The 134394-nt window shown below is 41.9% G+C and overlaps 2 protein-coding genes across 2 annotated transcripts; one reads left to right on the top strand and one right to left on the bottom strand.

Annotated features, from left to right (window-relative positions):
* Nucleotides 1-11870: 11870 nt before the first annotated feature.
* LOC116984384 lies at nt 11871-29361 on the bottom strand. Its single transcript, XM_033038541.1, has 6 exons — nt 29323-29361; nt 24389-24505; nt 13314-13463; nt 13074-13235; nt 12810-12989; nt 11871-12160 (listed from the first exon to the last, which is right to left on the bottom strand). Exons 1-6 carry the CDS (start codon nt 29359-29361, stop codon nt 12017-12019), a joined length of 792 nt encoding a protein of 263 aa, XP_032894432.1. The 3' UTR covers nt 11871-12016.
* A 13105-nt stretch (nt 29362-42466) lies between these two features.
* Nucleotides 42467-127342, top strand: qser1 (glutamine and serine rich 1). The gene is made up of 14 exons (XM_033038763.1): nt 42467-42919; nt 86913-87013; nt 95335-95496; nt 96168-99896; nt 101347-101681; nt 102702-102818; nt 104376-104509; nt 105900-106108; nt 111182-111247; nt 113673-113810; nt 117217-117314; nt 119204-119350; nt 120487-120582; nt 126096-127342. Exons 1-14 carry the CDS (start codon nt 42798-42800, stop codon nt 126234-126236), a joined length of 5595 nt encoding a protein of 1864 aa, XP_032894654.1. The 5' UTR covers nt 42467-42797; the 3' UTR covers nt 126237-127342.
* Nucleotides 127343-134394: the final 7052 nt, after the last annotated feature.

Genomic DNA, 134394 nt, shown 5'->3' with positions numbered 1-134394 from the left:
TCTAGGTAAACGACTGTGCATTTACCCTATCAATTCCCCTCATGATTTTATATACCTCAATAAGATCACCCTTCGGGCTCCTATGCTCCAAGGAATAAAGTCCTAGCCTTTTTGAGAAGCTATTATTTGAATTCACCTATTCATATAATTGAAATTCCAGACTCAGGCCCATTCCCAGTATGTGCTAAATCATATGTCAGACTAGAGTTTGTGTCACTATACATTAGAGAATGTATAATGTACTGCTTCCTCCGTAACTCCCTGGTCAATTTGTCCCTTCCCACCCAAAACCATCCTCTCTCCTGGCACTTTCCCTTGCAACCGTAGGAAATGCTACACTTGTCGCTTTACTTCCCCCCTTGACTCCATTCAAGGACCCAAGCAGTCTTTCCAGGTGCAGCAGAGGTTCACCTGCACCTCATATTTCGCTTGGGCAGTTTACACCCCTGCTTTCTCCTCCCCTTCTCAGCTCTCCCTCAGCCCACTGTCTCCGCCTCTTCCTTTCTTCTTCCAGCCCCCCCCCCCCCCCTTCAGATCAGTCTGAAGAAGGGTCTCAACCCAAAACATTGCCTATTTCCTTCGCTCCATAGATGCTGCCTCACCCGCCGAGTTTCTCCAGCATTTTTGTCTACCTTAGAGAAATAAATGTTGGTTTAAAGTTCCATTTCCAAATCACTTTGCAGAAACTAGTACTGAAAGTTCCATGTATATTGATGATATGTTTAAGAAAGAACTGCAGATGAGAACATCTTCAAAGTAGACATACATACCTTGAGGAGATTTCGCAGTGGAGTAGACACAATGTTTAAGAAAGAACTGCAGATGAGAACTTGTATTTGCAAATGTACAAGCTGTCATCACTGTTCAGAAAGTCTCATCTGTGAATAATACCATTTGAATACATTTGTAATAATGAAGGGAGCTTGTGAAATTGTGCCTTGAGAGATAATATGGGGTGGGAAAATTGAAGTATACAATACCTGTCGTGTCACTTTTAGTTTTCTGAGCATTAATTGTTGTTGCCGGTTCAGACTAATTAAACTCAGATAAGTTGTCTCAGGAAATCTTCTCGCCACAAAAGACCTGTAGGGAAAGGAAATGACTTTCTAAGTCACCTCGACATTTGGATGCCTCCATTTTGTAAGGTTTGTATAAAAACGTGCAGGTCAGCACATCTGACTGGCAGAGAGAAGTCATTTTAGTTCAAGGTCTCACAGAGGCCTAACTAAACTTGCAAACATTTATTTTTAACATAGGAAACATGCATGAAGTTTGGAGGGGGGGGGGGGGGGGCACATTTATGTTCCTCTAGTCCATGTCATCTCTGATATCCTTTCATATTGGTATTCAGAAAATTGGCCTCCAGAATTTCACCTTCAAATAATCAATTTTCTAGCCTGGACTGTTCAAGTAATTTCTTCCCCTAGTTTCTCTTTAATTCTGTGGATTATATTTTTGTGTTAATAGATTGTTAACTATTTGTAAAATGTTTTAATTCCAAATAAAACCTGTTTTCATTAAAAAAAAAATCTTCAGGAGCACTTGTAATTTTTTTCAAACTCAGCTATTCTGCATAACTTCTTCCCATAAAGATGTCTATACTTTGAATGAACACAAAGCCAAATTTTTCATATCCAATATCCTTCTTCAAAGTTGGTATTACATTATCTATCACTTTGAAGGGAATGCATTCCAGATTGTAACAGCTTGCTGCATCAAGTAATGGCAGTACCTAATTGTAGAGTGTATGACAAAGGATGCCACAACCTTCCGATACACCTGCTACCCATGTCTAAGACGAAAGTGGTCACTGTTCCAAGAAATGCAGGGCAAGAAGCTGGGGTGAACTTTGGCAGTATATCCAGTTGACAGAATGTACAGCAGTCCACAGTATGCTAATGGTGTGAGTAGAGGTATCTTTTTCATATTGTTAGCAACATGGTCTGGATGTGTGCCAATGAACACCCACTGGATATTACTTTTATCCAAAGGATCTTGATTTAAATTTGTGCTGGAAGTAGTTGAAGCTTGAATATATTATCTCAATGCACTGATGAGTGATATGTTACATTATTCTGAATTTAAATGTTCCTCATAATAGGGTAGCATGTCCTTAAATTGCCTTTGTAATGTTACGTGCTGGTCTAGAACTGCAATTTTTTTTTTCTTACGACAAAGAAAGGGCTCTTTTGGGCCCATTGAGTTCATACTAGCTCACAGTTATCCTCTTGCCCCACCTATTTTCACTGCAACATTCCCATCAACTCATCCAAATTCTCTTGTTCACTTATGTCCTTGGGGTAATTTACAGTGGCCAATTAAGCTACCAATGTGTATGTCTATGGGATATGGGAGGAAACCGGAGCATCCAGAGCAAATTCATACAATTATAGAACAAATGTGGTTGGACACAACTGGGGGTCATATTTGGTTCTGGAGCTGTGGGGTATCTACTAGCTGCACCTCTGTGCCACTATCAATTTTACAATCTGTTCTTACTGAAAATTGATATCTTGCCCTCAAACTTCCTGTTTTTTAATACTGTGATATATCTGATTTCTTGGGAATAGTTGAGAGGAAGTAATTTGTTCACTGATGTTACATGTCCTACATGAGCCCATGTCCAGCTGTAATGCATTACATAAGCCTACTGAATATTTTGGTGGAGTAACAAACTCTGCATTAAAAAGGGATAAAGCCTTATTCGTCACTTGGGGAGAAGCAAATAAAAGTAAACTCAGAACTTTCTGATCTATAATTTTTAATTCCCCCAGTAAATTACAATTGCTTATGCATTTTAAGTTTATAGCTATACTTTTACCAGTATAATAAATTCTATTTTCAGTAAATTCCCCAGCGCTAAGCCCTGTGCTAGGGTTTGTTTTTCCGAATTAATAATCCCGATTTTTTTATTTAGTTTGGAAACAGGGTAGTTTAAAGGTCGAAATGACAAACATCGCAGGTTTGATTTCCCTGTTTGGATAGATTAATCTGATCCTAGCTGGCACAATAATAAATTGCTAGGTGCTTTAAGCATTGGATAGTTAGCTGGCTGGAAGACCTAGCTCAGTGAAAGGGTCTGATCTGCAAGAGGTGGGAAGCGGAGTTCCTAGTTAGTACCATTTCCCACTCAGCCACCATCCTATGCTCAGCAATCTGCATCCAATTCTGTTCAAGCAACTCTTTGATTTTCATATATTCCCATCAATTCTTTCAAAACCTCCATGGCCATGTTCCTTCCCCCACTACCTGCTGAAATATCTGCACTCCACCGATTTTGGGTTCTCACATATTCCCGAAATTCATTGCTCATTAATATGCCACCTTCTGCTGATACCACACACTCAGGCATTCCTTCCTTAAAAGCCACACCTCTCTCCCTTTTAAGTTGCAACATGAAATAAAGCATTGGATCATCGTGTCTGTCGTACCCACATAACAAGCAGTGCTTATTCATATGTTAGCTGGTATAGAGGATGCAAAGAGGAAAAGAGAATCGTGAAAACCATCCCTAAACCTCTCGGGTGCAGAAGAAACTTTCAATACCAGATTAGTCTAATCAGCCATCTCCATCCACATCGCAATATTAAGTCAGATGTTATGGATAGACAAAGTCTCACTCAAAAATGAGTGGCGATCAACAACAATCATGAAAGTAAGCTTTAGTTGTTTTCCACTAACATCTCTTTAAGTGGTTCAATATGAAATTCTGTCCATAACATTCCTCTGAAGCAGCTTGGAATGCTATAAAATAGATTTGTTGATGTTGCTTAATCTTTCTTTGTAACAGCTTGGGGAAAAGTGGATTGAAGTTAATAAAGAGAAACAAAATGTGCAAGGCACATTGGGCTTTTTCACTAAATCCCCTGCTAACTGTAAATAACCAGCATGAAATGTGTTTAGGCTGTCTGAGGCTAGTGTGTAATAAGCAAAGGAGTATTGCACAAGGTTCAACATTCATATAATACATTTCAAAACCTTTGATTGTGCCAGCACCACTTGACTCCATAGCCCATGAAGTTAGATGTAATCATTGCTGTACTGTAGAAAATGTGGCAGCCAACTTGCATGTCGCATGAATCCCCATAACAGCAATGAAATAATGTGCTGATTGTGCTGTTGGCATCCTGGTAATTACATAGAGATTTACTGGATAGATGCTGTATGTGTGGCTGTGAATACTGATCATCCAGCAGCACTGAAATTAGAAATACATCAGAAATTGGTTGCAGAACATGATACCCAAAGTGAACTGAACAAACGGATGCATTAGGCATGAAACCATAAGACGGCGATCGAGGCAGAGGAGTGACACAGGGACAGAGGAACACCGATTAAGATGTATGGTGATCATGATGTCAGGAGTGACTGATAATAAGCCTCTCTGAGTTGGATAGGACAAGAGGTGATCAATGAAATTTTATGCAATTAATAAAGATGCTATACTTTCTCGCAAAAAAAATACAAAGTACTGGAGAAATTCAGCGTGGCAGCATCTGTGGAGCGAATGTCCAGACAATGTTTCAGGTCGAGATCCTTTATTAAAAACAGAATCAAGTAGGAACATAATATAGTTGAATGGCAGGAAAGCAGCAGGAATCACTGAAGTGGATTAGTGAGAAATGGTCTCACAGAATTCCTGCAGAGAGAGGAGAACTTCCTCAAAGTTTGACTTCTTCAAAGTAAGTAGGCTTTAAAGAGATTTTGCAGTAGAGCTGTAAAATGGAGACACAAGAAACTATAAATGCTGGAATCTTTAGCAAAAACAAAGTGTTAGAGGAACTCAGTGGGTCAGGTACATCAGCGGATGAAATAGACAAGCAACGTTGGGTCATGACAGTTCTTCATACATTCTCTCTAAACGCTTTATAATTCAGCAGAATGCAGGAACCAAAACAGTGAGATGAATACTCCTCTCCCTCCTAGATGTGAAAGATCAACTAAACGCAAATATTTCTGCGTCACCTGGTGAGTGTATGGCTTCTTGCTTCACAGCATTCCACAATGACCAAACTTGATCAGTTTTGAGTCCACTATTTTATATTATTATTATTATTATTATTATTATTATTATTATTATTATTATTATTATTATTATTATTATTATTATTACTTTATTTTCAGAATCAAGGTCCAGATAAAAGAAAACATTACATAGAATACATTGCATATAAAAACACCATAAAATACATATAAAAGCTTAGTAAATTACTTATGAGCATCAAAAATTATATACAAAAACACAATACATGGTTTAATAACCAGAATAAAGAGAGAGATCAGTGTCCTACAAAGAGACAACTATGCCAATGTCTTCACAGCTGGGATTGGTAGCGTGTAGTGCTAAACCTTATGTTTGATAAGATCAAGATAATGTCATTTTCGGAATCATTAATCCTGCAAATAAATTTATACATCTGATTACTTAGGATAGCTTGTAAACTACTGACTCCTGCAGCCACAAACATTTCACTTGCACTACACCATCTAGGTTTCTTTAGTAATTCTCATGGCATCATTGTAAGCTACTTTAAGTCTCTGTAAACTTGTTTTTCTGTAGTTTGACCACGGGTGTGCAGTATAGAGTGGTGTACAATATGCTCTAAACAGAGACATCTTCACTATCCAAACTTGCGTAAGAGAATATTCGCTTGTACATACAGCATATGACGTTGCCTATAAATATCCTCATCATCTGTCATTTGTTCTGTAATAAAATGTCCAAGATATTTTACCTTATTACAGACACTAAGATTATTGTCAGACAATTTAAAATCAGGAAATTTTAGACATTTATCCTCTTTGGTTCTACAGATCATAACAGTATTCTTACCAGCATTCTATTTGATATGTTCCACACCATGCACAAAACATATAGTAAAGAGCTGCTGGAGACCAGCGCTAGATGGACTAAAGACCACAAGATCATCTGCATACATAATATGATTCACTAAAGTATTACCAATCATGCATCCAGTGTTACAGGCTTTCAATTGCCTGGACAGATCATCCATATAAAAATTAAAAAGGACTGGGGACAAAATTCCCCGTTGTCTAACACAATTGCTAACCCCAAATGGGGCTGAGACCCGATTGCCAAATTTTACTAGTGGGCATACCAGTAAGCCAGAATTCTCACAGTGTATTTAGGCACCCCTCTTTGACTCAATTTAACAAACAGCTTTCTATGATTAACATGATCAAAGGCTTTGGAAGCATCAATAAAGCACATAAGAATTGATGAGTTTTTACCTAATTTTATCTCAAGCTTTATTTAAATATTACCATAGCCCGCACGCAACTATGGTGCTGTGAGGATTTTTACAACAAGATTGAAGTGCAGATTCATTCTATAGATAGACAATAGACAATAGGTGCAGGAGTAAGTCATTCGGCCCTTCGAGGCAGCACCGCCATTCAATGTGATCATGGCTGATCATCCACAATCAGTACCCAGTTCCTGCCTTCTCCCCATATCCCTTGACTCCGCTATCTTTAAGAGCTCTATCTAACTCTCTTGAAAGCATCCAGAGAATTGGCCTGCACTGCCTTCGGAGGCAGAGAATTCCACAGATTCACAGCTCTCTGGGTGAAAAAGCTTTTCCTCGTCTCTGTTCTAAATGGCCTATCCCTTATTCTTAAACCGTGGCCCCTGGTTCTGGACTCCCCCAACATCGGGAACATATTTCCTGCCTCTAGCATGTCGAATCCCTTAATAATAGCTGCGGTCCCAACACTGAGCATTGTGGTACCCCACTAGTCAATACCTGCCATTCTGAAAGGGACCCGTTAATCCCTACTCTTTGTTTCCTCTCTGCCAACCAATTTTCTATCCATGTCATGACCCTACCCCCAATAACATGTGTTCTAATTTTTGCCCACTAATCTCCTATGTGGGACCTTATCAAATGCTTTCTGAAAGTCCCGGCACACTACATCCACTGGCTCTCCCATGTCCATTTTCCTAGTTACATCTTAAAAAAATTCCAGAAGATTAGTCAAGCATGATTTCCCCTTCATAAATCCATGCTGACTCGGACCGATCCTGTTACTGCTATCCAAATGTGCCGCTATTTCATCTTTTATAATTGACTCCAGCATCTTCCCCACCATCGATGTCAGGCTAACTGGTGTATAATTCCCCGTTTTCTCTCCCACCTTTCTTATAAAGTGGGATAACATTCTGTGTTTAACAGTTGATATTGGATGAAAAAAGTGGTACGGTTCTACATTCTTCAGCCAATAAACCCCATTAAATAAAGTGATTATTCCTTTGAAAGCAAAATATCCAATAAAGATAAGTTCCAACAATGGTTTGGTTATATAATAAACTAGACTAAGTGGGACCCATTGGGTCCCTGTCACACGGGAGGCCTGGTCCCCCAATGCAACCCGTTCCCCCAACGCAATATTCCACCACTCACCCATAGCCCCCAACTGCGAAAACGCAGCTCATTTCCATTCACCCCCAGCACTCTCTCCCCCTCCTCTTCACCATCCCTCTTCTTTCCTCTCTCCTCCTCCCCTCCCCCAATCCCTCATTCATCTCTCCCTCCCTCCTTTCCCCTACCCTCAGTCACACCCTCCATAACTCCTCTCACCTCCCTAAACCCCTCCTATCCCTCTTTCCCCCACTCCTTTCCCCTTATTCCCTCCACACCTCCCCCACTGCCCTCCTCTCCCTCTATTTCCCACTCCCTACCTCCCCCACTCCCCCCTCCTCTCCATTCCCCCTTCTCCCCCACCTCACCTCCTCCCTCTTCTTTCCCCTCTCCTCCTCCCCTCCCCCAATCCCTCCCTCACCTCACCTATCCCCTACCCTCAGTCCCTCCCTCCTTAACTCCTCTCTCCTCCCTACACCCTTCCTATCCCCCACCCGACCACGGACAAGCACGATCTCGCTCACTCACCAAAGCATAATAAAGCTATAAAAATGACAAAATCTTAACTTTTAACAAAGGAACAATAAATACAACTATTTCATAGTTTGAAAGTAATATTTTCTTACCTAGAAGAATCAAAGTTGGAAAAAACAGAAGAAATGAAGGTCCACTGCTTGAAGGTACACAAAATTGCTGGGGAAACTCAGCGGGTGCAGCAGCATCTATGGAGCGAAGGAAATAGGCGACGTTTCGGGCCGAAACCCTTCTTCAGACTGATGGGGGGTGGGGGAAAGAAAGAAGGAAAAGGGGAGGAGGAGGAGGAGCCCGAGGGCGGGCAGATGGGAGGGTGGGAGGAGACAGCTAAAAACTCAGAAGGGTTTTGGCCCGAAACGTTGCCTATTTCCTTCGCTCCATAGATGCTGCTGCACCCGCTGAGTTTCCCCAGCAATTTTGTGTACCTTCGATATTCCAGCATCTGCAGTTCCCTTTTGAACACAAGGTCCACTGCTTCACTGCTTTCCAGGGCTGTTTATGCATAGTTACCTTTGACCTGGGCATGTGCAGTCAGAAGCAGTCAAAATACGGAACTTGCTTGTTCAAGTGTAGACACAAAATGCTGGAGTAACTCAGCAGCATCTCTGGAGAGAAGGAATGGGTGACGTTCCAGGTCAAGACCCGAAACATCAGCTATTCCTTCTCTCCAGAGATGCTGCCTGTCCTGCTGAGTTACTCCAGCATTTTGTGTCTTCCTTCGATTTAAACCAGCATCTGCAGTTTTTTCCTACACATTCTAATTCAAGCTCTGTCCGAAGAACAAATGACCAGATTCAAGGGTGTGCTCAAAGCCTCCCTGAAAAAAAAAACATCATCTCAACGTATTCATTGGAATCCCTGGCCACTCAACATGGAGAAATGGCTTTTGGGATGTTATTGGGAAGCCCAAGTGCATGCATCAGGTACACACTAGGCTCAGTGAAATGCCAGAAGTGCACCATTTCACAAACTACCTTCCTACCAAATCAGGCACCTCCTGTCCCCTGTGTGGAGGAGTCAGAAGTTCCCATATTGGCCTCACCAGTCACCTTGGTACCTACAGAACTGGAGTGGAAGCAAGTTAACCTTGATTCAGAGGGACTGAGCATGAAGATTCCATCGTTGTAGATTTTGCTTATTTTGTCACCAAGGCTCCATCCTTTAGAGTTCCTTATCTAAACATTTCTATCTTTATCTTTCCTTTATAACCCTTTTTGATCAAGATGCAATAATCTCCTGTTTTGGTTTTTTGGATGGTACACACTGTGGCTCGTGTTAGAACTTCATCCCTTTTCCCGTTTCAACAGATTGTCCCTCTAGAGGAAACCGTGAGTGTTTACCTCTCAAACCTTGCCAGAATCTTAAGTATTTCAGTGTGATCCTCTCGAATTCTTCAATACTGCGGAGAATACTGGCACATTCTGCTCAATCTGTCCTCATTGTACATATTCTTGGAATCAATCCTGTGATATTTCCTGCATTGCCTCCAAAGCAAGTAAATATTGTTTAAATAAGGCGACCAAAACTGTGCACGGGTCTTACCAAAGCTCTGTACAGTTGCAGCAAGAATTATTTTACTCTTATAATCCATTCCCCCTGAACTGGAGGCTTGCATTCCTTTTATCTTTCTAACAACTTGCAGTCTAATGGCCGGTTCTCACGGTGCGACCTGACGCAAGATGTCACCAGAGTGAAGTGGTCGTGGTTCAGCACGAGTTCCGCACGATATAGCGTAGATAAAGAGTTCCCACGGTACTCGGCAATTCTGTCATTTGTGCGAGTGACTTGTCCGTCTCCCGATCTTTCCCGTTAATCGTGAATGAACATCGTGGACTGTAGTGTAGTTAATCACGTGGCACAAATGATGTCACTTTTTTTCACACACTATATAAATATCCTCCGTTTGTAGAATTGGCTCATTTGCAGACATGCCTATACAAAGTTGGTTCGAGTACAGGCTGGTTGTTATTTTCATTGACGCGCTGTATGCATTAGCGCAACATGTGCATCGAAAACGCTTGCGTGAAGGCAGAAGGGTGAGATTAATTAAAAAGAGAATTAAGAGGAAGTCTCACTGGGTGAAGCCCATCTTTCAACGGAGACCTCAATTTGGACGATATGATCAACTGCTTAATGTGCTGTGCGAAGAGGATAAAAGTGCATTCACAAACTTTGTCAGAATTTCACCCGAGCTCTTTAATGAGCTGAAGAATAATTTGGGACCTCTGCTGAAGAAGACTGACACTGTAATGAGAAAGGCACTGGAACCAGGGTTGCGCATAGCAATCACCCTCCGCTACTTGGACTCAGGCGATTCTTATACAAGTCTATCTTACAACTTTTTTGTCGCCACCAACACCATCTGTGGTATTGTCCGAGAAACCTGTGAGGCGATCATCAAATTGTATTCAGCTGAAGTGATGGAATGCCCCAGTACACCAGATGCGTGGAAGAGAGTGGCGCTGGGGTTTGAAAACAGGTGGAACTTTGTTCACACATGTGGGGCTTTGGATGGCAAGCATGTGGCAATTCGTTGTCCACCCAGAGGTGGCTCAAATTATTTAAATTACAAGAAATTCCACTCAATTGTACTCTTGGCGGTGGTTGATCATAACTACAACTTCCTGTATGTGGATGTGGGCACACCTGGAAGTGTTGGTGATGGCCAGATTTGGAAAGAAACCTGGCTTGGAAAGAAAATGGAAGGTGGAACAGCAGGCATGCCTGATCCAGAACCTCTGCCAGGAGAAGACAGCCCGGACATCCCATATGCGATGGTTGCTGACGAAGCCTTTGCACTACGGCCCTGGATTATGAAGCCATATCCACAGAGGAATCTAACTAGGGAACAGAGGATCTTCAATTACAGGCTGTCAAGGGCCAGGAGGGTTGTAGAAAATTCTTTTGGCATCTTGGCAAACAGATTTAGATGCTTGCTCAAGACAATGGAGCAGAAGCCCAAGAATGTGGAGAGTATAGTATATGCAGCATGTGTTCTGCACAACCTGATCCGAATGAGAGGTGCAGCTGCAGGATCAGCAACATCCATCCAGGACGGTGACCTAGTGGACAGTGACACAGAGGGAATAACACTAGGTACATGGAGAAGTGGTGCGACCAAGTCGGAAATGGTCCCACTGCAGCGTTTCAAAGGTAACTCGGGCACATACAGTGTGAAAGAGCAAAGAGGCCATCTCTGCGCTTACTACAATTCACAATTGGGGAGTGTGCCGTGGCAGGACAGCTATATTGATGGGTAGCCGACCACAGGAACACTACTGCATGTTAGCAGAAATGCATAGCAAATAAGCTGACTTTCTAGTGTTGTCCTCTGAAAAGTGCTTCCTATAAGATGTTCGTCCGCAAAACCTGCCATTTAGCACATTGCATTGTCCCTTTTAATGCCTGAGTTTAGGCTTGTTGCGGAGGTTAATGAATATAATGTGTTTAAAATAATCTAGCGTGCCTCATTTGTTGATTTTCGTGTTTGCGAGGCCCTTTTATAGACAAATGTTTGGTGTGATGCACCTTCTCTCAATATGTGCAAGAAGTCGTCTTTTTATATTGTCAAATAGGAATAAAGACTTTGTCTCACATTTACCGTGCTGATTGGCTTATTTTATTTTCTACCGAGAGGTGAAACTTTCAAACGTTTAAATAGCTCAACAATTGATGGACCTGAACACTCAAAAATGAAAATTAATGAAAATGTGATTATATCACCTCCCTTCAACTATTTTGTGTTTCAGCATGAGAGGGATTATAACATTAGAGACATTCATCTTGTAGTGATGTGTTAATGAAGAATTGCAGACATCAAGCTGATAGTAAAAAATATATTTATTTAACAATGAGGTAAACAAGCACTGACAATCAAACTGCTGAGGTAAAAGCTTTATCACACTTCAGGCTATCATAAAATGTGGAGCCATCAACAGAAACAAAGTAATGCCCAAGAGGAAAAGACACACATATTAACATACAGACATTTATAAAGGACTCTAGATGTCACACCAAATGTTGAGTGGCCAACAACTAAAATAAACTAAAACTCAAACGGTTAATTAAACACCACATAAATAATTCTCAACGTCCGAGGGTTAACTGGAGTCATTGACGTCAGCGAAACCATCTGCCCCTTCTTGAAATGGTGTTTGTGCACGGCCCTCTCCGTAAACAAAAAGCAAAGGTGGATTTCTAGCAGGCTGCTGCTCTGTAAACATCAGTGGTGATGGTGAGTGTCTCTAGAAGGAAATTAAGAAGTACATGTGAAAATTTTCTCACAGGACCATAAAATTGCGGGACCTTTCATTAAAGTCCCTTTTAAAGATTAGAGTTCTTTTCTTGAATCTCATTAACATAACTCATGAATAAGTTGTTGTCCATATGCGGATGCAAATCTTTATTTTTTAAATTCAATCCCACAAAACACAATTGTTTACCTGTTCAGCACGGAATGGTGGATGTGCTCCCATTGCACGCGGCAATCCATATGTCCTATCTGTATACTTTCGAATCACAGAGTGATGTTTTAGTCAATGCATAAAAAGAAGACAGATTATGAATTAAGTTTGGGAAGCGCACATATATTTGTTAATACCTGGTCATAGAAGTGAGGCGGGCGAGGCTGAGGAACCAGTGGACGCTGCGCCTCAGGTGCACGTGCTTCCATTAACTGCACAGACAACACCAGACATTAAAACTATGTTGCTTTATGATGTGAGAAATAAAGAGTTTTAACAGAAACGCTGAATGAAGGGAAGAAGATTAAGAATAGATCTAAGGTACACAAAATTGCTGGGGAAACTCAGCGGGTGCAGCAGCATCTATGGAGCGAAGGAAATAGGCGACGTTTCGGGCCGAAACCCTTCTTCAGACTGGATAGATCTATACCTTTTTATTTCGCATAGTGATTGCCCCATTGATCATATTCCATACAAAATACCATTGTCCTTCATTTATTTCTTCTTCCATAATAGCTTGACAGAAGTCTACTGCCCTCTGCGTAAAGCTGTTCGGTCTCAGGCATCCTTCCTCCAACAATTTAATACCGTCTCGAACAGTATTATTGAGCTGAAAATTCACAGCGCAAATATAAAAAACAGCAAAATGCTGGGTGGGTGCATTGTCCAATAAGCATCAAGTTTATATACTCACACTTTTAATGCTGTTTCCATCTGTCCCTTCTTCAGCACCTCCGGGTGTGGTGAGGTCGATGCTGGAAATGTGCCTACTGCGGTGCTGTTGGCTGGTGGATGGGCTCGGCGTGGAAGTCCCTTCCAGAGGATCATCGAACGCATGGTCAATGATGTGTTGTTCCTGTAGGAATCACATAAAACCATTTAGACATAGTGTCCAGAGCCTCATGACCTCAAAAATTTGCTGTAATAAAAGTACCTTGGGTGCGCTAGTCCTGGTCACTACACGCACAATATGCCCTGATAGGAACCGCCACTTCTCCTCGATCCACCTATTCCTCTCTGTCAGTGTGCTGCCAGCTGACCCTGTTTTGGTCCCAAGTGCGGTGACCTTTCCATAGATAGTCCTCTGATTAGTGAACCATTGCATGAGTTGGTCATCTGCATTACAGTAGAGTGGTGGAATTAAATAGAACTTCAAGCATTGGATGTATTCCGTTATATTAAAAGTTCTGGACAGTAAATAGAGGCCTGTTTAAGAGCCTGCCCTCTGCATTTAATGTGCTATTTCTTGTGCTTCTTGGATACCTGAGCACAAGTTTGTAAATACAGATGGCCTTTTTTAAGACAAGCATTACAAGTGAGAATTGCCTGACCTCATGCATAATTTTTTTTATGGCTCTTAGAGACATGATTCCAACTTCAAACACAGAGCGTGTAAAAGCTGTCCGCGACTTTTTTACTTTGCAGCTGCAGGGCACAGACAGACTTATAAGAGAAGTTTAAGTTAACTGCAAAAACAGCACTTTTACATCTATAGCATTGTATGTTTTTAAATCTTGGATAACATTAAATGGTTCTCCTGTTGATGAACTAATATATCGTTATATATACTCACATGAGCACCCGGGATACTCCACAGCCTTCGTCTCCAGCAGGTTCCATTTTCTCTCCCTGTTTCTATAATCCTTTCTGGATTTATCGTAGAGAATCTCGTTAAATTGGTACCATTCTACAAGTTCCCCCTCTTGTTCCCTGGTGAAGTTATATGGCCTTACCTTCTGCCATCTTCCCTTTATATAAGTGTCTGTAGAGGCTATTCTTACAATGGCTACTGGGGAGGCAATCTGAAATCCACCTTGCTCACCCTCTCCCTGCTCCAAGGAGCCCACAGGCAGTGTTATCTGTGGCATCTCCTGTTGCCTCTCCACCTGTCTCTCTTGCTGCGTCTCCTCCTCATTCTCCTGCATGGCAAAAACCTTTCTGACATGCTTTACCCCCTTTCTTTGAGCTTTTCTGGGAGCCATCTCTGCAAGTGTTCCTGTTAAAAAGATTCTCCAACAATGACAATTAGGTGGGACGTCCTCGATGGACACATGTTCCATTGGCGATATTGAGAACACCTTTTTTACTCACCTTCTGTCCCCTCTGTCCAGCTTCCGTTTACCGTTCGCAGGAGTTCCCACGGTAACCGCAAGAGTTATTACGGATATCGCACGGATATCGCACTGGCCACTACGTTCATATAATGTTGCAATGCTCAACCACAAGTGTACAAGTCATTCTTGGAGAAATTCAAGCTTGCTTGAATTTTCTCCCGAGTCACCAAGTTACACGATTACCTGCCGTTAGCGCCACGGTGGTCCACGAACGCCGTACTGTTATCGCACGAGGTTCCCACGATGTTAAACTCTGGTTAACTCTTGCGTCAAGTCGCCCCGTGAGAAAGCGCTATTAGGAAGATAATCAGATTTCTCTATTAAACACTCTGGTTTAAAACTCTTTACCAATGAAATTATAGTCTCCTTTTTAAATTCTTTTTATCAAATTGAATATCCTCACAGTCCCCCCCCCCCCTCCCACATTATATTCCACGTCATCTTAGTTCCTCACATTTTGTGGATCACTGTTCCACCCAAAGTTTATTTTCACTCTAAAATAAGCATGGAAAATGCAGAAAAGACTCAGTTCAGGCAGCATCTTTGGAAATAGAAACAAGTTAATATTTCAGGTCGAAGACCCTGCTACCTTTGTAACATTAGTAAATTTGGAAACATTCCATTCAATCCCTTCACTTGCCATTAACATAGATTTTAAAACATCTGAGGCCCCAGTATTGAGTTACTCCACGAGCCACAGCTTGCCAGCTTGAAAATGACGATTTATCTCTTTGGCCTTTGGTCTGTTAACAGATCTTCTAACCAAAAGCTAAGTTTGTGGAATAACCTTTTATCTGCCAAATCATTGAATATCTTTCACAAATCCAATTACAGTATTCCACGGATTCTTCTTAGTCTCTCCTCCTATATTCTGAAATAAATGTATTTTAATCTTTAAATAACTTTAGTGAATTGTTTAAACACAAGTTTCGTTTCATGAAGCCAAGCTGACTGTATTATTATATTATGGGTTTTTTAAAGTAATCTGTTAACACATATTAAATACAGGTCCACTACTGATTCCTTGGTTCCAGAGCCTTAAAGCGCTTTTTCACGGGGCGACTTGACGCAAGATGTAACCAGAGTGAAGTGGTCGTGGTCTAGCACGATATCACACGATATAACGGGGTGTAGATAAAGAGTTCCCACGGTACTCGGCATTTCCGTTATTTGTGCGAGTGACTTGTCCGTCTCCCGAGCTTTCCCGTTAAATCTTGAATGAACATTGTGAACTACACGTGGCACAAATGATGTCACTTTTTTTTTCACACACTATAAATATCCTCCCTTGGTTGAATTGGCTCATTTGGAGACATGCCTATACTATACTAAGTAGTTTCGAGTACAGGATGGTGTTTTTTTTCATTGACGCGCTGTATGCAGCAGCCCACTATGTGCATCGAGGACGCTTGCGTGAAGGCAGAAGGGAGAGATTAATTAAAAAGAGAATTAAGAGGAAGTCTCACTGGGTGTGAAAGAGCAAAGAGGCCATCTCTGCGCTTACTACAATTCACAATTGGGGAGTGTGCCGTGGCAGGACAGCTATATTGATGGTTAGCCGACCACAGGAACACTACTGCATGTTAGCAGAAATGCATAGCAAATAAGCTGACTTTCTAGTGTTGTCCTCTGAAAAGTGCTTCCTATAAGATGTTCGTCCGCAAAACCTGCCATTTAGCACATTGCATTGTCCCTTTAATGCCTGAGTTTAGGCTTGTTGCGGAGGTTAATGAATATAATGTGTTTAAAATAATCTAGCGTGCCTCATTTGTTGATTTTCGTGTTTGCGAGGCCCTTTTATAGACAAATGTTTGGTGTGATGCACCTTCTCTCAATATGTGCAAGAAGTCGTCTTTTTATATTGTCAAATAGGAATAAAGACTTTGTCTCACATTTACCGTGCTGATTGGCTTATTTTATTTTCTACCGAGAGGTGAAACTTTCAAACGTTTAAATAGCTCAACAATTGATGGACCTGAACACTCAAAAATGAAAATTAATGAAAATGTGATTATATCACCTCCCTTCAACTATTTTGTGTTTCAGCATGAGAGGGATTATAACATTAGAGACATTCATCTTGTAGTGATGTGTTAATGAAGAATTGCAGACATCAAGCTGATAGTAAAAAATATATTTATTTAACAATGAGGTAAACAAGCACTGACAATCAAACTGCTGAGGTAAAAGCTTTATCACACTTCAGGCTATCATAAAAGGTGGAGCCACTAACAGAAACAAAGTAATGCCCAAGAGGAAAAGACACACATATTAACATACAGACATTTACAGCAAACCCAATCTGTCGAAGATTGACACAAAAAGCTGGAGTACCTCAGCGGGACAGGCAGCATCTCTGGAGAGAGTCTGAAGAAGGGTCCATTTTGTGTCTATCAGTCATATCAATTTACACGCAAAACTTTGATCTTAAACTCATGGTCCAGTTTTGCTGCACAGCGTATTATACAAGTTCACACCAGTGTAATATCCGTGCATAACATAACACAATCAATGACTATCACTGCTGCTGTCCTAATTCTCCATTTACTCCCCCAATTCCCCATTTACTGGTGCGCTCCCCTAATTCCCCATTTACTGGTGCGCTCCTCTAATTCCCCATTTACTGGTGCGCTCCTCTAATTCCCCATTTACTGGTGCGCTCCTCTAATTCCCCATTTACTGGTGCCCTCCCCTAATTGACCATTTACTGGTCCCCTCCTGTATTGTTCTATTTTCTGTAAAATCACCCTTCCCATTCCCAGGTTTAAAGCTGGGCTGGGATATTAAAACACACGCAGACAGGGAATTTTGGAACGGCACTGCGGCACAATAGTGGAGTTGCTGCCTAACCCAGAGATTAGTGCGGGTGTCACAGGTTATGGGGAGAAGGCAGGAGAATGGGGTATGAGGGAGAGATAGATCAGCCATGATTGAATGGCGTAGACTTGATAGGCCGAATGGCCTCATTCTACTCCTATCAGTAGCAATGTTACAAAATTTTGAGATTTTAAAAATCAAGTCTGTAATTTATCCCATCAGATAAAGCATAAAAATAAGTTTAATTTGACACCTAATTCACTTTCATATCTCAAGTATTTAAAAAGTTATGGCCATTTTCATACTGGGAAATGAGCATCTTGTTCCCTATTGATTTTCTATGGACATAACAAAAAAGCTGTGATCGTGAACAGTCAAAAGCCCATAACTTTCTTAAAAATTAAGAGAACTGAATGAAATTTTCAGTTATCATAGATTGAAGCATTCTGAAACAAATATAAAATAATCTTACTTGGATGACCTGAAATTAAAGCATATAATTAGTTAGTTACCTAATTGTAGCTAATTTCAGACTTCAATTACTAGATCTAAACATCTATCCATTTCTTAATAAATGATTAACATTTTTAAATAGCCTAAATGTCCAAATAATATTCACAAATAATTCACAATAAAACATGATTTTTAAATCTCATTTACATTCATTTATAGGCCAAATGGAAGGAATTTAGTGTTTAATTGCTGTAAATAAATGCCCATTTAAATCAGCTTTCCAGTGGGTCCCTGTGGAACGCGCTGGTTTAGAACGTTCACATTGCGGTAGATTTGTGCCCCAAATGCCGAGAAAAATACTGCGGGATATAATGGGCCCAAATTGAGCTACTCGCAATATTAAACTTAGTATAAAGGGATCTTTAGAAGCCCTTTTTAATGTAAAAATATACAACCTAACTTCTGCTATTTGCTTTATGAGACCCTGCGGTTGCTGGCGGTCGCGGGTTTAGAGATTGATTTTTAAACTACTATAACTATTATTCAAGGCCTTTAAACCTAATAATAGCTTTTGCGACGGGGTCTTCCAGCGATTTTTCGTTAATAATTAACTAGGCTGAACATTTTCGATTGGAACAGCTTAGAGAAAATCGCGTTTTAAACCCGCCCCCTCTAAACGGCGCCAAAATCGCGCACACCCTCAGCAGCAGATCTTCAACGACGCTTCAGGTAGGCTTTGCAACATACCTACTATCAGGGAGAGTTAGATTTCGCTCTCAGGGCTAACGGAATCAGGGGAGATGGGGAGAAGGCAGGACGGGGTACTGGTTTTGGGTGATCAGCCATGATCATAGTGAATGGCGCTGCTGGCTCGGAGGGCCAAATGGTCTACTCCTGCACCTGTTTTCTATGTTTCTAAAGCCACACCATCATCTCTCATGGATGGACGGATGCTAGCCACAAGGTAACCTCTAACAACCTCTCTCTCCTCCCATTTCTTACCCTTCCCTCGCCCGCACCCCACCCCACCCCACTGTGGCCCATCTAGACTCGCCCCTCTTTCAGCCCTCCCCTCACCCCTCTCACCCCCCCCCCCCCCTCCTCCCCCCCCCAAACATTCCTTCCCCATGCTTCACAATCCTATCTTACAGACTATGCTTTAATCTAGGGTCTTTGTTCAAACCATCTGCCCCCTCGCCCGTGTCCATCTATTACCTGAGATAGACACAGAATGCTGGTGTAACTCAGAGGAACAGGCAGCATCTCTGGAGAGAAAGAATGGGTTTAAGGAATGGGTGAGTTTGGGAAACCCATTCCTTCCATCCAGAGATTAAAATGCTGGAGTAACTCGCTGAATTACTCCAGCATTTTGTGTATCTTCGATTTAAAGCAGCATCTGCAGTTCCTTCCGACACCTGCCACGCTTGATCCTGCCTCCTCTTTCCCAGCTGGAACCGAAACGTCACCTATCCATGTTCTCCAGAGATGCTTCCTGCCTGAGTTATTCAAGCATTTTGTGTCGAAAAGTGGAACTTGCTATGAAAAGTGGAATCAGATACAATCAGCAGGTTTGAGAGACATTTGATTTGAAATTTGAAATTTCCAAACACTTTTTAATCAACTCGCACCGAACGACTAGTTCCAAAGTTTTCGCCAGTTAAAGGATATTGAGAACACCTTTTTTACTCACCTTCTGTCCCCTCTGTCCAGCTTCCGGGTTTACCGTTCGCAGGAGTTCCCACGGTAACCGCAAGAGTTATTACGGATATCGCACGGATATCGCACTGGCCACTACGTTCATATAAAGTTGCAATGCTCAACCACAAGTGTACAAGTCACTCTTGGAGAAATTCAAGCTTGCTTGAATTTTCTCCCGAGTCACCAAGTTACACGATTACCTGCCGTTAGCGCCACGGTGGTCCACGGTGGTCCACGAATGCCGTACTGTTATCGCACGAGGTTCCTACGATGTTAAACTCTGGTTAACTCTTGCATCAAGTCGCCCCGTGAAAAAGGCCTATTACCAAATTATCCCTTTTACCAGACCAACAGAGCTCACGGCCCCCATGAGGAGTTGAACAGTACTACAACAGCCCGCCTAGGTTGCCGAAGGAAGTTGGCAATGGGAACAAATCCTCTGGCTCCGGCCAGGTCAAAGTTCCAGAGCCCTGGCCAAAGGAGACAAATTTGACCTGCTGATCGGAAATCGGCTGCAGAAGTACTGATGAGGTTGAGATCGGCCGCCTCACCCAGTCTAGGTGGCACATTTTTGGGGGGACGCCCGGGAGGGGGGGGATTTCGAGTACGCTCTCGTAATTTTGACCAGATTAAAGGAGGTGCCGGATCATCAGTTGCCGGAAAATTAGTGATGGACCTGTAATAGATTCTAGCAGTTTCTTGATGACTGATGTTAGGCTAATTGCTTTATAATTCCCAGTTTCCTTTCTCTTTCCTTTCTTGTATAACACATTTGTTGTTTTCTAATTCACAGTCACGTCTTCAGAATCAAACACATTTTGGAAGTTCACTAATATACCTAATATCTCTGCAATCACCGATTTTAGAATCTGAAAATGCTTAGCATCAGGATGAAGGAAAATATCAGTTCTTATTCCCGTTAGTATTTACATGGTAATTTTTACATTGATATTATTTTACGTATGTCTCTTGGTTCTGGCACGTAGTCAGTACTATTTACTGTGAAGATGCAAAATATTTGTAAAATATATCTGCCATTTCCTTATTTATAATATTAATTTCCATATTTCACCTAAGATGCACTAAAGCTTTGCACTAAATGTTGTACCCTTTGTCTTTTCACTGTGAACAGCTTGAATGTATTCATGTAGTCATTCTATCCTGGATAGTATGCAAACAATAGTTTTTCACTGTATCTTGGCACACGTTACAATAATAATCTAAAACAGGCCAATGTTTACTTTTTCTACTTTCTTCCTTGCTACATTCTTTCAGAAGTCCTTACAATTTTTTTAACTTTCATACCAGTTTACTCCCATGTTTTATTTGCTCACTCTTTGTGAATATTTTTGCCATCGTTTTCTGGTTTCTAAAATTCTCCTAATCCTAATTCTCAGGCAGCCTATCATTCTTCAGAACTTTCCAAGCCTTTTCCTTATAAGTTCAATTTTATGATACCTTGTAAGCGCACAGGACTATTTTTTTTTAAGGATCTGGCTGTCATGGCAAGACCAGCATTAATTGCCTAACATTAATCCTGCTTCAACATTAGTTCAAGATACACGATTTTTTCGGCGACTTGCCGGCACCCGTCCGTCGCAGCAGGTCGCTGAAAATTTTCAACATGTTAAAAATCCAACGCCGACCAGAACAAGGTATGACTCTTTGGGCGACTACTGACGACCATACAGGCTTCATCCCGCGACATGTCGCCAGGGTGTCGCCTGTATGGTCGTGAGTAGTCTCTTCAAAGTTGCCCTAAGAGTCGTAGCGTCTTTCTGGTCGCCGCTGAATTTTCAACAAGAAAAAGTCGCATAAGTGGGACAGGCCCATAACTACCCTTGTATAGCTGGTGGTGTGCTACTTTCTTAGACCTCTGTAGTCATTCTGGTGGAGATACTTCTGCTGCATTTTTGGACAGGGGAATTCCAGGATTTAGGTCCCACTGTGATAAAGGATATATTTCCAGGTCAAAGGTACACAAAATTGCTGGAGGAACTCAGCGGGTGCAGCAGCATCTATGGAGCGAAGGAAATAGGCGACGTTTCGGGCCGAAACCCTTCTTCAGGTCAAGATGGTGGGCATCGTGGAAAGAACTTGCAGGCAGTGTGTGCCGATGTGTTTACTGCCTTTGTCTTTCTTGGTGGTGCAGGTGCAATTGAAGTAGTCTGGGCAAGTAACTACAATGCATTTTATAGATTACATACTCTGCAGCCACTGTTCATGAATGAATGTTTAAGGTAGTGGATGGAGTATCAATCAAGAGGACTGCTTTGCAGTATCATCAAAGACCCACACCATCCTGGCCACACACTCATCTCCCTGCTACCTTCAGGTAGAAGATACAGGATCCTGAAGACTGCAACAACCCGGTTCAGGAATAGCTACTTCCCCACAGCCATCAAGAACCTGGCTCGGACAAAACTCTGAACATTAATAACCCATTATCTGTTATTTGCACTTTTATCAGTTTATTTATTCATGTGTTTTGTAGTCAATGCCTATTATGTTCTGTTGTGCTGAAGCAAAGCAAGAATTTCATTGTCCTATCAGGGACACATGACAATAACCTCAAAGGTTCAAAGGTTCAAAGGTTGATTTATTGTCACATACACCTAGATGTAGTGAAATTCCTTTTGCCAATGCAGCACATAAGAAAGAATACAAACATAACAATAATAAATAGCTTTAACATAAAAACATCCCCCCACAATGGTTCCCATTATGGGGGAAGGCACAAAGTCCAGTCCCATCCCCAATGTCCACCCACAGTCGGGCCTATTGAGGCCTCCACAGTTGCCTCTACGGAGGCCCGATGTTCCAGGCCGTCCTCGCCGGGTGATGATGTTCCGGCGTCGGGAGAGTCCTCTCAGCGGCCTGGGAACTCTGGAACGGCCGCCTCCCTACTCGAGACCGTGGCTTCCGGAGCCGACAAGGCCGTGCCGAATGGAGCTCAACTGGCGATCTCGTCGCGAGATCCCAGGCTCCCGATGGAAAGTTTCAGCGCCGTCGCCCGCAGCTCCGCGATGTTTTTAACGCCGGTCCCAGCTCACCGGAGTTCCTGCGCGGCGACCCGGGCAAGGCACCGCCCGCCCCGCAATGGCGCTCCAGCGCTGCACCGCCGTCCTCACACCCGCAGCTCCGCCGCCGCCGATGCCGCCGCCGATGCCGAGGCTCCGGGCGGTCCCCTCGCTCCTCGGACCCGCAGCTCCGCAGCCGCCGCCGCTGCCGATGCCGAGGCTCCGGGCGGTCCCCTCAGGAAATGCCACTCCAGGCCCGCTGGTAGGCCGCGAGGACGGGTCGAAAGTGGAGCCCGGAGAAAAGCTGCATCTCCGACCAGGTAGGGACCCTGAAAATTAGTTTCCCCCTTCCCCCCCCCCCCTCCCCCACACATAAAAAAGCTAGAACTCCTTAAAAACAAAACACTAAACTAACTAAAAATAAGAAAAAATAAATGAAAAACAGACAGCTGCAGGCTAGGCAGCCATACCCCCTACAGGTCGGCGCCAACCTCTCTTGAACTCTTGAAGATTCTTGAGAATTGCTGGGGCTACACTAATTTAGACAAGTGAAAGTATTCCATCATGTTCCTGACTTGTGCCTTGTAGATTGCATAAAAGCTTTGGCCTGTCAGGAGATGAGTCATTCACGTCAGGATACCCAACCCGTGACCTGTTCTTGTAGCTACAGTAGACAAAAATGCTGGAGAAACTCAGCGGGTGAGGCAGCATCTATGGAGCGAAGGAAATAGGCAATGTTTCGGGTCGAGAACGTAGCTACAGTATATTCCTGGCTAGTCCATTTGAGTTTCTGGTCAATGGTAACTTCCCAATATGCTGGCAGTAGGGTCTTGGCAATGCTAGTACATAATATCAAGAATAGATGACTAGACTTTCACTCCTGTGCATCTGGAGTAAGGAAGATTGGGTAAGGAAGGCAGATTTCCTTCACTGAAACACATTTGTGAACCAGGTGGGTTTTTACACTAATCAAGTAGTTTCTAGATTTTAATTAAAATATTATTAAATACATTTAAATATCCCTGCTACAGTATTGTCATATCTGTGATGAACGTGATGCCAAATTAAAGTAATCCAGTCTACCTCCACATGGTCCATATCCCTCCATTCCCTGCATGTTCATGTGCCCATATAAAAGCCTCTTAAATGCCACTATCATGTCTGCATCTCCACCACTCCTGCAGCAGATTCCAGGACCTATCATTCTCTGTGTTAAACAAAACTTGCCCTGCACATCTCCTTTAAACTTTGGTATGCACAAAATGCTGGAGTAACTCAACAGGACAGGCAGCATCTCTGGAGAGAAGGAATGGGTGACGTTTCGGGTCGAGACCCTTCTTCAGACTGATGTCAGGGGAGTGGGTGGGACAGAGATAGAATGTAGTCAGAGACAGTAAGACTGGTGGGAGAACTGGGAAGGGGGAGGGGATGGAGAGAGAGGGAAAACAAGGGCTATTTGAAGTTAGAGAAGTCAATGTTCATACCGCTGGGGTGTAAGCTACCCAAGCGAAATATGAGGTGCTGTTCCTCCAATTTGTGCTGGGCCTCACTCTGACAATGGAGGAGGCCCAGAACAGAAATGTCAGATTGGGAATGGGAGGGGGAGTTAAAGTGCTGAGCAACTGGGAGATCAGGTAGGTTAATGCGGACTGAGCGGAGGTGTTCAGCGAAACGATCGCCGAGCCTGCGCTTGGTCTCGCCGATGTACAGAAGTTGACACCTAGAACAGCAGATACAGTAGATGAGATTGGAGGAGGTGCAAGTGGACCTCTGCCTCACCTGAAAAGACTGTCGGGGAGCTCCTCCTCTCACCTTAAACCAATTCCCTCCAGTATTTGAGACTTCCATCCGAGGAAAAAATCCTATCTAGGTTTCCAAACATTTTACAACCTTTTATCAGAACGCACCTCAGCAACCAATAATAAGCCAAATTTGTCCAACCTTTCCTTATAGTTAATATCTTCTAATCCATGCAGCACCCTGGTGAACATCTTCTGCACTTTCTCCAAAGCTTCCAATTCTTTCTGTTTGGAACAACCACAAATGCAAACTCCAAATGTGACCTAACCAACGTTTTATTAAACTGCCACATGACTTTGTGACTGTTACATTCAATGGCTCAACTAACCAAGGCATATCATATACTTTCTCTATCTACTTGTGCTGCTCCTTTCATTTAGTTATGGATGGGGACCCCACGATCCCTTTTGCATCTGTGCTGTTAAGGATCCTCCATTAACTTATTACTTTCCTCTTACATTTGACCTCCCAAAATGTAACACCTCACACTCATGGGTATCAGAGATTATGGGAAGAAGGCATGAGAATGGGGTTAGGAGGAAGAGATAGATCAGCCTAATTCTGTTCCTACCACTTATGACCTTGTCCAAATTAAACTCCATCTGTCATTTCTCCACCCAAATCTAAAAATGTTCACCATCTTGTTATATCCTTTGACAGCCTTCAATGTCTGCAACTCTATTAATTTCTGTGTTGTCAACAAGTTACCAACCAACCATCTACATTTTTGTCCGTCATTTATATATATATATATCACAAACAAAATTGTCCCAGCATTGATTCCTGCAGAACTCCACTTTTAACAGACCAACAGCCAGAATGACACCTCTCCATTACCCTCTATCTTCTATGGGTAGACTGGTTCTGAATCGAAACTACCAAATCATCATGGATCCCATGCATCTTAATCTTCTATTCAACCTAATTTTCTTCAGATCATTAGTCCAGGTCACTAGGGTTTAATCCTGTAGTGTCATAACCATGGCATTGAATTAATTAATTGCTAAACATAATGCAGCAATGAAATCGAAAACAGAAAACATATTTTATAACAAATCACACATTTATATATATATATATAGGCAAACAGTATTAGGATGATTTTAGTAATGTTTAAAAAAATTGTCTCAGTGGTATATCCTGTTACTAGCTGAGGGGATAGGCCCTCATCCAACTCTGCCCTTGTTGCAGCTGGTGAGAAGCTATTTTGTGATTAAAGGCAGCTTGTTGTGATTGCCCTTGTAAGGTTCACTGCTTCCCTTTGGGGTAATGTTGCCCTACACACTCGTTCAGATGGTGATGAAATGTGGCATGTGCGGTCAAATAATAGTAAAAACAAAAGTGGCACCAGCTGCAGCCTGACATCAAGTCAGGTGTACATCCTTGGGTGTCACAAACAGTAGAGTAAACTTTGGATGAAAGTCAAACCAATAAATCTCCAGAGATGGATTTTATATACATGTTGAGGTATTGAAACTGGGTGTGAAACTATTATGTTGTGACAGGTAAATACAGGATAGATTTCTGTGGAATGAAAACAAGTCGATAAAGCACCCGTTCTTAAGTAAAGGTGATTTTTTTTTTAAACTGAGAATCATTAACACTACATTGGAAATTGGCAAAATAACAGATTTGAACATCAGCTGGAAATTTTCCTTTTGAAATTATTCCAGTAAAGAGCAGCCAGAGTTCAGAAGGGGTAGATTCTGTGGTTGAACTTCAGAAAGCAACAAACCAAGTCATTTTATGCCTGGTATATTATGGTTGAAATTCCAAAACAAAATATTCAATGTTAAAGGCAAGCTCAAAATAATGGTAGAAAAGTAAAGTTTGTATTTGGATAAGAAAATGTAGAAAGTAAACAACTACCAGTCAGAATACTGGTGACAGATTGGAGGTATGAGCAAACTTGAATGCCCCAGGGATCAATGTTCAAGCTCCCACTTTTTCTGACCCAAATAAATGACCTGCATTCAGAAACGTAATGGAAGTTGACCAGGCTCACATACAAAACAATTTCAAACCAGGCTAGGCAGCAGAGTGCAATCAAAGATTTAAAAAAAAATAAATGAGTGTACTTTCAGGTGGGCATATCTATGAAAGACAAAAGTAAATACAAATAACTGCAAGGTAATATATATTGACAAAATAATGGGAAACGTGTTTCATGAATGGTGCTCAATTAAGCAAAATAGGGAGATTTAAAGTAATCTACTGGGACTAGTAGCCTAGCACCAATTATGTTGAGTCATTGTGAAGCATTTAAGTAGGTATCATCTGCAGCTTGGTTGCATAAAGCCTCTGTCCCACTTTCACGACCTTTGCCGAGTTTGCCGTTGACTCTTACTCACAGCATGGTCGCCACGAGGTCGTAGTAGGTCGTGATGCTAGTCGTAGGTACTCGAGGCATCAAGTAGGTCGTGGCGTTTTTTCTAGCCTGATAAAAAAATGTCCACGAGTAAAAAAAAAGGTTGGCATGGAAAAAAATCGATACTTTTTACTCGTACGTAGGTCCATGGTAGGTCGTGATGCTAGTCGTAGGTAGTCGTAATTGATCGGAGGTAGTCGAAGGTAATAGCTCCGTGGTGAAAAAAAGGTTAGTAGAAAAAAAAGGTATTTAAACAGCAGAACGTCACCTCTGTCACTCCAAGGCATGTTCATTCATAGCTGGAGAGTTTTTCAGAGAGGAGACTTGCGTTTTAGAGATGGCACCAAAAAGGCAGCAGCGCAGGGGGAGGGCACAACCCTAAAGAAAAATGGCCATGCTGGTGTTGCCCACCCAAGAGGAGCAGTGGCAGGGGGTGATGCCACAGTAGGTGATAGTGCAGGAGGAGGTAGCCCTGCATTAGAGATCCCTGGAGGAGGAGAACAGGGTGGTAGTATATGTCCTCACCACCACCCCATCCTTCACTGCCTCATTTGAAGGCAGCAAAGTAGCCCTTTCTCCTGTGTCTGACACAGCATCAGAGGCAGATGGTGAGGAAGGACTGGAGGAAGGTTATGCCCTACACCTTCACCAGGCAGCAGGAGCGGGACCTTGAGGAATGGTTCCAGCAGAATGCCATCCTGTACGAAAAGGAAAATGAGGTGTACCGGGACAGGGACAAGAAAGGCATGCTTGCCATCCACTGCCCCACATGCGTGCTTAAAGTTCAATCTTTTGTCAAAACTCAGCGCCACTCTCTTCCAGACATCTGGTGTACTGGGACAGTCCATCACATCATCTCCATTCACCCATTGAAACCTCTTCTTGTGCTTCCTCTTCACCCTTGCTCTTCCGCTTCTGCCTTTCTTAAAAGTAAACAGCAGTAAAACGTACATGGTCGAGATAGTCTTCAACATAGTCGAAGGAGGTCGAAAGAGGTCTTCATAGTCGTGGGAGGTCGTAGGAGGCAGTGGGAGGCAGTAGACATAGTCATGGAAGGTCGTAGGAGGTCGTAGGTTACCGCGGCTGTGATTTTTTTTATGGTCGTTTAAGATCGACAGAGGCCGAGAATTAGGTCGTGAAAGTGGGACAGGGGCTTATCTCTCATCAGAGCAAGAATACCTGAAAAAACCATTCCCCTTCCTAAGATTTAAGCACAAATTCTATGCTGAACATCCTCAGAATGCTGAGGGACTTAATACTGTCAGAGATGCTGTAATATTAAATGTATATCATGTCTGTCTTTTTTTTGTACTTTGAGGCTTTTAAAAGTGAGATAGCAAGAGTTCAAGGTCTTCATGTCCTTGTTAGAGTGAAGGGCAAGAAATCAGTAGAGCAAAAAGAAAGCATGCGATAACTTTGGCATTGAAGATTAAGTAGAATCCAAAAACAAGTAACTAGGGAGAGAATAGGGGCACTCAAAGACCAAAGAGGACATCTATATGAGGAGCCAATGGAGATGGGTGAGGTCCTCAATGAATATTTTGTGTCTTTTTACCATGGAGAAAAACAAGACGAGGGTACTTGTGAATGTTAATGGAGATGTCTTGGGGATAGTCAGCACTGCATTAGAAGAGGTGCTAAATGTCTTAAAATGTATGAAGAAAGATAAATCTCCAGGGTCTGCTCACGTATATCCAAGAACACTGTGGTAAGCTAGAGAAGAAATTGTAGCTCTGAATGAGATATATGCATCACTGTGAGCTCTGGGTAAGGTGCAAGATGACTGGAGAATGGGTAATAGATAATATTCTGCCTTTACTGATGAGGGGCTGCAAAGAAATGCTATAGACCAGTGCTTCCCAAACTATCTGATGTGGCGTACCGGTAATTTTTTTCCCCAATGGGCCAGGTACCGGTAATATGCGTAGTAATATTAATTTATACAGGAAACAATATATATAATGAATATAAGAAAAGTTGATAATTAGTTTTTATCTTATATTAAAGTTTGTAAGCAAATAATGCAATATTACAATATAAAAAAAAAAATTTAAACCAGCAGTCTTCTAACAAAGATATTTTACCACATAATATATAAGTAATAAAAAATATATAATGAATAAAGTACAGTAGGTTAATTTTAAAGAATATACAAAATTTGTAGTTATTTTAAACCGCAATGAATAAAGATGTTAACACAAAGATTGAAAGGAATAGGTAACGTTCAATTGTAGACAGAACAATTGAAAATATATCGTAATACTAAAAAATGAAACTAATTATTTTATTACCACAATAATAGCCATGTTAAAACAATACTCTTTACTAATGGGAAAGGTGAGCCTGCTTCTTCTCTGTCAGCTTATCCAGTCGAGGTTCAATTGAGGACAGTGCCACGCGCAATGGAGAATGAATATCCATAGTATTCCTGTACTTTGTTTTAATGACACTCATGGTTGAGAAGCCAGTCTCGCAGAGGTAAGTTGAAGGAAATGGGAGAAGGGTTTTCAGAGCAATTTCACTAAGCTCAGGAAGAGAGAGAGAAAGAGAGAGAACTTTGATTATAATTATGACAGATAAATTTCCTACGTTTTGACTCTTTTCTTAATTAAACAAAAGTATGATCTCTGAAGGTGCTATCCTTTCTTTCTTTTCTGGAAACTCGCCGCGTACCGGCAACTGATGGTCCGCGTACCGGTACCGGTCCACCATTTTGGGTAGCACTGCTATAGACTATAGTTTTTTAAAGACGTAGCCAAGAAGGTCGATGAGAGAAGGACAGTAGACATACTGGTTGTTCTTGAAGGTTAGCTCACATTGGATCCAGGGAGCGGTAGGAAATTGGATATTGAATTGTTTGGATCAGTAACGAAATTCACCAGCACTGTCTTTGATCAAATGAGGAACTAATGCAAAACTAGTGGCAGCGGTCATTCCTGTCCTCTTAGATGCTTCTAAGACCTTGAATACCTATAGCAAGCATCTGAAGGCACTGGATAGATAGCAACTCTACGCCATAAAATATTCCACATTCACTTGAAAGGCAAGTGAATCAACAAGTGTTCTCCCCTATGCCAACATCCCCAGCACTGAAGGCATTGCTGCACTTGGTCATCTGTTGGGCAAGCAATGTTGCTTGCTTGCTTGACACTAGACTTCTGAAATTATTTATATCAAGCACTGTTAAAGAGATTACTATGTTGGCAGCAAAAGAGATTCAAGGATGAATACATACCTGCCCAACAGGAACATTAGTTGAAAATCATAGCTGATATTTCCCTTTGCACCATACACTGGTGGAATGGTGCTTTTTGCACACGGACTGCACTGCTGATCCCAGCAATGTTTTCAATTTTAGCATCATTTATTTCTTGCTAGTCACAATTATCGGTAGATCAATTAGATTCCCATGGCAGTGTGCAGGTTGAGGAGTGTGGTGATGGGGAGAGTAATAGAAAGGCATTGGGAAAAGGCTGGCTGCAAGCCACAGGTGTTTGCAATAACTTCAATGGTGAGTTTAAATCATCAAAACTTCAATCCAGCTCCTTTTAACAAACAACAGAATTTATTGTTTTTTTCCCCGCTGATTTTCCACTAAATAATATTGTTACAATGCCCAAAAGCATCTTATGGATTTCTTGTCATTAAATAATTATACCTGCAGATAGGATTAACAATAGCACAAACTCAGCAGAAAGAGGGATACAAATCCGTTCTGGTAAATAGACATATAAAATATGCTGGTGAACTAAACTACTTCTTACCTTATATCCTCCTATCCATTAAAGGGGTTAAAGACTCACAGACTAAGATTTAATAGTAGTGTCCATATACAAAATGATTAAAACAAGAAAAAGGTAGAATTATAAATCTACCTTGGAATCTGACATCACCTTTGCTAGGCTTCTGCCAAAGTTTATTTTGAAGTTCAAATAATCACTCAGTCTGGTAAATTATGTGATTACAGATCCTACCTTTCCAACAGATCCCACTTCATCTCTCTCCACAACCACACCTCTGCTACAGCCACAGTCACTCAAGGCGTTCCCCAAGGATCCGTACTCGGCCCCCTCCTCTTCATCATCTACATCCTCCCCCTTGGTCAGATACTCCGCCACTTCAACCTGGACTTCCACTGTTACGCTGATGACACCCAGATCTACCTCGGCACCAAATCCCCCCACAACCCCCCCCCTCTCCCATATCAAATCCTGTTTGTCAGCTATAAAAACCTTGATGCAACATAATTTCCTCAAACTCAACAGCGATAAGTCAGAATTCCTCCTCATAGTCTCCAAAGCCACACTCAGCAAAATCAATAACCACACTCTCACCATCTACGGCACCACTGTCTCCCCATCTCCCCAGGCCCGCAACCTTGGCGTGATCTTTGATTCCACCCTCTCCCTTGAGCCTCACATCCGCCATGTCATTAAAACCTCCTTCTTTCATCTCCGCAACATCGCCAAACTCAGACCCTCTCTCACACCTCCCGTTGCTGAAAGACTCATCCATGCCTTCATCTCCTCCCGACTGGACTACTGCAACTCACTTCTCCTTGGCATCAGCTCCACCTACATCAACCGACTCCAACTGGTCCAGAACGCAGCCGCCCGACTCATTACCCACACCAAATCCTGGCATCACATCACTCCAGTCCTCAAACAACTTCACTGGCTTCCCATCTCCCACCGGATCAACTACAAAATCCTGATCCTCACCTACAAAGCCCTCCACCATCTGGCCCCCCCATATCTCACTGACCTCCTCTCCCCCTACCAACCCTCACGGTCCCTCAGATCCACATCAGCCGGTCTCCTCTCCATCTACAAGTCCAACCTCCGCAGTTTTGGGGACAGAGCCTTCTCCAGGGCAGCTCCCAGGCTCTGGAACTCCCTCCCCCAACTGATCCGCAATTCTGTGTCCCTCACCATCTTCCAGTCCCGCCTCAAGACCCATCTCTTCACCTCTGCCTATCCTTAGCCCCACGTCCCCCTCCCTGTGCATTAATTGCCTCATATTGTGTTTTGTATTGAATTCTGTCTTTACTTTGTGTACTAGTCATGTCTCTACTATTTATTTCATTCCCCTTACATTTTTTTCCTCTACCTGCTAAATTTTTGTAAGGTGTCCTTGAGACTCTTGAAAGGCGCCCATAAATAAAATTTATTATTATTATTATTATTATTATTAAAACTATGGAAATGCATGTTCATAAGGTTCAATTATTGTCACATACACCAATGGTGTAGTGAAATTCACTGGCCAGGTCAGTCATACAATTTTTTAAAAAGCAACAGACTCAAAAACACATTTTAACATAAACATCCATCACAGTGACTCCTACACATTCCTCACTGTGATGGAAGGTGAAAATAAAGTTCAAGTCCTTCCCTTGTTGTTCTTCCTTGGTTGGGGGCCTTGAGCCCCCCGTTGACGGGATGATCTTGACTCCCATAGCCGGAGGCGTTCGGGCCCTCCGCGTTGAGGCGTTCAGCTCCTGCATCAGGGGGATGTAAGCTCCCCTGCTCCGGGCGATCAAACCTCGTGTCGGGGCTGGACGAACCTTCTGTGGCATTGGAGCTCCAGACTAGCTTCTCCCGAGACTGTGAGCCCTTGATGGTAAGTCCGCAGACCGCGGTGGGAGCGATCCCAGGCAAGGGATCCGCTCCAATGGTAAGTCCGCGCCCAGCGGTGGGGCTCACGACAGTCGGAGGCGGCTTCCCGCTCCAGCGATGGTAGGCCGCAGAGCCCGGAGAATGTGATCCGAAACTTGATCACATCTCCGGGAAGGTAAGAACCTGAAAAAAAAGTTTCCCCCTCCCCCACATAAAACAAGCAGAAGAACATTAAAACAAACTTTAAACAAATGCTAAAAATAACAAAAAGGATGAAAAAAACGAACAGACTGCCGACAGAGCCGCCATCTCCCTCCTCCGGCGCCCCCTAGCATGTCACTGCTAAAATAAATGAACAGCAATGGATCAAGAAATTCAGAGGCTTGTTTTTCTTTTCTTTCTAGATCGCACCTCACAAACCAAACCAAACCAATATAAATTCAACAACATCTGGAAATCATTTTAGGTCTATTTTTCATTACAAATTGTAACCTGATTAATCCTGAGCTTTTTGTTTTAAGGACGTTTCTTTTAAGTCCCTCATTGGATTTTTTTCAAGACTGTGTTATATTCATAATCTTTAGTTTTGGGTTATCTCACAACCAGAACGCATTTGTATCCAGAATATCCTGTCAATTCCCTTCATAGTTTTACAAATCTCAATAGCAGGAATTAACATACCACACAATCATGAACGAAGACACCAGTAAGCTCCATGGAGCATTAGAAGGCAAGTACACAAAAACACTGATCTTATATGTGAGCCGCTGCAGATTGGATTCTGTCAATATTGATGGAGCAGTTCGGATGTTGAGAAAACAAAATATAATCCATGCAATTTAACCTAGTATACTTCTGCATAATCTGTGATGAATTCCCGCCAAGGCCAGTAATATCCTGTCCAGCATGTGGTGTCCAAAATGACATGAGGTACTCCAGACATAGACTAATCAGGTAAACCAAAGTCCAAGACAATTGAGAATGGCCAATTTATATTGATGTTGCTAGTGACAACATAATCTCTAAATGAAATAAAAAATCGTGAAATACAAATCTTAGGTTATTAAGTGTGTAGGGAGGAACTGCAGATGCTGGTTTAAAACCAAGGACAGACACAAATGGCTGTAATAACTCAGCAGGTCAGACAGCATCTCACCTATTTCTTTTCTGCAGAGATGTTGCCTGACCTGCCGAGTTACTCCAGCCTTTTGTGTCTGTCTTAAGGTTTGAATATTGTATATGTTGCCAATCTGATATTGATTTATTACTTCCTCCAGTTTTTCCTTTCAAACACAAAATATCGAATGGTATTTTTTCCAACAAAATGATGGGAAAGCATTCCAGTTTTACACTCTTGAAACTGTCAGATCATTAGGAGAACCAGTCAATGTTAAAGAGTTTGGGAATTTCTTATGCAACCAATTGGGTGAACTCCACTGATAGAGGAATTTTTGTTTATTTGCCAACCATCATTGTGGCAGTTGAAGTACTAGACCATAAAGATAATCTTAATGTTCAAAAGCATAAGCAAGGGAACCAGAGCTGCTAAGGCATGAGTGATGGTAAACAATTGCCAAAAACACTTTAATTACCTGAACAGAACTTTGAGTGCTTTTGATACAAAGTTCTGCTGCATGATATGGTGCCAATGCTTTATGCATCAAATATAATCACGCATCCAATACATTAATTAGTACATAATTTAGCATAGCTGTGAGTTGAAGTATTTCTGCACAGTGGATTCAGTCAGAGTTGAAATATGTGGAAATAGTAAGAAAGCTAACAAAATAAAGTAATAGTTTAATGTGTTTGTATCTCCCTTATGCCAGAACCAACTTCAGAATTGTTAACCTGTGGCGGGCTGAGCCATTTTGGTATTGAACTTTGGTATTGAACAAAATATTGGTATTTTGGTTGGGCGGGCTCGAACTTTTGCATGGACCGGGCGTGATCTGGGCCGACCAATCACGCAGTCGGGGGGGGGGGGGGGGGGGGGGGGGGGCGGGCCCAGATCTAATCGTGGGATTAGAGAACAAAGGATTTTGCGGTTGGAGTTTAACTCGTGTGTGTGCACGAGCGACGGCACGGTAATACTTAAATATTAACTTGATGCGTGCGGAAGCGACGGGGCGGTATCGCTTAATTATTAAACGGAGTGTTTATACAACGCGTGGGCCTCTACAGTGGTGACCCCGACAATCCAAATGGCCTATTTTGAATTTTATCATGTTTGCAGCTGACAACCAAGACCAGCAGAACGCTGTTTTGATCAAACTGCCCTCTTTCTGGACATCACAGCCCCATGTATGGTTTGAACAGGCTGAAGCCCAGTTCCACATTCACCAGATCACTGCTGATGCCACAAATACTACTATGTGGTCAGTGCACTGGACCAGGACACCACCGGGCACATAATCGATTACTTTTGCCAGCCACCAGCCGACGGCAAGTACGAAGGCCTCAAAACGCTCCTCTTGCACACTTTCGGTCTCAGCCACCGCGACAGGGCAGCCAGAATCCTGCACATGGATGGCCTAGGCGACCGCAAGCCGTCCGTGTTTATGAATGAAATGCTCGCCTTGATCGACGGACACAAGACCTGCCTCCTGTTCGAACAGGTTTTCCTCGAGCAGAAGCCTGATGACATTTGCTTGCTCCTCACGGGCAACGATTTCACCGACCTCCAACGGTTGGATGTCCTTGGCTTCTGCAGCCGGCCAGAAGCATCGCCTCCTCTACACCTGGGACCATCATTTGGGGCGGCATTTTCTCGTGGACACGGGAGCAAGGTCAGTGATTTGCCCCCATCGGAGGCTGACACTCGTTCTGGAAAGAGGGGACCTTCCCTGGCCGCCGCCAACGGCAGCAACATCAAGACGTACGGGGTCCGCACAATCCGGCTCACCTTCAAATCCTGTCACTTCAAGTGGCCCTTTACTATCGCCGACGTCTCCCAACCGCTGCTGGGTGCCGATTTACTCCGAGTGGACTCCCTGCTGGTTGACGTGAAGGGACAACGTCTCGTCAATTCTGAGACGTTCGAGTTGCACCATGCCGAATTGACTGCGCCACATCTTTTACAACGATTACGCCCGGATCTTGGCCGATTCATAACCCCTCAGTTCACAAAGGCCAGCCCCAAGCATGGGATGAAATACCATATCCCCATCACTGGACTGCCACTCCGTGCATGCGCACGCAGGCTGCCCCCCGACAAGCTCCAACTGGCCAAAGATGAGTTCCGCAGGATGCAGGAAATGGGCATAGTGCACCGCTCCGACAACCCGTGGGCATCTCCCCTTCAAATGGTCCCCAAAGCGTCTGGGGGCTGGAGACCCTGTGGGGACTACCGCCATCTCAACGACGTCACAACGGCCGACCAGTACCCTGTCCCTCACATCCAGGACTTCACGGCCAATCTGCACGGCTCCAAAGTTCTTTCCAAAATCGACCTGATACGTGGCTACCATAAGATTCCAGTCCACCCGGACGACATCCCCAAGACGGCTCTCATCACCCCGATCGGGCTCTTTGAGTTCCTACGGATGCCTTTCGGCCTCAAGAACGCCACCAAGACTTTCCAATGGCTCATGGACACGATGGGCCGCGGGCTGGACTTCGAGTTCATTTACCTCGATGACATCCTCATCGCCAGCCGCTCTCGGCAGGAACACCGCGCACACCTCCGGCTGCCAGCGGCTCAACGAGCATGGCCTGGTCATCAACCTTGCCAGGTGTCAGTTTGGTCTCCCTTCCATCAGTTTCCTCGGCCACCACATCAACTAGCACGGTGCGGTCCCACTCCCGACCAAGGTCGAGACCATTCGCCAGTTTCCCAAACCCTCTACGGTGAAGAGTTTGTCGGCATGGTAAACATCTATCACCGTTTCGTACCAGCAGCTGTCAGGATCATGCAACCACTGTTCAAGGCCCTGACCAACAAGCTGAGAGAGCTCATTTTGGACAACGCAGTCACGACCGCTTTCAACAACACCAAAGAGGCGCTGGCAAAGGCGACGATGCTGGTACATCCACGGGCCAACGCTCCAACAGCTCTCATGGTTGACGCATCTGGCACAGCCATCGGCGGAGTGCTGGAATAACTGATCGCTAGAAGCTGCCAGCCCCTCGCCTTTTTCAGGCGTCACCTGAGACCCGCCCGAGCAGAAGTACAGTTCTTTCGACCGGGAGCTCCTCGCGCTCTACCTGGCCATCCGGCATTTCCGCTACTTCTTCGGGGGCAGGTGTTTCACAGCATTCACCGACCACAAGCCATTCACGTTTGCCTTTGCCAAGGTGTCTTATCCCTGGTCATCCCGACTGCAGCGTCACTTGGCCTACATCTCCGAGTACATGACTTGCGTCCAGCATATCGCAGGCAAGAGCAACCGGGTTGCAGATGCGTTGTCCCGCACTGTCATCAATGCCATCCACGCTTTGGCCCCAGGTGTCGACTACACAGCCGTGGCGACCACCCAGCGAGTGGATGAGGAGATGCTCGCTTACCGCACCGCCATCTAAGGCCTGTTGTTGGAGGATATGCGATTCGGGCCCGCTGACACCATGCTCCTTTGCAACCTGTCTACCGGACAGCCAAGACCCATCATCCCCGCAGCCTGGCGCCGTCGGATTTTCGACATCATGGTTTATGGTTTGGTTCACCCTTCCATCCGGGCAACAACGGTACTGGTGGCAACCAAGTTCATGTGGCATGGGTTGTGCAAACAGGTCGGAAACTGGGCCAGGGCGTGCATCCCCTGTGAAATCTCAAAGATTCAGCGACACATCAAGGCGCCGCTGCAGAATTTCGCCCTGCCACACCAGCGTTTCGAACACATCCACTGCCCCCATTCACAGGTGTCACCCACCTTTTCACCATCGTGGACCAATTCACGAAATGGCCAGAAGCCGTCCCGCTCGTGGGTACCTCCACTGCGACGTGTGCACGTGTCCTCACTGCCCACTGGATCGCCCGCTTTGGTGTGCCGGTGGACAGAGGTGTGCAGTTCACCTCTAAGTTGTGGTCAGCATGGCCCGGCTGCTTAGCGCTCAACTGAATCACAGTACAGCCTAGTGGAGCGTTTTCACCGGCTCCTGAAGGCACGGCTCATGGGACCGGTCTGGATGGACGAGTTGCCCTGGATCCTGCTGGGCATAAGCACTGCCCCGAAGGAGGACCAAGCAAATTTCTCGGCCGAGCTGGTGTAAGACGCCCTGCTTACGGTCCCAGGGGACTTCATCCCGGAGCCTAACCGCCTCCATTACTCCGGTTCTGGGGGGTCATGTGGCTGGCTGAGCCATTTTGGTATCGAACCATCGTTGGTCGGGCTCGAACTCTTGCGTGGACCGGGCGTGATCTGGGCCGACCAATCACGCGGTCAGGGGGGCGGGCCATCGTGGGGTTAGAGAACAAAGGATTGGAGTTTAACTCGTGTGTGCTCACGAGCGACAGCACGGTAATAGTTAAATATTAACTTGATGCGTGCGTGAGCGACGGGGCTGTATCAGTTAATTATTAAACGGAGTGTTTACACAACGCGTGGACCTCTACAAACCATTTCCATGCACCAAGGCAATATTAGGAGTTTCATAAAATCACTAATTGATCCAAGCATAAAATTCAAAAGTACCAAATTAAGTATTTTTGTTACATTGCATGGGAGTTCTGAGTTAATCAGGAAGCATTTTTGAATTATTAACATGCAAGATATTCAAACAACTGTTAGATTTAATGTGAAGATGACAACACCTCAATGTTATGAAAATCAATTATATGTGTGCTCATGTCTCTTATTGACACTAGGATGGGTAGAAATATTGAATACATTTTAAATGCACTGTGGTATGAAGATTTGCAAGCTGATTATTTTAACCCTGACTGTGTATAAACACTGCTGTAATTTCTACATGGTGAAACCAAAATGTATAAAAGTGGCCTTTATTAAAATCAAACAATGTGTACTTTAACCACTTGATTTTTTTCTATTTCAAATCTCAAATTGTGCAGTACAGTGGCAAATAAATAAATGATGGGTCTTTGTCCCAAACATTATGGAGGGCACTGTACATGAATGAAATGTGTGTTGGGGCGTAGGTTTTTATCAATGAATATAGTAAATTTTGACATATCTATGACATGTTTATCAAAGTGAATAATATTTCTGATGTGTTCATCAAAACAAAACTAAGCTTAATGATATTCAATACTTAAGTTTATTACATTATTTGTAAATAAAAAAATGATAATTTCTCTGTGCTTTTCAACTGCAGTTATTAAATAAACTATCTTAGCATACTATAAATTTATAATTATATTTACAGGAACAGCATTTCATACTGTATCTGCACAGTCACTTTTGAACTATTCCCTGTCATTCTCTTCATTTACATGTTGTCTTCTCATTACATTATTCACATAATTGGGGTCAGCTTCCATACTATCAGCACTTCTTAAACTCGTCAAGTAATTTGCTTGATCCTGACTGTCTATACCCACTGTAACTGTCTTCTACTTTATCCTGAGCTTCAATATCTCGTCAACCATGGTTCTCTAAACCTGCCAGCCTTATCTTCACACTAACAGGAACATGCTGTCCCCGAACTCTTGCTTTCGCACTTTTAAAGACTTTCCACTTGACAGATGTCCCTTTGCCTGCGGTCTCACCCCATTGACCTCTGCAAGTTCCAGTCTAAAAGCCTTCAAAATTGGACTTGACCCAATTTAGAACCTTAATTTGTAAACCAGCCAGATCTTTCTCCATAACTATTTCAAATTCTGTAGAATTCTCATCACTAGTCCCAAAGTACTCCTCCACTGGCACTGCAGTCACTTGTATTTTGTTTCCCAAAAGGAGGTCCAGTGTTGCTTCCTCTCTTGTCAGGTCCTCTGTATATTGATTATTAAAGCTTTGTTGGATATATTTAACAAATTCCACCGGGTCCAAGTCCTTTGCGTTAGGGATGACCTAAACATTATTGGGAAGTTAAAATATCCCACTAATACCATCGTATTATGCTAATATACATCTCAAACCTTACTAAACATCTGCGTCACCAGTTTACACTAACTATTTAGGGCCTGTAATTGTCAAAGTGGCAGTGGAAGAGGCCACGGACAGAGGTTGGTATGGGAATGGGTATTAAAATGGCTGGCAATCAAGAACTCCAGCCAGTCCAAGCAGATAGAGCACGAGTGTTCGGCAAAGTCGTTTGATTGCTAATATTACTGATTCTCCTTATTCAGATTTTATTTAAGCATATGTACACAACAGGTGGTGAAATTTTAGTTCTTGCCAACTTGTGTGAAGTACTTTTTGCCATCAACTGCCTGATTCAATGTCACCTTGTAATTATCATAAAGTCAAAGAAACTTATCTGATCTAGGTACTACTACAATAGAAGTTGCCAAGTCAGCGTGACTTATCTTTACTAGAACAGTTAATTCTAATTTAACTAACTCTTCCTGCACCTGGTTCTTCAACAGATATAGAACATGACTTAAGGCAGATTAATTTTATGTCTGGCATAGACTGAATATGAGCATTAACAGCAATGTTTTTTTTACCCTGTTCACAGGATGTCAATGTCACTGGCCAGTAATGAAGCCAACAGCCAATTGCCCTGAACTGAGGATATGGTGAAGTCAAATACTGTGTGACTATACTTGACTGTTTTTATTTTTCAGTGCTATGCCAAAGTGTCATTCTGAAGTACCTAGTCTAACCTCAATTTACCAAGCCAATTATTACACTAATCACCAAAATTGATGGTTGATCAGTTTCAAGCACTGGTGGTTCTATTTGCTGACCATTGTGACACATTAAACATTTAATCTGGCCCAAGGTCTTCCATACTTCACCTGATATAAGTTTTCAAATTCACTTTTTTCTTTGGTAGTGGTACTTGGTTGAGCTAATTTAATAATACATCTAGGGTCTTGACGGACAAACTACAGCTTTGTTATGCTTACATCGATACATTTGCCATTTAACTCTATTTTTGGACAAAATAATTTTGTATTTCTTCCACAGGTGTACAATTTTGCACAAAAAAACTCAAATGGACAAATCTGTGCTTTTATAATTTTGATTGCACACATCCATGATTGTGAAAACTTACACTGGTTATGCTCAATTGATGGCAGAACTTTAGCGATCTTCCCTATAACTACAAGAGATTCCTTCAAAAACATATTTTGCTCTAATTTTGTCTGCCTCTAAAATGATTCTTAAAACATACCTTTAGGATTATTTTCTTCCACTTTTCCAGCATTACTATCTCTTGGATTATAAATTAACTGAGATATAAAGAAAATAAGATTATCTTATTCGGGCGGTAGAGTTGCTGCCTTACAGTGCCAGAGACCTGGGTTCGATCCCGACTACGGTTGCTGTCTTGTCTGTACGTAGTTTGTACGTTCTACCCGTGGCCGCGTGTGTTTTCTCCGAGATCTTTGGTTTTCTCTCACATTATATAGATGTGCAGGTTTGCAGGTTAATTGGCTTGGGTTTGTATACTTGGTATAAGTGTAAATTGTCCCTAGTGTGTATAGGCTTGTGTTAAAGTGCTGGGATTGCTAGTCAGTGCGGACTCGTTGGGCCGTAGGGCCTGTTTCCGTGCTGTATCTCTAAACAAAATTAAATCTATCAAGCATGAATCAGTCATATCATATGACAGACAGATCAACCTGATAACAAATGGAAAACAAACAGATATTAACCCTTTCAATGGGACACGTGAATTAATTATATTATAAATGCTCAAGAAATCAAGATCATTAATTTTTGATTATTTGAACCACACATGGGAAGCGCATCCTTTGGTTTATCATCACGAATAATATATGGCGAATTGTGCTTTACAACAGGCAGAGATTAGGTACAAATGATTCATCAATTGTCATCAGAGTCACAGTTGAAAACAGTCACCAGCAGTGAACTGTTCAGCTCAATTCCGACAATACTATTCCTGAGACATGCGACTAAAGTGCTGTGACTGACAAATTACAATAAACTCTATCGAATCTCTTCTCAGCATGAGTTGCCATTGACATATTTTCTTTGAAGGCCGATGCAGATTTGGTGGGCCAAAGGCCTGTTGCCATGCTGTCTCTCTCCATGACTCAATGAGCTTTAAAGTATATTTTGATATCAAGAAAGTTGCAACTTGTTAAATCATTTAAATATTATGATCTATGAAGTGAAAATATTTTGCTCATTTACATGCTGTGGCTGAGATATTTAACCTTCAGACACATCATCAGTGTTATATTCCATTATGCAAGTTAAAGTACAAAATAGGCAAGAAAAATAACAAAATCACAGTTTTGTTTGAATTTATGAATCAAGGATTAGGAAAAGACCAAAGATAACATTATTATTCTATAGCGTGGGAATAGGACTACTGGAAACTCCACAAAGAACTGCCACTGCCCTGATAGAACAATTCTTCTGTTCCATAATAATTTGGCAATCTCCTTTCTAGTAAGCAATCAAACCCATCCTTGGTGCTGCAGGACTGAACGATCAAAACACTGATTCACTTTCTATATCATAGTAATGTCACATTATTAAATCCTGGACTCGGGGAACAAACAATCATTCTTCATACAGACTAGTTTTGGTACTATCGGTCCAGGAATTCATGGTAATTAAAGCATTATGTGACAAAACAATCTAACATTAAGAAGCCGTAGTATTTGCTAAGCAATATTACCAATAGCAGGTATCAACATTAGCAGGCCCAGTATTATTGAGCTATCATTAAATTAAGCATTAATATCTTCTGATACTGTGGTACTAGGAAATCAGCTATCATTACGAGACCAGTCAACATTCAAGCTTTGACACAAAAAGCTGGAGTAACTCAGCGGGACAGACAGAATCTCTGGAGAAAAGGAACCTATTCATTTTCCCCATAGATGCTGTCTGCCTCGCTGAGTTACTCCAGTTTTTTGTGTCTATCTTCGGTTTAATACCAGCAATTTGCAGTTCCTTCGTAAACATTAAAGCTTTGGTAAGCAACCAAATCTTGCGTTGTGGGTCTATACATCATCTCAGTATCAGCACACACCCAGGATGTGCATATGTGAGAAGAGGAATGGGACAAACATGCCTCGGCACCGCGGGCCTGGACAATCAGGCAATAACCAGCCACAGCCTTGTCCCTCCCCAATTCCTTACGCTCACGCGTTTAGGCTTCCCTTACGCCAGCTCTTGCTGTGGTCTGGAGCAGAAGGAGGTGCATCCTGGGAGCGACCAACGTTGTAGAAAGAGAGAGAAAAATCAGAAAGTGAGGCCGTGTAGATTTGGAGGACGTGCGGCCCGTCTCTCTCGCTCCCTCTCCCCTCCTTCACTCTCCCCCCACCACTCTCCCTCCCGCCCGCTCACCCTGTCTTGAGGCAGCTCCAGGGCCCGCGCTAACGCCACAACGGCGGTTCCCAACGGTCCGCCGGCCACGCGAGGCATGTGAGGGACGAGCCTCCCGCCAGGAGCGCGAGCGCGCCCGCCCGCTCGGCCGCGCACTCGGAACATGGACAGGAACTACACGGCGGCCAACTTCACCGACCCGCTCATCGCTGGCGGGCAAGCGTGGCCGTACGAACGGACGGGGAGCAGCAGCAGCAGCGGCGGTGGTGGCGGCGTCAAGTCCAGGTGAGGGAGCACTGACGGCCTGGTCGGTCGCGTGTGTTTCGCAAAGGGGGTCGAACATGTCTCCCCTCACCACATATCGGCGAGAGGAAAAATCGAGTAGGGGGGCTTCGGGGCCTGGTGCAAAGTTCTCCTCTTCCCCCTCCCGTGAAATCCCATGTGTCGGTGTCCAGCGCACAGGGTAGTCCGAGGCTGATCTCTCCGTGCATTTATCAGTCCTTTAATTCTAAGTTAATTATTTTTAATCTTTTCCCATTAAGTCTTTAAAAAAATGATTGTTGTCCTAGTGATCTCCATTGATAACACGTCCGCAGAGGTCGGGGAGGGTTGAAAAGCGGCTCTCGCACAGGGCGAAGAGCAGGGCCTTCAGCAAGATTGTTTTGTTTCCACTGTCTCTTTGTCGCCTTTTTTGTGTATTTAAAAAAAAAAGTGGAATTAATTCTGCATCGATTACAAACTGCTTATGAAAGCTATTTGGTGCAAACTCAGCAATTGGTGTTTGCCTTTTTATTGTGGAAAATATTTTAAGTTTGCAAAAGTGGGCGTGGTCTGCAGGAATCACACGAGTTCTGTTGCCGGGACGCAAGGAAATTCAAGTGTTTCAAACTTAAGTTAACAGCATCGCAATCCAAGGATACATCGTTCGTATGTTTTCAACTTTGTACCTGAGGCAGACAGGTTGGTTGACGTCAATTTACATTAAATTGACAAGTCAACCACGTAAATTCTATGTAAGTCAACCACGTAATTCAAACTTAAAACATAGATGCTGCTGCACCCGCTGAGTTCCTCCAGCAATTTTGTGTACTCACGTAAATTCTATGTCGGATGATTACGGTGGCTAATTAATTGTCTCCCCAGTTGTGTGGTTTTAATTGTTTACATGATGGTTCTTGCAAATACTTTTTAATGCAGAGATATAGAGGCTGAAATCTTTTTTTTGCTACTTTTAGACGGAAAAGGTAGGTTTTTATTATTGGAAAAATAATTGTATTACAAATTTTTATTCTGGTTAAGAATTATAGTACAGAAGGAGTGCAATTCGGTCAATTAGGATCTGTACTGGCAAAACATAACCATCAATCCATTCACCTGTAGCCCTACAACTCATTCTCTCCCACAACCACCAGCACCCCTTTATTGTTTGTTGGCACTTTCTTACATTATGGGATACTTTAACTGGCCAGTTATCTTAACAGCACATCTCTGGGATATGAGAGAAAAAAAAACACTCTTTTTCACACAGAGTTATGAGTCTGCGGAATTCTCTGCCTCAGAGGGCGGTGGGGGCCGGTTCTCTAGATACTTTCAAGAGTGAGCTAGATAGGGCTCTTAAAGATAGCGGAGTCAGGGGATATGGGGCGAAGGCAGGAACGGCGTACTGATTGGGGATGTTTAGCCATGATCACATTGAATGGCGGTGCTGGCTCGAATGGCCTACTCTTGCACCTATTGTCTATAAACCAGAGCACTATGTTACAGGGTGAATATGCAAATTCCACAAAGACAGCATCCAAGTCATGATCAAACTAGGGTCTCTTGAGCTGAGGCAGCAACGCTAATTGTCTTCACTGTTTTGCATTTTCTCACAACCACGATGTATTCCAAAGCCCTATACACCGTTTTAATTTTGTTCTATTTCTTGTAATGAAAGCAATGTGGCAAACATTTTGTGCCTAGCAAAACCCCACAGAATGTGATAACTTTAATATTACCAATTGGGGACTAAAATTTAGCCAGTGAAAATTTCCAACGTATTTCTGGAAAAAAAAGATTTAAAACTTAATTTGGCAAGGTGTGGATGCCACAGGCAAAGCCCAGCAATTACTACTCATCCCTAATTCTCCTTAAAGGAGGTGAGTTATGTTGAACTATTTCAGTGCCTGTGGTGAAGGTATTGCTGTTGTGTAGGTATTTTGAAGATATAAATGTAGTGATGATGAAAATAAATGCCTAGATTTCAAGTCAAAATGAGATTTGGTAGGAGAATCTGCAATTAGCGGAGTTTTCATGCCCCTGTTGCCCTTCTCTTCTGAAGTGGAAATTGTGGATTTTGGAGGTGCTGAAATAATGACATGATTACATTTATGGGACAGGACTTCTGTCCCATCTCATTTGAAAGATTTCTCCTTGGGCAACACAGCATGTCAAGGTTTTGTTATTTTCTGGTGTATAATCTGTGCGTGTGACAGATCAATTGATCTGAACGGCTTGTTGCATTATGAAAATGTATGTGATTCTCGCAAAGTTGTTAGAATTACAAAGTAGAATCAGAAGAAAATCCCGATTAGGAAGGAGACCATTTAGCCAAGTTTGCCGGTTGATAATCAGCTCTCCAACCTAATCCTACCTTCCATCTCTTCATCCTCAGTAGTATACAGATACACTTCTAGTCACCATGGAGGGAAGGTTGTGAGATTTGCAATGGCCTTTGAAACACACCTGCATTAATGTTGGTGGTTATATAGAAACATAGAAACATAGAAATTAGGTGCAGGAGTAGGCCATTCGGCCCTTCGAGCCTGCACCGCCATTCAATATGATCATGGCTGATCATCCAACTCAGTATCCCGTACCTGCCTTCTCTCCATACCCTCTGATCCCCTTAGCCACAAGGGCCACATCTAACTCCCTCTTAAATATAGCCAATGAACTGGCCTCGACTACCCTCTGTGGCAGAGAGTTCCAGAGATTCACCACTCTCTGTGTGAAAAAAGTTCTTCTCATCTCGGTTTTAAAGGATTTCCCCCTTATCCTTAAGCTGTGACCCCTTGTCCTGGACTTCCCCAACATCGGGAGCAATCTTCCTGCATCTAGCCTGTCCAACCCCTTAAGAATTTTGTAAGTTTCTATAAGATCCCCTCTCAATCTCCTAAATTCTAGAGAGTATAAACCAAGTCTATCCAGTCTTTCTTCATAAGACAGTCCTGACATCCCAGGAATCAGTCTGGTGAACCTTCTCTGCACTCCCTCTATGGCAATAATGTCCTTCCTCAGATTTGGAGACCAAAACTGTACGCAATACTCCAGGTGTGGTCTCACCAAGACCCTGTACAACTGCAGTAGAACCTACCTGCTCCTATAATCAAATCCTTTTGCTATGAAAGCTAACATACCATTCGCTTTCTTCACTGCCTGCTGCACCTGCATGCCCACTTTCAATGACTGGTGTACCATGACACCCAGGTCTCGCTGCATCTCCCCTTTTCCTAGTCGGCCACCATTTAGATAATAGTCTGCTTTCCTGTTTTTGCCACCAAAATGGATAACCTCACATTTATCCACATTATACTGCATCTGCCAAACATTTGCCCACTCACCCAGCCTATCCAAGTCACCTTGCAGTCTCCTAGCATCCTCCTCACAGCTAACACTGCCCCCCAGCTTAGTGTCATCCGCAAACTTGGAGATATTGCCTTCAATTCCCTCATCCAGATCATTAATATATATTGTAAATAGCTGGGGTCCCAGCACTGAGCCTTGCGGTACCCCACTAGTCACTGCCTGCCATTGTGAAAAGGACCTGTTTACTCCTACTCTTTGCTTCCTGTTTGCCAGCCAGTTCTCTATCCACATCAATACTGAACCCCCAATGCCGTGTGCTTTAAGTTTGTATACTAATCTCTTATGTGGGACCTTGTCGAAATCCTTCTGGAAGTCCAGATACACCACATCCACTGGTTCTCCCCTATCCACGCTACTAGTTACATCCTCGAAAAATTCTATAAGATTCTATGAAGAATTTTATGGCTGCATTCCCTGATTTTGATAGAAGGTAGCAAATAAGGTAGGACAAGTGCAAAATGCGAGGGTCACGAATACTGCAAATTAAAAAAAATGGTTATAAGCTTCAACTAGGTTTGTTTTTTATTAATGTGCCAGAAAAGCCTGAGTGAATTAGGTATCAAATTGCTCTATCAATTTCTGTCAACCTGATTGCTTTGTAAGCTTTTGGTTCCTTGTCATCAGAATAAGTCCAGATTTTATTCTGTAAATCTTGGCTGTTATCCTTGGATGCCAGTCCCAGGGATTTGAATTAAAATCAGCCATTAGAAAATAAGCTTTGGAATGGTGTTGACCTGGCCTGCAATGCAAAATAAATTGTGGCAATGAACTGTTTAAATATTGGCATCAATTTGCTGCTTGTGTGATCATATTATTCTATCACCAGCAGTCTACCCTGATGTAATACATCTATTGTGATTTTGATTTCTAGTAAAGCTCAACTTTTATTCAAAAATTCTTTAGTGTTCTATAAAAAACAAATCTGTCAGTAACATGAATAAATTTACATCAGCAAAAAGAATTCCAAGACTTTTGCATCCCTGAACAAGTTTTTGCATGAACGTTACTTCCCCCTTTCAACTCTAAAACATCTCTGCAAAATTACTGAAAGATTGTAATAATGCTCAGTAGTTTTGTTAAGCTTTACACAAATTCCTGCAGAGTTCTTTGTCTTCTCCATATCAATATTTTGTTATGGAAATTCAGCCTCTCTCATAGATTTCCAGAAGATCGGAACTGTATAGTTTCTAAATTTTAAGATACACTAGACCAAGTGGGACCAGTTGGGTCCCGACTCCTCAACGCGCGGTTGCAAGGGGGGAGGGGGAAGAGCCTGCAGTGTCACACACCCACTAACCACCCCCCACACCCAAACTAACCACCCCCCTTGATATATTAATATTATTCATTCGCTCCTTTTACCCCATCCCCCGCCCTATCCACTCACGCATACCCCCAACTCGCAGGCGCAGCTGGAGAGGGAGGGTCCAACAGCTCGGTCCTATCCCCTCAACGAGGGCAGAGAGGGGGGGATGTGGACTCGGCGAGCTGGGCGGCCGGCGAGTGGGGCTTGCTCGTTCTTTCTGCGTCTTTTGGAGTGGGGGTGGGAGGGCTGAGTCTTGAATAACGGGGAGGAGGGAGAGGTCGGGGGGGGGGGGGGGACGTCCCTCGCAGCGCGAGGAAGAAGGGCATGCAGACCCATTGTGACGTCATAGGTGAAAGAGTCGTTTTTAAATTCAAACTTTTGTCAGAATTTTGAACATTTTCAGTAATAACTCGAGAAATAAAGCATGACATTTTCAGATAAGGCGATTTCAGACTCCACGGGAAAAAATCACTACCAGAATATGTAAATATTTTACCATTAGCGCATTGTTTTTTCGAGAAGATGTGATTATACACACATGCACATATAAATACACATCCAAGATCAGACTTTTAAGCATATAGATGTGCTGTTAATATGTTGTGACTTCACCTTTAGCTTTGAACCTTGGTCATGTGTACGACGAACCTTGGGTGATCTTGGTTTCTCAATAAAGAGAAAGATCTCACTGGAGATAACAAAAGTTTGAAAAGAATGTCTGTCCTACTGAATATCACACACACACACAGACACACACCCCCACCCACACTAACCGCCCCCTTTGAAATTATATTAATATTATTAATTGGCTCCTATTACCCTATCCACTGACGCATAGCCCCCACCTCGGAGGCGCATCAAGAGTGGGAGGGGGGGAGTGGAGGGAGGTGGTTGGGGAGGGAGGTGGAGAGAAGGGGAGGGGGCGGTGGAGAGGGAGGGGAGAGGGCGGTGGAGAGGAGGGTGGGGGAAGAGAGAGTGAGAGGGCGGATACTGAATTTGGCGAGCGGGCAGCGCGGATACTGAGCGGGCCTCTGGAGCGCTCGGGGGACCACGGAAGACCTCGGAAGCCCAACCAAATTACTGCGTGTTCCGCGGCTTCAATCCAGAGCCCGGGGGGGGGGGGGGGGTGGTGGATGGGCTTCGGGCGGGGCCTATCGGACGGCCGGCCAAGTGCGAGTCTACTGCGTAACGTAACTCGCAGCTCGCGTTGAAAACAGTGCGCAGCGGGTCGTGAGGAGCAGAGCCATTGTGACATCATCAGCTTGTTAACTTCAGTTTGTAAACAATTTTAATAAAAAAACTCAAGAAATAATGAATCAAATTTTCAGATAAGACGACTTTTTAAATCATGAGATAAATCTCTATCAGAATATGTAAACATTTTACCGTTAGCGCATCGTGTTTTCGAGGAGATGTAAATCACACACGAACATCACACAAACACACACATAAATACACATTCAAGATCAGAGTTTTATAAGTATAAAGATTGTCATTTGACTATAAAGCTGAATTCTGGATGATAAGATCCATCTCTGGTTTCGTGCCAACCTTAAAATGCTTAGAATCTCATCAAGTTTTGCTAAGTGATTTTCGTGGATCACACAAATATCTAAATCATCCAAATTATTAGGTGCAAATCCTTCACAAAATTGTAAAACTTTAGTCTAAATATTGGGCTTGAGTATTAATGCAAATTTACCAGATTAATTTTCCTCCTTTAAATTTGACTTGCACATTGGACAAGAATTTAGTTGGATCAGGTGAAATTTAATTAGGCTGGGCTGAATTTTTTTCTATCTTGGCATAAGTGGCAAAGGACTTGAACTGTGTGACATGGTGGATAATTTCAGACGGTCTTTAAGAATTGCCCAAAGACCATTCCAGGTGACACATTTCATCCTCCGCATGACAATAGTAAAACAATTGGGGTTGTAGCAATCCAGTTATTACTAATAACTTTAAAATTTCAAATTATTTATTTGAATTTAAATTCTACTAAACAAGGGGGACCCGTTGGGTCTCGTCCCCTCAACGCGCAGCTGCGGGGGGGGGGGGGCACCTGCTGTGGCACACACGCACACACTAACCATCCCCACCCCCACTAATACACACACTAACCACCCCCCCCCCTCCCACATCCATGCGCGCATTAACCACCTCCCTTGATATTATATTAATATTACTCATTAGCTCCTTTTACCCCATCCCCGCCCTATCCACTGACGCATAGCCCCCACTTCGCAGGCGCGTCAAGAGAGGGGGGGAGCAGAGAAAGAGGGGGAGGGGAGTGAAAAGAGAGAGGGAGAGGGTGGACTTGAACTCAGCGGCCGGCGCGGATACTGAGCGATGCGTCCAATAATATGTTTTCTGCGGTGCATCTGGAGTAAATTGCATTATTTACTGTATTATTACTTATTTAAACGTGCTATTTACATTGAGTGATGCAGAGGTTAAACAATTCAGAAGTTTGGATTAACTGCGAGTCGGGGGAGAGGGGGGGGGGGGGGGGGGCGACGTAACTCACAGCTCCTGGAAAACAGTGCCCAGCGGGCTGCGCAGTGGGTCGTGAGGAGCAGAGCCATTGTGACATCATCAGCTTGTTAACTTCAAAAAAGATTTCAGATTTGTGAACAATTTTAATTAAAAAACTCAAGAAATAATTAATCAAATTTTCAGATAAGACTATTTTTGAAATCATGAGGTAAATCTCTATCGGAATATGTAAAAATTTCACCGTTAGCGCGTCGTGTTTTCGAGGAGATGTGAATCACAGACAAACAAATACACACACAAATACATCCACGTCCATGATCAGAGTTTTATGAGTATTTAGATAGATATTTGATATTTTAAGATTTGAACTGGGATCCTTGTATTGTTAATCCAAACTTCTGAATTGTTTAACATCTGCATCACTCAATGTAAATAGCATGTTTAAATAAGTAATAATACAGTAAATAATGCAATTTACTCCAGATGCACCGCAGAAAACATATTATTGGACGCATCACAGCATGGTTTTATAACCATGGTTTTCTATGGTCTGAAGGGTCTCAACCCAAAACATCACCCATTCCTTCTCTCCAGAGATGTTGCTTGTCCCGCTGAGTTACTCCAGCATTTTGTCTTATCAGCACTACCCAAGACGATAAGAAGTTGTGGATGTAACTCGGGCCATTACACAAACCAGCTTCCCCACTCATCAACTCCATGGACACATCATGCTGCCTCAGGAAAGCAGCCAACATAATCAAGGACCATGTTCACCCTGGTCATTCCCTTTTTCTCCTCTGCAATGGGGTAGAAGATACATTAGCTTGAAAGCACATACAGCCAGATTTGTGAACAGCCTCTTCCCTGCTGTCGTCAGACTACTGAACGGTACTCTCTTAAACTAGGGTATAATCCCAATCTCCCAACTGCCTTATTGTTACGCTTGTACTTTTTAATTTGAATTTTCCCTGTAACTGTAATGTTATAACACTATATTCTGCACTGTAGTATTTTTCGCCTTGATTACATGTTGTTTATGTGTATGGCTTGATTGTGCTTGTGTTTAGTATGAGTCAACTGGATAGAAGGCAAAGTTTTTCTCTATATATCTCTTGTACATGTGACAATAAATAAACAACACCTAAAAAGCGAGGGACATTGTTTTGGTTTATTTCATTGTTTTCTAAGAATTGTCCAGTTAGTAATCAAATCTTAAAGATGTACTCTGTTGGAAGATCAATCTGTATGTAAAAGGCTGAACAAAACCCCAATTTAAATTGGGGTTTTATTCTTTGTGTACACAGAACCAATAAAGAATGGAATTTTGTGTGGAAACTTTGTTCCTTTTCTGCCAAGGGATTGATTCAAGTGTTTCCCAGTGCAATTCATTTATCCGTAAAGTCCAATTTAAATTTTTTTTTAAACCATTCTTGAGATGTGATATCATCTGCCGATCTGGATTTTTATTCTTTCCTTAATTACCCTGAGATGGTAGCACTGCCTTAAACTGAATAGAGTTAGTGTTATTATAGTTATGAGTAGAGCCAGGATGTTTAGGCACTAAAAAACTCTAAAATAGGCAGGCAAAAAGGCATAATAAAATTACGAAAAAGACATTTATGACAAAAAAAAAGGCATTTATTTCCACCACCAAAATGTGGTTAAAAATAATAATGTAAAGGTATATTTTAATTAAATGACCAAAGTTGCCTGATTGCACATAATTACTAGCATTTTCTTTTCATATTATCTGGTGTTAAACTATGCCGTCTGTCAGACAGAGTATGCTTCAGTTGTGAAAAACTTTTTACCCCAGTTGAGTCACTGGTGCATTCTTGAAACAAGCTACCGACTCTATATTCATGTTGATATCTTGTGTATTACAACTACCTTTGAGAATTTTAGCTATGTTTTGTATTTCTTCAAGATCTTTGTTAGCTAAAATCACTCTTTCACATCTTCCGTGTATGTCTTTACCTACAACGCCAAAATACTTTACAAATATTGTCCGTTACTTTGTTGAAAATCAGCAAGTTATTCACTAATGTTTCGCCACGTTTCTCAAGGGAAGTGATAGCTTGTAGGAAGTTTGCAAAATTGGAAGCAACAAACACAAGATCGCAGTGGAGTGACTTTTTCTGCATGATTTCACTGACGATCCTGACTGCAGCAGATTCTTCTTCTTTAAAACAGTTGACGATTTTATATTTTCAAAATTTGCAGCATAGCACAGCAGAGATTCATGTACCCCACCTAGTCAAAACGTGCTGAGGAGGAAGCGGAATCTCGGGAGCCATTTCCTTGAACAACTGCACAAGTGATGGTACGCTGAGGATTTTAATGACATTGGAAACTAGGTGATTGACATTTGGAAACAAGCTATGTATGTGCTTGGCAATTCTATGAAGTCCCCGAGCTAGGCTAATGCAACATTTTGGTGAATAAAACTTTAAGTCACCAACAGAAGAAGTGTTTTATACCTTCTGGCCAAAGTACAGCAAGTGAAGATGTAAACAACTGAGCAATAGTTGAGCTGCTTGACTTATCCAATACTTCCGATGTCAACAAAGTATTTATGGAAAAATCCTGGCTCTAGTTATGAGTAGCTAACTAGGCTACTTAAAGTCCTTATTGATGGTGTTCACACAATAGCTACATGGGGTAAAGAAGAAAGGTATTCTCTAAAGAAAAGTAATAAGCCAAATTGATTTCATGACATTTTCATGGTCTCCTTTTAAATCAGATTTTATGTTTGGATTATTTAAACTGAATTCAAAATATCAATGGCCATGGTAAAATTTCAATACATTCCTCTTTTTAAATTATTACACAGATGGTGGGTTTCTCTTGAAATAACATGTTCAGAAAATGTATTGTGTATGAAGATAATGTGAAATCTGAGTATTATTTCTTGCGGGCACTTGGTCTAGTAAGTTATTAAAGGACTGGACTATCGAATGGTAGGTTTCACATTCTTCTATTAACTTAAAAAAAAAAAAAAAGTTTTGATGAGAATTGAAAAACAACATTAATTTGGTTATACTGGTTCCCAAGAAACGTAGTTTTCTGATTGTGGATTAATGGAGGCATTGGATATTTGTTCAGTAAAATTTATATTATTGATATAAACGTGGAACTTGCTACGATATGGAGTGGCAAGGGAGACAATACCATTGGCACATTTAGGAAAGGATAATGTATTTGAGTGCAGGATGGAAATTAGTGGTGAAGTTGAAGTCAGTGAGTTCTGCATGGGTGCAGGAGGTAGCACCAATGCAGTCGTCATGTAGCGGAGGTAGAGTTTGGGGATAGGGCCCATGTACACCTGGAACTGGGATTGTTCGACGTACCCTACAAAGAGGCAGGCATAGCAAGGCCCCATGCTAGTGCCCATGGCTATGCCTTGGATCTGGAGGAAGTGGAAGAAGTTGAGGGTAAGGACCAGCTCTGCTAGGCGGAGGAGAGTATTGGTGGATGTAAATTGGCTGGTTCTGCGGTCAAGGAAGAAACGGAGGGCTTTAAGACCCTCCTGGTGGGAGATGGAGGTGTAGAGTGACTGGACATCTATAGTAAAGAAGAAGGAGTGGGGGCCTGGAAAGCGGAAGTAACTGAAGAGACGAAGAGCGTGTGAGGTGTCTTGGATGTAGGTAGGGAAGGATTGGACCAGGGGGGGAGGTATGTGGAAATTAATTTTATAAAACGTGTAGGAAGGAACTGCAGGTGTTGGTTTATACTGAAGATATAGTGCTGGAGTGACTCGGCTGGCCAGGCAGCATCTCTGGAGAAAAAGGGTGAAGTTTAGGTTCGGAACCCTTCTTCTGGATCAATTCCAACGCATAAAGTAAGGAATGGGCTTTAGAAATCCTGAAGGGAGATTTTTTTTGTGTGAATCCCATTATTTCTCTGCTTTAGTTTAAAGCAAGAACAAATTTGTTGGGAATCATCCATATACCTGAATATAATATTATATGCTGATTTATTGTAAGATAGCAGACTTCTACAAACTTAAACCCCTCCACAATTCAGAAGTAATTTAATAAAAAACAAAACGTGTCTTAAGAATCCCTTTAAACTAGATATTATGGATTTGTAAATAGTGAATTGCAATCTCAGCAAGCTTTTCATCAAAATTCACAAGTTATTAACAGAACCACATTTCTTATTTTAACATTGGCAAAGTGGCAAATGCCTGCTCTATGACTAAATGTCAACTTGATCACAATTCAGATTTAAATGCCTTATAATGATTTGCAGAACCAACTGAATATTTTATGACTAAATCTTTCCACAGTTAGTATGCTGCTTGGATAAACACATTGGACTGATAGCGGCAAATGGATTCATGTCTATTTCTTTCACTTCATTTTGATTTGGATAATGGATACTGAAGTTCTATGTGCAAGTTCTTTGGATGTTTTTTGATAATTTGAGAAATTCTGGTAGGCTGGGGTTGGGCGTGTAGTGGGTAAGTGTGTTAGTTTGTTGTTGCAATATGCATTGTATGCACATAGATATTGCAACAAGGTAAGTAAATTAATGGAACAAATAGAAATAAATAGATACAATTTAATAATCGTTATTGAGACATGTTGTAAAGAGGTTAAGGTTGTGTTTGAAACATTGCAGACTGGCAAAATAGGAAAAGTGGGATGGCCTGAAAATAAAGGCAGCTGAGAACCAGTTTATTTGAAGAACAGGAAGAGGTGGGAAACATTGGTGAACATAATACAAATCAAAAAATCAGAGATGCACATAACCAGCAATAAAATAATAATTGAGGACTTTGCTTGTAGGTTAGTTGTAATGGTATGGAGGTTAAGTTGATGAAATGTGCTCAAGATCAGTATGTGTTGAGGATCCAATGGCGAAATAGGCTATTTCAGTATATTATTGTGCAATTGGAATGCAAATCTGATAGGGAAAGGGTCTTTTGGGAACAGTGATCATAATACGATAGACTTTTATGTAAAGATTGAAAGTGATTATGTTTAATCTAAAACCAGGGTCTTAGTACAAAGCAAACTACAAAGACACGAGGTTTGAATTGGCAGTGGTAGATGGGGAAGCTACATTCAAAGGGAATGGTTATAAACAGGCAGTAGCTACATTTAAATTAACTAATACATAGTTTACAAGTAAAATATCCCTTTTAAGGCAAAACAATGATAACACTGAAAATTTCCAGCTGTGGGTCTCAAAAGTTAGAATACCAGATCAAAGAGAAAGGTTTATAACATTGCCAAGAAAAAAAGCAGTGAGCCCAAGGATAGGGAAGATTTTGGAATTCAGTCGAGAAGGACAAAACATTGATGAGGAACTAATGAGGAACTGGAGGGAAGAAAGCAGAAGTGTAGATAATTTGATCCCACGTTTTGCGCTGCCACTTAGTTAGATAATAGTTATTAATCTTTTATCTTAGTGCTATTTTCATAGTTCATAAGTTCTAGGAGCAGAATTAGGCTATTCGGCTATCAGGTCTACTCCACCATACAAACATGGATGATCTATCTTTCCTTCTCGACCATTCTCCTGAATCGCCCCATAACCCCTGACTCCATTTCCAATCAAGAATCTGTCCATCTCTGCCATAAAAATATCCATTGACTTGGTCTCCACAGTCTGGCAATGAATTCCTCAGATTTACCACCTTCTAAAGAAATATCTTCTCATCTCCTTTCTAAAGGTACCTTCTTTTATTCTGAGGCTTTGGTCCTAGACTCTCACAATAGTGGAAACATTCTCTCCACATTCTCTTTATCCAGGCCTTTCACTATTCATTAAGTTTCAATGAAGTCCACCCACCACATCTTTCTAAACTCCAGCGAGTACAAGCCTAGTGCCTTCATATGTTAACCCAATCGTTCCTGGGATAATTCTCGTAAATCTCCTCTGGACCCTCTTCAAAGTCAGCACATTCTTCCTCAGAAATGGGGCCCAGAACTGCTCAGAATACTCAATGCAGTCTGACCAGTGCCTTATAAAGCCACAGCATTACATGTGTAGGAAAGAACTGCAGATGCTGGTTTAAATCAAATGTAGACACAAAATGCTGAAGGATCCCGACCCGAAACATCTTGTTTAGTATAGTAAAAATAGATGTAGGTTTCTGTGGGCGTGCAGTGGATGTGGTTGCTAGCCGATACCTTGAGACAGATTGAAATTTTTGAAGATTGTGTGAAAATACGAGGAAAGTAGAAATTTAATTGTAAAGATATTGAAACCTACAAAAAACGTGTATGAGAGCAGGAGGCTGCACCTATATGATTAGCGTACTGAGACAAGGTGAGATGACAGAATGAACCAAGTTGGTTTGAAACAAAATACTCTCCCACTTAGCACAAATAAATGGGCATTGCTTGGTACCCTGTAGGTTGCCATGGCTTCATCTTTAAATTTGAGAAAATGGATGATGATATAGGAAAAGTTATTCAATGTAAGTGCAAGTTCAGCCAGACAAAGGAATCTGGTTGAGACCCTTCTTCAGACTGGTTTCGACCCGAAAGGTCACCCATTCCTTCTCTCCAGAGAGGCTGCCTGTCCCACTGAGTTACTCAAGCATTTTGTGTCTTCAGTTTAAACCAGCATCTGCAGTTCCTTCCTACACAAAGGAATCTGGTGGTGGAAAGGGACTAGTTGAGCCTCTGTTCATGGAATGAGAGAAAGGCTAAGGCCTGTTGTGGGAAGGAGGCAGGGAGGGATTGGAATCCATGGTGAAAATGTGTTGCTTGGGAGGTGCTATATCAAACTACAATGGCACGAGGATTGTTATATATGTAAGTGGGAACATAAGGAGAGTAAAAACTGCATCAAGGTAAAACAAAGTTCTGTTAATTGTTATCAGGCTGAATTATTGGGTCCATTAAAACTGTTCTTGTGGAGTGGTAGAGGCATACTATGCATAGTGGGGGACTGAGACTAGAGATTCTGGAGAGATCTTCTGAAACCATGTCAGTGACTGGGATATGTCTGAAGAAGGGTCTCGAACCGAAACGTCACCCATTCCTCCTCTCCAGAGATGCTGCCTGTCCCGCTGAGTTACTCCAGCATTTTGTGTCCTGGGATATGTCATTGTTGCTTCTCAACATGACCACTGATGTCCACTGGTCAGTATTTACTTTAATCAACCTTCAAGTTCATCCAAAAATATTCCCTATATCCTAATTGATCATTCCTATTACCCAAGCCCGGTCTCTAAACCATCCACCTTGCAGATTCTCTACTCTTTTTGAAATCTCGTTTTATTTGTACAGTGTGGTATTTTTTATTATCAACCTTCATTGAGTTTTAAGGCCTGTTGCGGGAAGGAGGCAGAGAGGGATTGGAATCCATGGTGAAAATGTGTTGCTTGGGAGGTGCTGTATTAAAACTTGCATATGGCAAGAGGATTGTTATATATGTAAGCAAATTACAAGTAATTGGTTAATATGTCCTCAAGTGAGCCACAAACAGCTAGGAACAATCGGGGTTGGCCGAAGGTTTTACTTGGTTGGTTGGTTTTTACAGTCTTGGAGAAGGCAAAAGTTGGTAGAGAAATTTAGAAAAGAATCCCAGAACAAATGTTTTCAGAACCTGAAGACATAGAGCAGTTTTAAAATCAATAATGAGTAAAATGTCAGATTTAATAATAATGTGGGGATCTTGGATGTTCGGAGGTCAGGAGGAGGTAAATGGTAAAGGATAGGACTGGTCCAAAATTTGAAGACTTAATTTGTGGCTAGACCATTTTGATAGTATTAGACAGAACCCTTGGCATTTTTGTATGATTGTTGAACAAGAGTTTTTATGTGGCTCTTTATAGTCCTTTCAAGGCATTTCAAATTACTTTATAGCCAATGACATATCATTAATGTTCTAGATAACTAGACACTATGCTCCTATAGACAATGTGATAATGACAAAATAATTGTAGCCAGACCTCGGGGGAATTCTCTGCTGCTCATCTATGAAATAATGTCTTGGGATCAAAAGTATCCAATTGGGAGAGCAATCAGTCTCTGTTTATATCCTGTTCAAAATATGGCAATCCTAGCAGTGTACCTTCACTGCTGCTTAGAAGTGTTGACCATATAGAACAGTATAGCACAGGAACAGACCCCTTGGCCCATATTGTCTGTGTTGACCCTGATGCCAAACTAATTTCATCTGCTGCTTTGTGGTCCATATCTTTCTGTTCACATGTCTGTCTTATTGTCTCTTAAAGTATCTACTTTCATCGCCACCTTGGGCAGCGCATTCCTGGCATCTACCACTATATTAAAACAAGCCTGAATCACTTGTCTCACTTAAACTATCCCCTACTTGAATAAAACCAATACTCTTTAGAATTTGTCTAATATACTTTATCTATGCATCACATAATTATTTATACTTATGTCAGGTTGTCCCTCAACTTCTGGTGTTCAAAAGAAAACAATCGCAAGTTTGACCAACTGTTATTATATAAAATGGAAACAAGGTCTTTGGCCCAACTTATCTAAAATGTCTTTCTGAGCTAGTCCCATCTGCCCAGATTTGATCTAAATCTCTAAACATTTCTATCCATGTATCTTTCTTTTAAAATATTATAATTGTAGCTACTCTTTAGCACATTCCATATACCCACCATCCTCTCTGTGGAGAAAGTTGCCCCTCTGGTCACTTTTAAATCTTTCCCCTCTCACCTTAAATTTGTGACCTTTAGTTTTACTTTAGTTTAACAGCATGGATCATCACTGTTTACTCTAGTCCCATTATCCCATTTTCTCATCCACTCCTCACACACTAGGGACAATTTGCAGCAGCCAACTAAACTACAAACCGACACATATTTGAGATGTGGAAGAAACCAGAGCACCCGGAAGAGACTCTCGTAGGGAGAACATGCAAACTCTGCAGACAATGCTCGAGGTCAGGATTGAACTTGGGTCTCTAACGCGGTGAAGCAGAACCTCTACCAGCTGCACGACTGTGCTTCCCCCTATCCTGGGAAATAGACTGTGGCCATCCACCTTATTTTCAGCCTCATGATTTTATATTATTCAAATTCCAGGGGGATAAAAATCCAATCCAGCCTCCTTTGAACTCAAACCCTTCCTATGAAGTTCTTTTACGCCCTTTATAAAAACTTCTCATCTTTCCTATTGTGTGGTGATCAGAACTGCACACAATACTTTAAATGTGGACTAAGTAAAGTTTTATGCAGCTGCAACATAACGTCTAAGCTTTTATGTATAGGAAGGAACTGCAGATGTTGGTTTACAGTGACGATAGTCACAAAATGCTGGAGTAACTTCGTGAGACAGGCGGTATATCTGGAGTGAGGGAATGGGTGATGTTTCGGACCGAGACCCTTCTTCAGACTGAGAATCGGGAGAGGGAAACTAGAGATATGGAAGGGTACAAAGAGCATGTCACGGGGAGCAACGAAAGAGGGTGTTGCAGAACTCTCGATGGAGAGGAGGAAAACTTCTTAAATAGGTAAACCTTGAGGAGATTTTGCAGTGGAGCAGATGAAATGTGTAGGAAGGAACTGCAGATGCTGGTTTACACTGAACATGGACACAAAATGCTGGAGTAACTCAGCAGGCAGCTTCACTAGAGAGAAGGAAAGGTTGACGTTTCTGGTCGAGACTCGTCTCAGTCTGAAGAACGGAACATCTAACACTTATTTCTGATTAAGTTTAAGCACTACAACAAAGTATCCTTGAATTATGCACACCTTCTTGGCAATTGCTTAGATTTCGCTCTCAGCTTCCTTTATGACCCAGGAGTCCACGTTTAATTCAATAATTCCGGACTGTTTTCCCTTTTGTTCAAAATTCGATGTTTCTACTGAAAGGTCATCAACTTGCAATATTAACTGTGTTTCTGACTTCATAGGTGGTGCCCGACAAGTGTGTTTCTCATATTTTTATTTATTTCAGTTTTCTAATATCTGCATTGTTTTGCCTCTCCAGTTTGAATATCAAGTTCTAGCATTTTGTTTTTCTGACAAAGGTTGTAGGACCTCATACTAACTCTGGTTCTCTGTCCACAGATGTTAGTTGATCTGCTGAGTGTTTTTAGCATCTTCTGTTTTTGTTTCAGATTTGCAACGTCTACAACTTTTTAACATTTTGTTTTGTGTACATCCCCACTTTTACTAATGTATATTAGTGCTTATGTTGGCATTAGATAATTAAGAAGGGTCTCGACCTGAAACATCACCCATTCCTTCTCTCCAGGGATGCTGCTTGTCCCGCTGAGTTACTCCAGCATTTTGTGTCTACCTTCAGCTACATGGCATTGTTTAGTTGTTTTCCCGGTTTGAGCAGGACGATGACTTTGGCATGCTTCTATAGATTTTGGCACACTTCTGCTTTATTGAATAGTTGTGAAAAGTTTGGCAAGTGCCTCTAAACATTTTCTACCAGTGAACCTGAGTAAATGTCTTTTAAACATTTGTAATTGGTAACTTTCCTTTGTTGTGGCAAGTGTTGAGTTTATTCTTTCCACTGTGCATGTTGTGATGGGGTTCCTTGGCCACTGCAATTCGCTGCTTGTTGTGAGCCATTTTCACATTGGGTAGATAGGAAGCTGGTAATTCCTTTGGAAGTGGTGAGGACAATGAGAGAATAATTTTTTTTCAGGCTTGAAACCGAAGCACGGGTGGAAACTCACCTGATCACAAGGCAAATGTGCCAACTCTATGCAGAATGTGCTTGTGCTAAGGAATGAACAAAGGTTCCAGGTACAGTGAGCTAGCTGCATTAACTGCTGTCGACCTGTAGAACTTAAAGGGGTGAACTCCATTCTTCCCATAGTTGCAGTGCTCAAAGATGGTGTGGATTCAGGAGTTTCAAGAATCCAGCATGTACAAGATTTTTCCTGGGGGTGTTATGAAAATGTACTCTTCAGCAACAAAAATTTCTAATAAAGAGCTTCTGTCGCAAGTAATCAACATTCAACACATATAATTGCCTGCAGAGCTGCAGGGGAATGACTTCCAACAAATTATATTCTTTGAATTGGATATTTCTCATGTAAAGAACATATTTGTGTTTGTTATTTGTTTCTCATCTTGCAAACTGAAAAAATGTTTGTTTTACAGTCAAGGAGCTGATGGGTATTGGTTGATATTTTGATTGTAGCTTCAATTGTACCAGTTGACATGGACTTGACAAAGTTGCTTAAGTAGGCAGTTGTGGGGAAAAGTTAGGAATATTAATTCTCTGGAGAGAATGAAGGCTCGTTAAGAATTTCCTTATTCTATCTGGGACATACGACAATAAAACACTCTTGATTCTTGACTCATTTGAGCATGTAATAATCATTAACCAATGCAAACTAGGCTAATCAAATTACTCCATTCCATTACAAAGTTTCATTGTGCAAACCTAAAAATACCATAGAGCCAACTAATCATGTCACTTCCAAAATTTAGTTTTCTGGGTTACTTTCTGTAAGTGTGTTGCTTTTTGAGGCCTGTCTACATATCAGCTTCTGATTAAATATGTCAGAAAATTCAAAGGTCAATGAATTGATTACACAAAAGTAAATGAATTAACCTACTCGTGTTATCTTGAAAATCCTTGCAACTTTAAGTTCTACTCAATTCCTTGTAAAAGCCTTGCCAAGCTCTATTTTATTTTGCAGTCTGTAACAATTGGGATATTGCCATATTCATGTCTGGAAAAATGTTATTACTGGCAAAAATGGTTCTCCATTTCAGGGTCTTTTCAGCTATCTGAGGTTTTTTTAAATCTCTGCGGACAAATCAAGTCAAGCTGGGCAGAAAAGTGCGCAGCAAACTGTTTCAAACTTGTTGGAAGATAAGTGTTACTGCCGATTTTCACATCCATCCCTAATTGCACATCCACTAAAACAATCCCTTAATCATGTAACAATTTAACTACAGAATAATTTATAACTCGGCAGTTGATGGGCTGGAAATCACCCATTGGCTAAACCAGGTGAGGATGACAGATTTACTTCCTTAAAGGTAACTAGTTGCCAAATGGGCTTGCTGACATCCAGTGGTGTCATGGTTACTTTACTGTTGGTAGATGTTTTAACTATAAAATCTTTCATTTGTAATTCTTCAATCCCTCTAATGGCATTTGACCTTATTTGGACCAAACATTCAAAATTCTGGTTGTTAATCCAGTCACATAAGCACTACCATGCCTTTAGCATGGTTACCACTGGTCATAGTTATGAAGGTGTTCTGCATTGGAGCATCTTAACTCTTGGAGTGGGTTATGAGTCTGTTTAAAAACTCTCAAATTGTTGTAATATAATTATATTGTCCATTACTCCCGAGAAAAGTTCATGGTTGAATGAATTCAAACATAATGATATTTAATTGTAAATGTCAATATATTTCTGCTCTTATGCATCCACTTCTGTGTATAAAATAGAAAGAAAAGCAGATAATTTTTCAAAGGCTGAAAGACTGAAGAATGTTGATATTTTAAGGGGTGTCCTTGCACATGTGAAGGTGCTACAAATTGTTCGGAAGCAAATGGTATGTTGGCCATTATAAGGACGATTAGAGTGCAGGAATAAAATGGTCTCACCAAGGCGTAGTGACCACACCTGAAAAAACCTGAATCCTTACTTAAAATAAGATCCATATCATGGAGAAACATAAGCAGGAAGATTCACCAGGATGGCAGATTTGAATTGAGTAGCTATTGGGTCTGCAATGTCTACAGTTTAGAAGAATCAGAGGTGATATGATTGAAATCTAGAATAATTGTACAAGGTGGATACAGAGAGGTCCAGAATCATGGGTCATAGCCCAGAATGAGGGACAGGCCATTTAGCACTGGGATGGGGAAAATGTTCATTATGCAAAGGGTAGTGAATCTTTAGAATTTTCAACCTGGAGGGCTATGAAAATTGAGATCAATCAGGGCTCGAAATTTGTTCCCAAAGTCTGCATTTATCCCATAGTCAATGTTTGAGATTCAAGATTTAAGAGAGTTTATTGTCATGTGTTCCAGATAGGACAATTAAATTCTTGCCTTGCAGAATATGGTAGGCATGAATACAGAACAGGTCAGTGTGTCCTTATACCATTATATAAATATATACACACATGAATAAATAAACAGATAAAGTGCAAATGAACAGATAATGGGCTATTAATGTTCAGGGTTTTGTTTGAGTTGAGTTTAATAGCCTGATGGCTGTGGGAAAGTAGCTATTCCGAACCTGGACGTTGCAGTCTTCAGGCTCCTGTACCTTCTACCTGAAGTTAGCGGGGAGATGAGGGTGTGGCCAGGATGGTGTGGATCCTTGATGATGCTGCCAGCCTTTTTGAGGCAGCGACTGCGATAGATCCCCTCGATGGTAGGGAGGTCAGAGCCGATATGGACTGGGCAGTGTTTACTACTTTTTGTAGTCTTTTCCGCTCCTGGGCACTCAAGTTGCCGAACCAAGCCACGATGCAACTGGTCAGCATGCTCTCTACTGTGCACCTGTAGAAGTTAGAGAGAGTCCTCCTTGACATACTGATTCTCCGTAATCTTCTCAGGAAGTAGAGGCGCTGATGTGCTTTCTTTATAATTGCATCAGCGTTCTCGGACCAGGAGAGATCTTCAGAGATGTGCACGCCCAGGAGTTTGAAGCTCTTGACCCTTTCCACCATCAACCCGTTGATATAAACAGGACTGTGGGTCCCCACCCTACCCCTTCCGAAGTCCACAATCAGTTCCTTGGTTTTGCTGGTGTTGAGGGCCAGGTTATTGTGCTGGCACCATTTGGTCAGTCGGTCGATCTCTCTTCTATACCCTGACTCGTCCCCATCAGTGACACGTACCACAACAGTGGTGTCGTCAGCGAACTTGATGATGGTGTTTACACTATGACCGGCTACGCAGTCATGAGCAAAGATCCTATAGTGGAGCAAGATAGACCACTCCTTCTAAATGCAAAGGGCTGACGTGTAGTATGCAACGGAGCGGAACGTGGGCCTTTTTTTCATCCATTTCAGTGACCTGACCTGACCCGACTTGCGGGGGAACAGTTTGTGTTAATAAATTATAATTCTGAAGATGAGGAGAAGATTTTTACCAAAGAACCTTTATTTTTACGAGGATGTTTCCGTAACCGGCTTCCGTCTCCGCACTAGTATCTTTGCTCCGCTATGGGATCTTTGGTGCGGACACGGAAGCCGGTTACTGAAATGGGGCCGAAAATTACCCATGAACCTGTCCAGGAGCGTACTACGTCTTTTTCGTCGAGTGATCTATCTTGCTTGCTATAGGATCTTTGGTCATGAGTATAGAGTGAGTACAGCAGGGGGCTGAGCACGCAGCCTTGAGGTGCTCCCGTGCTGATTGTTATCGAGGCTGACACCTTTCCACCAATTCGAATAGTCTGTGGTTTGTGAATGAAGAAGTCCAGGATCCAATTGCAGAGGGATGCGCAGAGACCCAGTTCTGCGAGTTTGGTAACCAGCTTGGAGGGGATGATTGTATTAAATGCCGAGCTGTAATCAATGAATAGAATAGAATAGAATAGTTTCTTGTCATTGTAACATGAACCATGTACAACGAAATTTAAAAATGTCAGCCAGTCAGTGCACCATTCAAACATTTCTAAAAGCTAACGATACATACAAGGTAAAATATTTAAAAAAAGATAAACAACTAAAATAAATATCATGAAAATAGCACGCATAAACACCCAACCCTACATCCTTCTGTCGATTTCACAGTGTACCACAGTCCCTTAGTATGTATCGCCCCTGCGTTCCTTGGCGGCAACATTTAGTGCCTTTATAGCAGTGGGGTAAAAACTGTTTTTAAGTCTGTTTGTCCTTGTCCTTGTAGATCTGTACCGTCTGCCTGACGGCAACAGTTCAAACAGGGAGTGTCTGGGGTGGGAAATGTCCTTTATAATACTCTGGGATTTTTTGATGCAGCGGGAACTGTGTAAGTCCTCCAAGGTAAGGAGAGGGCAGCCGACAATCCTCTGGGCGTTGTCAATGGCCCTCTGGAGCGCTTTCCTCTGAGCCGCTGTGCAGCTGGTGTACCAATAGCAACCTGACATATGCGTTTTTATTGTCCAAGTGGTCCAGAGCTGAGGGGAGAGCCAGCAAGATCGCATCCACCATTGATCTGTTGTGGCGGTAGGCGAACTGCAGTGGGTCCAGGTTTTTGTTGAGGTAGGAGTTGATTTGCGCCATGATCAGCCTCTCAAAGCACTTCCATCACCACCGACGTTAGTGCCACTGGTCGATAGTCATTGAGGCATGTCACCTTGCTCTTCTTGGGCACCGGTATAATTGATGTCCTTTTAATGCAGGTGGGAACCTCAGACCTCAGAAGTGAGAGGTCGAAAATGTCCGTAAAAACTCCAGCCAGTTTGTCCGCACAGGTTTTTAGAACACGACCGGGTATACTATCAGGTCCAGGTGCTTTTCGAGGGTTCACCCCTCTGAAGGATTTTCTGACGTCGGCCTCTGTGACTGTGACTGAAATACCATCACAGCGAATGGGGGCTCGAGAAGGCACATCAGTATTCTCCCTATCAAAGCATGCGTAAAACGCATTGAGCTCGTCAGGGAGTGATGCTACGCCGACATTCGAGCTACCTCCTGATTTTGCCTTGTGGGAGGTGATTGCCATCAGGCCCAGCCACAGGTCTCATCCTCCAGCTTGGAGCAGAAGTCCCTTTTGGCCTTTTTGATGGCCTTACCAAGGTCGTATCTGGACATCTTGTAGACCACTGTATCATCAGACATGAATGCCCGTCTTGGTCCCAGTGTCTGGTCTTCAGAAGAGTGCGGATCTCAAAGTTCATCCAAGGCTTCTGATTGGGAAACATTCGGAAGGTTTTTGTAGGGATGCAGTCCTCCACACATTTCTTTATGAAGTCTGTAACAACTGTGGCGTATTAGTTCAGGTCCGTTGCTGAGCCCCTGAACATTGCCCAGTCAACAGACTCCAAACAGTCCTGGAGTTGTTCCTCTCCCACCTTTTCATCAGAAACCCACCCTGAAATTTGGGCATTGAAGCTCTCCCTAATACTCCAGCGTAGTGCCAAGTAACAGCCATGTTGCTGATAGGGTTGTTGTGATACAGCATGGTGTTCCTGAAGTCCCACACCAAAAGAGCTACCCAACATGTGCACTCTCCTTGACCTCGTCCTTACCATACTTGCAAGTTCAGCTGAAGCTGAAGCAGTTGAAGACCACCATCAGAAGTTCCCTCCAGGTTGACCAGGTGACTGACCAGCTCCTCATCATGCTGCATGCCAGTAACATCAAGGACCTTGGTCCCCGGCCAGCCATCAGCTTGTGGCATGCAGGAGGGATGAGGGCAAGGAGGCCTGACACGGGAGAAGACCCAGCTGCAGCATCTGCCTCAGGACCTCGCCCTGACTGGCAAGTCTGATGAGGAGGATGCTCTGCTAGAGAGCGACTCAGATGACAATTAAAGTGACTTTTACATGTATTTGAACAGCTCTGTCTTTACTTTGCTTTTCATGAGATGGTTTAAATAACAAGCAGAAAAGTGACACAAGTCCTCACAAATATAATGTTTCTGTTCATTTATTTAAAGTTGATATCTCCACCCCACCCCCCCCCCCCCCCCAAATGCACTTCAGCCAAGTTCAATATAGTCACCTACTTCCATGACTCATCTTCTTAGTGGGCATTGAGTAAAAGAGATACTATGTACATTCAAAAGTATGGTATAGGTCTGGTCAGGTAATAATAATACAGTAACAAGTATGTTACAATAAAAAGAAAATCAAAGCACACTTCCATTCTCTTTATTTCTTTTAAATTACAAAATCCTAGAGCAGAAGGGATATATTATGTATCTATTTTTCCCCTCTTGATGTTGTTACTGTCTACCTTCAAAGGTGTCAAACAGATCGATTAAATTCTTTATCAACTTGCCTTGCTGTGACTGGGCACAACAGAGATTGATGATCGAAGATTCAAGAGGAAAAGACCCATGCTATGGCCATGTCATGATAATCTTCGGTCCTACACAGAAAACATGCTTGCATCAATCTGTAGTGTGCATGGTTAAGCATATATGTTACCATGGTCCAGGATTTATTGACACAGGTTGATCATACGTTGAATAATCCAACCACATTTTTGTTTGGAAGTGGAAAGAAATAATAGAAATTGCATTCATTGCAATGTGTAAAAAGAGTTGAGATACTGTATTATAATTTTGCTGCATGTCATTGTGGTATATATCATATCTTGATTAGTGAATATGTTTAGTTTGTGACTTTATTTGAAGCAGAAATAATGTGTGATTGCTTCATTGAGCATAATTCCGACTGGTAACTACGCACTTCGATCACATTATCGCATGCGTCGTGCAAGCTGTCTTAAATGACCATCTAAACTGTCATTCGGCAACCTAAAAAGGTGCCTAGGTTGCCCGGCTGGCAACAGAAAAATAGTTAAATGAGAGCCCTGTCAATAGACATCTGGATATTGAGGGCATTAGCGGACGATATATGGTCATAGTGCCGGGAAATGAAGCTGTGGTAGAAGGTCTGCCATCATTTTGAGAATGATTGAGCGGGCCTGACCAGCCAGATGGTCTTTTTGTAATTAGATTCTGCATAACTATCATTTTTTTTGAAGGTCATATATCAAGTCTCATCTTTGCAGTGCATATTTCAAAAATATGACTCGTGGTGTGGCTTTGGAGGTGATGCACTTAAAATTGTTTCAATTCAAAGATGTAATTTCTATGATTTTAAAGCTCCATCTAATTTTCCTCTGGGACATATGGGAGGGATTTTAATTGGATTATAAGTAACCTCTGGTTTGTATGGTTGTTGTTCTTGGTATTTTGTTTCTTTAATCATAGCAAGTCCAAATAAATTAAGTACAGAAAAGCAGCATTCAAATATGCTATAATGCTAAACGGCCTTCTCAGCATGTCAGAGGTTACCCATTGTAAAGAGGGATTGTGTGGGTGTGGCAGTGGTAAAGAGTAAGCCTTCAATTAAATTACTTGGGATAGGAATTTGAAAGAGATCTCTCAAGAGATAGTAAATATGTTTACAGGGCTCCTATAGTCCTTGAAAGTCCTGGAATTTGAAACTGTTTTTCAAGGCCCTGAAAGTCCTTGGATTTATCATAGGTCCTTAAATTCACTTTTTATGATAAAAGTATTAATTCATGCAGGGTAATGTGGTGTTTTTTCATCGTTTATAATGCGTATTTTTATTAAAAGTCGGGAAACACTGTTAGTTATGTTTGTCTTTGTCGCCTATTTACATATTCTCTTGCCTGCTTTGTCGCTAAGAATAAAGACATTAAAGAAGCAGGAATGAGTGTCTTGTCCAGGGGTGCAGTGCTGCCGGAGCTCACCGGAGTGGTGAGCGGTGGAGCTCTGGGCCTGCGGACGTCGAGTCGAGGAGTGTCGGTGAAGGGACCAGTCTGAAGGTGGGCAAGCTTGCGATCCTTGGTAGAGTCCAGGTAGGCAAGGAAGCGTTTGAGGGTGTGGATCTGGCGTCGAATGAAGTAGAGTTGTAGTCCATTGCAGGAGTGGGTGGGTGAGTGGATGCGCGCGTGTGCGGCTGCGGGAGAGTCAGGGTGAGTTGGTGCCGGGTCGGCACCTCTGTAAAAATACTTGCTTGATAATTATATTTCATGAAAATTAGTGAGTGCAACTGTGCAATATTTTGTCATATTATTAAGTGTTATATGTTTTATTGTACTCGTTATACACTGGGATGTAGTGATAGACTCAAATCTTGTTTGACACTCTTGGGAGACTAGCTTGCCCCCTCCCACACCCTCCCCCCACTTAGCTGTTCTAAGTGTATGAACCCTACGTTTAAATTTGTTTCCGCTTGATGGCTGGTAACAAATAGAGGACGGTTTTAAATTGGCCATTTTTGGGGGGGAAATAGATAGCTCTGACCTGTAGCTGTGTTACACTGCTGATTTTTTTCTGTATGAACCCCTTTGACAGAATTGGGAAAGATTCTTGATTTCATTTTTCCTTTAAAGCTGTATTGGCATGTTATTCAGAGATTTGGAATATTTGTAATGTGCTGATATCTACTTGCAGTAGTTATGAGTTCCTAGATTATTTTCAGATTCTGTCCAACTTTGAATTTCAACTTTTCAGCTGTGGTTAAAAAACAATCATGGATTTTGAAAGACCAATAGTCTTCAGGATTTTGCTTGTAGCTAGGTTACAGATTGAGGGAGAAATTTGGGGAGCTGGGGAGAATGGCAAAGCAACCAAGATGATTGGGGGTGGGAAAAGGTGGTTTTTGGGAAAAGTTTATCTTCCTGGTTGACTATAAATTTAACCCTACCACCCAAAAGTATCCTTTCTTCAGCAATCTCCTGCATTGTTATCAAGAACCATTTGCCATACTGTTTTACTACATGGTTTATCTGGCCAGCTGAGTACATTGTATGCTTGATTTATTTGTGCATAGCAATGGCAGCATTCTGGAAAGAATCTGCATATATATTTTTTAGAAATCGTGTTGTTTCGGGGCACGTGCTCCTGGTTTTGAAAAATAATTCTACCAGATCCGTAAATCAGAGGTGCTTTGGATAGTTTAATGTTACTTTTTGCTCAATTTACTGAAATGATTAAGATGAAACTATTTCTGTAACACCACAGCAGCTTTTGACATGACCACCCCCTCTCCCTCTTCTTGCTCCATGCAGTAAACAATTTATTTTTTGACATGAATTAGAGCTCTTAAATCTATTATCGGCATCTATCATTCAACATTTGGGTAGGGTTACCAATTATCTACTTTCGTGTACAAAAAAAATTATGAACATTGGAAACCAAAATATTTTGAGTCTTTCCTGTTGTGCCATTACAAGCTTGTTCTCAGTCCCCATAATTTGAAAGAACTGGTCATTACTATGTTATTTGTGAAATGTAGCTTTGTGCCGATTGATTGCTGCACTTGCTGTATAACAGTACTCTTTTTGATTCCTGATTGCCTGTAATATTGTTTTGAGACATCTAGAGCTTATGAATGTTTGTCTTTATCTCCAGATTTCAATGCTGTGAAGTTATTTGGAAAATGAATTTAATTTTTTCATAAATATCACATGATTGGAGATAATTTGGTGTGGTCTGGTAATTCAGTTCTCGAGTAATGATAGAAATTTACTCAAATTTTGAGAGCAGGATGGCTCTAATTTACTCGAGCACATAATCTTTATGGCAAATGCCATTGGGTGATACCTATAGTGTGCACCGCACTAGTCTCCTTATTACAAGAAGGATATTCACTGAAGAATGGTACAAAATTGGTTTGTAGGAATAAATCAGAACAGGGAATGTATGCCCATCAGGAAAAAAATTTGTGTTTCTCTGTATACAAACGATGAATGAAAAAATTATGCTGGGATTTGAAATAAAAAATATTTTTCATTTGATTGGATGCACCAGGTGGGTTGGTTAGAAATGTAATTGAAACTAGAGGAAATGTATGTAACCTAGTAATTTAATAAATTCATTATAGATCTCTGAACAATTTAGTTAATTCAGATGTTAATTGGATATACAATGTACAAGGAATAATAGATACATTTAAGGGGGTACAGGTGCACAACCTTTTATCCGAAGATCCAAATAACGAAAACCTCCGAATAGCGGCCATTTTTTCGGTCCTTGAAGAAAGGTCCTTGAAAACGTTCACCGAGGGCGGCCCGCAGAGGTGACAGCAGAACCTTCGGTCGGTCCTCGAAGAAAGGGGAACTAAATCCCCATTCATAAAAGAGAAGATGAGGGTATATTGCGCGGGAGGGTTAATAATTGACAATATGCTGCTGCCTGCCCGCTGAATTAAAAAGTTCCCACGGTAGACTCACGATATACAGTGTTTCGTGAGTCTTGCGTGGGAACTTTTTAACTCAGCGGGGCAGGCAGCAGCAGATTGTCGCTCGCTTCAGTATCACCCCACCTACACCCCTCTGCTTCCCGGCCATGTGTGTGACCCCTTCCCTCCCCTCTCCAGCTCCCCGCCCATTGCACCGGCGCGGGGGCTTTGCACTGTCTTCACGTCGGCGATTGCAGCAGGACCGTGTCAGGACCAATTGGACACCGACCACCAGGCCCACCGCAAGCACGGAGAACCCAGAGACCCACAGCCAACAGCAGCCCAGCCCAGCCCCACTCCAACTACAGAGGAACCTGGGTTGCGGATGACGGGGCGCAGCTCGGGGCGTCGTAGGGGCCCATCGGGGAGCGGCCACTCAAAGCTACGCCGGGAGATGTAGGGCCCTGCCCCGGTCTTGATGTTGGAGCCCCCGGCGGGCGCTAGCAAGTCCGCGGCAATTTACAGCCGCGCCGGGCGTTGTAAGGCCCCCCTCCAGGTCACTCTCAACCTCTATGATGTTTGCGCTCAACCCCGTAATTCGGGCGGGAGAAGTCGCCGCTGCCAGTGCCCCGCAACGCAGTCTCCCACCGGAGACCCGCGAGCTCCCGGTGTCACCATCCACCGGAGTCGGGTCGCAGCAGCTCGCCCCCGCAGCTCTCCACGCTCCGAAGCTGGCTAGCTCCACGGAGGTAGGTCCGTAGGTCCACAGGCTCCACAGCTCCCACCGCCGCCCACCGACCCCCAGGCCCACTGCAAGCACGGAGATCCCAGAGACCCACAGCCAGCAGCAACTCCAGCCCAGCCCCGCTCCAACTCCAGAGGAACACGTAGGGGCAGAAGCTGATGGTGTGCAAGGTACGTCTTGTTCTTGGGGTGGCGGATGAGGGGGCACAGCTCGGGCTGTGGGCGAACTGCCACTTGTCGCTGTAGCGGCCAAAGATCATAGAGGAGCTCCTCTATGATCTTTGGTAGCGGCCCATCGGGGAGCGGATTCCTCTGGAGTTGGAGGGGGAGGGGGGTATTGTGTTGTTTGATCGCCCCCTGCTATCCCAGGGACAGGGAGACACAGCGGCTTTTTAGACTGGTGGGCAATCACTTCCAAAGTTCTGCCCACACAGTCAGTACACTTCTCCTACACTGTATTTCATACAAACATTTATTCTGCAAGAAAAAACGACATTGAAGACTCAAACACGCGATCGAGTAACTGCCAGGATCAAGGCGCAAACTCGCGACCTTGCGGATATGAGCCGAGCACTCTACCACTGAGCCAGCCATTAAAATCTACGCTAAAAAAATTCCATTCCGAAGACCGACAAATTCTGAATTACGAAAAGTGTCTGGTCCCAAGGCTTTCGGATAAAAGGTTGTGCACCTGTACTAGAGAAGCACACAGGTGTGAAAACAATGGACAGGAGTATTGATGTGGGCCAGAAGATGTACACACTCAGTGTAATGTCATTTTGCTCAGGTGAATGTTGAGATGGGACAAATGGTCTGGCTCGAGCTCTCTAGCTGAAACGACAGGGCTAACAAGATGATCACTTTTTTGGATATAGAACTAAGATGATTCATAGACGCCCTGTCCCCATCTCCCATTTGCCATTCTGGCAGTTGGGTGGCGTTTTCTTTTGGAATGGTGTTGATTTCCTGTGGCACAGTGGCCTTCCAGGTAGTTCAGCCAACTCGGGCTCAGCAATTCAGATTCTTATCTTTGGTGCTTTTAGTGCGGAGTTTGCACATTCTCCCTGTAACCTGATGAGTTTGCTTAATTTTTCATCCATATCCCAAAGATGTGCTGGTTATTGGATGAACTGGCTACTGAAAATTACCGCTGGTGTATGTGGGCTATAGGAGAATCAGTGGGAAGTTAAGGGGCACATGTGAGAATAGGTTATTGGGAAATAATTGGGGCAATAATATAGCTGGAGCTTTGGAGTTGTCTTGAAGAGTCAAATAACATCCTAAAGCATAGGATGATAAGGAAATATTACATTACAAAGCTCATTACATGTCTCTTTTCCCCAAGAACAGAGAAATTACTACATCTGCAGAGATTGATGTTGAATTTGGTGGGAGGAACCCTTCATATCAACAATGCTTCCTTGTCTGAAGAAGGGTCTTGACCCGAAATGTCACCGATTCCTTCGCTTCATAGATGCTGCCTCACCCGCTGAGCTTCTCCAGCATTTTTGTCTACCATTCTTCTTTGTTCAATCGCGAGCAAGGTGGGAGCCCCCAGGGTTTTGCCAGGAATGAGTTCAGTCTGCAACTGGGTATCCTGTGGATGCTTTGATGTCTTCTACCTTTCCTCCTTACCAGACATCTCTCGAATGGCTTTACCTGTTTGCTCATTGTTTCCATCATGGGGTGGAGGGAAGGGGCAACAGTACCACCATAGGCCACTGAGGTGGTATTGGCACTGAGGAGGCTGTAACTTCTCTTGCACATGTTGCACCTCTTGGCGAGGCATCATGCCCTGTCTGATGACCAAAAAGTATAATAGGCTCCTGGCTGGAAAAAACAACTGCCTCTAATGTCAACTGTATGAAACACTGGGAGCAGAAATAGAAGATATTATGTTAATCCACTTAAGTATATCACTTTTCTAATGTATTGAGTAAAGTGATTTAAATGAACTAAAGTAGAATTAAATATTACCTATGCATTAAAAACATAACACTCATGGGTGTACAGGTGCACAACCTTTTATCCGGAGTTCCGGAAACCGAAAAACTCCGAAAACCGGCCATTTTCCCCAGGATGTCGTCTGCACACCAAAGCTCGCGTTTGGCGCCAAACGTGACCCGAAACGACCCACGGTCAACCCAGGTCTGTACTACTGTAGCGACTGCCTCTAGAGACACTTAAACATCTGTAAATCATTGCTTAAATGTTAGTTAGTTTGGAGGGCTTTTATGTGGGTGGGGGTGAAGGGGGAAACTTTAATTCTTAGTCCCCTACCTGGTCGGAGAGGCGGGGAGCGGGCAATGCCTTACTGGGTCGCCGTGCAGTAAGCTCCGGAGCGCTGTGGCCGCCAACACCCAGCTGGGGCTGCGGGCGGGCGGCGCCGGTTGTAGCTCCGACCCCAGCAACTCTACACCAGGCTGCGCGGCGCTCCAAATTCAGCGCGGCCCGCGGCCGGACGCCCGCAGCCCCAGCACCGTTGTGGCCGCCGACATGTTGTGTGTCGGCGGCCACAGCGCTCCGGAGCTTACCGCACGGCGACCTGGTAAGGCTTTGCCCGCTCCCCGCTGGTATCCCAGCACTGCGACGCCGCCGACTCCCAACATTCGCGGAGCTGGGGCTGCGGGCGTCCGGCCGCGGGCCGCGCTGGATTTGGAGCGCCGCGCAGCCAGGGGTAGAGTTGCCGGGGTCGGAGCTCCAACCGGCGCCGCCCGTGGCCGGACGCCCGCAGCCCCCAGCTCCGCGATGTTGGGAGTCGGCGGCCACAGCGCTCCGGAGCTTATTGCACGGTGACCCGGTAAGGCATTGCCCGCTCCCCGCCTCTCCGACCAGGTAGGGGACTAAGAATTAAAGTTTCCCCCTTCACCCCCACCCCCCCCCCCCCCCCCCCCCATAAAATCCCTCCAAACTAACTGACTAACATTTATGCAATGATTTACAATGATTCCCCGGTCACCGGGGAGGAGGCAGCCGCTCCAGACTTTTCAAGCCGCCCGCGCTACCTACCTAATCTACGCTAAAAATCTTCCATTCGGAAATCCGAAAAATTCCGAAATCCGACAAGTGTCTGGTCCCGAGGCTTTCGGATAAAAGGTTGTGCACCTGTATTTGGAAATGCTTCAGTAGAATATTTTATTTTTTGATATATACAGTGGAATTCATTTAACTGATCTTTGAATTATGGGCGAGTCAGTTGGACATTGTTAATTTGGATAACTGACTACTGACAACCCTGGTGTTACAAGTGAGGGATGTACCTCCAAAATAATGCCTATATCGAGATTTTTGGTTACATGAGCCATATCATCTGCTCAAGCGTCAATAAATGGATCGACAGGGCTTATATTCACTAGAATAATGGATTGACTGGGCTTATTCACTGGAATTTAGAAGGATGAGAGGGTATCTTATAGAAACATATAAAATTATTAAGGGATTGGACAGGCTGGATGCAGGAACAATGTTCCTGGTGTTGGGGGAGACCAGAACCAGGGGTCACAGTTTGAGAATAAAAGGTAGGCCATTTAGGACTGAGATGAGGAAAAAAATTTCACCCAGAGAGATGTGAATCTGTGGAATTCTCTGCTGCCGAAGGCAGTGGAGGCCAATTCACTGGATGTATTTAAGAGAGAATTGGATATAGCTCTTGGGGCTAATGGAATCAAGGGACATGGGGAGAAAGCAGGAACAGGGTACTGATTCTGGGTGATCAGCCATGATTATATTAGATACATAGAAAATAGGTGCAGGAGTAGGCCATTCGGCCCTTCGAGCCTGCACCGCCATTCAATATGATCATGGCTGATCATCCAACTCAGTATCCCGTACCTGCCTTCTCTCCATACCCCCTGATCCCTTTAGCCACAAGGGCCACATCTAACTCCCTCTTAAATATAGCCAATGAACTGGCCTCAACTACCCTCTGTGGTAGAGAGTTCCAGAGATTCACCACTCTCTGTGTGAAAAAGTTTCTTCTCATCTCGGTCCTAAAGGATTTCCCCCTTATCCTTAAGCTGTGACCCCTTATCCTGGACTTCCCCAACATCGGGAACAATCTTCCTGCATCTAGGCTGTCCAACCCCATAAGAAATTTGTACGTTTCTATAAGATCCCCTCTCAATCTCCTAAATTCTAGCGAGTATAAGCCAAGTCTATCCAGTCTTTCTTCATATGAAAGTCCTGACATCCCAGCAATCAGTCTGGTGAACCTTCTCTGCACTCCCTCTATGGCTATAACGTCCTTCCTCAGATTTGGAGACCAAAACTGTACGCAATACTCCAGGTGTGGTCTCACCAAGACCCTGTACAACTGCAGTAGAACCTCCCTGCTCCTATACTCAAATCCTTTTGCTATGAAAGCTAACATACCATTCGCTTTCTTCACTGCCTGCTGCACCTGCATGCCTACTTTCAATGACTGGTGTACCATGACACCCAGGTCTCGCTGCATCTCCCCTTTTCCTAATCGGCCACCAGTGGCAGTGCTGGATCAAAGGGCTGAATGGCCTACTCCTGCACCTATTTTCTATGTTTCTAGAGTTAAAAAAAAAATTGACACACAAATTGTAGTAATGTGAACTTCCCATGAATATATAACTGAATTTTCAGTGGAATTTTGTTGTTGATTAATGGCACATTAATTGTTTTTAGTAGAATATTTTGAAATTAAATTGAATAAATTCAGCTGATTATTATTATACATTTGACAACATTTTAGTTTCTGCAAATGTGAGAGCATATTGTAGATCACTTTAGACAAACTGAAGTCCCTGTACCACTTTTTTACTCATTTTGTATTCACCTTGGTTTGCCATGCACAATCCTAAGTTTGAAATATACAAGCTCATTATTAGTAACTTTTATAGATGTCAGAATATGCTATGTCATGGTTTAATTTTATATTGTGGACATTTTAAGCAATCCCTTTAAAGGAGATAATTGAAGTAAAGCAGCTCATAAAAGTTCACTTAAGTTTTAAAGCATCAATTTTCGGAGCTGAGCCAGTTTTGCACTCAATTATACCATGTTAAATTGTTGTGGTTTTGACAATGTTGGTGTACATTAATGCTTGATCGAAGCTAAATTAAAAAAATCTTTCCATCATCTTGCATTTTAATATTCGTTCTACAAACAATTTTAAAATCAGTAAGATCATGAATCCCATGTAAGCCTAACCGTGCACAGAAATTGGAAGTTGGACCTGGTCTTTTTTTCTCCAGTGTTTGAAATCCATCAGTAAATTCCGGTCTTCCATGTTTGTCGATGCCATGCATCTCGATTCCTGAACCTGTTTTGTTTAAATTGAGCGGCTGGTATTTTAACAGTTAGATGTGTGGCATTTTGTTGTTTTCTAATAAAATTTGGGTGTCAATTAACTTGTACAGTTAATTTTTAATTGAATGTCCATTGCCAGCAGTCAGAACTTGTGAACATGTTCTTCTTTAAATTTCTGGAGTTACTGGAAGTCTTGTATTGTAGTGGTGCAAGCACATATTATCAATGACATACCATCATACTTTAAAAGAGCCTGTTAGAAAATGGTGCAAAGCAAATTAGTGTTTAAGTGTTGGTATTGAGTGAAGGTATCAAAATCCAAATGACTCCTCAATCATCGAACACAGCAAATCTTTCGTTTTTGTTGTAGGGTCTTTCCTATTAAGTAATTTAGGTACCTGATGAACTTTTACTAAGGGACTTCATTTTCTTTGTATAATGATTAACAATTATTTTTGATTTTACTCAGTAAAATACTTTGTGTTCTCTGTACAATTGTCCTTTTTTTTTTACAAAAGACCGAGTTTCAGTCGGGCATTTTTAAAATACATCTCCCTTATGTGGGACTTGCTGGCAAGAAAGCTGATTTGCTTGTTCCAGATTACCTTTGAATTACTTTTGGAGCTATTTGATGTGCTTATTCACAAATGCTAAGTCTAAATGATACTAATGAGTCAGTTGGGTTTTTACCATAAATTCCCCAGTTATTGCGATAGGGTTTGTGTTTGCAGGTCATTGTCCAGGTCTCTGAATTACTGGCAGTGCTATAAATTCTGTGTGGCACCACTGAATTATATGAAGGCATTTCTCTTCAATCCAATCGTGAATGGGGTTTGTGTTGGTACAGAAACATGATGTCAAGTTAATTTAAATGAATGTTCAGACTTAAATATTTGATAATGGTTTGCATGGATATTCATGGAAGTTATTCAGGAAATGGTGTACATTGCCTTTTGTCTTCGCAATAATACATTCCAAAATGTCAAACTCCATATCAAGTCAGTTGTGAGGATAGCATCTCTTAAACAGATAAACACTTGTGTCTTAGATCATAATCATATTAGTGCTTTTTAGCCAAGTATGTTTTGCAACATACGAGGAATTTGATTTGCCATACAGTCATACCAGTAAAGACAAGACACCCAAATATTTTTTTAACATGAACATCCACCACAGTGACTTCCCCACATTCCTCACTGTGATGGAAGGCAAAAAAAGTTCAATCTTCTTCCCTTCTTTGTTCTCCTGCGGTCGGGGCACTCGAACCTCCCGTTGTCGGGATGATCTTGGCTCCCGCAGCCGGTGGTCGAGCCCTCCGCATCGGGGTGCTCAAGCTCCCACATCGGGGGGATCTCAGCTCCCCCGCGCCGGTAAGAGATTGAAAAAAGTTTCCCTGACCCCTCCCCCACCCCTCACATCCCACATAAAACAAACCAGAGAACGTTAACACATACTTTTAAAACACACTAAAAATAACAAAAAATGCGAAAAGACAGACCGACTGTTGGCGAGGCTGCCATCGCTGTCACATGACTTGTGTATTCATGTTAAAATGCTGTGGTGACTATGCTTTTTCATTGAAATCAAAGATTCCTGATAACATAACATTTATGTTGTGGGGAAGGTGCTGGAATCAATCATAAAAGATGAAATAGCGGCACATTTGGATAGCAGTAACAGGATCTGTCCGAGTCAGCATGGATTTACAAAGGGGAAATCATGCTTGACTAATCTGGAATTTTTTGAGGATGTAACTAGGAAAATGGACAAGGGAGATTCAGTGGATGTAGGCTTTCAGAAAGCATTTGATAAGGCCCCACAGAGGTGATTAGTGGGCAAAATTAGGGCACATGGTATTGGGGGTAGAATGCTGACATGGATTGAAAATTGGTTGGCAGACAGGAAACAAAGAGTAGGGAATAAAGGGTCCCTTTCGGAATGGCAGGCAGTGACTAGTGGGGTACCACAAGGCTCGGTGCTGAGACCACAGATATTTACAATATACGTCAATGATTTAGATGAAGGGATTCAAAGTAACATTAGCAAATTTGCGGATGGGTGGCAGTGTGAACTGTGAGGAGGATGCTATGAGAATGCAGGGTGACTTCGACAGGTTGGGCGAGTGGGCAGATGCATGGCAGATGCAGTTTAATGTGGATAAATGTGAGGTAAACCACTTTGGTAGCAAAAACAGGAAGGCACATTATTATCTGAATGGTGTCAGGTTGGGAAAAGAGGAAGTATAACGGGATCTGGGGGTCCTTCTTCATCAGTCAATGAAAGTAAGCATGCAGGTGCAGCAGGCAGTGAAGAAAGTGAATGGCATGTTGGCCTTCATAACAAGAGGAGTTGAGTATAGGAGCAAAGAGGTCCGTCTGCAGTTGTACAGGGCCCTTGTGAGACCACACCTGGAGTATTGTGTGCAGTTTTGGTCCCCTAATTTAAGGAAAGACATTCTTGCTATTGACGGAGTGCATCGTTTACAAGGTTAATTCCCGGTATGGCGGGACTGTCATATGCTGAGAGAATGGAGTGGCTGGGCTTGTATACTCTGGAATTTAGAAGGATGAGAGGGATTCTTATTGAAACATATAAGATTATTAAGGGTTTGGACACGCTAGAGGCAGGAAACATGTTCCCGATGTTGGGGGAGTCCAGAAGCAGGGGTCACAGTTTAAGAATAAGGAGTAAGCCATTTAGAACGGAGACGAGGAAACACTTTTTCTCACAGAGAGTGGTGAGTCTGTGGAATTCTCTGCCTCAGAGGGCGGTGGTGGCAGGTTCCCTGGATGCTTTCAAGAGAGAGCTAGATAGGGCTCTTAATAATAGCGGAGTTGGGGGATATGGGGAGAAGGCAGGACCAGGGTACTGATTGGGGATGATCAGCCATGATCATATTGAATGGCGGCGCTGGCTCGAAGGGCAGACTGGCCTACTCCTGCACCTACTGTCTATTATATTTAGCTTAACTGTTGACTGCATATATCCATGCTGTTAAAAGCTAATAAAATAGATGAGAATGAACTTGAAATCGGATCATGCAAGTTACTTTACATTCCGTACACTTTATACTTTTAATAACAATGAGGTAAAACTCAGTTCATCTGGTACTTTGCTGAAGCCAGATTTTCACAACACACTTTTAAATCACTTTTTTAAAGATATTACACAGTAGTATAATACTAGCACCCGATGCTACCGTAGACTTTGCGCGGTGTGGTATAAGTAGAATTTGGAACGCCTCCTTCATTTTTAAGTCACATTTGTAGGTCCCTGTACATAAGGCATTTTCTTTAACATCCTCCACCCAGACTGAACCTTCACTCTGAATAATATTCACTCTGTGTCTCTTTCCTTGTAAGTATTGAAAGTTATCGAGTGACCTTAAATGAAGTGCAGGAAACAGTCAGTAACTTTGCATGGAGTGTGGAAAACGGGCCGGGTGAGTTTAAAGGGAGTGCAGGAAATAGGACCTGGGATTGCTTAAACTGAGCACAGAAAATAGAATAAGGTGAGCAATGGGCAGCGGATTATTAGAGTTTTAGGGTAGCAATCAAGTGGCAACATTTTGAATGAATTAATTACATAATAATTTAAGTTTCATTTTACTTTATTTTGCTCAAGTGAGGGTGTTCACAATTGGGGCTACAATTCCATTGCAATGGTGACGCATTTTTCTCATGGCCTTTCCAGTTAATCCTGTTTATTTAATCTGAAACAATGTAAAGGACAACACAATCAACTGCATTAACCAATTCCCTATACAATACGCTTGCATGCACCAATTTCTAATACTTGGTGTGGGGGCGGGGGTGGTTGGGAAGAATAATATTTCCTATCCATGTTCATAGTTTATGATAACCCGTGATCTGATGTCAAATGGGATACTTTGATCACACATGCTATTTAAGCCAAGGAGCACTGCAGGAATTTATTATTTTCAGCAACATACACTTTACAACTCATCTAGAAATTGAAAGTTGTACAGCATGGAAACAGGCCCTTCAGCCCAACTCATCCATGTCAACAAAGAAGCATACCTGAACTGGTCCTGTTTGTCTGTATTTGGACTATGTACCTGTGCAAATATCCCTCATTCGAATTGCACTTGTCTTTATACCTTCCTGTGACAGTTTGTTCTATCTACCCACTACTTTGTATGATTAGTTATATTTAGCTGATCCGCTAAGTTATTCCAGCACTTTGTGTTAAACACTGCAATTTAGTTTCTTGCCCACCTCCTTAATTTCACTATCAATGGGACCTCGCTGAGTAACCCCAATAATAGTTGCTTTCACCCACTCGTAAAATTAAAATCAGTTTGTCATGTATACCAAGGTGCAATGAGCTTCCTTGCTCACATAAAGCTCAAGAGTAAACAGTATACCCACAGTAACGATAAATACAAAATTAAATAATGGGTGCAAAACAGCAGAATGGTGCAAGATTGTAGTGCAATCCAGACTAGTGAAAAAACCCCAAAACAATCTATTTTCCATTGATCGTGGTGTATGTTGGTAACTGTAGCATTTTCACTTTATACAGAACTCCACCCTGTAGTTTTTACATGCATCTCATGTAGTTCTATGCTCAATTTAATGCTCTAACTATTTAAGAATCTTCCTCTTTCAATGCAGTAAACTCTGTATTTGTATTTATTTGTATAAATTAAATCTTGAGAGCTCTTTCTAACTCTCTCTTGAAAGCATCCAGAGAATTCCACAGATTCATAACTCTAGGTGGAAAAAATAAATCCCTGTCTCTGTCCTCAATGGCCTACCCCTTGTTCTCAAAATGTGGCCCCTGGTTCTGGACTCTCCCAACATCGGGAATTTGTTTCCTGCCTCTAATGTGTCCAATCCCTTAATCTTATGTTTCAATAAGATACCCTCTCATCCTTCTAAATTCCAGTGTATACAAGCCCAGTCGCTCCATTCTTTCAACATATGACAAGTCCCGCCATCCTGGGAATTAACCTCATGAATTTACAATGCACTTCCTCAATAGCAAGAATGTCCTTCCTTCAAAATTGGAGACCAAAACTGCATACAGTACCCCAGGTGTGGTCTCACTAGGGCCCTGTACAGCTGCAGAAGGACCTCTTTGCTCCTATACTCAACTGCTCTTGTTATGGCCAACATGCCATTGACTTTCTTCACTGCCTGCTGTACCTGCATGCTTACTTTCAGTGACTGATGTACAAGGACACCCAGATCTCATTGTACTTCCCCTTTCCCTTTTTCCTAACTTGACACCATTCAGATAATCTGCCTTCCTGTTCTTGCCACCAAAGTGGATAACCTCACATTTATCCTCATTAAACTGCATCTGCCATGCATCTGCCCACTCACCCAACCTGTCCAAGTCACCCTGCATCCTCATAGCATCCTCCTCACAGTTCACACTGCCACCCAGCTTTCTGTCATCTGCAAATTTGCAAATTTGCTAATGTTACCTTTAATCCCTTCATCTAAGTCGTTAATGAGGAAATATAGAAACATAGAAAATTCGGCCCTTCGAGCCTGCACCGCCATTCAATATGATCATAGCTGATGCATATTGTAAATAGCTGTAGTCCCAGCACCAAGCCTTGCAGTACCCCACTAGTCACTGCCTGCCATTCTGAAAGGGACTCGTTAATTCCTACTCTTTGTTTCCTGTCTTCCAACCAATTTCCAATCCATGTCAGTACCCTACCCCAGTACCATGTGCTCTAATTTTGCCCACTAATCTCCTATGTGGGACCTTATCAAAGGCTTTCTGAAAGTCATCCACTGGCTCTCCCTTGTCCATTTTCCTAGAAATTCCAGAAGATTAGTTAAGCATGATTTCCTCTTCGTAAATCCATCCTGACTCGGATCGATCCTGTTACTGCTATCCAAATGTGCCGCTATTTCATCTTTTATAATTGACTCCAGCATCTTCCCCACCACCGATGTCAGGCTAACTCTTCCACACCAGACAAATAATATGACACTGTCACAGATACAAACCAATGTCATGTTCATGTGTTTTTAGTCAGTTTCCCATTTGACTCTTGAAACTGAGGTTACATTAAGAGCTCTGCCTCTTCCCTATCACATCTCATTCACCACTCTCTTGTATTCACTAACTAATGCAGACTCGTGAGTGAATATTACCTTGATTTGAAAATTCTTATTTCAAATCCCTTATTGTTTGATTGCCAACTGGCTTTAACTCCACTTCTCACCTGCCACAATAGGTGTACTGCTTTAATTTTCGCCTCTTGAAACATTTGATGCCATTATTGAGGTGTTGCGTCTGTAGCTATTAATGCCTAAAATCTTTAATCCCCTTCCTAAAGGTCGGCCCCCTCTTCTTTAAAAACATTAATATCTGCTCTTTGCGTGTTTATTCATTTCTGAAGCACTTTTGAACATATTACAACATTGAAGGTGTCATGTATACAAATTGTACAGATAAGAGCTTTAACCTGTAGAACTGTCTTTGTAAACAGTTTAATTGCTCTTTTGTCTTGGATTATAAATGCTCAGATCATCTAATCAATAGAAGTAGGTTAGGTATGTAACTGAACTTCATAAACTGTAATCATGTTGGTCATAACATGCTCGGCAAAGATGCATTAGTTGTCAATTAGTCACACCTCCTTGTTTGCACATTTCTGGTGGATAAACTTAAATTTGCATTTGTACAATATCAACAAATCTTGTGAAACAGTTAAGTGCGAGTTATGTGACTGAAAAGAGGGAACCAGCATCTCAAGTTTCAAAGAACCATTAATTAGATGAGCAGTATTTAGTAGTTGCCGACAAATTAAGGGGAAAACTAATCTGAATGCTCTAAATATTTTCTTTCCTTCTCCAGTCAGTTGATTATATTTGGATTAAATGAAACATCACACATAAGGAACAAGCAAGAACATTTCAAACTCATTTTACAGCTACTTGACTTCTATTAAAATTGTGTAAATTAAGTTTTGTTTTTGGAGCCTAATTTTTATCATGTATATAGAGGTGTGCATTTGATTTTCATTTCACGTCATGTTTTTAACTGGACAGCAAGTGTAATCTTGACCATAGGTGTTGACTACGGCTGTACGACCATAGGTGTTGACTAAATTGGTTACAATTACACCTTATGCTGAGCTGGCTGTAATCCACAAGTACAGTTTACATTGACCCACATTCAAATCCATGTTTAACCTGTCCCACGGTACGAGTTCATTCTAAGAGTTCTCCCGAGTTTGCCCTGATTCGAACTCTGAGATTTACGGTAATGGCTACTCGTCGGTACTCGGGGCTCTCGTCGACAATTTTCATCATGTTGAAAAATCTTCATGAGTCTTCCTGTGCTTACCTGCCGTTAGCGAGTCTTCCTGAGTACCTGCCATTAGCGCTAAGAGACGTCCCCGAGCTCCGACGTACCAGCTGCGTTCATTCTCCATGCTTATCACGAGTTTGATTTTTTTTTAAACTCGGGAGAGCTCTTGGAATGAACTCGTATCGTGGTACAGGGCTATTAGGCTCTCTTACTCCTTGCAAAGCAGATATACCAGCTTTTAGGCAACACAAAACTGTTACTGGAACTGGAGGGCTTGAATACAAAGAGATTGTGGATACGTTGGGACTTAGGAGGCTGATGGGGTGACCTTAGAGGTATATAAAATCATGAGGGGCATATAACTTGAAAAAACCCTGTTTTTTCTCCAAGATAGTAGAATCTAAAACAGAGGATTAGATTTTAAACGAGAGACGAACAATATGACAGGGACCTAAGGGGCAACATTTCAACTGAGAAGGTGGTGGGCATGAAGAATGAGCTGCTGGAGGAACCTAGAGTGGTGGGCACAATTTATGTACAAATGTTGTTTAAACAAGTTTATGGAAAGATAAGGTTTAGGGGGCTTTAGGTTAAAGCTAAAAAAATGGTCAATTCTTGAGTGGCCAAGTCAATCACCTGATCGGAACCCAATTGAGGATGCCTTTTATGCTGAAGAGAAAACTGAAGGGGACCAGCCCCCAAAACAAGGTTAAGCTACCGATGGCTGCAAAACAGGCCTGATAGTATCACCAGAGAAGACACCCAGCAACTGGTGATGTCCAGTTAGTCTGACATTGGTAGTGGGGAAGATGCTGGAGTCAATGATAAAAGATGAAATAGCGACACATTTGGATAGCAGTAGTCAGCATGGAATTACGAAGGGGAAATCATGCTTGATTAATCTTTTGGAATTTTTTGAGGATGTAACCAGGATAATGGACATGGGAGAGCCAGTGGATGTAGTGCACCTGGACTTTCAGAAAGCATTTGATAATGTCCCACATAAGAGAATAGTGGGCAAAATTAGAGCACGTGGTATTGGGGGTAGGGTGCTGACATAGATAGAAAATTGGTTGGCAGACAGGAAACAGGGTAGGAATTAACGGGTCCCTTTCAGAATGGCAGGCAGTGATTAGTGGGGTACCGCAAGGCTCAGTGCTGGGACCGCAGCTATTTACAATATATATTAATGATTTTGATGAAGGGATTAAAAGTAACATTAGCAAATTTGCAGATGACGCAAAGCTGGGAGGCAGTGTGAACTGAGGAGGATGCTATGAGGAAGCAGGGTGACTTGGACAGATTGGGTGAGTGGGCAGATGCATGGCAGATGCAGTTTAATGTGAATAAATGTGAGGTTATCCACTTTGGTGGCAAAAACAGGAAGGCAGATTATTATCTAAATGGTGTCAAATTGGGAAAAGGGGAAGTACAATGGGATATGGGGGTCCTTGTTGATCAGTCACTGAAAGTAAGCTTGCAGGTACAGCAGGCAGTGAAGAAAGCGAATGGCATGTTGGCCTTCATAACAAGAGGAGTTGTGCATAGGAGCAAAGAGGTCCTCCTGCAGTTGTACAGGGCCCTAGTGAGATCACACCTGGAATATTGTGTGCAGTTTGTCTCCAAACTTGAGGAAGGACATTCTTGCTATTGAGTGAGTGCAGCGTATGTTCACGAGGTTAATTCCCGGGAAAGCGGGACTGTCATATGTTGATAGATTGGAGCGGCTGGGCTTGTCTACTCTGGAATTTAGGATGAGAGGAGATCTTATTGAAACATATAAGATTATTAAGGGTTTGGACACATTAGAGGCAGGAAACGTGTTCCCAATGTTGGGGGAGTCCAGAACCAGGGGCCATAGCTTAAGAATAAGTGGTAAGCTATTTAGAATGGAGATGAGGAAATACTTTTTCACACAGAGTTGTGAGTGAGTGGAATTCTCTGCTTCTGAGGGCAGTGGAGGCTGATTCTCTGGATGCTTCAAGAGAGAGTGAGATAATGCTCTTAGGGATAGCGGAGTTAAGGGATATGGAGAGAAGGCAGGAACGGGGTACTGCTTGTGGATGATCAGCCATGATCACATTGGTGGTGCTGGCTCGAAGGGCTGAATGGCCTACTCCTGCACCTATTGTCTATTGTCCATGAATCGCAGACTTCAAGCAGCCATTGCATTCAAAGGATATGCAACAAAATAGTAAACGTGACTACTTTCATTTACATGACATCGCCGTGTCCCAAACATTATGGTGCCCTGAAATGGGGTGGACTATGTATAAACACTGCTGTAATTTCTACATGGTGAAACCAAAATGTAGAAAAATGGCCTATAAAAATCTGACAATGTGCACATGTGATTTTTTTTTTTTTTCTATTACAAAGCTCAAATTGTGGAGTACAGAGGCAAATAAATAAATGATGGGTCTTTGTCCCAAACATTTGTAGGTTTGATAGATTGAAGGTAGTTAACAAAAGATGCGGAAATTACACCAGACATTTTTTCTGCAGTGAGTGGTGTGCATCTGGAATGCATTGCCAGAGAAGTAATGGAGGCAGATTCAATTGTAGCAGTAAAAATGAAGTTAGATAAGTATTTGAAATACAGAAATTTGCAAGTGTGGGGAGAGGGTAGTGAGTGGGACTAGCTAACTTTGCAGAACTTCATTTATGCTTTAAACTTGACAATAGTTTAGATCTTTGATTTTCTTCCAGTCTCTGTTTAAAAATAACTGCATTTTACTAACCAAATCTGTTGCCTTTGTTTCTTCTCAGCTTGAGCTATGGAGCATCACATCCAGAAACTGACCTCATTCATAGACAGGCTTATGCAACATCTCACCAGCTGTCTGGCTATACCACTACACATCCCACAGGTAAAAAATGATTTAGAGTGGCATTGTGTAACTTTCTTTCAAGTTTATTAAAAAAAAAAAAAAAATGGAATAAAAACAGTGTTGAAAATATTCATTTGGGCAGGCTGCATCTGTGAAGAGAGGTGTAGGAAGGAACTGCTTACACAAAAGATAAATATAAAATGCTGGAGTAACTTGGGGCAGACGGCATCTCTGGAGAGAAGGAATGGGTGACGTAGGAATGTTACAACATTTTGAGATTTTAAAAATCAAGCCTGTAATTTATCCCATCAGATAAAGCATAAAAATAACTTTAATTCAATACCTAATTCACTTTCATATCTTCAGTATTACAAAAGTTATGGTCATTTTCATACTCAGAAATTAGCATCTCGTTCCCTATTGCTTTTCCATTGACTTAATACCAAAGCTATGATCAAGGACAGTCAAAATGAAGATTTAGAATTTAGAAGACCTAAACTTAAAAATTAAGAGAACTGAATGAAATTTTCAGTTATTATAGATAGAAGCATTCTGAAACAAATATGAAACGTCTTACTTGGATGACCTGAAATTAAAGCATATAATAGGCTGTGGGCCGAGGAGCTTTATTCTGCAGTTTTGTGACCCAAGTCACCACACTACATGAAATTTTCACATATTGTGTAAAAAAAATTATATAAATCACCCCTGAAACTCGATATGAAGAAGACTTGCACATTTTTATTAAATTAGAGAAAAACCGGAAAAATGTTGGGTAATTTTTAGTCCAATCAAAGCACGTTTAACATTGAGTTGTCTGCCAGTTGGCCAATCACGCGCTTTGTTTCAGGCTAGCACACAAAATGGCTGAGGGGGCTTCACAGATGCCTATTTTACTGGAGATTCCGATGTGTTGTTCTGTGGAATAAATGTCGTGGAAACTTGCAGCAGGTAATTGTATTTAGTGGGAAAAGCATTAAAAAGGCTGAAGAAAGTGCTGCTAAGTTGATGGAAGTGTTGAAAGTGATGGAAGTCTTGAAAGCAAAGTCTCTGCTGAGGTCCTGGAACACAAAGATTAAGAGCCAGGAACCAACTCTAACTAAAAGGTAAGATCTAAAGTCTGAATTTATGAAAATCTATCTGTATGGAGTTTAATTAATTCAATTGCACCCTTTTATTCATTCACTTACTTCATTCATTCACTTACTTCATTCATGAAGTTGAGGGCCTAAACTATATGTTTCCATAACAGTCAATTAAACATTGTCACTAATGCCAGCCTGTTGTAGAGTAATAAGTCTTTAACAGCTAATCTCGGAGCTGCCCGCGAAAACTTACCGGGAAAAAGTGCTCCGATCGCGGGGCTGAAAACGACCGCTATAGACGGCACTATGTACAGCCTCCCCCCCCCCCCCGCCCCCGCCCGCCCGCGGAGATGATCCGCGGCTCCGTGTTCGCGAATCGGCCGCTTATTAATTGAGACCGCGGCTTCACTTTACCGCGAGTACCTATGTCCCGCGATCGGAGCACTTTTTCCCGGTATGTTTTCGCAGGCAGCTCCGAGATTAGCTGTTAAAGACTTATTACACTACAACAGGCTGGCATTAGTGACAATGTTTAATTGACTGTGTTATGGAAACATATAGTTTAGGCCCTCAACTTCATGAATGAAGTAAGTGAATGAATGAATGAATTTATTCACATTATAAAAGGGTGCAATTAAATTAATTAAACTCCATACAGATAGATTTTCATAAATTCAGACTTTAGATCTTACCTTTTAGTTAGAGTTGGTTCCTGGCTCTTAATCTTTGTGTTCCAGGACCTCAGCAGGGACTTTGCTTTCAAGACTTCCATCACTTTCAACACTTCCATCAACTTAGCAGCACTTTCTTCAGCCTTTTTAATGCTTTTCCCACTAAATACAATTACCTGCTGCAAGTTTCCACGACATTTATTCCACAGAACAACACATCGGAATCTCCAGTAAAATAGGCATCTGTGAAGCCCCCTCAGCCATTTTGTGTGCTAGCCTGAAACAAAGCGCGTGATTGGCCAACTGGCAGACAACTCAATGTTAAACGTGCTTTGATTGGACTAAAAATTACCTGAAATATTTCCGGTTTTTCTCTAATTTAATAAAAAATATGCAAGTCTTCTTCATATTGAGTTTCAGAGGTGATTTATATAAAAATTTTTACACAATATGTGAAAATGTCATGTAGTTTGGTGGCTTGGGTCACGAAATCCTATTTCTAGACACATTTTTGATGCTCGGCCCACAGCCTATAATTAGTTTGTTACCTAATTGTAGCTAATAACAAAATTGACCGTTGTGACGGAAATAGTAATAAACACCCAGACTGCCATGAAAATTCAAAAATTTGATATTCTCAAGATCATAACTTGAATATTATTGTATTATGTGCTGTAAGTCCATAACAGGTAAAGAAATTACAATTTCTAGCAAAAGACCCAAGTCTTTATGGGGAAGATCAGTTGCTAGCTGGTACATTGGCATATCATAATCAGTAGCATCACCCTCCTACTCAGATTGTAACCAATAAGCAACTCTGTACACCTTGTTTTTCCTCAACTTTTCAATTTTGGCATTGTAGACTACATGTTTTTGCTCTTCGAACCACGCATGGCATATTTTTCTGCCCACTACTTTCCCATTAAGAATGTCCTGTAGGTCATCACATTTGGAGTAGTCCAAATTCGGATAATCTCTGCGAATGCTGTCTAAATCAGTCTCTTTTGCTGGGCATTTGGATTGACATTTTTGCATTTCTTCTTCGGAGACAGTAAAATGTAAAGAAGAAAAAAAATGTAAAGAAAAAAAAAACACTGAACCGCATTAACAGAAATAAGTTATTATTTGCAGTTTTAGAAAAAAGGTAGAAAGGATAAAGTTAAATGCTAAAACAAATAAACAAAATGTCATATTCATCAGTTTCATCAAATCAATTACATTTAATTACAAGATCTAAGCACCTATCCATTTCTTAAGAAAAGGCAAAAAAATTTAAATAGCCTAAATATTCAAATAACAAACTGATCCCATTCACATAAGAATTCACAATATAACATGATTTTTAAATCACACTTTGTCATGAATTTATATGCCAAATGGAAGGAATTTAACGTTTAATTCCTATAAAATAATCCAGAAATATCCACTCAAGATAATCAAAATCAATATTTTTTGCACAATACATCTGACTAAAACTACTGGGGATATTTAGTATGAAAATATTGATCATGGATAGACAATAACACAAAATATAGATGATTAAGATGTTCTTATGACATGATTGTGCAAAAAAATAATGAATTTGATTATCTTGAGAGTGGATGTTTCTGGAATGTGATTGATTGGAATATTGCCGTTGCCATAAATGTTAAGCCCATATCGGCAGGCAAGACATGTGCGATTCGTATGGGGGCCTAAATAACATTTTTTGCATCATAAGATTAAAATGAAGCCACACCAAAAAGCAAGATAATGTCAAATAAACCACATACTTTTGTTTTGTCCTGATATTGCGATCCGTGATGTTGCAGTGGCAGATCTGCAGCGCTGCTGATGGTAGGTTTTGTAACAACGCTAGGTGATATTTTGGGTCTCAACCCGAAACTTCACCCATTCCTTCTCTCCAGGGATGCTACCTGTCACGCTTAGTTACTCCAACATTTGTTGTCTATCTTCTGTGAAGAGAGAATCTGTGTTGATGTTTCACGTCCATGAAGTTTCATCAGATCTGAGAAAAGTTAGAAATTAAACAAATTTTACAGAAAAAAATGTGTGACTGTGTGACTGTCACCTATTTACTATAACATGATATGTATTAAAAAACATCTTTTAGCTTTCCTTTGAAATCTGTGTTCAGGTAGTTTGTGGAATCTGCAGTTTGTGGTTTTATTTTAAATTAACAAATAAATTGACAGCGTGGCTGTTTTTCCAACTAAATGTCTCTGGACTGAGTCCAAAGACTTGAGATATTTTAAAAACAAATTGAGCCATTTTTAATGTTGATTACATTAGAATTATGTAGAATACAGCACTTCCCAATCATTTTCAGTACCTTATCGAAAGCCCCTGTTATAGCCCACTAAGACAAAGGCAACAAGAAGTGTAGGAATGCTGCCACCTACAGGCACTCCTCCAGGTCACACAGTTTTGACATGGAAGTACTCTAAATTGTTGTTCTAACGGCAGGAACTCCCTGCCTAACAGAACTGTGAAGGACCCTTCACCACAAGGACAGGGGCAGTTCCAGGGCAACCATCTTTCATAGGGAAGGGCAATAAAATGAACTTTGACATTGCTACCAACTTCTGTAAATAAAATTTAAAAACAATCAGATGCTTGCCAAGAATCACGTACTATATAATTTCATCATAAAAATGTGATGTCCTGATAGATCATTGACCTGAAATGTTACTTGTTTTTGTTTCTGGATGGTGCCTGACATATTGAATGTTTCCAGCATTTTTCTGTTTTATTTCATATTCCTGAATTTTTTTTGCTTTTTGATTAATGAATTTCCTGGCAATGAAGACGCTATTTAATACCTAAAAATAAGGCACGAAAATTTACCTGTGTCTAGGAGGCCGAAGGTTCGGTTGTTAGCTAAGACAATTGGACTTGGCCATCCCTCAGTAAGGCAACATCAAGAACGATGTGGGGGGGCAAAGAGTTCCTTTCACAGCGCGTGGGGAGTCTGGCCCGGGTCAGCACGGTCATTGTGGCCGGGAAGGGGCCGGACAACGGAACCAGCCGCCACCTTGGCGCCTTCTGCCTCCCCGCTCACCACTGGCAGTGCTCTCCGTCTGAAGACCTCTCCTGCTGCTCGCCGGTCTCGCTCATGTCAGCCACTTCCCGCAAATCCTTAAATACCGACTACCGCCGGGAGCAGGACACTCCCCCACCCATTCAGTCATTCAGAATGGAGGAGAACTGGAAGCCTTGGGAAAATTGAATTGTTACTTTCTTTATTTTTTTAAATTTTTTTTTTGAGCGTGAGAAATTCTATGCCTTTTTTCAAAATTTAGCAACTCAAATGAGGGCGCGTCTTTGACGCAGGTGCGTCTTCATTGCCGGGAAATATGGTATGTCCGTTTTCTGTTTGGTTAATTTTTTTCACTCTTAAAAAGGTGAATAGGAATAATGGGGCAGAGTTGCACTGAGAGAGGAGGCTTTTTAGGAAGAGGTTTGAATTGTCTGCTCTGTTAGATTTAAAAGCAGAAGTGTTATTCCCAGTATTAATAGCTGATGATTTTGGAAATACTCAGTCTGACAGCAATCTGGGGAAAGGGTCACATTTGCCACTTCTGGTCCATAAGAAGTAGGGACAATGAAATATGTTTTTTTAAAACAGTTCCAGAGAAAGAACTGGAATGTGATAATACAGGGTAAATTGGCTGTCAACAGTATTGATGAAGCTGACAGGAAAACAATGGGTATTGGCTAGCGAATAACAATGTGTGCTGGTGGATATATAAATTGGCAATGAATGAAATAAGACTTATCAAAAGAAGAAAAAATTAAGCTGAATGTCTTAAATGTGAGATACAAGTCTATACATACAAATAATCTGAAATTTGATTTTGTGTTGAGTAAAGTCTTTAGTCATAGGATGAGAAGCCTGTGTGTATATTTATTTCAGTTATTCAGCATCTATAGCACTATGCTATTTGTTAATGTTCTTCCCTTTGACTTTTTACTTTGTCTATTGCTCAAGTAACGTTGCTTAAAGTACCATAAAAATGGCTGCCACGGTTCTTGCATTAAAATGCAAGCTTGTATTGTTATGCTTTATGTGCAACTTAAACTCCTCACTCTTGGATTATCAACTGTGTCGTGGCTGAAAATAGAACATCTCTGAGGGGTTCATTTTATTTAACCAAAATATAAGAATGTTACAGTTAGGGCTGACTATTATAAGACCTATTGCAATTGTGCTGTGCTCTCTCCAGCTCCACTTTCTCATTTTGTTGTCCAAATTTTTTTTATTTTGAAGAAGGAACTGCATATGCTGGAAAATCGAAGGTAGACAAAAATGCTGGAGAAACTCAGCGGGTGAGGCAGCATCTATGGAGCGAAGGAAAAAGCCAACGTTTCGGGTCGAGACCCTTCTTCTTCAGAAGGGTCTCGACCCAAAATGTCGCCTTTTTCCTTCGCTCCATAGATGCTGCCTCACCCGCTGAGTTTCTCCGGCATTTTTGTCTACCTACTGCTAATTTATTTTTTATTTTCTCAATGTGCCTCGTTACTTTAAATCCTCAAAATTTAGTGCCTATTTTGATAGCCTTCCTCCAGATTTTTAAATTATATTTTGTGAAGAGCAACGTTTAGAATTTCTGTTTTACATTATTCCAGTCCCAAAAAGAGAGCCTATCAACCATTTCTCCCCTTTTTTTTGTTTATGGCCACATTGCTTTCTTTTCTTATATTTGTTCATGTAATATGGTTGATGTTGGCAAGCCCTGTGTTTATTCTACATCTGAATTAATTATCTTGCTAGGCCTCCAGGGAAAGCATTGTCCAGTGTCAAGTCTGCGCATGATACGTGTATAATTTGTTGTATTAATAATGAATTACCATTACTAATATTTAATTAAATGATGCAGATTTATTTTTGCGCCAATTTAAACTCCACAATTTCTGTTATGAAATTGGCTGACTCTGATGGCTTGTCCAGCATCTTTCCTATACTGTTACTATACCTCTATAATGCATGCCATGATTTTACCAGCAGCAATTCTGTGCAACGTCGCATCCACTCTATCCAAGCCTTTTGCTATTCTGTACATTTCATTGAAGGCCCCCTCATTCATCTATACTCCAGCAAATAAAGGGCCAGTGCCATCAAACGCTCATCATATGTTAACCTACTCATTCCTGGGATCATTCTTATAAACCTCCTTTGGACCTTCTCCAGAGCCAGCACATCCTTCCTCAGATATGGTGCCCAAAATTACTCAATATTCCAAATGAGGCCTGACCCGTGCCATATCGAGCCCCAGCATTACATACCTCTTTTTTGGTATATAAACCCTCTTGAAATAAATGCTAGCATTATTTGCTTTCTTTACTACTGATTCGACTTGCAGATTAACTTTTTGGGAATCCTGCACCAGCACTCCGAAGTTCCTTTGCACCTCCGATTTCTGGATTCTCTCCCCATTTAGAAAATAATCTATGCCTTTATTCCTACTACCAAATATATCAAGGTTTGGTGAGGCATGTTAATTTAAATTAATTAAAATAACGTCGACCAGTAAGACACATCAACTTCCAGTCACCTTAGATCTCTGTGTATGTTGTTAAATCAAAATAACAAAGTCTGGTAAGTCTTTCTGCTGATTTGCAAGCTAGGTTACATCTCCTGTAGTAGTTGGGGAAGGTACTTGGAGAGGGGGTATTTTGGCTGGAAAGGGATGATTGAACCAAGGAGTTGTGGAGGGAGTAGTCTCTATGGAAAGCTGATGGTTTCCGTAGAGACCAATCCCTCTGCAACTCCTTGATTCACATCTCTTCCCAGCTAAACCCCCCATTCTCCAGGTACTTTTCCCTGCAACCACAGGAGATGTAACACCTGGCCCTAGACCTCCTCCCTTGCATCCATTCAAAGATCCCAGCAACCCTTCCAGACGACACCGGGTTCACATGTTCCCCCTGTAACCTCATTGACCTCACTCGGTGCTCCCAACATGGACTCCTTTGTGAGACGAAGCATAAACTAGGCAAACGTTTACCCATACTGACATTTCTGCCATATGCAAACTCAAGGAAAAGCATCTCGTATTCCACTTGGGTTTCTTACAACCCAATGGTATGAACATTGAATTCTCCAATTTTAGGTAATAACCAATACCCCCTCTCCTCTTTTCCCGTCTGTCCCTCTTCCCTCTGCCCCATCTGGATGCATACCCATTTCTTCCACTAGGCTGCTCCCCATCACCCCCAATTCCCTTCTACCTATATCTCTTCCTCTGGCTTCACATTTCACACCACTTCTCTCTTTATTGTACAGCCTTTTTTTGTTTTTCTTCTTTGGCCTTTGTCCACCCATCTGCCAATCAAAACTGTTCTCGCCTGTATCTACCTATTACTCACCCGACTTTGTCTCCTCCCCCCCCCCCCCCCCCCCCCCCCCCCCAAATCTCACTGCCAGCTTCCAATTAATATGAAGGGTCCCCACCCAAAACGTCATCTAACCCATGTCTTCCCGAGATGCTGCCTGACGCTGAATTACTCCAGAACTTTATTTTGTGAACTGGCATCTGCAGTTTCTTGGGTCTGCATGACTGACTATATCCTGTTGTATTAATTGTTGTCTGCATTTGTTCAGGGCTCTCCAGTTTGTTTGATGCAACCATGCAACATTCTGGCAGCGGAGCATCAGAGACCTCAGTTATGAACTTCCTTTCGGCAATTGAATCACGCACCCCTCAGGCTGGACCTGCTACAGCCTCCCTGCTACCACAGTTCAGAACACCTTCATGGCAGACAGGTAAATTATGAAGCCAGGAGACTTGGCTTTCTATGGTGAACTTATTTTACACAAGTGTTTCCCCACGTCAATTGCAGCATCAATGGAAATCATAAAGACCACAAGGTAAAGGGAATCTGAGCTTGAATGAGTGAGTATTTGCAAATATGGTGCATCTATGAACAGCTCTTAATTTTTTTTAAAGTGTCAGGTTCCTGGAAGGGAACCTAATGCAACGTAATTTGTGTTCCTATTCACCACTTTCTTCCTATCTCCTACTCTGATCACATCCGCAGCCCTCAACTGTTGAGGAAATTCAGCTGATCACACATAAATATTTGTAGCCATTAGAATGATAGATGCAAACAATTACATTTAAAAAGGGGAAAAGCTTTAGTCCCATTGCTATGTGTGGAAGACAAAGACTGTGGTAAACAATTTAAAAAAAATCTGGGATTAAAAGTATAACTAAGCTATTTCTGACAACTTAATTTCTTCGTTTTACAACTAAACACATAAATTGGTAATTGAATCAATATTCATCTAGAGCTGTCCAGTTTAACAACATATTTGAAAGTGGACATAGCTGGTAAAACATTTTAAAATTTGGTTCTGTTTTTCTTTTCTGAATTTTTGTTTCTATTTAATGTACATTCAACTTGCTCTATAATTTTTTTTAATAAATTTTACAGGTATGCACTCTTCAACACCTACAGAACTGTTTGTCACTGGAGCACTGCAAGCTTCAGGAACATTCCCGCCATCAGCTCTTGCAGCTTATCAGCATCCTTCTTCCTTCAGTAGTCGTGGATTTACTGGTGCACAGTCACTGACGCTACAAGATGCAGCTTTCAATTCGACAACAAATGGGCTTCTTTCTCCACATGATCCTTTGCTTCAGATCAAGTCTTCTCAGACTGCTGTTCCTTCCCCATTGACATTTGACAGGATTGGTAGTACTGTTTTAAGTACGAGCATACCCCAGTCTTCAACATATCGTTCGGCTCAAGAATCTGCTCCTCATCACTTACAACCACAATTTAGCTTGTTGCCTTCAGCACTTGGACCAGCTCAGCAAGCCTCCCAGCCATATGCCACATCAGTTTTTTCTAGTTCAAATGCCTCTATTGAAAGGGCACTTCAAAGAGAATGTAGTGTTATTAAACATCACCAGCGGCCTTCCAGCTCACACTCAGTGCAGGCGCAGTTACCAAGTTCTCACCATTCCTTGCAAAACTATCTTGCAGGTGGGAGTGGAGTTGATTTTCAGGAAACATCAAGACATACAGGTTTAGCGTGTAGCCCTCTGGGAGACCAGTCTCAGGTGAGCAATGGTGGAACACAAAAGAACTCTCCAGTAACAGTTGAGCAGTCACAGAGTTATTCGTCCACTGTTCAATCTCCTGATTATTCCTCAAAATCCAAGAATTGTTCAAGATCAGCTCAACGATCGACAAAAACTGCCAAATCCCAAAGTATAACAGTGACTGTACAAACACAGACTTACACCACACCAACACAAACACAAAGTTCCGTAATAGCAAGCCAGCCTCAAATATACTCTTCGGGACAGGCTTCAAACCTAATAATGTCAAGTAGTCAGTCACAGAACTACGTTTCAACACAATCTCAGAATATGTCAACTGTTAGTCACTCAGAAGTATATTCTTCCAGTCAGCCTGAAAAAATCACTACTTTAAGCAAGTCACCAGCTTCTTATCCTGGTCAATCGCAGAACTTAACATCTGTTAGTCAAACACTTAGTTACGCTTCTGACCAGTCACAGGTATTGCCTTCAGTTAGTCACATTGACAACTATTCTGGTCAATCACAGAATCTGTCTTCTGTTAACCAGACGCAAAGTTATTCTTCCGGTCATTCTCAGGGATTGCCTGCTGTGAGTCAGTCACAAAACAGCTATTCAGCACAGACCCAGGGCTTATCAACAGTCAGTCTTTCACAAAGTTATGCTTCCGGACAATCTCTCACTTTAACATCCCACACACAGTCATTGCCATTTTCTTCACCTACTCGTGCACAGAATTTGTCTGCATCCAGTCCTACTCAGAACTTTATGTCTATGCATTCATCACCAACAAGTCAGTCACAAAGTGTTTCTTCACCCCAATCTCAGAAGTTCTTATCAGGAGTACACTCGCCTACTTTCACTTCGTCTCATTCTCACACCATGCAAAACACTCAATCGTCCACAGACAGAAAGCAGTCTTATATAAAAAGGAAATCTGATTCTGATTTATTTGCTTCATCTAAGGAAACTGAGGATTTTCCTATTCAGAATATGTTACAGCAGCAACCTTCCCTTGATGCATCCACCTCGGGTTTAACTGAAAGTGCAATCGGGGATGAACGTGCTGTTTACTCTGTCTCAAAAGCAGATGACCGGTACCTATCTCAGAGTGTTATCAGGAGTAATTCTCGCCTAGAAGATCAGATTGTAGGTCTCGCTCTTCAAGTGTCAAAATCGGATGAAAGAAAGCATGAGCATGTAAAGCAATTTAATGTGACACGACCCATAGAAATGGTATCTCATCATGGTCAGCCGCTCGGCAGTAACAACGATCTCGGTACACATGAGATGAAAAATGTTGCCGATTCGTCACAGCCATCACACATAATTATGGGTGCTGATGAACTGAAGCAGTCTCATTCTCTTTTACAAAAAACATCAGAGAATAGACCACCAGTTCGTCTCACACAAGTTATAAACACACCACAGCAGCTGCAGGTTCGCCCTGTTAATCAGAGTCCACGATTGCAGGTTTCTGGTGCACGGTTACTCCTGGGTTCATCTCGTGAAATATCACTGTCATTGCTACAGCAGGCCCAGTTACTACAGGCAGGCCTAGGTCCATCCCAAGCATCGTCACAATCGCAGCAAATACAAGCCCAGTCTCAGGCGTCCCATCATCAGTCACAATTTCTTCAACTTGAACGGCACCTTGCCCAAGCGAACGCAGCACAATCTCAACAGCTTCTGCAACAGAACTCTGATGGCACTGATTCTTCAAAACCACTGCAGCTAACAGCAAAGGATCATTTTGATCAATCAGACAGGCAAGATTCAAAGTCACCATTTGTTGGCCTTAGTTCTGTCTGTTTTACAGAATCTATGTTGCTTGGTGTTGATAGAAATCTTTTCTCTGGTGTTGAAGATGTGTTTTCTGCCAATGAGCAGTGTGGAGTTACTTCACAAGAGTTTGACAAATCTGCTTGTAATGAATCCAATATTCAACCAGTTGAATGTGCTGATGGTTCAAAGTCCACATTTCAAACCGTGGCTGTGAGGCATGTTACGCCAGTCTTCCATGCCACTCAAGCTTTGCTTTCAGATCAACAAAATATGCATAATCTGGCACTGAGTAATCGTCAGATTAATTTGGATCTTGAGGCAGTACCATTAGATACTGCAACTCAGTCTAAACCTTCAAGCCTTGAGCAGCAAACACTTCGAACAGATCAGCAAATACAACCTGGTTTAAATGTATCGAATTTGAACTCCATCCAAGATGCCAATGACCACAGTATGGAGGGTTTTAAAAAGCAGCTAAGTGCTAATCCAGAATCTGAAGAGGATGACATTCCTGATGATGGTGCCATTAATAATGCAAAGGATCCTGACTTCATTCCAAGTGGTAGAAGCAACACAGATGAGAGTGCTGTATCTGACGGTGAATACAACTTAGGTGATGAAATTACGCCAGGATCTAGTAACAAAAGGATATTGAAGAAACCAGTAAAGCCTAAATTAAAAATGGGAGTGCCGGTAGATGGGTGGTCTCATGGTGTGCCCGAAGATGAGGGAAACCTAGACATGACTCTTGAAGGTATTCAGAAAAAACGAAGAGCAAAAGTTCAACCTAAAGAAACTGCGGAGGATGACATTGCTGGCCCGAAGCCAGTAAAACGAAGTGGGCAGAGTAAACGCCCAAATTCCAAAGATCCAAACTCACCTCATACATCGAATGACAGCTATTATGAAAGTTACCACCATCAAGAAAGGATAAATCAAAAAATAAGAGAAGTTGAGGAAAAGCAACCGGAAGTTAAGAGTGGTTTCATTGCATCCTTTTTAGACTTTCTTAAGTCAGGACCTAAACAGCAATTTCCAGCACCTTCTGTACGTACGGCACATCGCAATAGGCGTCCATCCACCAATACCATTCATGCTCCTCTGATTCCACCAGTTTCAACAAGTCAAACAGTGCCAACTGCCTTATTATCTACTGAAAGTCCTTGCAGAAGATTAGATGATGACCTGAAGAAAAACCTGGGAACATTGGCTGCATTTTCTTCTGACGAGGAAGATTCCGTTGGGAAGAACCATGATCTTCAAAAGAGTATTTCTTCTGCACTTTCTGTTTTGGATGATCCCAACAAAAAGGAAAAATGTGGAAAAATAGGTAAGGATGCTTACTTACTTAAATTGGAACATAGCAATTTCCTTTTCGATTGGTGAATACCCCTTATTCTTAAACTGTGACCCCTGGTTCTGGACACCCACAACATCGGGAACATTTTCCCTGCATCTAGCCTGTCCAACCCTTTAAGAATTTTATATGTTTCTATAAGATCTCATCTTTCTAAATTCCAGTAAATACAAGCCCAGTCGATCCATTCTTTCATCGTATGTCAGTTCCACCACCCCGGGAATAAACCTGGTGAGCCTACGCTGCACTCCCTCAATAGCAAGAATATCCTTCATCCAATTAGGAGACCAAAATTGCACACAATACTCCAGATGCAGTCTCACCAGGGCCCTGTACAGCTGTAGAAAGGACCTCCTTGTTCCTAAACTCAAATCCTCTCGCAATGAAGACCAACATGCCATTAGCTTTCTTCACTGCCTGCTTACTTTCAGCGACTGATGTACAAGCACACCCAGGTTGTGTTGCACCTCCTCTTTTCCTAATCTAACAGTTTTTTATCTGCCTTCTTGTTCTTGCCACCAAAGTGGATAACCTGACATTTATCCACATTATTCTACATATACCATTCATCGGCCCACTCACCCAACCAATCCAAGTCACTCTGCAGTCTCGTAGCATCCTCCTCGCAGCTCACACTGCCACCCAGCTGTGTGTCATCTGCAAACATGGAGATTTCACATTTAGTTCCCTCGTTTAAATTGTTAATATAAATATTGTAAATAACTGGGGTCCCACCACCAAGCCTTGCGACACCCCACTAGTCACTGTCTGCCATTCTGAAAAGGACCTGTTAATTCCTACTCTGCTTCCTGTCTGCCAACCAGTTTTCTATCCATGTGTCAATACCCTACCCCCAATACCATGTGCTCTAATTTTGCACACTAATTTCTTGTGTGGGACCTTGTCAAAGGCTTTTTGAAAGGGGGGGTCATTGGGTAGAAAAATGTGAGTCAATGTTTTGCTTTTAATGGCAGAAATACGGTTCTGTTGCGTTTGTTTAGGAAGGAACTGCAGACGCTGGTTACTGAAGATAAACACAAAATGCTGGAACAACTCAGCGGGACAGGCAGCATCTCTGGAAAGAAGGAATGGATGACGTTTTGGATCAAGATCCCTCTTCTGACCCGCCTTTATCCGAACGTCACCCATTCCTTCTCTCCAGTGATGCTGCCTGTCCCGCTGATTTACTCCAGCAATTTGTGTCCATCTCCCGTTTCATTTGTTGTTCTATTGTGTTCTATCTAATTGCATTCATCCCACAATTTGTGGGTTTAAATTAATAGTGTATTCTGTTAAGATCTGACTAACAGTTAAATATCAGAATTTTTATATTCATGTGATTAAGTTTCTAAGAATACCTTAAAAATGCCTGTATTTATGACTTTCTTTTATTCTGCATTCAGTATATATTTTTCTTTACTAGAGTCCAATAATGGAGAAAAGGATTCCAACACTACTGTTTCTGCTGTTATACAGCAGGAAAAAGTTGCAAATCCTCCTCCTCCTCCTCCCCCTCCTCTTCCTCCTCCTCTTCCTCCTCCATCTTCGAAAGAGGAAACACAGGAACCAACTGAAGCTCTAGAACCTCCCAAGGAAAATGAACAGGATGATTTGAATCCTCCAGAGCGGGCTGAAAAGCAAGAATTAATTGCAGTGGAAGGTTCAACAGATGAAGAGGATATAGAAAGTGGAGGGGAGGGCATGTACAGGGAGCGAGATGAATTTGTTGTAAAGATAGAGGACATTAAAGCTCTTAAGGTAATGTAATGTTTCTAATATTTTCCATCAAATTTGAATTGAAGGGGATAAATTGCATCTGGAGGATGATCACATGTTTCAAATGTTTCCAAAGTCAAATTTAAATTGGTCGAAATGAACATTTTTTTTGTTACTTATTTACATATAGTAAGGATGCTTACTTAAATCTGGACATAGTCAGCAATTTCTTTTTTGGTTTGTTGAAAATACTGTAGCAGGGATGAAGTCATGATGGGAGGGAATCTAACATCAAGCGATGGTTAATATGTATACAAATTTGGAGGCTGGACAGCAGTATTTTGCAAGGATTGTAAACCAAGAAACTACAGAAACTGGATAAAAAAATAAAGTGCTGCAAACACTCAGCAGCTTTACTGGCAATGTCTGTGGAAAATATATTCCTTGACTGGAAATGTAAATGTACTTGTATTTCAAATTCCTCATTTAAAAATGAAGAGTTCTGTACTTCCTTTCAATCGCATGCCCACCACTCAAGGTCAGTTTGAGCATTTTGAGTTAATGTTCAAAAATCTGAATGTATATGGCAGTGCCATCCAAATTAATTTAGTAGATGTCTAAGGTAGACAAAAGTGCTGGAGAAACTCAGCGGGTGCAGCAGCATCTATGGAGCGAAGGAAATAGGCAACGTTTCGGGCCGAAACCCTTCTTCAGACTGATGTAGGGTGGGGGGGTGGGGAGGAGAAAGGAGGAGGAGGAGCCAGAGGGCTGAGGGAGAGCTGAGAAGGGGAGGAGAAGAGGAGACAGCAAGGGCTACCGGAAATTGGAGAAGTCAATGTTTATGCCGCTAGGGTGCAAACTGCCCAAGGTGCTGCGGAATATGAGGTGCTGCGGAATATGAGGTGCTGCTATTTAGTAGATGTCTAAATATTCGAAGTATAAACAAGTTGAATTCTGAAACCGATTCTGAACTAATGCAGGGTTGTTATCTATCAATGTCTAAAATGGATGCTACTTTATTTATTTTTTCTTCCTTTTTAACACCAAATTGTCTATTTATAGGTGGCCTTAAGTACAGGTAGAGACGCCCCTGCTATATGGAAGGTTCAGAAAGCTTTGTTGCAAAAATTTATGCCTGAAGTAAAAGATGGACGAAGACAATTCTCTGCAACAAACAGTGTGAGTAAATTTTGTGACTAAATGGAAGTGTGTGCAATGCTTGGATATAGACCCAAAACAATGTTTATATTAATGGAATAGAGGAATTCAAGAGGAATGTTTATGTAGCGGCCAAGTTACTGGCTCGTTGCTAGAATCCTCAATCGTTTTGTTTTTTTTGGGGGGGGGGGAAATCAAGACAAATCCCACAATGGCATCTGAATGTTTAAATTTGGATAATTAAAAATAAATTTACAATTTATTTGTAAATGTCCCAATGTCCGCAGCGACAACTATGAAATGATCAGATGATTATTAAAACCGATTTAGTTCATTATGTTCTTCGGGAAATATTATTTCTTTCTTAATTTCTCCCACATTTTGGGATGTTCAAGATTAAACAATAAAAATGTTGGAATTGGCAGTGATGTCTGCACAGTTGAATGGATTTTTAAAAATCATTTAAGATACCATTGAGGCAAATTCTCAAGAAAACTTAGTTACCTTAGAATGCAAAGATATACAAAATTGAGAGGCATAGATAGAATAGATAATAAAAAAATATTTTCCTCTTGGCAAAGATGTTCAAAACTGTTTAAGGAAGGGGCAAGAGATCCAGGGGGAATCGGAGGAATATTTTTTTTCCTCGGCCTCCAGGTGGTGGGAATCTGGAATGCACTGCCTCAATGTGTTGGAGGCAGCGGTTCTCACAACTTTTAGGTAGGATCAAGATGAGCAGTTGAATCACCAAGATATGTGCTGGAAAATGTGGCTTGTACAGATTGATTCTTGATCATTGATATGGCGATGGTGTAAGGAGGAGTCTACTTCAGTACAATGTATTGTCACTTGGTATGAGAAGAAAACGCTATAATTCTGTCTTCTGGAATTATTGCTATATTCTTTGTACACCATTGCATTATTATTATCAATGAATATTAAAATGGTCTGAAATTTGTTATACATATTTATCACCACAATGCACAACGATGACTCAAGACAAGGGGCTTGGACAAGTTAGTGAGATCCTGATACCGATGAACAAAAATGGTTAGGAAGAAACTGCAGATGCTGGTTTAAACTGGAGACACAAAAAGCTTGAGTAACTTATCGGGACAGGCAGCATCTCAGGAGAGAAGGAAGGAACGTTTCTCTGACTAGTCTGAAGAAAGGTCTCGACACGAAACATCTTCCATTCTTTCAATCCAGAGATGCTGCCTGTCCCGCTGAGCTATTCCAGCTTTTTGTGTCAATCTTCGGTTCGAACAAAAATGGTTCACTGTTTCCATCTGACGTTGATATAAATTTTCATTATTGTTGTCCTTAATGGTGTTTGTTTCCCCATGATAAGAAGTGCTTGAAATGCTTGTTAATTATAGATCTTTTATGTCTTACATTTGTCAAGTTTTATATATTGTAAGCAAATGAAGTGGTTTTAAATAAATTAGATGTTGTATTTTTATATACAAAAAAATGTAATGAAAACTTTTCTAAATATTTTGTTGACCAATGCATGAACATTTAAAAGTTGCTGTGAATTAATACAATTATATATTGAAAAAAAAAATAATCTTACAGTACCTAGGATACTTTGGGGATGCAAAAACCAAATACAAACGGGTGTACGTGAAGTTCATTGAAAATGTAAACAAAAAGGATTATGTTCGCGTTTGTTCCAAAAAGCCAAGAAACAGACCGTCGCAACCTTTACGGTATGGAACATTTTGCTGTTCAGAATATTCGTTTTCATCAGTTTGGATGACTAATGTTATTCATTGGAGGCACGTGGAATTTCTAAAGGGATAAATCATACCATAAACATTGTGAGAGTGAATGAATTCACTTTACCTAAAGAAAAAGTCACATGAAATTCTACAACATTGACCTCCAATTATTAACTGGATTTATCAGGAAAGTCGTTTTTACCACACTCCTTATTATTTTCCTTCCACTCCATGATTTTCAATCTGCTCAAACGTGTATCATTTAAAACCCGGGTCGTAAATTGTACCAGAATCCAATCTCCAAAATAACATAACATTTTCTTTGGTATGCAGAATCACTTGGCAGTACATTTATTGTTAATAAAATATTTTTCTTAAGTAAAAATAAAACATATAATTTGTAAAAATTATAAAGAGACTCCATAATCTGTTGTCCAGAATTTAGTTTGCATTTATCTGCATCCAGGGCTTCACACAGATGGAGCTCCACGTATGAACTTTCTGTGTGATAACATCGTATATTTGAATATGCTCCACTGCTGGCATCACGGAGTCCAGGGGTGGTTTTCAGTTTTGCTGAGATTTCGCATAATATTCTTGCATCATGCACTACTTTAGGTGTGTTTCTGAATGTAACAATTGATATTTAGGCTGGGGCAACTATTTCTGTGCCATCCCAGCCTCGCTGTTGGATTCTGGGACATTTCGGCAACAAGAATAATGATTATGAATCCAAACTAGAGAAGTTCAGGTACAAGTTGACCCGGGATGATGGATGGGTCCACAGATCTGGGCTATTACCTCTGTTGCCTAATTGAGTATAGATTTTTCCTATTAAGATAGTGAGGTTTTTTTTCATTGATTAAATATAGTTTATATTTGTAATGTTCCTTTGCCCAAAAAAAAATGTTTCCTTAAAATCACTACTTTATTATGGCTCTATGTTTAGAATAAAGCTGATTTAATCCAAGATCATTATGTGATCACAGTTAGAGTTGTCAAGAAGTATTCGAAGGTGAACTAAGGAATTGATCATATAATGGTATCCTATCCAACTATTTTTAAATTTGCATTTTAGTTTCTGCACAGGACTTGTTGACGGGCAATGTTAAATACATGTACAGCAGTACCATGGTAGTTGTTGAAGCTATGTTTAATGTATTATTAGATATTTAAAGATTACCTTGCACATTATATACTATAGGCAACCTGTTCCATTATTTTGTAACTTTCATTATTAATTAAATAGACTATAAACAATGATGGTATATTTTATGTGTAGTATAAACTTAATTTTAAACCTTTCTAATTTTGAATATTTAACCTCCAATTTCCCACATGTCTGGGCAAATCTTTCATTTATATCGTCTATCTTCAGGCACGGCCAGTCAAAAACGGGTTCTAGTAATAAAACCTGCATCAGCAACTCTGCGGCTCAGAAAGGTTCATCAGCAAAATCCAAAGCCAGAACAGTTAAACAAGTAAAGGTAAAAGCTGAACCACCACCCAAAAAACGAAAGAAATGGGTGAAAGAAGAATATTCGTCCCACTCAGACTCTTCAGTTGAAACACAGAGCGATGATGACGGTAAGGAATTTAAATTTATTAATTTATTTTATTTTTGCAATGAGTGTCATCGTTCTTAAATGGTGTTAAGCTGGGAATAGAATGAAGATTAGTTCTTAAAATTTACATTATTTGCCATTTATGCCACTACAAATATTTACGTTGCTAAATCTATCTCTCTAACTTTTAAGGTAGCATTATGGTATGGCAATGAGAGAATGAGTATTTTGGACATGCATGGAATTCTGATAGATTTATGCAATCTTCCATCACATTGATTTGTGTTTTATTAGTTCAGGTTGAAAAGAGAAATGGGGTGAGGACATTTTCATATGATAATCAATTGATTAATATCTAGATTCAAACTAATTTAGAATACTTGCATTCCAGCGTTTATTAAATGAAAGTTTATTTTCAGCTGTTTTTAGATTTTGCTGAAATTATGAAATGCAGTAGTTACCTGTAGTGATGTTCCCCTTCTCATGCTGGGATCTTTTACTTGCTTTGCCAATTGGTTCCATGTGCCCAATAAGGTATAATGGAGAGCCATATTATTTATAAATCTGTAGAGTTAATTTTTATCTAGGTGGTCGAAATAGTCTTTCAGCTAAATAATTTGGGATATAATTAAACCCAGGGTCACAGAATATAAAAGAACAATTTTCAACACAATAAAACCCAGTTCCCCAGACTATCAAATTGTGAAAATGCCAAAAGTGTTTCACTTTAAAAGGGGATGCCAGGGGATGGTCACACCGACCAGTTTAACTAATTCAGTAGGCAGTGAGCAAGGAAAGGAAGGTGTGGCCATAAGCGAGGCAGGTAGGGGGAACCAGGAGGAGATGCGGCAGGAGCCACAGCCCTTGTCCCTGACGAGCATGACCGAGGCACTTACTCAATGTAAGGACGGGATCAGGGGCTGTGGGAGGGATGAGCAACCTGGCTGCAGCACCGTGGATCAGGAGGCCATTCAAGAGGGGGGAGTTAGAAGAAATGCCGTAGTGATAGGGGATAGTATTATTCGGGGGGTAGATAAGGTTCTCTGCGGCCAGCAGAACATGTCCCGAAGGCTGTGTTGCCTACCCGGTGCTAGGGTTAAGGATATCTCTGCGATGCTGGAGAGAAATTTGCAGAGGGAGGGGGAGGATCCAGTGGTCGTGGTCCATGTGGGGACCAATGACATAGGAAGGACGAGGAAGGAGGATCTGCTGAAGGAGTTTGAGCAGTTAGGGAATAAATTAAAAAGCAGAACCTCGAGGGTACTGATCTCCGGATTGCTACCTGAGCCACGGGCCAAATCGGCGAGGGTACGTAAAATTAAAAAGCTAAATGCGTGGCTCAAAGACTGGTGTGGGAATAATGGGTTTGGTTTCTTGGGCCACTGGCACCAGTACTGGGACAGGGGGGATCTGTTCTGTAAGGACGGACTTCACCTGAACGGTGCTGGGACTGGGGTCCTGGCAAATCATATAACTAGGGCAGTAGAGAGGTCTTTAAACTAAGTAGCGGGGGGGAGGTATCAAGGGGGGTAATAACGGCAGGGGTAGAGGAAATAGAGCAGGGTATCAGTGGGGAAGCGGAAATTCAAAATGTGACAGGAGACAGAATTTGTGAAGATAAAGATCTAGATGTAAAAGGGGCAAAAACGGAAAGGAAGGGTAGTAAAAATCATCTGAAAGTGCTTTATCTAAATGCACGGAGTATTCGTAATAAGATAAATGAATTAACGGTGCAATTAAGTATATATAGTTATGATATCGTGGCCATTACGGAGACATGGCTGCAAGGAGATCAGGACTGGGAGTTAAATATAGAGGGGTACTCGACAATTAGGAAAGATAGACAGGAAAGAAAGGGAGGAGGGGTGGCCCTTTTAATAAGGGAGGGAATAACGGCAATAGAGAGGAAGGATATTGCGTTGAAGGATCAGGATAGTGAAACAGCTTGGGTACAGATAGAGAATAATAAGGGGAAAAAAACACTAGTGGGTGTAATTTATAGACCTCCAAATAGCTGTGACGCTGTTAGTCAGAACATAAATCTGCAAATAGTTGACGCATGTAAAAAGGGAACTGCTGTAATCATGGGGGACTTCAATTTTCATATTAATTGGGCAAACCAAACTGGGCAGGGTAGACTAGAGGAAGAGTTTATAGAATGTATTAGAGACGGGTTCCTAGAACAGTATGTCACCGAACCGACAAGGGGGGAGGCAATCTTGGATCTGGTCCTGTGTAATGAAGCAGGATTAATTAAAAATGTCATAGTTAGGGACTCGTTGGGAACAAGTGACCACAATATGGTCGAATTCCATATTCAAATAGAAGGGGAGCAGGTTGAAACTCAGGCTAGGGTGCTTAGTCTAAATAAGGGGGATTATGAAGGTATGAGGACTGAGCTGATCAAAGTTGACTGGGATAGCAGACTCAAGAATAAGACGGTACATGAGCAGTGGTGTACGTTTAAGGGTATACTGTATAACCTTCAAGAAAAATTTATTCCTATGAAGAAAAAAAGGGGTAAGGGTAAGAACAGTCAGCCATGGCTCAGTAAAACTATAAAGGATAGTATTCGGCTGAAGGCAAGGGCATATAAGGTAGCCAGAGATAGTGGGAGGGTAGAGGATTGGGAAGCATTTAAAGGTCAGCAAAAAATAACTAAGAGATTAATTAAGACGGGGAAAATAGACTATGAAAGGAATTTAGCGAACAACATAAAAACTAATAGTAAGAGTTTTTATAGCTATATTAAAAGAAAAAGGGTGGCTAAGGTGAACGTTGGTCCATTGGAGGGTGAGACTGGAGAGTTGTTGGTGGGGAACATGGAAATGGCAAAGGCATTAAACGAGTATTTTGTATCAGTCTTCACCATAGAAGACACAAAAATATTCCAACGCTGGATAAACAGGGGGCGGTAGGAATGGAGGAGCTAAATACTATTAAGATCACCAAGGAGGTGGTATTAGGGAAATTAATGAGACTGAAGGAGGATAAATCCCCTGGGCCTGATGGATTACATACAAGGGTCTTGAGGGAGATAGCGGTGGGGATTGTGGATGCATTGGTGATAATTTTCCAAAACTCCCTGGAGGCAGGAACGGTCCCAGTGGATTGGAAAATGGCCAATGTAACACCTATATTTAAAAAAGGAAGTAAACAGAAGGCGGGTAACTATAGACCGGTTAGTCTAACATCGGTGGTGGGTAAAATGTTAGAGACAATTATTAAAGAAACACTAACGGGGCACTTGGATAAACATGACTTCATCGGACAGAACCAGCATGGTTTTGTGAAGGGGAAGTCCTGTTTAACGAATCTGCTCGAATTCTTTGAGGAAGTAACAACCCGGGTGGATAAAGGGGAACCGGTGGATGTGGTATACTTGGACTTCCAAAAGGCTTTTGACAAGGTGCCACATAAGAGACTATTGCTAAAAATAAAAAATTATGGGATTGGGGGTAATATATTAGCATGGGTAGAGGATTGGCTAACAAATAGGAAGCAGAGAGTGGGGATAAATGGTTCATACTCGGGATGGCAACCGGTAACTAGCGGGGTTCCGCAAGGGTCGGTGCTGGGACCCCAGTTGTTCACAATTTATATAAATGATTTGGAGGAGGGAACCAAGTGTAATATATCAAAATTTGCGGACGATACAAAAATGGGAGGAAAAGTAGGGGATGAGGAGGATAGGAAGAGTCTGCAAAAGGATATAGATAAGCTAGGTGAGTGGGCAACAACTTGGCAGATGAAATTTAATACTAATAAATGTGAAGTCATTCACTTTGGGAAAAAAAATGATAGGGCAAGTTATTTTCTAAATGAGGAGGAGCTGCGTTGTAATGCAACGCAAAGGGATCTAGGGGTATTAGTACATGAATCACTAAAAGTTAGTATGCAGGTGCAGCAAGCAATCAGGAAGGCCAATGGAGTTTTGGCCTTTATTGCTAGGGGGATTGAGTATAAAAACACGGAGGTCTTGCTGCAGCTGTACACAGTATTAGTGAGACCACATTTGGAATACTGTGTACAGTTCTGGGGTCCATACTTAAGAAAGGATGTACTAGCCCTGGAGGCAGTGCAGCGAAGGTTTACAAGATTAATTCCTGCAATGAGGGGATTGACATATGAGGAAAGGTTAAGTAGGCTGGAACTCTACTCTTTGGAGTTTAGAAGAATGAGAGGCGATCTCATTGAAACATATAAGATCGTGAGGGGCCTTGATCGGGTGGATGCACCGAGGATGTTCCCAATGATCGGGGAAACTAGAACTAGGGGACATAGTTGCAGAATAAGGGGGGGCTCTTTTAAAACTGAGATGAGGAAGAACTTCTTCACCCAGAGGGTGGTTAATTTATGGAATTCACTGCCCCAGGGAGCAGTGGAAGCAGAAACTTTAAATATATTTAAGACTAAAATAGATGGTTTTTTAGCTGCCAAGGGGATAAGGGGCTACGGGGAGAGGGCAGGGATATGGACCTAGGTATGGTTAGTATAGTAAGACCTGAGTGATCTCCTGGACAAGTGTCGATCGCCTGGATTGGGGTCGGAGAGGAATTTCCCGGATTTTTTTCCCGAATTGGACCTGGGTTTTTATCCGGTTTTTTGCCTCCCCCAGGAGATCGCGAGGTTCTTGGGGTGGAGAGGGGTGATAGCGGTATAAAGGGGAGGGTAGTGTCTTGTGTTCTGTGTCTTGTGTCTACTGTTTGTGGGTAAGTGTGTCTGTTTAGTGTTCAGCCATGAGCGAATGGCGGTGCGGGCTCGACGGACCTGGTGGTCTACTCTCGCACCTACTTTCTATGTTTCTATGTAAAAGGGCACTTTGAGATAAACTAAATTTCAGCGATTGAAAACCCCAAATACCTCTCATGGTCATGCTGTCCATAGAAGCAAAAGTTTATTACTTAAAGATAATTTGGCATGATATTCTGATGAGTCATTTGAAAAGAAGGTGGCTCATGCTTGCGGAACTGTTCTCAAGCTAATGTCTTCTGGAGAGCAGGAGAGAGAACAGAATGGCAGAGATGGCATGATAAATAAATACAAATAATTAACAGGTCTTTTAACAAAAGTCCACAATTGCCTTCTTCCTCAGACAATGGATTTGTTTCGAAAGGGAATACACATGGAAAAACTGTCAAAAACATTCAGCAAAAATCAGGTTTGTGAAATTAAGTATGTTTATGTTCCAGATTTATTATGGTGTTGCTCTGAACATTTTAGAATTTCTCACAGTATAATTTATACATTCAATTGAATGAAGAAACATCCTCTGCAGTTATAAGTATGCTAATGTAATGGTGGCCAGCAGCATCATTTAATAGTTTATTCTTCCTTCCTCTATCAGCAAGTTCAATAATCCAATCTAGTTCTTGTGACCTTGAGGATCACTTGTGTGTGTATAGGAGCAAAGAGGTCCTTCTGCAGTTGTACAGGGCCCTAGTGAGACCACACCTGGAATATTGTGTGCAGTTTTGGTCTCCAAATTTGAGGAAGGTCATTCTTGCTATTGAGGGAGTGCAGCGTAGGTTCACAAGGTTAATTCCCGGGATGGCGGGACTGTCATATGCTGAGAGAATTGAGCGGCTGGGCTTGTATACTCTAGAATTTAGAAGGATGAGACGGATTCTTATTGAAACATATAAGATTATTAAGGGATTGGCAGAGCTGCCAAGTAGTACGGATTTTCTGTATTTTGTACAGAAATGCGATTAGAATACGGATGTACGGTTTTGTGTTGTTAAATACGGATTTTAAATACGCAGTTCAGTTCAGTCTGAAGAAGGGTCTCGACCAGAAACGTCATCCATTCCTTCTCTCCAGGCTGCCTGTCCCGCTCCAGGTTTAAACCGAGCGCTGTCAGTTTAACGCATGGGAATTTAAACGAAGAGCTGTCGGCTACAGCGCTATGGGTTCTAAAAATAGTGCTACCCGCTGGAGCGCTATGGGCTTTAAACATAGCACTATGGGCTTCACACATAGCGCAATTGCAGTTCAGGAAAATTCTCGTATAACAATGAGTCTTTGGAATTCTCTTTCTCAGTGGTAGTTGAGCCTTTGATTATTTTTCAGGCAGTGGTAGAATTTTGGATAAGCCTAGTGGTGAAAGGTTAACAGTGGGATTGCAGTTCCATTGGGATTGTCCCTGATTTTACAAACAGTGGGTGGGCTCAAGGTGGTGGGGGGGGTGGTGGGGGTGGTGGTGGTGGGGGGGGGGTGGTGGGGGGGGGGGGTGGTGGGGGGGGGGAGGGGGTGGTGGGGGGGGGGGGGAGGTTGGGGGGGGTGGAGGAGGGGGGGGATTAAACGGGGGAGCGCTCTGTGAAATTCACACACGCGCTGAAAGTTAAAGACGGCTGCACAGTCTACGGTAAGTCCTTTAGAGTGTGCGGGGGGGGGAGAGAGAAGGCGGGAGAAGGAGTGGAGACACTTTTAAGAAGTGTAATGACGTTTAGTGGGCTTTTTACCTAACGGTCGGTTTTCCTTGGTCCTGAAAACTCCAAACAGCTAATCAAAATGCCCGGTCAGTGAAGGAGATTGCCTACGGCTGCCCTCGACTGCCTGTAACTAAATAGCGACCCCACTCCACTGCAGTACGAGTTAAAAAGAACCATGCCGACCAAATTTTACTCGCGGAAACATTTTCAACATGCTGAAAATGTTTCCGCGACCAAGCTGAGGCCGCGAGTATTCGGGAACTTCCCTCGAGCATAAAGGAGAGTTCCAGTGACCTCATAGGACCTCCTAGGACTACATGTCGACCATGCTGCGAGTTTCAGTCGAGGGCAAACTCGTTTAAACTCGCAGATTAGGTCGCCGCAGTGGGACAGCCCCTTAACCATGTTCTTTGTGGGTAATGAGAAAAAAACATCTTTGTGCAGTAGATGCCAATTTTAAGTTGGAATTAAGTCGCATTGTTGCATCTGAGTTATGTATTAAAGAGTACCCCATAGCCATACTACCAAAGGTTGCTGGCACCTTAAGCTCGTCAGTCATCAAAAAATATAAATTTATCAAGCAGTAATTATTATTTTTCGATTGTACAAAAATGTATTTAAATTAAGTTTTACTTGCAAAAGAACCAGAGGGGAAACAACATTTTCATTGATAAATTTTCCTGAAATTAAAAACAGCACTATTTTCTTAAGCATTGCAGCTATCATATAATATATTTTGATATTTTGTTTTCACAAAGAATTAACTTTACCTGGAAATTAATCAGTCACTTTAAAATTCCTTATATTTTAAATCAGAATTTGCAATCAATAGTGCATTGCCCTTGATTGATTTTGGATAAAGATCATACATATCAAGAGGAATTGAACGAAGCATAGGATGTGCATAGAGCTGTTTGGATCTCTCATTTTAAGACCATTATCAAGACTTTGAATTGCCTAGGAAAATACTGTTTCACTCAAATTCGGATCACTATTTATTAATAGATAAGAACAAATCAAAATTGATGCATTATATAAGATATGTATCAATAGTATATCGAATATAAATTTGAATAAACACTTGTGTGGTATCACATTTTAATACATTTTTAAATATTTACCAAATTAATTGTTGATATTTGTTTATTTTAGAACGGCCCCCAACAACTCCATATGTAGCTCGTTTCTTGAATACCAGAATGATGAAAGAGACATTTAAAAACTACGTTGAGCTGCTTGTGAGTACAGCATTGGACCCTGACATGATTGAGGCATCAGAACAGAGTAATGGTAAATATTGATGTTCCATCTTTGATACTGATTTTAACCCATAGCATCAATACCTGATTTTAACCCATAGCATCAATACCTGTTCTGGTCAACATATCTTTTGAGATATATGTTGCTTTGAATAACTTGCTTTATTATTCATTAACTGCATGTCATCTTTATTATTCATTAACTGCTTTAAGGCCAGTATTAATTGCCCGTGGAAATAAATGTATTGCTTGGCTCGGAGAACAATTAAAAGCAATGACATATATTTTGTTTGAGATTGAACCTATACTGATGCTATACTTAGCACCACCCTAATGGGTGCTGATTGGCTGTGGTGCCCTTGGTCCAAACATTTACAACTATGTACCCACCCTCACACCCCAACCCCTGGCTCTTTTAAAAAGGATCTGATTGGACCACGTGCTTCTGTGCTGTGAATCGGACACAAATTCCTACTCTCTACTGTGACCCCAGAATCGCCAATTGCTCAGTATGAGAGCTTTGCTGAACAGTTCAACCATATGTTGCGCAGGACTATACCTGGCTGCCAATGAGTGTGGGCCTTGCTGGGGTCTGGAAAACTGCCTGAATCTTCTGATCTCTTATCGCTATCCTTTGATCGAAGGTACCAGCAGCTGAATGATCTGCTATGTGTAATGTTCACATTGTTGTGGGGGTGGATTTATTTATAAGCCTGACCAACTAAGAACAGTGTATATCCTTCCCAGAAGATTATTAATTAACGAGAATCGGCTTCATTTAGTCTAATTCATTTTCATTTGGGAATACCCCAATTGCTTTGATCATATTTAAATTTCTGTCTCTGGATCATTAATGTAACGACATTGCCATTATGCGATTTTACGCTGGCATCTGGGTTTAATTAGACCATTCCTAGAGGAGCTGCCATATACTCTTACTATTAATTCTAATTTATTTAGTTATTATTATTTTGCACTACTGATTTTGTACAACAATCTTGCACCATTCTGTTGTTTTGCACTTATATTTATTGTTATTATCATTACTAGTGTACACTGTTTTACTCTGAGCTTCATGTGAACAAGGAATTTCACTGCCCTTGCTGTATATGACACTAAACTAATCTGATCTGAAGATCTTTAAGAAGAGAAAAGCCATAATTCCCAATCTCCATGGTCTCCAGCAAGAAATTGGAGCATTCTGACATGTATTCACATGACAATGTAATAGATTCTGCCACCGCCCTTACTGTGGATATATGAACTCCTTCCCTGAAAACCATTGGTCTAAATGGTCCAATACACATTTCTCATGAGTTGAGAATGCAGAAGTGATTTCAGAAATGTGGCAATGTCAAAAGAGTGCTATGTTGAATTCGTGGAGTGACATGTTTTAATGTAGCTGGAAGAAGTCCAAAGACGTACAGGTATGTAGGTTAATTGGCTTGGTAAATGTAAAAATTGTCCCTAGTGGGTGTAGGATAGTGGCAGGGATTGCTGGTCGGCGCGGCCCCAGTGGGCCGAAGGGTCTATTTCTGCGCTGTATCTCGAAACTGAACTAAACTAAAGTGTTTCATATGAATTGAAGTTTGGGAATTAGATGTACATGAAGATTGGGAAATTAGATGTATATGAAGGTTGGGAAATTAGATATAGGATGAAGGATGTTAGGATGTCGAATAATAATATGTAGGATTAGTGATGAGGTGCAAATCTTTACACACACTAAGTTTAATGATGAGCAAAAAATGGCACAAAAGGCCATTTAAAAAAATGTTTAACAAAAAATAATTTATTCTCGGCGTACATGGGCCTTTATTTTGGATTTATTTTTCCTCTATCATTAGTCCAAAATAAAGGTTTTTTTATTATTAGTTCTTAAGCTGTGACGGTTGCGGGAAGGTAGTGAAATCCGTATTCTACAATACAACTGCTTGCAAAGCCTCTGCCAAAACTGGATTACTTGCAAAACCTTTAGTCAAAGAAACTTGCAATCATTTAAGGAATTTGTATTCCCTTGTCTAAAGCACAAATAAACCAGCAATAATTTTTATAATTGAACAGCTTGGTTTTCACCATTATTGATTTCAACATTTTTTATAGAACCAAGTTACACATACCTAACTGCAGGAGTGTACAGGCTATGGATTGGAGATGAGAAGCAATCCACTATTTTTTACTTGCCGAACATTTGCCGATATTCCAATAAGCCAGTTCGGTATTCCGAAAAACGCAAGGAATCATGGGATTTGGCAACGGTCATTCGAGAATTTTAAATAAGCGAACGGGTTGCCTTGTAGCGGGGGAGAGCGACGTGTAACAGTGAGAGAAAGAGGGGCAGATGTGAGTGGGAGACAGGGAGAGACGGTGAGAGATGGGGGAAGAGAGGTTTCACTTAGACAGAAAACCACTGGTAAAGCCATGGCTCGTTGCTTCTAGGAGAGTCTAGAAAATTCCCTCAATCGTGAGAATGCAGCTTCAGAACCCACTTGTCTCGACCGTGCTGGAGATTTCCACGGGGGCAAGGAACAAATGACCTAAAGTTTGCGTTGAGTGAACTGAGTGTTCTTACCGTCCTTGTCGTACACTGGCATTTTGTGAGACTGGATGGATCCCGGGATTGAGGAGTCAGTGCCCGACAGGTGAGCGGCCCGCGGTAGCTGGTGCCTCTCCACTCGCCACTGGAAGAACTGACACCTCTACTCCCTGGGCAGAGCGCTGCCTACTCGATCCCGCTGTTCGGTGGCAGCCAACTTGGATTCCAGAGCGTCGCCGATGCCTCATATCAGCTCCTGATCTCCCGCCGCCTGTCTGGATAATGTGACTGACGTTGGTTGAGCTGAAGCTGGGATCCAACCACTCTCACAAAACGCCGGTGTACGGCGAGGACGTTAAGAGCACTCAGTTCGCTCAACGCAAACTTTAGGTCATTTGTTCCTTGCACCCGTGGAAATCCCCGCTCCCATCCATTCCAACCACGGCGCAAAGGTCTAATGTGTAGGAAGTCTGAAGGAGGATCTTCTATCCAGAGGCCCGCGGACGGGAGTGTAGGCCCAGGCCTGTAGGCACCGCGGAGGGGAGGCGCCGGCCCCAGCTTGACTCTGCTTGTCCTGCCGGCGGTACGGGCTGGCTGGAGTTGGTGCTTCATTTTTGCGCCGCCTGCGGGCCTGAGCTCCCCTCCGGCTCCCGACGTCCCCGGCCGCCCCCGGACGGGACACTCGGGGACGGGGACGGCCCAGCACGGCTGGATAGGGACAAAACACAGGTCTGCACCCATGCAGAGGCAAGGCTGCTGCGAGTGTTTAGCCCGAGCGACCTGTGACCTGTGCATGCGCAGTTGGAATACCGAACTGGCTTACTAATAATAATTACTTGTAGAATGCCATTGTAAGACTTCAAAGTTGATAAAAGTTGACTAGAATTTTAATTACTTACAGATGAAATGTATTTGCCACATATGAGGAAAATTGATGGCATGTTGAATGAAAACAAGAAACGAATGATTTCTAAGTTCCCACTGCAGCCTGCACTCAAGGTGAGAACTTTCCCTAAAACTGCACATTACTCTTTTTGAAAATAATGTAACTCCACATTATATTTTACAATTTCTCTCCATCCACAGGCTTGACTATTACTTGAAGGAAGTAAGGTAGTTACTATTTCCATCATAACAATTTAGAGACAGTAGTGTAGTAGATGCTAGTCTTAAGGCTTTTGTGTAGAAATCCGATGAGAAAAATTGTTTTGAAACTTTTGATCAAAGATTTGTTTCTGTACATAACACTGAGATGATAAGCAGTTTTGATTGACAGACCATATGAAACCCTATAGAGGAAGTTTGTTAGGTGCAAAGTACAAGGAAAATGTGTTAAATTTGAAATGAAGTTGATGACTGTTAATTAAAAGAATGAAATTAATGATTTTGATATTGGAATGAACATATTAAACTACTGAAGCTGGAAATCGGAGACAAAACCAGAAAATGGTGCAAACACATGACAGTCAGGGAGCATGTGAGGAAAAAGAGAAATAGTTAACAATTCAGGTCAAAGATCAGAGAACAAGTTCGTTTTTAATTTCAAGAGAAGGTGGATGGGGAGGAGAGGGATAGCTGTGACAAAGGGAATATTTCTAACTAGGTAAGGCCAGAGTTGCCAAGCTGATGCTGATGTTTATTGAGCCGTTTGGTTAATGGATTCATGAGGGAAGTTAGAGAGAGTGAGAGAAAACAAAGATAATTGTTAAAATGAGTTTAATATTACAGGGGTATAACACAAGTGGCCAGTTCTGATACAAACAAGAAAAAACAAGTTATCTAAAATTATTAAAATATGCCCAATTGAAAACTGAAGTGTTATTCTTTAAGCTTACAGTGGCCCTTGATGGAAGAATGCAGGTGGCCACTAAGAGTTAGATCATAGTGGGATGGAGAAGTAGTGACAAGCAACTTGAAGCTCAGGAATGTTCCCATGGACTGAATGGGGGAGGTCTGCAAAATAGTCACCCAATGTGTGTTTAGGTCCTCTAATGCTGTGAAGACCACACTGTTTTTGTTATCCATATCGTGGTTTATATTCTGAAATCCAGACCCAAACATTTGGCATCACTACACTTGTAGAACATTGAACAGTGCAGCACAGGAACAAGTCCTTTAGACTACAATGTCCGTGCCGAATGTGATACCGTTAAACTAATATCCTCTGCCTGCATGTCATCCATTCCCTGCATGGCCATTAACCTATCTAAAAGCCTCTTAAATGCCACATGATTAATTTTTTATTTGTTGATTGTCCTCCAACCTTCGTAATTCTCGTCATATGTAAAAATGGCAGTCTCCATAATCATGTTTTGTGTCTGTCACTTAAATTTCTAGAAATCTAGATGATCTGCATTAAACTCAAAAATACAGCATTTCTACCTTTAACTTGAAAATGTTTTGTAACTTAATCTCTCTTAATTTGACGCTTCCACCTCACCCAGCTTCACACTACTTCTTGGTTTCTTGTGTTCTTTAAATTGTGTGGTGTTTAAGATCATGCTGTTGACATGAAAGAAAACAGTTACTTACATCCCTTAAGCTGTATGTTTCCTAATCATTTGGTGCCTTAGTCCAAATCCACCTTCAACCCTCGTGACTAATTATAGACCAAGATCAAGAAATCAAACCCACATTTTTTTTTGAAGCATGTTTATTTGCCCTCGTAACTTATTGTAAAAATAAATGCATATCTCCTATGGGGAAATAGAAATTTCTTAATTTCTTCTTGAAGATAGATTTGATGAAAGTTCATCAACTGGATTTAATTAATCCTTCCTTCACGTATGCATTATGAACCTCTGGGTATTTTTGGCATTATCTTTTTAATTTCTGTAGACCTTATGTTCTAGTCCCTAAAATTCTAAATGCCTGTGTTTTGTCTGTAGACTGCCCTGGAGAATTTTCCAGAGCTAGCAGTATGTGCCCCAGGAACTAAAGGCGGCAATTCCAATTTAACAAAAATTAAAATGAGTGGTAAAAATTACAACAAGAAAACGCTCCAGTCATTAAAACAGAATAGTAAGCGCCTGAAGGTAAGGTCTTCTGTAAACATTTTTAGTAATGTTTTCCCCCCATCATAATTAATGTTTATTATGTTCTGTTGACCTTTGAAAACTTTCATAAATTTATAACACAAAGTTGTGTTCACAGTTCAGTTATAACAAATAGTATTTGGCTCAATTATTCAACTTAAGTATTCTGGAAACTGGGATTCAGTGGTGAGTAACTAGATATTGCAGTGCTGAAGACAAGGCAAAGAGAATATATGGCAAGGAATCATAAGCTACAATTTCAGATTGTGTTTTCAATTACTTTTGTATAGATTCCTTGGTAATTTAAAAAGTGATAACTTTTTGCGTTTGAGGCAGCAGAGGTTATGTAACGGCCTCCAGGGGCTGTAGCCAGTTCAATGTGCTGTTGTCGAGGGCCGTAAGGGCTACCCCTCCACCGGGGGGGGGGGGGGGGGGGGGGCTGGAGGACAGCGCAGTCGAAAATGACGTGCTGCGCTGTTTGCTAGTCTGCTCCACACACGCAGGCTGCTGATGAACGTAGCCCCCAGCGATGCATGTTGGCGTTGAACCGGCCGATCCCTGTACGGAGCTGTTTCAGGGCGACCCACTCTTTGCGGGGCAGGTCCGAGCCGGGTGGGGCTGTGGTGTTTGGTGCAACAGTGAATTGCGGAGGTCGTGAAGTCTGTTCCCAGCTGGTTCTCCATGATCCTAGTGTGTTGAAACCGGAGCCACAGAGGGTCGCTGCGTGACGGGAGAATGGGCAAAGAGATGACGGGTATTGAGGTCCCGGTTGCTGTGAGTCCTGGGCGAGGTGGTGCAAAGGATGTTTGGCGTCTGATGGGGCCTTGCACACAGCGTGTGAGTGAAGTACTCTATGCGAAGCTTGGCGGGTGCGATACCAGCAGAAGATCCGTCGGAGTAGGGCGTAGGCAACCGGTGATGATCTGCATGGTGTCATTGAGGATGGCGTCTAGTTTGCTAGTATGAGCGCTGCGGCACCATGCTGGGGCGGTGTACTCAGCGGCGCTGTGCAAGAGTGCAAGTGATAACTTATCATGTCACCTATCTTTTACCATCTGATCAAATTGTATCATACAATATCATGACCATCGTTGAGTGATTTGTTTTTTAAGCAATATTTTTGTATTTTATCGTAGGAGTTTACTGTAGATCAAGAAAAATTGCAGTGCTGTACTTTATATCACACCCTTCATCACTATAAATATCACACGTACCTGATATGCAAAAAAGAGGTGAGTATTTTACGTTATGCCACATTTAATGTTTCGTTAGACGTTATTAGACAGCAACAACGTAAAGCAGATCCCAAGATAATTCAGTAAATCATTTTAAGAGTTATTTTGGAGTATACTTGTACTGTAAATTGAAGTACAGTACCGTGATGATGTATATTGTGATGCATTCATAATTTTTTTTTTTCATTTCCAATCTACCTCTTTGTGTCCCTTGCGCTATTTTTCTTAATCTACTCATTCTCTGTATCTGTAACACATCTGCACTGTAGTGTTTATTTTCTTTTTTGCCCTTCCTGATCTACTCGTGTATGGTATGATTTGCCCGGATAGCACACAAAACTGCATTTCGGTGCACAGGACAATAATACCCCAGTACCAACAGTGATATGGCTTATAGGTGCAGGAGTAGGCCATTTGGCCCTTCGAGCCAGCACCGTCATTCATTGTGATCATGGCTGATCATCCACAATCAGTACCCTGTTCCTGCCTTCTCCCCATATCCCTTGACTCTGTTATCTTTAAGAGCTCTATCTAACTCTCTCTTGAAAGCATCCAGAGAATTGGCCTCCACTGCCTTCTGAGGCAGAGAATTCCACAGATTCACAACTCTCTGGGTGAAAACATTTTTCCTCATCTCCGTTCTAAATGGCCTACCCCTTTTTCTTAAACTCTGGCTCCTGGTTCTGGACTCCACCCCCCGCCCCCCCCCCCCCCCCCCCCCCCAACATTGGGAACATGTTTTCTGACTCTAGCCCCTCTGCCTCTGCTTCTAGCCCCTTAATAATCTTATGTTTCAATAAGATTACCTCTCATCCTTCTAAATTCCAGTGTATACAAGCCTAGTCGCTCCATTCTTTCAACATATGACAATCCCGCCATCCCAGGAATTAACCTCGTGAACCTATGCTGCACTCCCTCAATAGCAAGAATGTCCATCCTCAAATTTGGAGACCAAAACTGCACACAATACTCCAGGTGTGGTCTCACTGTACAACTGCAGAAGGACCTCTTTGCTCCTATATTCAACTCCTCTTGTTATGAAGCCCAACACGCCATTAGCTTTCTTCACTCCCTGCTGTACATAGATAGGTACATGCAGTTGTACCTGCATGCCAGGCACGTGCCGTGAGTAATTACTCAGGGTAGGCAGTCAGTCAGCTTTAAAAAAAAAAAATAATAATAAACCGCGCATGCGCAGATTGTTCACTCCGTAAAAATTAAAGTAAAGACAGTAACAATTCAATTTGCCCAAGGCTTCCAAATCTCCTTTATTCTGAATTACTGAATGAGTGGGGGGTGAAGGGTGATGGCAGGTGGAGAGATAGTGGGGAAAAACGGGAGTACAGGGAATAGTTGAATCAGTTGTCATCTTATTGAATGACAACACTTGTTCAAGAGACCAATTGGGGGGAGAGTTCCTTTCACAGCGTGTGGGGAGTCTGTGCCAGAGGTAAAGTTGCAGGGAGGGAAGGAATGTTGAGAAGGAGGGGGTCGGGTATAATGCCAGTAAATCACTCACCGCTGCCGCAGCTCTCCGGGCGCCAGCGCATTGTAGCCGGGACTTAGAAGCAGCTCGGGTAGCTGCAAGCGGCCGCCAGGAGCCGACAGCAGAACAGGCCGCCACTTCAGCACCTTCTGCCGGCCCGCTCACTTCTGGCAGTGCTCTCCGTCTGAACATCTCTCACCTGCCGCTCGCTCATGTCAGCGGCTTCCTGCGAATCCTTAAATTCCCACAGCCGAGTAACCTCAACCTCAACCTGACATGAGTGAGGCCAGTGAGCGGCAGGAGAGAGGTTTTTAGACGGAGAGCTGCCAGAGGTGAGCGGGGGCCGGCAGAAGGAGCTAAGGTGGCGGCCGCTCACAGCCACCCGAGCTACTTCTCCCCCCGGCCTCAATGCGGTGGCATTGCACGCTTCCGTGCAAGGAGCATCGCAAGTGGCATGATCCCGACCCCATCTTCACAACATTCGTGCCCTCCCCACAACTTTACCCCGGGCCAGACTCCCCAAACGCTGTGAAAGGAGCACGCCCCCTACCCCCCGGGAAATACGGTATTTAAAAACATAAACACAAAATGTACTTACCACATTATTGGTACACGAACTCCATTCTTCACTCTTTGCATCCTAAGATACACTTAAAATATTGACAATCCATATTTGAAAACCCCGCCAAGAAACCTGAGCTGCGCAGTGCTGCAAAGGCAGAATTTCTGCTGCCTTCAGCTCCCTTGAAATTGACGGCTTCCAGCAGCGCTGACGGCTCGTGGGCTACACAGATCTCCAAGGGTTACAAGCGCCGTGGATGAAAGGCACGGAGAATTATGCCGACCTAAGAGATCGATCTCTTAGATAGGCATAATTCTCCCATGCCTTTATTATTTATATTTAGCTATTACCATTTTATAATTTTAGTCAGGCAGTGCCTACCTTGCCTACCATGAAGGCACGTGCCTGCTGCATGCTTACCTTCAGTGACTGCTGAACAAGGACACCCAGATCTCATTGTACTTCCCATTTTCCTAACATGACACCATTCAGATAATAATCTGCCTTCCTGTTTTTGACACCAAACTGGATAACCTCACATTTATCCACATTAAACTGCATCGGCCATGCATCTGCCCACTCACCCAATCTGTCCAAGTCACCCTGCATCCTCGTAGCATCCTCCTCACAGTACACACAGCCACCAAGCGATGTGTGATCTCCAATTCCCTCATCTAAATCATCAAGGTATATTGTAAATATCTGTGGTCCCAGCACCGAGCCTTGCGGTACCCCATTAGTCACTGCCTGCCATTCTGAAAGGGAATCGTTAATCCTTACTCTTTGTTTCCTGTCTGCCAATCAATTTTCTATCCATGTCAGTACCCTACCCGCTCTAATTTTGCCCACTAATCTCCTATGTGGGACCTTCTGAAAGTCCAGGTATACTACATCCTCTGGCTCTCCCTTGTCCATTTTCCTGGTTACATCCTCAAAAAATGCCAGGATTAGTCAAGCATGATTTCCCCTTCGTAAATCCATGCTGACTCAGACTGATCCTGTTACTGCTATCCAAATGTGTTGCTGTTTCATCTTTTATACTTGACTCCAGCGTCTTACCCACCACAGATGTCAGGCTAACTGGTCCCTGGTTTCTCTCCCCCTCCTTTCTTAAAAAGTGGGATAACATTAGCTACCCTCCAATCCACAGGAACTGATTTTGTGATGACCAATAATGTGACTGATTGCTGTTGACGGTGAATATTGATAACCAGAAAGTTCCGGGGATTTCTCTGGCATGGATTTCTCTTTTATCCCTTTGCTCTCTGGTGCTGATGTAAAACAAGTTGACTCAGCAGCCAGTTCACTCATTTTTTGCAGACAGCAAACTATTGAAGAAAACCTCAACTTTTTAATTAAACCTTAAATATTTAATAAATCACCAATTAAAGATTGAATCACCAGCACGAAATTAAGGTAAAAACTGAAATTCCATAATTTTTCAATCTAGAATCCATAACATTTTAATGAATTTGGGCACATTTCAATTCTCATAATGCTTTATTAAGACCAAACAGGTCTACCTTTCTGCCACAGCTTAGGAAACAATTTTAAAAACACTCCCATCCTTATTGGCTGTAATTTGAGGTTTATTTTTCCATAAATATATTTTCCTTAAATTCTTGTAACATTAGAGGCTATTCATCCCATTAGGTCTGTACTGACACCGAGCACTCAATCTCCCCCTTATTTCAATGTAAACTAGTTTCTCATATGCTCATCAACACCATCCTCATTTACTTATCACCCATTTAGACAATGGATAATTTGGAGTAGCCAGTTAATCTACCAGCAAGTGTTGGGGATATGTGAGGAAGTTGGAGCAAAGAATGGATTGACTGGGCTTGTATTCACTGGAATTTAGAAGGATGAGAGGAGATCTTATAAGAAACATATAAAATTCTTAAAGGATTGACAGGCTAAATGAGTTTTGGGGCATTTGTTTGAACTTGAGCAGATAGGATGTACACTTTAGAATTCATTATGCTACTACCCATCAGCAGTTGTGTCATCAATGAAGATAAGTGAGCCAGTTCCTTCTGCAGCCATACATGCCCAGGCCATAACACCCCCACCACCGTGTTTCACAGATGAGGTATTATGCTTTGGATCTTGGCCAGTTCCTTCTCTCCTCCATCCTTTACTCTTGCCATCACTCTGATATGTTAATCTTCATCTCATCTGTCCACAAGACCTTTATCTAGAACTGTGGTTGGTCTTTTAAGTACTTCTTGGAAAACTGTAACCTGGCCATCCTATTTTTGCAGCTAACCAGTGGTTTGCATCTTGCAGTATAGCCTCTGTATTTCTGTTCATAGAGTCTTCTATGGTCATTGACAAATCCACACCTGACTCCTGAAGAATGTTTAGAATTATCATACAGATGTTTGGGGATTTTTCTTTATTATAGAGAGAATTCTTCTGTCATCAACTGTGCAGGCCTGCCAGTCCCTTTGTGATTTGTAAGCTCACCAGTGTTCTCTGTCTTCTTAATAATGTTCCAAACAGTTGATTTTGATAAGCCTAAGGTTTAGCTGATGTCTCTGTTTTATTCTTGTTTCTCAGTCTCATAATGGCTTCTTTGACTTCTATTGGCACAACTTTGATCCTCATGTTGATAAACAGCAATAAAAGTTTCCAAAGGTGATGGAAAGACTGGAGGAAAGACTAGGTGCTGGGAGCTCTCTTATACCTACATTAATGAGACAATTAAACACACCTGAGCAATTACAAACACCCGTGAAGCCATGTGTCCCAAACATTATGGTGCCCTGAAATGGGGGGAACTATGTAAAAACACAGCTGTAATTTCTACATGGTGAAAACAAAATGGATAAAAACTAACTTTTGTTATAATCTGACAATGTACACTTTAACCACGTGATTATTATTTTTTCTATTACAAATCTCAAATTGTAGAGTACAGAGGCAAATAAATAAATGATGGGTCTTTGACCCAAACATTATGGAGGGCACCGGAGCACAGGAGGTCAGGCTTGAATTCCAGTTGTTTGAGCTGGTAGATTCAGAATGAGTTTAAGTCATAAGTACTTAGCTTTCCTTGAATCTAGTCGGGAATGGTGAGGGTGGGGGGAGAAAAGCACACTGCCTGGAAGATGTCTAAATCACTGGGAGTAACTTTAGGAGTCTGAAGAAGGGTTTCGGCCCAAAACGTTGCCTATTTCCTTCGGGCTGCACCCGCTGAGTTTCTCCAGCATTTTTTTGTGTACCTTCCACTTTAAGCAACTTATGTGCAGTAGTTGTTGCATGCCAGTATTATAACAAGATAATTTTGTTGTCATTGGCAACTGCATGATCCAGTCCTTTGGAGTAGAAGCAAGTTGATTCATGAAATGTTAGTTCCAGATCTTTTAAACCATATGTACATAATCATATTTGCAAATAAATTCTGTGATAGGCATTCTTGAAAATGTGTAACTCTGTTTTCAATCATTTTAACAGGCTTCATCCATTCTAAAACAGAATAAAGATCTAGGCCAAGTGGAAACAATCCAGCAGTGCATGGAAAATGAAAAATGGGTGGAGGATCTCTTTGAAAAGTTTGGCGACCATCTGACACAAGCACAGCAGAACTGTTTATAATGTACATATGAGATTTTTTCACCAGTTGCATCAATGGCACTAGTGATTCATGGGACATACTGAAATGAACTTTGGCATCCTTGTTGATGCTGGGACTAAGCTAATTATAGTGACACTCATGGGTTTTAATGGACCTTGTACTTTGGCCCATAGTTAAATGGTCATAGTGGCCAAGAACTCACATTTTGACATTGGGAGTAATTATTATGACTGTAACCACATTTTTTTTATAATGGCCAATGTTTTTGATTTATTTGTATTCCGTGAACTTGAGGTATTGAATAATGGTTATTTCCAAAAAAAAGTTAAACATTTTGTTTTAACTTTTGTGACCGATCAAAATGGCAAGGCATGCACTAAGTATATTATGATTTTCTTATTAATATAGTTTAAACACATTAGAAGACTTCTGTTCAAGAAATGCTTTAAAATTGATTACTTGACTCTTTCTGATCCTCAAGACAAAAAAGCCAGAAGCAACCACACCTGTCTGATGTCTGTCAACCATATTTCTATACGTAATATAACAAAAGTTAGTGTGTTGTGACATTCTCTTAAGATAAATTTGCCATCAGAAAATAACACTTGCTTTGCAGACTCAAAATAGTAAGTTCAGGAAACTGGACGTGGAGTTGGTGCAATCCAATGACTGTCAATTCTGATAATGAAAATGTGATGAACACATCTATTTCCCCTATTTTGAAGAAAAAACTATTTTTCCTCTTTATCCATATTTCTTCAAAAAAATAAATTGTACATTTTATCACATCGATAGTTGTATTTTTCAGAGAAAATATTGTGGTTTGAATTATGTTCATGTATCTTTGTAATACACTTTGCATTGTTTCCGGTAAATTCTATTCACTTACATTGATCACACATTGTATACTTTATATACTGAGGTAAACTACAATTTTTGTTTTCCTGTTAATACGAGTTTGCTTCAGTGTTACCAGATATGCATATTGGACTAGTTTTGCCTTTTAAGTGTAGCTGTGTTACACATTTCGATTATTTTCTGATACGTGAAAATAAATTTCCTACTAAACATATTGCCAAAAATATCCATTTTTATATTACACTGTGATAAAATATTTAACAATTCAGCATATGTACAGGATATTTGTAAAAGTAGTTTTAATTTCACTACTTTACTTTGGCTGTACTATTGATAATACTGCTACCTTGATGGATTATCTTTTTGGATTGTTATTTACCATTCTGTGAATCATTACATTTTAATCCACTAAATTAACTCTTAATTTTTTACAATTTTAAAATTCTTCTTCCCACATTCTTTATTGTTTTATTTGACTGCCATAAATTATGTTTAACTCTTTCAGGTAAAGTATTTGCAGGAACATTTATTCAATTTTGAGGGTACAGTGCCCTCCATAATGTTTGGGAATCATTTATTTATTTGCCTCTGTACTCCACAATTTGAGATTGATAATAGAAAAAAATCAAATGTGGTTAAAGTGCACATTGTCAGATTTTAATAAAGGCCATTTTAACACATTTTGGTTTCACCATGTAGAAATTATAGCAGTGTTTATACATAGTCCTCCTCCTTTCTCCTCTCCCCCCCCCCTCCCCCATTTCAGGGCACCACATGTGATTTTTTTTTTTTCTATTATAAATCTCAAATTGTGGAGTACAGAGACAAATAAATAAATGATGAGTCTTTGTCCCGAACATTATGGAGGGCACTGCATGTCCTTGGTGAGAATGTAATATTCTTCCACTTGCAGAGATACAATTTCAGCAATAGGATTGCTGTCTGAAGCAGGGTCTCGACCCGAAACGTCACCCATTCCTTCTCGCCAGAGATGCTCCAGCATTTTGTGTCTACCTTGCAGTATTTAAAGTTATGTTGAATAACTAGCTTTAATCCCCAATAGAGACAAATGCTTGCACAGTGCAGCAATATGACCTTTTTCTCTATTACAATCTTTGTCTGAAAAAGATTACCTATATTCAGGAGTAGTGTTTGATTGCACCTCTGCAGAACATCAGACCACAGTCAATTACAACCACAAATTATATTAATGCCTTAAACTTTGTGCTGTTCCAAACCACTTTGTAGAAGATGTAATCAAATAAATTTTGACACCGAGCTAAGTATGTTAACAAAACACAGCCAGCTCAAGAAAATAGGTGCAGGAGTAGGCCATTTGAGCCAGCACTGCCATTCAATATGATCATGGCTGATCATCCAAAATCAGTACCCCATTCCTGCCTTTTTACCTATATCCCGGGATTCCTTTTGCCCTAAGAGCTAAATCTAACTCCCTCTTGAAAACATTCAGAGAATTGGCCTCCACTGCCTTCTGTGGCAGAGAATTCCACAGATTCACAACTCTCTGGGTGAAAATGTTTTTCTTCATCTCAGTCCTAAATGGCTTACCCCTTATTCTTAAACTGTGACTCCTGGTTCTGGATTCCCCCACATGGGGAACATTTTTCCTGTATCTAGCAGTTCTTTTTTTTCTTTCTATGGATGTACGGAAACTTAATTATTTTATGTAAAGCACTTTGGTTTCAACGCGAGTTGATTTAAACGTGCTATATAAATAAAACTTACTTACTATGAAGGCCAACATGCCATTTGCTTTACAGCCTGCTGTACCTGCATTCTTACTTTCAGTGACTGGTGTACATGGTCACCGACGTCTCGTTGCACCTCCCGTTTTCCTAATCTGACACCATTCAGATAATAATCTGCCCTCTTGTTCTTGCCACCAAAGTGGATAACCTTACATTTATCCACATTGTACTGCATCGGCCCACCCACCCAACCTATCCAAGTCGCCTTGCAGCCTCATAACATGCTCCTCGCAGCTCACACTGCCATGCATCTTTGTGTCAACCACAAACTTGGAGATGTTACATTTAATTCAATTTAATTCCTTTGTCTTAAAGGTTAAGGCAACAGAGGTTTGGAGAAAGAATTTCAAGATGTCTAACTATTTAGGGATGAAGGAAACTAGGCATACACGAAAAGAAGTAAAATTTTTGGAGGGTTGGAGCCCTGGAGATGATTTTGGAAATAGGGAAGAATTAGGTAATCAATTTAAAAGTTGGAGGTCTGCAGGTCAATAAATGGGGGTTGGTGAACATGCCCCAATGTAGTAGCTGAAAATGTAAAGCAAATATATACAGTTGAGGAGAAAACTAAGAGTTAAGTAGAAGAATTGAAAAACAATGTTGCATTTAATTGACAACACAGGCATGAAAGAAGCAGCAATTGAAGGAATGGATGACAAGCTGGGAAATTTTACGGGTAAAAAGACCCTAATGGGAGTCATCTACAGGCCTCCAAACAGTAGCCTGGATATAGGGTGCAAGTTGAATCAAGAGCTAAAATTGGCATGTCGCAAAGCTAATGCTACGGTTGTTATGGGAGATTTCAACATGCAGGTAGACTGGGAAAGTCAGTTTGGTGGTGGACCCCAAGAAAGGGAGTTTGTGGAGTGCCTCCGTGATGGATTCTTAGAGCAGCTTGTACTGGAGCGTACCAGGGAGAAGGCAATTCTGGATTTAGTGTTGTGTAATGAACCGAATTTGATAACGGAACTCGGGGTAAAGGAGCCATTAGGAGGTAGTGGCCATAATATAAGTTTAAATCTACAATTTGAGAGGGAGAAGGGAAAATCGGAAGTGTCAGTAATACAGTTGAACAAAGGGGAATATGGAGCCACGATGGAGCAGCTCGCCAAAGTTGACTGGAAAGATACCCTAGCAGGGATGATAGTAGAACAACAATGGCAGGTATTTCAGGGAATAATACAGAAGGTGCAGGATTAGTCCATTCCAAAGAGGAAGAAAGATTCTAAGGGGAGTTAGGGCGACCGGTGCTGACAAAGGTAGTCAAGGGCAGTATAAAAATAAAAGAGAACTATAACAGCAAAGATGAGCGGGAAGCCAGAGGATTTGGTAACTTTTAAAGAGCAACAGAAGATAACCAAAAAGGCAATATGGGGAGAAAAGATGAGGTGCGATGGTAAGCCAGCCAAGCATATAAAGGAGGATAGTAAAAGCTTCTTTAGATATGTGAAGAGGAAAAAAATAGTTAAGACCAAAGTTGGACCCTTGAAGACTGAAACAGGTGAATTAATTATGGGGAACAAGGAAATGGCAGATGAGTTGAACAGGTACTTTGGATCCGACTTCACTAAGGAAGACACAAACAATTTCCCTGATGTACTCGTGGCCAGGCGATCTAGGGAGACGGAGGAACTGAAGATAATTCACATTGGCAGGAAATGGTATTGGGTAGACTGATACTACTGAAGGCTGATAAATCCCCAGGGCCTGACAGTCTGCATCCCAGGGTACTTAAGAAAGTAGCTCTCGAAATCGTGGACACATTGGTGATCATTTTTCAATGTTCTTTCGATTCAGGATCTGTGGATTGGAGGGTTGCTAATGTTATCCCACTTTTTAAGAAAGGCCGGAGAGAGAAAACTGAAATATAGACCAGTTAAACTGGCATCGGTGGTGGGAGAAGATGCTGGAGTCAATAATAAAAGATGAAATAGCGGCACATTTGGAAGGAATAGCAGGATCGGTCTGAGTCAGTATGGATTTACAAAGGGGAAATCATGCTTGACTAATCTGGAATTTTTTGAGGATGTAACTAGGAAAATTGACGAGGGAGAGCCATTGGATGTAGTGTACCTGGACTTTCGGAAAGCATTTGATAAAAAGTCCCACATAAGAGATTAGTGGGCAAAATTAGAGCACATGGTCTTGGGGGTAGGGTACTGACATGGATAGAAAATTGGTTGGCTGACAGGAAACAAAGAGTAGGGATTACACAAAATTGCTGGAGGAACTCAGCGGGTGCAGCAGCATCTATGGAGCGAAGGAAATAGGCGACGTTTCGGGCCGAAACCCTTCTTCCAGCATCTGCAGTTCCCTTTTGAACAAAGAGTAGGGATTAACGGGTCCCTTTCAGAATGACAGGCAATAACTAGTGGGGTACTGCAAGGCTCGGTGCTGGGACTGCAGCTATTTACAATATACATCAATGATTCAGATGAAGGGATTCAAAGTGAATTTGCAGATGACACAAAGCTAGGCGGCAGTGTGAACTGTGAGGAGGATCCTACGAACATGCAGGGTGACTTGGACAGATTGGGTGAGTGGGCGGATGCATGGCAGATGCAATTTAACGTGGATAAATGTGAGGTTATCCACTTTGGTGGCAAAGGAAGGCAGATTATTATCTGAATGGTGTCAAGTTGGGAAAAGGGGAAGTACAAAGAGATCTGGGGGTCCTGGCTCATCACTCACTGAAAGTCAGCAGGCAGTGAAGAAAGCTAATGGCATGTTGGCCTTCATAACAAGAGGAGTTGAGTATAGGAGCAAAGAGGTCCTTCTGCAGCTGCACATGGCCCTAGTGAGACCACACCTGGAGTATTGTGTACATTTTGGTCTCCAAATTTGAGGAAGGACATTCTTGCTATTGAGGGAGTGCAGTGTAGGTTCACGAGGTTCATTCCCGGGATGGCGGGACTGTTATATGTTGATAGAATGGAGCAGCTGGGCTTGTATACTCTGGAATTTAGAATGATGAGAGGGGATCTTATTGAAACATATAAGATTATTAAGGGATTGGACACCCTAGAGGCAGGAAACATGTTCCCGGTGTTGGAGGAGTCCAGAACCAGGGGCCACAGTGTAAGAATAAGGGGAAGGCCATTTTGAACGGAGATTAGGTAAAACTCTTACCCAGAGACAATAGACAATAGGTGCAGGAGTAGGCCATTCGGCCCTTTGAGCCAACACCGCCATTCAATGTGATCATGGCTTATCATCCCCAATCAGTACCCCGTTCCTGCCTTCTCCCCATATCCCTTGACTCCGCAGAAAGTTGTGAATTTTGAATTCTCTGCCACAGAAGGCAGAGGAGGTTAATTCTCTGGATCTCCTTCTAATCGAGTCCACACACAAGATTAGAAGTTGTTCAGCCAGAGCTGAACACACTTCTCGGCACCTGTCTTGTCGCTTGTTGTGCATGGTGGTGGAAAGATTGGTGGAAACAGGGCCGCGACGTGAACGCTCTTTCCTTGACCCCATTCTCTGGATGCTTTTGAGAGTTAGATAGGGCTCTTAAAGATAGCAGTCAGGGGATATGGTGGGAAGGCAGGAACGGGGTACTGAATGTGGATGATCACAGTGAATAGCGGTGCTGGCTCGAAGGGCCGAATGGCCTACTCCTGCACCTATTGTCTATTGTCTAAGCTGAGAACATGGAATGGAGTTGGGGGACAAAGACCTGAGAACATGATGCTCGTGGTAGAGATTGCCAAAAATATGTAGGTGACTGCACAGGATATGGGTCTGGATGGCGAGTTGTCTTTGTCTTTCAGCTTTGGGGGGGGGAAATAATTAATAAAAGGGGGTGTTTTTTGTGTTCCTTATTTCGTGAGTAGCTCTTGGATCCATACACTAGAGCTTTAACAAATTTCCAGCTGTGGCCTCCATAGGGGCCTATATAATTGCAGTAAAGGATCTTTCCTGTTTAATTTCAAGTCCCTTTGCAATAAATGCCATCCTGCCATGTACCTTCCTAATTGTTTGTGCTACCTCCAAGTTGATGCTCATGCATGTGCATATGACACCCAAGATGCTTATGATCATCAATTTTTCACCACTAAAAACAATTGAATGTCTATTTTATGAAAGTGGGTGTCTTTTCACTTTTTGTACCATCCTCATCCATTCACCAAGCCAGTCTAAGTCCTTATGATGTTTTTGTGCATTGTTGCTGCCTAGCTTGATAGTAAAGTATCGATGAAGTATTAAAGTCAAGAGTGTTTTATTGTCATATGTCCCAGGTGACATAAGTCCCAGATGATTGAGACCTCTTTTGTCCTGAATTAAATTACCCCAATTACCATGGCAGGGTCTATAACTATGTCAAAAAGACTGCAGTGGTTCAAAAAGGCAACTCACGATATTCCTTGTCATGGAAGACCAAATTCCAAAGTTTGATACTGCTAAAGAGAATATGCTTATCAGTAAAGTGCTGGGATTGCAAATTGAGCTTCAAAACTTGTTTTGACCAGAGGTGCAAGATATGAATGCAAAATACAAACGTGCTAGAGGAACTCAACAGGTTGTGGACGCTGATATCATTACTCGATATGAATGTGTTTCCCCTCCCTTGTTCTGATTTATTGTCTGAAGGGTCTCGACCCGAAACGTCATCCATTCCTTCGCTCCATAGATGCTGCCTCACCTGCTGAGTTTCTCCAGCATTTTTGTCTACCTTCGATTGTTCCAGCATCTGCAGTTCCTTCTTAAATATTACATGCATTTGGTTCATTCACCTCCCGAAGTATATCAAACTTGAGCATTATAAAGTATTTGACATCTGATGACATAAAAACTAACAAGTCATAAATCGTGGATGATGAAATTCGCGTTTAGGTGATATAAAAATCTCTACCATTTTTAATGTATCTTTCAACAGCAATTTTATGTTATTTGAAAAAGCAGTCCCCAGACAGCAGTCTGCAAGAACTTAACAGCATGGGGGCGAGGGACTGCTTTCCTCTGCAGTTCATCGGTACTCGGATCGATGGTGACTTAATCGTAAAAAAAGACCGCAAAAGTAATCTTTTTTTGAACTAGGACTGGGATTATTAGTTTATTGAATTTGTGTTTGCTATATATTATCTGTGTGTATTGCGTTTACATGCCTGTTATCTTATTGCAAGCAAGAATTTCAATGAGTAGGAAGGAACTGCAGATGCTGGTTTACACAGAAGATAGACACAAAATGCGGGCCTAACTCGGGCAGCATCGCTCGAGAGAAGGAATGGGGGCCGTTTCGGGTCTGAAGAAGAATTTCACTGATCCGTTGTCGACAAATGTGACAATTAAACGCTCTTGACTTGTATCTTGATTCTATTGTGGAGTAACCAACACGATCGCCTCGAGTGGACAGTGACATCAATCTTCTTTTGCCGTGGTGGTAATTGTTTAATTTCTCGCAGAGAAGGAACGGACTCCCATTTCACACGTTCTCTGTGTTTTTTTGAATTTGTGTTTAGTGGGGACATAGTATAAACCGTTCACCGTGGGCGATTCCCTGCAGATCAGAGCGGCTGCGATTGTTCAGATGCGAGCGCCTCGCGCCGGCTGG

Source organism: Amblyraja radiata, chromosome 20 (genome assembly GCF_010909765.2).
Source record: "Amblyraja radiata isolate CabotCenter1 chromosome 20, sAmbRad1.1.pri, whole genome shotgun sequence".
Taxonomy (NCBI): Eukaryota; Metazoa; Chordata; class Chondrichthyes; order Rajiformes; family Rajidae; genus Amblyraja; species Amblyraja radiata.
The sequence above is the reverse complement of the archived record's forward strand: the minus strand, read 5'-3'. Positions and strand labels throughout refer to the sequence as shown.

What these genes read in the sequence shown, in the direction of transcription:
- LOC116984384 (XM_033038541.1), bottom strand. Translation starts at nt 29,361, where the DNA reads ATGGTGGACCGGTACCGGTACGCGGACCATCAGTTGCCG. An exon ending in GCTTATTATTGGTTGCTGAG is followed by an intron (nt 13,464 to 24,388) that starts GTGCGTTCTGAT and finishes TTCACTAATCAG; the next exon opens with AGGACTATCTATGGAAAGGT. An exon ending in TCACTATGCGAAATAAAAAG is followed by an intron (nt 12,161 to 12,809) that starts GTATAGATCTAT and finishes ATTTCCTTCTAG; the next exon opens with AGACACTCACCATCACCACT.
- qser1 (XM_033038763.1), top strand. Translation starts at nt 42,798, where the DNA reads ATGGACAGGAACTACACGGCGGCCAACTTCACCGACCCGCTCATCGCT. An exon ending in AATTCTCTGCAACAAACAGT is followed by an intron (nt 102,819 to 104,375) that starts GTGAGTAAATTT and finishes ATAATCTTACAG; the next exon opens with TACCTAGGATACTTTGGGGA. An exon ending in AAACATTCAGCAAAAATCAG is followed by an intron (nt 111,248 to 113,672) that starts GTTTGTGAAATT and finishes TGTTTATTTTAG; the next exon opens with AACGGCCCCCAACAACTCCA.